General features: G+C 37.6%; 1 protein-coding gene and 1 non-coding gene across 6 annotated transcripts; one reads left to right on the top strand and one right to left on the bottom strand.

Annotated features, from left to right (window-relative positions):
- Window positions 1–14,507: 14,507 nt before the first annotated feature.
- GALNT3 (polypeptide N-acetylgalactosaminyltransferase 3) lies at window positions 14,508–105,721 on the bottom strand. 5 transcript variants are annotated; one of them, XM_039242007.1, is made up of 15 exons: window positions 105,658–105,721; window positions 103,921–104,104; window positions 95,870–95,964; window positions 95,599–95,770; window positions 92,343–92,491; window positions 37,893–38,516; window positions 33,291–33,463; window positions 28,852–29,001; window positions 26,965–27,199; window positions 26,367–26,484; window positions 24,427–24,627; window positions 22,102–22,233; window positions 21,790–21,891; window positions 16,407–16,559; window positions 14,508–15,565 (listed from the first exon to the last, which is right to left on the bottom strand). In XM_039242007.1, the coding sequence occupies exons 6-15, from the start codon at window positions 38,405–38,407 to the stop codon at window positions 15,443–15,445; spliced, it is 1,902 nt and encodes a 633-aa protein (XP_039097938.1). In that variant the 5' UTR covers window positions 38,408–38,516; window positions 92,343–92,491; window positions 95,599–95,770; window positions 95,870–95,964; window positions 103,921–104,104; window positions 105,658–105,721; the 3' UTR covers window positions 14,508–15,442. The 5 variants fall into 5 exon arrangements, with proteins under 5 accessions (XP_039097938.1, XP_039097936.1, XP_039097939.1 ...); XM_039242005.1 differs by having other exon boundaries at window positions 95,599–95,964; XM_039242008.1 differs by lacking the exons at window positions 95,599–95,770; window positions 95,870–95,964.
- Window positions 105,722–107,454: 1,733 nt separating this feature from the next.
- Window positions 107,455–107,556, top strand: LOC120238334. Its single transcript, XR_005530188.1, has one exon. It is a non-coding gene; the product is annotated as a U6 spliceosomal RNA (small nuclear RNA).
- The last annotated feature ends 14,340 nt before the right edge of the window (window positions 107,557–121,896 follow it).

The raw sequence follows: 121,896 nt of genomic DNA, 5'->3' as shown, positions 1-121,896 counted from the left end.
ACATGTGTATTAAGCACTAAATCTATTAAAATCTGATTTACCCGTCTCCTTGTAATTTATTTTTATAGCACAGCTAGAGGCTGTTTCACTTTCATAATTAAGAGGTGAACAGTAGGTGAACAAGGTATTAAGAATGTTACTACCTTTTAAATAATCTTTTCTAAGGGCGCCTGGGTGGCTTGGTCAATTAAGTGTCTGACTTCAGCTCAGGTCACCATCTCACAGTTCATGAGTTCAAGTCCCACCTCAGGCTCTCTACTGTCAGTGAGGGGCCTGTTTTGGATCCTTTGTCTCCCTCTCTCTCTCACCTTCTCTCTCTCTCTCTCACCTTCTCTCTCTCTCTCTAAATAATAAATAAACATTAAAAAAATCTTTAAATAATCTTTTCTAACAACAGGTTTCTGTGATGATACTTACCTCTACTGTTTTAACTAAGCTACAAAATTTCAGTAAAAACAATATATAGAGGCTATCAGATATTACCTACCACCCAGAATTAACCATGTTACATTGTTGTATATCCTTCCAGATTTAATATACCTTTTTTTTCCACAAAACACTTAGATCACCCTGAATATGCTGTTATTTATACAGATTTTTTTCATTCAATATGCCTTGGGTTTCTTCTTATTTCAATAAATGCACCGCTAAAGCAGTAATGTTTAATGTGTGTACATAAATCTATACATGTGTAGTAAAATTACAATAAAACACAAGGGGAAATAAATACAAAATTTAGAAAAGTGGTGTTTTTTTATTTTGTTTTGTTTTGTTTTTAATGTTTTATTTATTTCTGAGAGAGAGAGAGACAGCATGAGCAAGGGAGGGTCAGAGAGAGAGGGAGACACAGAATCCGAAACAGGCTCTAGGCTCTGAGCTAACTATCAGCACAGAGCCTGATATGGGGCTCAAACCCATGAACTGTGAGGTCATGACCTGAGCTGAAGTCAGATGCTTAACCGACTGAGCTAACCAGGTGCCCCGAAAAGCGGGTGTTTTTATTGAGAGGGGATTGGATTTGAGAAGGGCCTAGCTTTGATTTTAAAGACATAAATATTTTTTATTATTTTTATACCACGTATATTATTTATAAAACTTAAACACAAATAGACTATTTTGTAATATAGACACATCAAAATTCATTCAATCAACCTCCTTCCAGTAAGCATTTATATTCTTCCAGTCTTTCATTAAACAAAGCTGATGAATATTCTTATACCAAAATATGTTACAAACATCTTTCTTTTTATTCTAGGACAAATTTCTAGAAATAAAATTGTTTAGTCAAATGGCTTGCAAAATTTTAAGGCAATTAATACATATTGCTGAACTTGCCGTCCAGAAAGGTTATGTCAATTTGAAACCCCACCAGCAATGTGTGACTACCCTTCTCTGTCTGTCCTCACCAGCACTGACTACAGTTGCAAAATACCCCACAAAATTTCTGCCAATTGATTATGGAAAACTTATCTTCTATATTTTTTATAATTTGCATTTTTAAATTACTGATGTAATTAAGCTTTTGAAAAGTTTTGAGCCATTTCTTTTTCTTTTATTAATTACTTATGAATATTCTTTGTTAACTTTTCTGGTAGAACATTATTATTTTTACTGATTTCTAAGAGATACTAATATAAGGATGTCAACCTTATGTCCATCTTCTGTTTGGTAGGCAGAACAATGGCCTCCCCAAAATGTTCACCTCCTAATATCCTAGAACCTCTGAATATGTTATGTGTCAAAAAGGAATTAAGGTTGCAGGTGGAACTAATTTTCCTAGTCAACTGACCTTAAAACAGAGAGATTATCCTGGATTATCCTGTGGACTCAATGTAATCATAAGGAGTCTTAAAAGTGGAAGAGAGAGACAAAGGAGGTATCAGTCAGAGAGAGATTTGAAGATGCTATATTGCTTCCTTTGATGATGAAGGAATGGAACCACAAACCAAAGAATGTGGAGAACTGGAAAAGGCAAAGAATTAGATTCTTTCCTAGAGCTTCCAGAAGGAACATAGCCCTGCCAACAGCTTGACTTTTGCCCAGTGAGACCCATTTCAGAATTCCGATCTCTTGAACTGTAAGGCAATAACTTTGTGTTGTTCTAAATCACCAAGTTTATGGTAATTTGTTACAGCAGCAATAGGAAACAGATACACAAGTTGCAAATGTTTTCCCAATTTTTTTATACACAGAAGGTTTACAAAACTATCAAACTGTCCTTAATGACTTGTGCTTTTTAAAATGTATTTACTATATTTCTTCTATTCCCAACTACAGTGAAGGTATAAAATTTGATCAGAAACAGATGATGGTGAGGCCAGAGGCAGAGAAGGGTGACGGCATAGTCAGGAGACTGTTTACCTGCAGGGAGATTGAGCTAATCAGGAAATACATTGAAGATAATGAGAGCCAGGCTTCTCCCCGCCGTAGAAGGGATTAATAAAAATGGAAATGGAGAAGGCTAAGGTATTGGACTGAAACTGATAGATACATAATAATAAATAAAGATGTGTGAACAGATATACAATTAAATAATATAGAAATATAAACATACCTCTGTCTTCTGAGAGGGCCAAGAGGTAATAATACCCTAGCAGTAATAAGCACACTGAGCACCTAGATATTGGTTTCTACGTGCCTCCACAAAAAGGAACCAAGTTCCATAGAGAAATGGTTGATTCCAAAGCAGGACACAGAAAGTACAAAATGAGTCAGAAAGCACAGAAGTGCTTAAAGAACAATGGGGACAGGCTAAAAACATAGGAAGTAGCTTGAAGAGGCTTCAATGTCCAAATCTGGGATAATCAGAGCATCAGAATTAATAATGATAGTAATCAGATTATAACCCATTGAATGAGGCAAAAATCCATCAGGCCAGAATGAAAGACTATAAGAAGGGAAAGCTTTTGCTTTCAGTATAGTAGCAACCAATTATTGTAGAAGGAATGATGACATGCATCAGAGTGGAGTCATCAGTGGATGCTAAAGATAAAGAATTATGTGTTTGGAAAAAAAAAAAGAGTTATGTGTTTGCGTAGTCTCGGAGTATCTCTTTAAAAAAGCCCACCCACAAAGGGGAAAATGACCTTATGACTTAGGAATCTGGCAGATACCAGCTTGTATGGGTTATCAAGGTTAACATCTCCAGTGGTAGGAAAGATCAACACTAAAGGGCCGCTGATGTATTGCTGTAAGGACAATATCATCTCTCTGCTATTCCTGATAAAAATGAATGGCCTGAGTCTGGCCATTAGGAAATATCACAGTGCCTTAGATTGATGGACATTCTTTATACTCTAAAACTGTGAATTATGTGAAAGTCAGGGAAAGACTGCAGAACTTCTTCAGACTAAAGGAGACTAAAGAAATATGAGACCTAAATGCAGTGGGTGGATCCTAGATTGGGTCCTTAATATGCTTTCGGAAAACAAAGGAGGAGAAAACAACTTCCCGGTTTCACGAGATTAGCTAGCAAAGGCCACATAACAAACGACAAAGCCATTACAAGAAAATTCCAAACCAATATCTTTCCCGAACACAGACATAAAATCCTTAACAAAATATTGGCAAATTAAGTATTTCAAAATAGAACTAATACAGAAGTCCAGGATACAAAATCAATAGAAAGAATCTAGAATTGTCAAAACTATCCTGAAAAAGAACAATAAAGTTGGGCAATTTATTCCACAGGATTTCAAAGCCTACTATAGAAGTACAATAATTAAGATAGCGTGTATTGCCAGGAAAGACATGTAGACCAATAAAACAGAGTCTAGAAATAGACACATATACAGAGTACATTCATCTTCACTGAGGGCACCAGAGCAATTCTTTTGGGAAAGAAAATTCACAAATGGTATTGGAACAACTAGAAATCTTTATGGAAAGTTAAATCTTGACCTCCATGTCACTCCATATATAAAAATTATTTCAAGATTCACCCATAATAAAAGCTAGAACAGTAAAATCTCTAGAAGAAATATAGAAATATAGCTTCACATCTTTGAAGCAGGCAAAGATTTCTTAGAATGTAAAAAGCACTAAACATAAAATAAAATGTGGTAGGGGCGCCTGGGTGGCTTAGTCGGTTAAGCGTCCGACTTTCGCTTAGGTCATGATCTCACAGTTCGTGGGTTCGAGCCCCGCATCGGGCTCTGTGCTGACAGCCAGCTCAGAGCCTGGAGCCTATTTCAGAGTCTGTGTCTCCCTCTCTCTCTGACCCTCCCCTGCTCACGCTCTCTCTCTCCCTCTCTTCTAGAAATAAAAACATTTTAAAAAAAGAATTAATTTTTAAAAAAAATTAAAAAAAATAAAATGTGGTAAATTACACTTCATAAGAAAATAAGTTTTAGGGATGCCTGGGTGACTCAATTGGTTAAGCATCCAGCTTTGGCTCATGTCATGATATCATGGTCCGAGAGTTCAAGCCCCCCATTGGGCTCTGTGCTGACAGCTCAGAGCCTGCAGCCTGCTTCAGATTCTGTGTCTCCCTCTCTCTCTGCCCCTCCCCTGCTCACACACTCTCTCTTTTACTCTCTCTCTCTCAAAAATAACATTTTAAAAATTAAAAAAAATAAGTTCTGTACATTAAAACACATCATTAAGAAAATAAACAGTCAAACTTCAGACTGGAAGAAAATACTACTTATGTCTAACAAAGGACCTGTATTCATAATATATAATAATCTTCTACAAATCAATAATAAAGAAATCTGCCAAATAAAATGCACAGGAACTTAAAACACTTCACAAAAAAGATATGTGACTCTTTAATATGGACATGGAAAGATGTTCATCTCTCATCAGAGAAATAAGAATAAAAACCACCATAAGACTCCATTCTATATTCATTAAAATGATGAAAAGCAGAGACTGAAAATACCAAATGTTGGTGAGAATACAGAGCCAACAGAGCTTTCAAGTGCTGGTGGAAATATAAAATATTTTAACAGTAAAAAAGCAAGCAAACATTAGGCAGGATCTATCAAATTCAAATTCAAATTCAACAATTCTATGAATCCATTCCTAGGTATCTAAGAGAAGTAAAACCATACCTTGACAGAAAGACTTATACTTGAATGTTTATAGCACCCTTGCTCAGAGTAGCCTAAAACTTGGAACTCAAATGTCCATCAGTGGTAGATGAATAAACACATTGTGGTGTCTGCATCATGGCATATTACTCAGCAATTAAAAGACACACAAATCTTCATGGATGAATCTCAAAAATATTATGATGAACAACAAAAAATGGACACAAAAAGGATATATAATTTATGATTCCATTTATATAAAGTGAAGAAAAAATAAAAATTCCTTCATGCTGAGAGTAGTTTCCTAGGTTGAAAGTTTGAGTGGAAGGAGGCACAATGGCACTTTCTGGTGTGATGGAAATGTTCTGTAGTTTGGGAGTATGGTTACGAGGATATCTAGACGTCAAAACTCATCAAACCAAATGCTTAAGATTTATGTAATTTATTCTATATAAATTATATCTTTATAAAAAGTTAATTTTCTAAAACAAACTATAACTCATTGCTGTAAGAAAACAGGAAGATGATATCCAACTCGGTACAGTACAGAAATTAAAAGTATAATATTTTGACCTAATTAAGAGGCAAAAAACAATGAGAATGTTCACAGTATGATAGTTTTAGTGGAAGCATGTTCATATTATATGCATAGCCATTTTTAAAAAAATGTTTATTCATTCTTGAGAGAGAGAGGGAGAGAAAGAGAGACAGAGCGTGAGTGGGGAAGGGGCAGATAAAGAGAGAGGGAGGAACAGAATCCAAATCAGGCTCCAGGCTGAGCTGTCAGCACAGAGCCCGAAATGGGGTTCAAATTCGTGAACTGTGAGATCATGAGCTGAGCAAAAGACGCTCACCCAACTGAGCCACCCAGGCGCCCCAAGATTTCATTTTTAAGTAACCTCTGTACCCAAGGTGGGGCTGGAACTCACAACCCTGAGATCAAGAGTCGAGGGCTCCACTGACTGAGCCAGCCAGGTGCCCCTACACATAGCCATTTAAATATGTTTGCTTTACACTTTAAAGGAAAATATAGGGAAAAATGAAAATCATGTTATAGTTTACAAATCCTAGGATTTGTACTAAAGTCATTCGCATTCTTTTAGCTTCCTGGCATCTGAACTCCTTTCCTAAGCCTGTGAGATTTTTGCCCTGTGCTGGAGAAGCCCCAAAGCCAGACACTCGCTTTCACAGACTCCATTGCTTTGAGGACAGGGCACACGAACAGGCAGCTAGATATTGATTTGGGAACTGTTGAGGCAAGAAGCAGGCTGTGGGAATTCATTCAGACAGCAGCAGGGGTCGTAGCTTTGAAGATACAGTCACAGCCATAGCAGGGGGTCATCCAGCAGCCAGTATCAGCAGTGGGCAGTGCCAATGCCAGGGCAACAAGGTGCAAACCATTCATCTTGTGTTTGGGAATGGTGGGAATACTATCCTCCCCGGATGAGGTCTACAGCATAATGTTCACTTCAAATATGTGTGCTCTGCTTCATCCTGCCCATTTTTCTAGCCTTCTCTCCACTGTTCTAAATGATTCTATAAACTATCAATACCTTTTCACAAAATTCCTTTTCCACTAAAGTCATTCAGAGTTAATTTTTATTGCTGGCAATGAGACCCTGTTGGAAAAAGAAAATAACAAAAATACTCTAACATAGAATAACAGCAGAGATGATGCTCCTTCCAGTTAACAGAGATTTTACAAATAAATAGATTATTGGGTCTTCCCCCAGATTTATTTTTAAAGTTGTTTTCAATAATTTAATATTCTGAGCTCAATTCATGCTTCCAAAGTATTTTTCACAATTAATGTTGTTTTAAAAGAGGAGACATTTTTCAAAATATCCACTGGGCGGGGGGGCGGGGGGCGGGGACTGGACTTCTTCCATAATAATTTACACAGCGGATGACTGAGATTCTAAAAGAAAACATTTTTCCTAAAAACAATTGTTAAATGGAAACAAATACACAACTAATCTTCAAGGTAGTATTCTGTCTATGCTATTGTAGTTAATACATCGTTCTGAGAAGATGCTTTTGTCTTGTGTCACTCTAAGAACTTCGAGACATGCGAAGCATCCTACCTTTCCTTATCAATTGTGAATTTATCAGCCACCAATTTTACTGAGTCTACTTTATATCTACTCAAAATTTCCACCGACATAAAGTCTTTAGGTAAAGATTTTCACTTGCTATGTGGATTAGTACTTTCAATTTTTTGGTTTCATTATTCTTGTACTATAGAATTTTATAAATAAATCTATGCCTCTGTAAAACGTCTTTTGACAAAATATGTAAACTCAGAATTTTTTCCATTTAGGTTCTTTTGTTCATTTGTTTTTGACTCCATCCTCATCAGTCCAAGCAAAATCCCCTTTTAATGTTGTTCTCTTTTATTTTCACCATTTTTCTTCAACACCTTCCTGGCCTTTCCCCACTGGACCATATTCTGTGTTTAATATAAGTATTCTTGAAAAACACAGAGTTGTTTTATGTACACGTATACTGAAGTACCTAGATTTTAATGTGATATAAGTTTCATTGCTCCCTACCTTGCCCTCATGAAGCTTCCATCTTAGTGGAGAGAGAAGATAAGTTCACGCATAAAATAAGACAATAGTTTTATGTGTAAATGTTATGTGTAAATGTAAATGTTATTAAGGAAATACACACGGTAGTGCAATAGTGATTGAATTACTTTATAAAGGGTGGTTTCTGAGAATATTTCATGTGAGCTGAGATCTGAAACATAAAAATACTGTTATGAAAAACATCCAAAGAAAACACAGGCTCTGAAGAAAGAACAAACTAAACTTATGAGATGAATAGAAGAGACAACTGCTCTGTCTCGAGTGCAGTGAGCCAGAGAAAAAGCAACTGTAGACAAGGCAGGAAAAATAGGCAAGAACTGGATCATCTAGGGTCTTGTAGACTGAAGCCAGGAGCACAGTTTTTATCCTAAGAACATCTGGAAGCCCTGGGAAGATTATAACAGCAAGGGAGCAATGTGTTTTTTATTTAAAAAGCAAGCTTTAGTTGCTGTGAAAAAAATCAGCTCCTGGAGTGAGAAAAAAGTGGGAAATGAGTTAAGAGATCATGCTGGTCTGTGTGAGAGATGATGGTTTGGAGAAGAGCAGGAAGGCTATAGATAGAGCCTTGTGGGTCATAGAAGCCCAGAGAGGATAGAGTTTCAAAAACTTCAAAACTGAGGTTGACTAGAACTTAGGTATTTGAGGACAGAAAAGGAAATATTGGATCTGGCAACTTGCAAGTTATTAGTGACAGAAGATAGATTGGAAGTCACTGAAGAATGAATGAAGGGTTTTTTATTTTGTTTTGTTTTTTTAAATTCAGAATACTAGATTCAACCTTCTGGTCCCTTCCAAATTTCCATGAAAATGACAATAAAGACATAACAAAAATTCATAAAACCATCGGGAGAAAGAGCAGGGGAGGCTCAATGACCAAATTTTGGGGTTTGAAAAACAGATTAATTAGTAGTAAATGTCAACAGTATAGAGAAAGGTTAGGCCAAATCTAGTCGAGGAGGAAGCAGGGCAGTAACCAGTCCATTCTGCAGTGCAAGACCACTAGAAGGATCAACAACTGGTGGTACCAGGTGTCTCTGGAAGTGAGGGGCAACAAGGAGTTGGGGGAGGAGGACTAGCTAGAAGTCTACCAATCCGATCCTTGGATCCTCTCTGATACCCAAGAGGAAGCCTAGAGAGCCACTCACTGCAGAGTGTAAAACAAAAGGGTCTCTAGAATAGGGAACATCAAATGCTGATGAGGACAGGAGTCTTATACGGAAAGCCCTCTTCTCCCAGTGATAGTTAGGTTTACGTCCTCCAGGTAGATGATTGGAAGATTCTTCTCTACCAATCTCACCTGTCATTTTATTTCACAGTATAAAGGCCCCAACAGGTCACCCTGCAAGAAAAACCACAGTCAACAAGTTGTATCCACATACAGACTTTTCTAATAAGCACTCAATACTCTTCTGTTAAAGATAAACAGGCAAGAAACATCAGGCATTTGAGGAAAGTATGTATTATGAAATGCAGAGAGTAAAACAGGGAAAAAAAACTGCAGGTCAGAAGAAACAGTTACGCAAATTGATGAAAACTTTAAAATTGAAAAACTACCCTTAATATCTGTACAAAGATAAAGAAAAAAATCACATTCATATTGGACAACAAAATCTTATACAGGAAGCATTCAGAGAATAAGAATGTATTCATGGAATTATAAATTTAAAAATTCAATAGAAGGCTTAGAATAATATATCAAGAATGCCCCCTAGGAAATAGAATAGGTGAAGACATGGAATAAAGTGAGCAAAGTTCCCTTCCAAATATATTAGAAGATCAATGTATTAGAAGTGTGATATAATAAGATTTCCAGAAGGGAGGAGTTAAGATAGTGGAGCAGCATGGTGACTCAGATCTTATCTCATCCCTGAAACACAGCTAGATCACCACCAAACCATTTTGAACACCTAGGAAATTGATCTGAGTATTAACACAACATCTGTATAACTTGAGCCACAGAACTTGGCAGGTATGCAATGTAGAAAGGTGAACTATAAAACTGGGGGAGAAAAAAGCCACAGAGGGAAGGGAGCTGCTTTCACAGAGAACAGAGAGAGAAAGGGGGAGAGTGCAGCATATCGGGAATGTGCAAGAAAAACACTCACCCCCAAAAGTAGCTGGGAAAGAGTGAAAATACCCATAGGGGACTGAAAAATTAATCTGTTCCCCAAAACCACTGATGGGGAGATAGGAAAGAGTTTCAATGCCAGCATGACTCTATAAATAGTGGAGAGCAGAGTCTGGAGTTTTGGAGCTCAGTGCCTGGCAGTGCTCTGGTGAGGAAGTAGGGCAAATTCCCAGGGGCAGTGGGGTGTGAAGGACCCTTGTGGCACACGGGAAGAAGCTGTTCCCCTGTGTGGACTGCATTTGGTAGAGGCCATACAGCCTCAAAAGACATAAGGTATCAGATGAATAAGAAAACAACACCCATGTATATGCTGCTTACAAGAGACCCATTTTAGATCTAAAGACACCTGCAGATTGAAAGTAAGGGGATGGAGAACCATCTATCAGGTCAATGGTCATCAAAAGAAAGCTGGAGTAGCCATACATCAGACAAACTAGATTTTAAAATACAGACTGTTAATAAGAGATGAAGAAGGGTGTTGTTTCATAATTAAGGGGTCTACCGACCAAGAAATTCTAATAATTGTAAATATTTATTCTCCCAATGTGGGAGAGCCCAAATATATAAATCAATGATCTCAAACACAAAGAAACTCATTGATAATAATATCATAATAGTAGGGGACCTCAACACCCACTTATAGCAATGAACAGATCATGTAAGCAGAAAATCAACAAGGAAACAATGGCTTTGAATGACACACTGGATTGGATGGATTTAACAGATTATTCAGAACATTTCATCCTAAAGCAGCAGAACACACATTCTTCTCAAGAGCACATGGAACATTCTCCAGAATAGATCACATATGGGTACACAAATCAGCCCTAAACAAGTACAAAATGATGGAGACCATTCCTTGCATATTTTCAGTCCACAATGCTATGAAACTCAAAATCAATCACAAGAAAAAATTTGGAAATATGAATACTTGCAGATTAAAGAACATCCTACTAAAGAATGAATGGGTTAACTGAGAAACTAAAAAGTACATGGAAGCCAACGAAAATGAAAACATGACAGCCCAAAACCTCTGGGATGCAGCAAAGGATGCTATATAAGAGGGAAATATATAGCAATCCAGGCCTTCCTAAAGAAGGAAGAAAGGTCTCAAATATACAAACTAACCTTACAGCTAAAAGAGCTGGAAAAAGAACAGCAAATAAAGCCCAAAACCAGCAGAAGAGGGGAAATAATAAAGATTAGAGCAGAAATCAATGATATCAAAGTCAAAAAAACAGAATAGATCAATGAAACCAGGAGCTGGTTCTTTGAAAGAATTAACAAAGCTGTTAAACTCCTAGCCAGATGGATCAAAAAGAAAAAGGAAAAGACCCAAATAAATAAAATCAAGAATGAAAGAAGAGGGATCACAACCAACACAGCAGAAATACAAACAATACTAAGAGAATGTTATGAGCAATTATATGCCAACAAATTTGGCAACCTGGAAGAAATGGACAAATTCCTAGAAACACATAAAATACCAAAACTGAAACAGGAAGAGATAGAAAATTTGAAAAGACCCATAACCAGTAAAGACATCAAACAGTAATCAAAAATCTCCCAACAAACAAGAGTCTAGGGCTGCATGGCTTTCCGGGGGAATTCTACCCAACATTTAAAGAAGAGCTAACACCTATTCTTTTGAAGTTGTTCCAAATAATAGAAATGGAAGGAAAACTTCCAAACTCATTCTACGAGGCCAGTATTACCTTGATTCCAAAACCAGACAAAGACCCAACTCAAGAGGAAAACTACAGACCAATTTCGCTGATGAACATGGATGAAAATTTTTCAACAAAATACTAGCAAACTAGATCCAACAATACATTAAAAGACTTATTCATCATGATCAAGTGGGCTTTATTCCTGGGATACAGGGCTGGTTCAATATCTGCAAATCAATCAATGTGATACATTAATAAAAGAAAAGATAAGAACCACACCATCCTCTCAATAGATGCAGAAAAAGCATTTGACAAAATACAGCATCTTTTCTTGATAAAAACCCTCAAGAAAGTAGGGAAAGAAGGAACATACCTCAAGATCATAAAGGTCATATATGAAAGACCCACAGCTAATATCATCCTCAATGGGGAAAAACTGAGACCTTTCCCCTTAAGGTCAGGAACACGATAGGGATGCCCATTCTCACCAATGTTATTTAACATAGTGTTGGAAGTCCAGGCCTTAGCAATCAGATAACACAAAGAAATAAAAGGCATCCAAATCGTCAAGGAGGAAGTCAAGCCTTCACTCTTCACGTGTGACATGATACTCTATGTAGAAAACCCAAAAGACTCCACCAAAAAACTACTAGAACTGATACATGAATTCAGCAAAGTCACAGCATACAAAATCAATGTACAGAAATTGGCCGCATTTCTCTATACCACTAGTGAAGTAGCAGACAGAGAAATCAAGGAATCGATCCCATTTACAATTGTAGCAAAAACCATAAAATACCTAGGAAAAAGCTAACCAAAGAGGTGAAAAATCTATACACTGAAAACTATAGAAAACTTATGAAAGAAATTGAAGAAGATACACACACACCAAAAAATGGAAAAACATTCCATGCTCATGGATTGGAAGAATATTGTTAACATGTTGATACTACCAAAAGCAATCCATATACTCAATGCAATCCCTATCGAAGTTTCTCTCCAAAATATCATTGGTACAATAGTTCATTTCTAGCCTGTAAACTTCTTGAAGATAGGGACCATTTTGTGTATCATTAGTCCCTGGTGCCTACTATAATCACAAAAACACAAATAATATTTTCTAAATATTGTTGAATATTAGAGAGCAATAGTGTCTACATATGTGTGCAGGAAAAAAAAAAAACTCCTCTCCAATGTAGTTGGACTAATAATTAACTGATAATTTGAAAGATGTAGTTAAAATAGAAGACCATAAAAAAGATATGTCTTAAATATTTTTAACTTAAAACACACATATTCATTCCTACATTTGTATGTATATTAGTTTCTTCACAAACATTCCACTGTAAGGCCAAGGCCTTTTATTTGAGTATGAACTGGTTAATGAGAATGATGCAACTTCTTTCCTGCACAAACCACACTAAAAATGCATCATTTCAAGATATTTTGTTTTGCCTTTTAAAAAGTAAATTGGAAGCAATTTGAGTACAGACTCTTCTGAGATTTTTGTTTTCTCTCTCTCTTATAGTTCTCATCCACACATAATGTAGCAGCATTCTTTAAATAATTTGATTTTTTTATTAGTTTTCCTAAAGCATTCAACCCTGTTTTCTTAGAAATAGTAGTTCCCTATATTTTTGCACTTATATTTTGATGGTGTACATAGTACTTATAATTAGACTGTCTATCAACAGTAAGGCCAATTGTCTGGGAATATAGGGTCTTAAAAATTCATCATTATTGATTGTAGTAATAGGCAATTTTAGTATATTGTTTATTTTCTCTTGTGGCTAGTCCATCCAGTTTTAAGTCAGCCCACCCATCATCAGGTTAACTCCAGCAGTGTAGAGTTCTTGGGGCTTGGTCCTCTCCAATGAAGGCAACATACCAGGTCCTGTAAAGCAACTATACCATTTGTCATGGTCACTTGAAACTGAGCAAGAGCTTCACAGTTTCACACTTTTGTGTACTCAAATCTCTCAGGTAGACTCCATAAATAAATGCCTGCTACCACTGTTTCAAAACTCAGACTTTTAAAAGCAACTACCTCTATCTTGAAGGGTAAATCCCTAATGAAATCAGTTAAGTGACACTTGAACAACAGTCTGAGGCTCCCAAATTTGGTAAGAAGGACTCTCCCTTTGATGCATTTAATACAGCCATAATAAAATCAACTAAATAGATTTTGGGTGAGTCTTGACATGAGAACACATGACTAATACACACAAGGCAGATTTTTTTTTAAATTTCAGATTTGTTCTTTGAGATATAACAAAGAGCAGTATTTGCTCCTGGATGTTTACTCCAGGATAACAAACTGAGAAAGAGAAATTGTGTATGTAAGTGGGCATCAGTGTATATTTCATAACACATTAGTATTTAGCTATAGTAATAAAAATACCTTTACTTATTAAAGAAATATCAGGTATGAATAGCAAGCCATCACATCACGAAATATAAATCATGTCACTCACAATGCTATTTCAAAATTATCTGTCTTTCTGTTCCATAAGATCTAAGCTCAAAGGCAACATAAGACTCATTCTGCCTACCAAAACTTTGGTAAGACACACGAAAAATGTTAGCTGAATTGAAATAAAAGTTGCCATTGTAATACATTAAAGGATGCAGGTCTTTTAACGTAACTTCAAAGTTACAAACAATGAGGTGATGGGACCAATAATTTAAAAATATTTTCTTTTGTACAATTGTGGCTCAGCAAGGTTTAAAATAGGAAGCCAATCATACTTTACTTCTTAAATAAGAACATAGGAGATCTCTATATAAAATGACCAAAAGGAAACAAGGTATTAAACTTCCTAAGCAGGCATCACATTTAAAAAAATATTACTCTATTAGGTGCTGTAGGAAAGTTACCAGAAATTAGTGCAAAATGTTCAAAATACCTAACATAGAATCTTCTCCATTTCCCATTTTGTATGCCATTACCATAAAATACTTGATTATTCCTTAAAAATATCTGATGGCTCTACAATAACTATTTAGAAATGTCCTCCCCCATCCAATATGAGTTATATATTTTATCCAAAAGAAGAAAGAAATTAAAATCAAATAATTACAACAGTGATAAGGATTCATTTTATTGTGTTTTCCAAATAGAAGGTTTTTTTTGTGAGGAAAAATCTTTACAATCTATAATTGAATCAGTACCAAATAAAATTTAGCTTTGAAATGAATCAGGTATTCTGCATTTGGAATTCAATTTCACAAACATCCAAGATTAGTGACTTTTGGTAAGAAAAAAGAGTAGCAGAAAGGAAAAAGACACGTTTTCAACAGATAGTAATTTATAGTTTTTTAAAAGTTGCTCTAGGAAAACACACAGTATAGTTACTTAAGAAATATCTTTTAAGCAAGATTTAAGTGCTTCAAGTCAAGTGGGCTTCAGACTAAAAAATATTTTAAAATTTGCCAAGATATTGCAGCATTAAAAATATTCTCCTTATTAATTTCATGTTGACAGATAAGTAAACAAAAGGCAAAAAAAGTTTACCTGCATTTTTATATAATAAATTCTAGATTTATAAAAAATTTCCTGGTTGGAACACAAAGGCCAAAGCTTGACCTTCATTGATCCATTTCTATGTAGTTAAAAAAATACAGTATCAAATCTTTCTCCCTCCCCCCAAAAAACTAGAAGAAATATTTTAAATTGTGAGTGTGTGAATGTAGCTATGCGTATCTTTAAGTGCACAAAATACACAAATATCACTTTACTTGGAAAATTATTTTCATCATACTGTAAACATCTCTTCCCCTAAATCTGGACATTTCAAAATAGTCTTTGGTATTCTTAGTTATTGTGCTTTGAAACGGAAACTTAAAAGATTTCTGTAGCAGTGTTACATAGACATTTTAAGATATAAATAAGAAAAATGCACTTGGAATAAGTTATAATTAGCTGCTTTTGCATAATTTTCAACAACTACAGTGTATGCCTAGTCACAGTTTTATCAGAAAGAATATCTCCTTTTTCAACTCCTTAATTTTAAGGAACACTTAATCATTTTGGCTAAAAATCCATTTTTGAAGTGGATCTGACGGATTGCATGACACTAAGCTCGGATGCTCTCCATTTGCTGAAAGGCACATTTTAAAGAATGGATTATATAGAAGCTGATCCTAGAATAAAAGGAAACACAACAGACATTAAGTTTCAAGACTCATAGCTAAGTGATAAATATGGAAACTACATTATGGTCTCATTGAAGCTAAAGGGAGGCTCACGCACCAAATGTACATTGTTCTTAACTTTTAATCTTCCTCAGATCAACTACATCTGATAAAATCTTGTTGGTTTTTATTAGTATTTTGGCTTTTCTACCACTACTGTTCAATTCACAGAAGGTATTAGATAAATAACAAGCTTTAAACAGAGTGAGGGCTGAATCAAGTTTTCAAATGAGAAACACTCCATTGGTAATCTATAAGTGACAAACTCTTAAAAAATTATGCTATAAAAATCAGCCTTGTGGTGTTCTGGTAGGGCACAAAACAATTTTTAGGTAAGAATTGTTATGTTTTAGTTAAGCCTTAAAACATAAAAACAGAAAAGATCTTTTATGTAATCTTTCAATTCTAAATTCATAAAAAAAAGGACTAAAACAGGAGAAAAGAATGAATAACTTTAGTTGAGAAAAAGATAGGGATTTTTTTCCTGTCAGGATAAAAAAATGTGGTTGTTGCCAGAAGCATTATAAGCAACTCTAAAAAAGATATGGGCAACTATAATTAATAATTCACAAAAGTGCTGATCTGTATAAATCATGCTTTCACTAAGCAACTTTACTATTATTTTGTTTCTGAGAGTATTTAATTCATAGATATATTCTCTCTTATCACATTGGTAGACACAGACAATAACAAAGTTAACAAAGAGAAATTCTGATGGATAACATTAATATGCTATGTTTCATGCATGTTCCCAGAAAAGCAATTAGAGCTAATCAAAATAATTACATACCTTCTGGATCTCCCATATCTGTTCTCCACTGGCCACTGTCTTGTGACCTTTGTAGGAACATGCCCTCAGCTGAACAAGACCTTGAGCAGCATGAAGACATAATTCCTTCTGGATGTTATGGCGAATTTCATGTTGAGCTGAGTATTCAAAATACTGTGAAAAGAAGAATGCTATTACTGACTTATCACCCTGTATCCTCAGTTGCCAAAAAATGGTTCAATAATAATTAATATTATCACTGAATAATGAAGTCATGTGTACTCAACAAAATACCAGAAAAGTAGGCATTAGAAACATAAGCTGAGATTTTATGACAGAAGATGCTAAACCCTTTTCCAGCCTATCAGCAATAGGTAGTTACTTCAGAAGGTATTATCTTCCTCTCATTTCAGAAATCAGAGGTTATCATGTGTGGTGGAGGCTAGCAGGGACAGATACGCCATGGAAAAGGATCTAGAAACTTCTAGCAAGCCTATTAAATACCTCTTCCTCTCCACAAAGTGTTCCGTTTCTCTTAATACATTAAGAGATTAATTAATCTCTTAATTAATGGTATTTTCATTTACACTAGGAACAATTCTCATGTCTCAGTTTCCTTGCCTGTAAAATGGGTAATTTATTTATTTATATATATTTTTTCTTTTTCTTTTTTCTTTTTAATGTTTTATTTTTTTTATTTTTAATGTAGTGTTTTTTTGTTTTTTTTTTTTACAAATAGTTTATTGTCAGGTTGGTTTCCATATAATACCCAGTGCTCATCCCCACTTTCTTTTTTTTTTTTCTGAGAGAGAGAGCGAGAGAGCGAGAAGAGAGAGAGCTCCACACTCAGCACAGAGCCTGACACAAGGCTCAATCTCACAATCCTGAGATCATCATCTGAGCCCAAATCAAGAGTCAGATGCCTAGCTGACTGAGCCACCCCTAAAATGGCTTATTTAATAGTTCCTACCCTACAGTGTTATGAGGATAAAAGGGATAATGGGAGAATAAATGTAAAACATTCAGAACAATAAATGGTACATGGCAAGCTTTTAATTCATTTTAGCTATTATTACTAGGATTGATGTTTCTCTTTCCCCTAGTTAAATGTCCACTTTAACTAGCTTCTTAGTTCTACTGAATTTCCTTCTCAGATGTCACCATCCCACTTTCCTCAGTACATCACTTCTCTTATTCAGGCACTCAGAATCTTTACTGTAATACCTCTAGCTACCTGCAGTCTCAGCCTCTATAATCCAAATCCCTCTGCTGCCAGTTGGTCTCTCATAACACTGATTCAATCTCCTACCTCCCTTACTTGAGTGAGTCACTATTGTTGGTAAGAGAAGTCTACACTCCTTAACTGGTACATGAATTCTTCTGTCTTCAATCTTCTATCAACCATTGCCTGAACCGTATGTTATACTTTTTCCACACAGTTCTACCCAATGCAGAGCATATGCATCCATATCTCTAAAACTGCTTTAGACTACTGTGCTGTGCCTGAAATATCCTTCTGGATCCTTCTCTGCCTAGCTAATACCTTTTTATCCTTAAAAAGTCAATTCAAATGTTACTTTGCTTCTTTAGTTTCCCTGAACTTGTCCTACTAAACAAAATTACACCTTTTTCAGGGTTTCCATGACATATCAGAAATAACTTTTATTGCACTCTATTGGAATTGTGTGTGTAGCTAGCTGGCTTCACCGTAGACCAAAGTCAGGCAGTGTATCTAGTAATAACGTCTATTACAAATCAAATATTTCACAATGTTGACATTCCAAAGATAAAATAAATGAACATAATGGATTTTCAATAATGAAATGATTAGTCTTAGCACTAATATTTATTGAGCCTTTATTATGTGCTAAGCAGGGGCTGTTCTAAACCCTTTATGTATATTAGAGTAGGCACTTCTCAAACATTAGCTGAATTAATCCTGAGTTCTCCTGGTCTTGGCCTCGTGCTTAATTTAGCTCCTTCCACAAATACATCCATCATTTTAATAACTGATAGTTCTTCAGATGGAGACATTGAAAGAGTATGAGTATAGATCATGAAAATAGTACTCTGGCTAACCTCCTCCAAAAAAGAGAAATCTTAGAATTTCAAAGATGGTATGAAAAGTTGGTCCAGTATCTTACTTTACGTAAACCATGTTATATAGTTTTTAATCATTAAAAGGTAAGTTATAAGGAACAGGAAACAGTTGAAGATACTTAAACAATGAAAAGAATGTGTAATTAGCTAGCTGGGAATACTGGAGAGACCTAATTGAGAACCAGGACAAATGCCCTGGAGTAGAAAGTAGAAGCAGCAAAGCATCCCGTGTTACAAAGCCATAATGATTTATACTGCATTATTGCACCAGTATATTTGGTCAATACAGTAACATTATCAAACTACTTATTTTTACTCGACTTATATAAATACAGTTATAATGGAGTTTTAATGTTATAAAATTGTCATTATCTGGTCAAAGCAGTAGAAGAAATGATCAAATTGGATGACAGCTCAAAAACACGTAGCAATGTCTGCAATGACTAAAATTTGCAATGTAATTTAAATGCAATGCATGACTGAAAATAAAATATAAAGGAAATAAACCAAAATAAAATCGACCACTGTGTTACAGTGCTAGAAACCAGAGTCATCTTCTTAAAATTTAAATCAGGAGCCACGCCTGGGTGGCTCAGTCAGTTGAGTGTCCAACTTTAGCTCAGGTCATGATCTCACAGTTCGTGAGTTCGAACCTCACGTGGGGCTCGCTGCTGTCAGCACAGAGCCAGGTTGGATCCTCTGTCCCCCTCTCTCCCTGCCCCTCCCCGACTTGTGTTTTCTCTCTCTCTCTGTCTCTCTCTCTCACAGACACAGACACACACAAATAAACATTAAAAAAATTTTAAACCAGGAAATATTATTTTCCTGCTCAAAACCCTGAGATGGCTTCTGTCATACTCAGAACTAAATCCAAGTTCTGAGGGGAGGCCTGCAAAGACTTCGATGACCAGGCCCCTTATCGATGTCTCTGCCCTCCTTTCCTACCCTGTCTTCCTGGACCCCTCTGCTGCAGCCACACTGACTTTCTGACTGCTCCATTTACCTGCCACTAGCTTCCAGCCTGTGCCCCTTCTGCCAGGACGCTCCCTTCCTGGAACATGGTTCCTCTCCAATCCCTTAGGCCTCTGCTCCAAGGTCACCTTTTCAAAGAGGTCTTCCTGCACCTCTGAAAACAAACCCCTCCCCACCCCTGCTCCCCACATTCAAATCACTCACCTACCTCATGTCATTTTTCTTGATGCCCCAAATTACATGTTTTTTTCTCCTCCTTCAAGAACACAAGCTCCACAAGTAGGATTTTGCCTTTTTCAATACTACAACAGTGCAAGTTACATTGTAGGCTCTAAACAAATATTTATTGAAAGAATATGTGAACTGATTCTCCATCCCCAAATTTTTATTTTTTAATTTCTTTTTTATTTTTTTTAAAGTTTATTTATTTTGAGAGACGGAGACACTGTGAGTGGTGAAGGGGCAGAGAGAAACCCGAGTGGGCTCTGTGCTGCCAGCGCAGAGGTCAGTGCGAGGCTCAACTTGGGAAACTGTGAGATCTTGGCCTGAGCCGAAACCAAGAGTCAGATACTTAACCAACTGGGCCACCCAGGAACCCCTCTATCCCCAAATTTTTAAAAGACAGCTATACTGTATTTATAATTTATAAGCTATTTTAGAGAAAAAACTATAAAAACATCTTTATGGCAACGACAAGACAAAAACAGATAAAACAATGTATAAGATATTTTCAATTTTTGGGATAAAATAAGCATAATGATAGAGGAGACTGAGGAAAATTTGTAAGTATTTACATTTAGTGATATGCTTTTTACAAATGACTAAATACTTCTCATTGTCCAAAAACTTAATTTTAACTAGCATGGTCCGGTATTATTTCCAAAAGGATGCAATTATTTATTTTTCTTCTAATATATAAAAGTCAATGTTATTTTAAAACGTGTGTATATATATATATATATATGTACATATATGCACATATGTAGATATATATGTATATAGGTATAGATGCATGTGTATATCTCTGTGTGTGTGTGTGTGTCTCCATCACATTCCATAATTACACCTCAATCACTAGCTATAGCTTCTAGGCTTCTGTGTTCCCTACCCTCAGTGGATTAGTTGGTTTGGATGAAGAGGGATTGGAACTAGAGTAAGCTGAGGCTAATGAGTAGGAAGAAACATGGAAGAGGATGGACCTGGAGATAAACTGACACTTTCTTAAAACTGACATCACCAAAGTTCCATCCTCTTAAAATAGGACACCACGAGTATTTAATATTATGAAAATCTTCCACACACATCTTGAACTCTATACCCAAATGCCTGCAACTGACAGAAGACAGGCAGACCAGCTCCTCTCCTTAGTACCCCCCTTTACATTCTTCTCATCCTGTTCTCATTCCCAGCAGCCATCTCACTAACTCCTATGTACCTTTCAAAAAGTGTTTCCAAATGTCATCTTTCCAAGGAAAGTGTATGGGCACCCAGTCTAATTCATTGAGATGCCCTCCTCCATACTCTGGAAGCACTCTGAATGCTTTATCCTAGACTTTACCATGCTGATAGTAAACACTGGTTTTGAAGTAGAGATTTCCTGAAGAAGATAGAATCTAAATTGCTTGGACCCAGCAGAATACTTGGCATGGAGGGGACACTCAGTGAATTTGTTGAATGAACAAATGAGAAGAGTTCAATCCTTCCAGGAGTTAACTTGTAAAAGGCAAGACAAAGAAGCTAAATGCTAAAATTGTATGTTAAAAAGTTCTCTACCCATGGTAGGCCCAATAGTGACATTTGACATTTGAGTCTTAATTGCTAACACAGTCAAAGAGTGGTAACAAGCAGATATATCATGAGTCAAGGATAATCAAGAACATGCCTTTTTTAAAGAACACACTGAAATAATATCATGACCCACAACAATAACTTATAATACTGCTCTTCTGGCATTAACACTTAATATAATTTGCTATCAAATGCAGTTAAATATAGCCTTTATGTATAACTTTGCAAAATCACCTTGCCAATAGTCCCAAAACATCAAAGAGCCACATACAAGACCCTGTTTTTTTAATTTCAAATGGCATGACTCTATTATTTTCTCATTTGCCTTTCTACTGAATGGGTAGGCAACTTCAAATTGTTTCCAGAGTCAGAATGAAAGTCAAAACAAAGTATTCCGCAACTTTAATATTAATTGCCAAACATCATTAATCTAAAAACATTTTAAATACCAAATTACCAAAATATAAAGCTGATTTGGGACTTCTGACAACTTACTTTGTTTGTAAGTGCTAAGGACGAGGGATGATTTGTAGGCAGTGCTCACCTGGTTTCCCCCGAGTCCATGACACGTATACAAAATTAATGGTTTGCCTCCTTGATTATTTTCTCCAACATCCAGACATAAAGGCTGACCAATGCTTTTAATCTAAAGGGAAATTTTCAAGTTATAAGAATGTTTTCAAAACTTATGTGGTTTATATATTTTTTCAATTAATTCCAGGAAGTAGTATTAATAAATAGTAATGTAAAATCTCAAAAGCAATGAACCGGGAAGCATTTCAGCAATTTTCACTGAACCACATAAATGTTTGTGGCAAGGCATAAACCAAGTAAAAAGGAGCAGGAAAATACTCACATATCCAGATATAACAGGATTAAGGTCTGGCACATATGCTTCTGGATAAACAGTGTTCAGATACCATGTAAAATTTTTACATTGAAGGCGGTGCTTTATTTCAAATCTTTTTGAAAGATCACCAAATGATTTCTGGAGAAAAGAGAAGCAGCAAAAAGAATGCTTAATGAAAACAGCACTGACAAAGTAGTTCAAATGATACTATTTGTATTTTTATTTGGGTCTTAAAGAAAAACTTCTGGGCCAAAACGCAAGATGCCATTTAACCGCACCCACCAGTTATTCAGGCAACAAGTATGCCTGCCTGCTTGTTTCTGCCTTCGAGGAGAATCACGTGACCACTGTGGCGCTGACATGAAGCTATTTTATTCTTTCTTTGTGCTGTCAGACATCCTCCAAGGGCCAAAGATCTCTAGAGAAATACTGTGGGCCAAGAAATGGTCGTGGGAGCATCCAAAATGGATCCTAATTTTATACCCAAAAATGATCTGTAAACTGGGGTGTGAGGAGGCAGGTATAAAGAAACAGTTGCCATACAATGTAATTCATACCTCTTCTCTAGTCAAGACTACAAAAGACAACACAGTTGGGAATGATTTTTTTTTTCTCTAGTTTTAAGCGTGTTACTTACTCCTAACAAAATTTTAACCATAATAATGTATTAGTAGAAAAAGGTAAGTTTTTAATAATTGCATTTTATTTTCCTTTATCTTAAAAGGACTAAAAAAAAAATTTAAAGAACACTATTAAACTGATAAAGGTATTTGGTCTATAGGTAAAATTTTAAAGAAAAATTATATTTGGTACCTAAATATATAGGAAGCTTAAATACTCAAGCTTATCATTTCAGTTAAGGAAAGTATTTTCTCTGCCAACTTTAATGTCTTGACCAGGGGTTTTAGCAAAATATATAAACTCTAAAGGACTTCTGACTAGCTTATGCATTTTATCACAAGATATGTTTGCCCTGTGGTAAAAATAGGGGTTTACTGGCTCACGTGCTCTTTTGTGGCAGACAAGGGAGCCTAAGCAGCAGTTAGCACCCACTTGCCTGCTTAGCCAAGTACACAATCTGCCCAATTTGTCCTGGTGGCCTTAAATAAAAAGATAGCGATCTAACCTAGTAGTGTTCTGACTTTGCACCCCGCTGACATGTTACAGGAAGATACTAGAGGCCACAGAAAAGCTGGAAAGAGGTAACCAGACCTTTCTTTATGATAGTCAAAATGTTGATGCCCATTAATCTCAATATATACTCTCTGCAAATCAGCACAGTTTCTTACAAAGGGTTGGGTGCCATTCACTGAAGCATGTTCCTAAAATGTCGAGTTCATGTACCATACCCAATACTGAATCTATTGGAGCTTACTTCTAATGTATTAGGCATTACAATTCTGCACAGCTTTTACTATGACAGGTCAGTAACAATAGTGCCATACATTTCTGAGCACTTACTACTTTATTTCATAGCTATTCTGGGAGACAAGCAAGTATTTCACCTCTCAAGACAGGGAAGCAGAGAGAAGCTTTGCTGAGCACACAACTCATGTTGGGCCAACTCTCAACCACCTTATGAAGTGTCATTCCATTTTACAGATTCAGAGGGGCTTTGCCAAGGTAACCCCGCCAGTGAGCAGTGGAACGAGAACTTGAAATAAAAAAGCCTTGATACTTCTGGTTTATTTTCCTGTCACACTCTGATATTGCCTCCATCTTCAGTTCAAAGCCATTTAGCACCTTTATTTAGGTGTTAATTGCATCACCTAAAACCAGTTAAAAGTGGTTCCATTTAATCTTACTTTCTTTGGGTAAAATACAGAACCTAAGGATTTATAAAAACTAAGTATCTTCCATCAAGCGCAATGCCTAAATTTTTAGAAAGGCATTTTACTTGATTTTTCCTTAAAAAACAAAACAAAACAAAACACTGGCATCAATAAGTTTGTGTGTGTGTGTGTGTGTGTGTGTGTGTGTGTGTTTAGAGAGCGAGAGCATGTGCACACAAGGCAGAAGGAGAGAGAGAATCTTAAGCAGGCTCCACATTCAGCACAGGGCCTGACTAACATGGGACTCGATCCCACGACCCTGGGATCATGACTTGAGCCGAAATCAAGAGTCAGACACTCAACCACTGACCCACCTAAGTGCTTCAATAAGTTATATATTCTGAGATAAAAACAAAAAAGCAAAAAACAAAAAAACTCCCCTCAATTTCAAATTTAACTTTTAAAAAAGTTTTGCACTTGAACTGACACAAATAAGTCAAAGAATATGTGAATTTGATGTGGATTTTTATTGTGATTTAATGGTTTAGCTCTAACTTACTTGTTTAACAATTTTTGCTGCATCTGTGTTTCTCCTATAAAATATTTCCTTATATTCATCCATCCAGACTTCTGCAAGGCGAACTTGGTTGCGCGCAATCACCTGAGTGCCTTTTGGAAAGGTATGAGGGCTTTTGCTGCGAAAGACATGTCCAACAACAGAGCAAGGCATAATCTCCAACTGCCCACCACATTGCCACACCTGATAATTAATGATATTTGTTTAAATTCACAGTATTTTTAAAAAATAAAAGTGTTGCTTTTAAATTCACCTGTAATATATTAATAAAAGCAAAACATTGAAAAGATTTATAATAACTTCAAAAATAGTCTCTGTCCTCTGTCAGTTTAACTTAACTTCTTAAATATTAAAAGAAACCAATTTTATGAAATGGTACAAATACTAAAGACAACAAAAGTATATTTTCAGGAAGTATTTTAACAAAATAGTGACTTCAGATCTTTCATAAAAATAAAGCCCCACATTTTTTTTTTTTTGAAAACAATTATGCAAACTCTCTAATATATACAAAAGACCAAGACTCTTCTGTATTTGACTTCTATCTTCTTACACAAGTTATCTGGCCACTTCCCTTGACCAAAGATTCTCTCTTCTCTGGCGTGACCTAGCAGTCTTGGAGTAAGTGGACCCAGACTCTATTTATCCCTTGCATATTCAATTTTGTAATTTAGAAAACAATTCCAGATAATACCAAAGTACAATCTTTTAAGCTTGCGAAGTTGTTGGTTATTATTAAAGACTCATACCTCTTTAGAGATACACAGTCAAAAAAACTTATTTGCATTATATCTAAATAAAATGAAAAATTATTAGATCAATACCTGCTCACTTAAAAATCTTAGCAATCAGTTCTGTCATAAATAGTCACTACACAAAAAAATCTAAAATGAAGATATGTTTACTAATCTGTGCTAGCATTAGGGTAAGAGATCATATTCTCTTTTCTTTTTAAATTTTTTTTTTTTTAATATTTTTATTTATTTCTAGGAGACAGAGAGAGAGACAGCGTGAGCAGGGGAGGGTCAGAGAGAGAGGGAGACACAGACTCTGAAACAGCCTCCAGGCTCTGAGCTGGCAGTCAGCACAGAGCCCGACGCGGGGCTCGAACCCACGAACCGCGAGATCATGACCTAAGCGAAAGTCGGACGCTCAACCGACTAAGCCACCCAGGCGCCCCTCTCTTTTCTTTTTAAACAAATGAGAAAACTCAGTGATATTTTTAATTCAACAAATTGTGTCTGAGATCTAACATGTGCTAGGGGTTGGGAATATTTAAAAGAATATAAAGGACCCCTCCCTTGAGCAGTTCAAATTTGGCTAAGATCATCATTGCCATTATATGATGGAGCCAGAGCTAAAACTTAAATCTTTTAACTACTAGTTCATTTCTTTTCCCGGTACATTCCAGTCTAAAGGAGGAAAAATGAATGATAGAGTCATTGCAGAAAATGAACTCATGAAATCAAATAAGTATATGTGGAGACCATCCAAAGTTTTCGTTTTGTTTCTCATATTAACTTTTAATATGTATGGTGGGCAAAAAGGTCATTTAATCCAAAGAGTTAAGGTCTTTTTAAAATTATACATAAATGTTTTTCCATTCTGATTCCCTTGATAATCAACTCATTTCCTGAAGCACTAGACTGAATTATATTTATCTTGGCTGGAATTCAGTAGCTACAAGTGCATTAATTGGTGCTATTGGCTGGACACAGGCGTTTAACTGATTCTTCTTGTTACATTGGCAGCAATGAGTAAATATATTAAGTTACATTTTAAAAGGAAATACTCTTATTCTAAAATTTCTAGCAGTTGAATTTTAGAAAGCACAAAAAGACTGCACACATCTATGATAATCTGTATCAGCCAATTAGAACAAAATGTGTATTATCTAATATGCGTTATATTTATAAACTTACTCTGAAAGACATTTCTATATTTTCACCTCCCCAGATTTCCATTTCTTCATCATAAGTTCCAATATATTCAAAATATTCTTTTGATATGGAAAAAAGGCCTCCTGCAAAAGTGGGTGTTCTGAAAAATAATTCATTGTCAAATTTTGTTATAAAAATCAAATAAGGAAAAAAGTTATTTAAAGAGTGACTAAATCAAATCAGAAATTAGATCAGAAATTTTAAAAATTTTATATAGATTAATAAAAACTAAAAATGCTACCTTCAGAGTCAAGTTTTATGAGGGGGAGGGAAGTACTTTAAATATATTTTCCCAGAGGAACAAAATTATTAAGTGTCTTCTAACCAAGCCTAAAGATTCTTTAGTAATGATTATGAGGAAGGCAAAAAGCCTCACTTAATTCTATTTCCTATTTGGTAACATCATGTGTAAGTAAGTATATACATAAATGGCTTCTCTATTCCCAACATAGGATGTGTGTGTTTCTTTATTTCGTTAGTGTGAATTATTACCTTGGAGGCAAAAACTGTAAGAAGCAAAGAGTGAATACATATTCAAGTAACTGAACTGCATATAAGACTTTGGGAGCAATCATCTTACTTAATTGGGTAGGTTTCATCTTTCCTTCTTTGCTTCTCATGATCAGGAAGTGATTCCCAGCCAAAGGAAAGGCTCCAGTCAAAGTTTCCACGGTTGTGATTGCTTCCATAAGGAGAGGGTTTGTTGAATTCAAACGTGTTCAGATCTATGGATGCAATATCTGGACTCACCACGGCAGTATAATTCTCAGCTATTCTGGCCAACAAAGGTTCTAACCAACCGTAGAAACACTCACCTGGAAGGGAACACAATTCTAATTAATCCAGTGAAAACAGAGGGTTTTCTCTTTTGTTCTTTGAAGATGATTTAGAGAAATGAGAATAACAGTCATTTGTGCTTTGAACATTTACATAGGGGAGATTTCTTAAAGGTTTCGGGTGATGAGATGAGGGTTGGATGAAAAAGGTAAGGCATGATTCAGCATAGTTAGGAAATGTTATCTACAGAGGAAGTTTTTGGTTTTTTTTTTAATGTTAGGAAATAAAATGATACTGGAGTATTTAAAGTTTCAGATGATGTGTTTCCCTCTAAAATGTGTCCTGGATCAAAGGTAAGTTTTTGCTAACCTATGCCACCTAACCCCAAAAATGTTCTGATTTATATAAACTTGTCTCTCTCAGTAAGGTATAGTAACAAAATCTTCATTCTCTGAGTCTTAGGAGAAAATAAATCAAGGCATCAGAATATTCTGAGGTCAGCAGTTGGAGGAGGACCATTCAAACCTGCCCCAGCCCTAATGGAAAGTGGGGGCAAAGGAATTCCATACAAACCCTGGGTCCTGGCTGGGGACCAAGTTCACTTAACACAGAGTTCAGGAGACTCAGTCCTACCCAGGTCTCCCCATCAGGCAGAGTTTGGCAGTTATTAGGAGGACCATTTGGCATCAAGGAGGATCATCAAATACATTTGCATCAGAGGAAGAATGTTCAGTCTGACCTAATTGTAATTTTGGACCAGGAGAGGAAATATTGGAGAATGAAACATTTTCTTTTCAAAACACTTCCTTTGGATTACCTATAGACCTCTCTTCATTTGAGAGCCAGGTATTAAGGGAGTACTGGATATGAAAGCTCTAAAGAGACTCAAACAAATCCAAAACCCTTCTGTAACAATTAGCATATGACCAAAATCTCCAGGTCAAATATAATCTAACGGCTAGTTCAATTCAAAACTAAACAGTCATACAAAGACTATAACTCACTAAATTTACAGCTGAAAGACTAAGGGACATTTTAGTAATCCCTAACATGCCCACTAAAATTGACTCTAAAAATACTTCCTAAATTCTTTTAAATCATCGACACTAGACAGCAAAACCATTAAAAATAAAGGGGGAAAAACAGTAGAAATTAAAACAGACAAAAATTGATACTTTTCATAGAAAAGCCACCAGAAGAAGTTGGAAGGGGACACCTCTAACTTAGCACAAGAGGAGCGTGCAAATCTTTGAAGAAAGAATGGAAATATAGAAATTAAAGTATCATTACCAGGACAAAGTTTAAAGATAAAATTGCTTACACTTAAAACTGTCATTCATTTTAAACTGTAAGAATCAACAATAATAAGGAAAAACACTTTTTTTTAGACACAATGAGCATCTGAAAAAAACCCAAAGCAAGGATAACTCACTGGGAAAGCTGGTCACTGAAGGAAAGATATTGAAGTGAAGGAGCATAAAACATAAAGGAGGTAAGAACTCCATGTAAGTGAAAGGAGGCACCTATCCAGAGCTATAACCTGCTTGGGCTGTCATTGCTATAAAGCACCAGCTGAAAATGATGCTAAAGAAAACATAATTAGTTATTAAAGAAAAGCTTTCTTCACTTTTTAAGTTAGAGGGAAGTAGAGGGGGAAATGTTACAACTATGTCTATACATATATACTTACAGTGAGCATCTAAAAATGTGAGGGTTTCAGCTGTTGCAACTGTTGCTCCGAGCAACCTTGCAGTGATCAGACCTTTTCTCTCTCTTTGTCTGACTATTTTTACTATAGAAAATTGTTTTATATATTCTTCTAGTTTATCATGTAAGTATTCTGTAAGAAAGAAATATCAGGATTAACTCTTCCTAAGTTTATTTTCATATATGAACATATGAAAGCAAATAACGAAACCACAGGGCAATGATATCTCTACATTTGTCATCTTCTCAGTTGCACACATTCTTTCATTAAGATGAAATTGTATCTTTAACTTTTTAAAGAAAAATAGCTATATACACAAATCTTAACTTCTGAACAACTATAACCTGTAATGTGGCAACACGGATTTATCCTGTACACACAATATCATAAATATATGTGCCGGTGGGGGGTAGGGCGTGGAGAGACTTCAAATGGAGTAGACCCAAGAGTTAAGAAGTCTCATTCAGGGGTCTCAGAAAACTAGCTAAGGGAGTGAAGGAAACTGAATTTGGCCAAAAAGATATTTGACACACTTTAAAATTGGAATTTAAGTCTGGAAATTTAAAGACAAATGCCAAGTATCAAAAGGATTCTCTGATACTTAGGCAGTGATCAAAATAATTTAAAACCAAAATGTTGAGGGAAATGGCAAATAGAAAAGCCCAAGGCTACAGCAGTTTAGGGATATTTTTACAAAGAATCAGCATAAAATTTCTGACAGCTTTGGAGTCTTCTGACACAGAATTTTTTCCAGTAAAAATATGAAAGAAGAAAGGAGGAGCATGTAAGTTAGGAATGAAGCTAAAAACAGGCTAAATCTTATTAATGGGTATATAATTTAAGATATTCAACATTCCAATTTGGATGAGACATAATAAGCAATAGTTAAAACAGTAGGTAAAAGAAAACACATTAATCATGTCAGTCAAGTGTTGTTCGTATTTTGAAACAACTTCTTAGGTCTGCTTTTTTCCACCAATAAATTCTTGGTTCTTTTTTGAGTATACAATGTGTTTCCTCAGGTGGCCTTTTTGGGCCTATAGCACAGCCTAAAAAGACCTGGGAATGCTGAGAATATCAGTAAATGTCCTAGGGTAGATGTTTGCTTCTGCCTTTATACAGACACAAACACAGATGACTTTATCTATGATTACATATATATTTTTTCAGTTTTCCAGTGGTACAGATAAAAGAATTGCTTATTCAAACTTAAACATTCATAAAGGAAGTGAGAGTCCAGGAACAACTTCTGTGGAAAATAAATCTAAACATTGTTTCTTCAGAATAATAGGCTAACTTTTTCATAACTTTTAAGTACCTCAGAATTAATTCTCTGAAAGACAAGCAGGATTGTAACTTGTCTTAAAATATAAATGATGGATATTTCTGCCTTAACCGTAGACTTATAAAATAGAAAGTTGTATAAAAACATTTCAAAGGCTTTAATGGGGATTGAATTTTTTTTAATGGAGTCACTAAAGAATCTTTCAATAAATTGTCCCATTGTTTGAGTCATTAAGGAATTTTTACTGACCCACAACTTCTGAACTTCCTATAAATTCTTATCTGTCCCCTAAATGCAAGCCCCATTCACACCTGTATTTTTGCAAGGTTAAGAGCACAGAGCTGTGAAATCAGATCTCCTGGGTTTATGTATTTATAGTACTACTACTTTTAGCTGAGTGACTTTAGGTAAGTTATTTTATTTTACTTGGACCTCTGTTTCTCTATAAGAAGGGGATAATAGCACTTAGCTGTGCATTTAAGACAAGGCTTACCACATGGCCCATGTTCTGAAAACGTTCACTCTCTTTTGTTTTGCTATCATTGGGACTTAACTATCTCTTTGTCACTTGATTATCTGCATATTTATGCTGCTCTTCCCTAAACCAATTGAATCCAGGGACTAGAGTTTCTATAACACAAGTCCCTTTACAACATATAGGGACACATTTTCTATAGTGGGTACTCATTAAATCTTTGATTCAATATGACAATTACATTAGTAAGCAAAAATATCCCTCACCAAGAAAACTGTTGCAAATTCAATGCCAATGCTAGAAAAAATTAAAATATTCAGACCCTTTGACCAAGCAGTCTAACTTACCAAAGATATAATTCAAAAGAAAGGATATTCATTACAGTGTAATATATACTAACAGGTGGGGTAAGTGAAGGTAAATGGTAAATAAGTAAAATGCATCTAGTCCATCACGGTCACTCATTAAAAATAAAGTTTTGAAGGTAAAAGAAATGGGCTAATAAAAATAATATAGGAACATGTCAGATTTTAAAATTGGATTTCTGACATGGATATAACTAGGTAAACATTCTGTGTTTATTTAGGCAGTGATCAAGAGAGAAAAGGCAAAATTAAAATTAAATAGGAAGATTATGATTGGATATCACTTTTCTTTCTGATTTCCTTTAATTCTATTAATTTTATTTCAGCAATAATAGAAGTTATCTTCAACTGAAGGCTTATTACAAGTAGTCTTACTGTGACCCTAATTTGTCACTGCTTGAAAAATCAAACAAATAAAAACCATTTGAGAAGAAAGCTCAAAAACCAAAGAGGGAATTTTTTTTCTTTTCTTTTTACAATATAACATATGAGGGGCATGCAGAATTTAATCAAATGTCACTTAAAACTCTATGGGCTGCAGGGGTGCCTCGGTGGCTCAGTCAGTTAAGTGTCCCACTCTTGAGCTCCATCAGTTCATGATCTCATGGTTCATGAGACTGAGCTCTCATCGGGCTCTGCACTGTCAGTGCAGAGCTTGCTTGGGATTCTTTTTCTCTTTCTGTCTGCCGAGGGGCAGCCCTGCTTGGGCTCTCTCTCTCAAAATAAATAAACATGAAAAAAAATCCTCTATGGACTGCAGACCAAGTAGAAAGAATTGACAAAAAAAAAAACAAAAACAACTAACGTTTCAAGCAGTAAATAAATCAGCTGGTTACAATTAAGTGATGATATAATTGGAGTAAAAGGACTGAAGATACAAATCTGAGATCCATTATGTACTGTGCACCTGTATGCAGGGAACTTGAATTCTAAAACTTCCTCAATTGGTGAATACATTTCACAACCATGTCAAACATCTCTGGTGATAAGCAACCTTATTCCACCTAGATGTTAATTTAACTCGAAAACAATCTCAATTCACTCATGATATTTTATTTTGAAATCATAGAAATATTTAGGATTGTATGTAGAAATAATTAAATAAACCAGGTTAGTAACTTTATGCTTTATTCACTTATTATCATTTCTTAAGTCTGGATACATCTTGTTATTGATGACATGTCACTTAATAATTATTGCAGTATTTTTCTTTTTTCATGGTACATAAAGTAATGGTTTACCTTAAAATAGATGTTTCTTTGGGTTAGATGAAAGGGTTTTACTATCCCCATTTTACAGATGAGTAAACAGCTAGTTAGTATTGGAGTGAGAATTTGACCTTAAGGAATCAGGCTCCAAACTCAACTCATTCAGGAATAAATCTTGTGATTATTGAAATAATCTAGATCTGTTTGGTATTTAAAAACTTGTAATGTTTGAAAAATTTAGCAAATTAGGGTATTTGTCTGATTAGCCTTGTGATTCCAATTTAAAATGTATAATTTAGTAACTGATAATTGATTTGTAATTTTGAGTAGAAATGCATTAAAGAATTCAGCTAACTTTGTAAACAATATCGGAATAATTAGCAGCCAATTTATTAGCAATTTATTTATTAGCAATTTATTAGCAGCCATAAAACAGGATGTAGTGACTCAATGATTTTTAACTACCCATTTATATTATTAATTCATGTGTTCTTTATATTAATTCATCTAATCTTCAAAACAATCTTAGGAGTTATGTATTATTTATATATTTTCTCAATTCTAAGCTGCACCATGAGATACTTATAACCAAGGCCATCTTAGTGTAATTGGCTATGAGGGTTTTTTATTCCAGTGGCATATAAACTAATGATGTATTGTGCAATACGTTTGAGGAAATATGACATTTTCCCCATTTTACAGATAAAGAAACTGAGGCATAAAGTTAAGTAATTTGCCCAAGTTACAGAGCTGGATAGGACCAGAACTGGGATTCAAACCAAGGCAGCCTGACCCAAGGTTCAAGTTTGTGTTCTTAACCACTATGCCTTACAATAATAGTCTTACACTGAGGTCTACAAAGTTAGAAGTCATGGTACTTTGTACATTTCTGATCTTTAAAATATTTAAGTATGGACACCCTTGGATTCTACTTTCATTCATCATACCCATCATACAAGGAATTATATTCAAGCTCTGTCTGAGGTGGCATATAGAGAGACCAATATAATCAAATAGACTTTGGACAACATCAACATCACATGGATTTACTTGGAAAACAACAACCTAATTTGCATGTGCTTTCTTACCATCTACACTAGCATCATCCACCAAAATGATTTCCTTCAGCAGTATGGCGGGGGAAGAATAAAGCACACTGTAGACAGTTCTAAGCAGCGTGGACCAGGCTTCATTATGAAAAACTATTATGACACTGGTGGTAGGTAGGGGAGGGCAGCGCTTAAATTTTTGTTCAATACATCTAGAAGAAGTCAAAGAAGTAGAACAATTATGAATTTTATTACTTTATTTCAGAACTATGTCATTACTAAAATTATTATTTAGCCATTATCACCATAGAAACAATAGCAGACAATTTTTTTCTACGTTGATCTTAATGCTATGCAAATGCAAATAGATCAAAACAAAATTTTTAAACACAGAGATCATGTCCACTGATACAGATTCCATGTCAAGGATTCAAACATGCTATTATAAGTTTTCTCAACAATATAACTTTAAATACAAATAGCACTTTAAACAGGAAAAATAACCTACAAGTGAGATAACCTATAACAATGGCAAATACTTGTAATCATTCAAATAAAAACCAATTTTTCTCTTCCCCTTGGAGAAATCATCCATTTTTCTTATTACCGCCAATTTTTCCCCCTTTTTTAATAGTTTATTGTCAAGTTGGTTTCCATATAACACCCAGTGCTCATCCCCACAAGTGTCCTCCTCCATGCCCATCACCCCCTTTCCCTCCCCCCCCCCCATATACCTCCAATTTGTTTTTAACAGTGCAACTTCAGGGGCACCTTGGTGTCTCAGTCAGTTAAGTGTCCAACTCTTGGTTTCAGCTCATGATCTCATGGTTTGTAGGATCAAGCCCCGCATCAGGCCCCAAGCAGATAGCATGGAACCAGCTTGGGATTCTCATTCTCTCTCTCTCTCTCTGCCACTCTCTGTTGATGCGCATGCACATACACTCTATCTCTCAAAAATAAGCTTTACATAGTGCAACTTTATTAAATGAATACTCATCTTTGTAGAGATTCTTACTTTCCTAAGTATGTAATATTTTTCAAGTTTTTAAATCAATTTACTTAATCTCTACTTGAACCAAAAGTGGGGAAATGGCTTACTATAAAAATCTATTTTTTTATGATCTTCATGAGTCAGCAAGACTTATTAAGTTGCTACCATATGCCATATTCCATGGTGTGTTAAAGATTTTGCTCCAGTAATCTGATCTATAGTTTAATTAAATAAGACCTGGCATTTTAAAATACTAAACTTAAAAATTTTAAATAAAATCCTAAATCTGTGTTAAAAGTCATGTAATCTTTCTGTCATATGAAACATTGATAGGCACAAGGAAATAGACTCTAAGTAGTTTTTGGCTGAATAATGGTACTAACCATTAGCTAAACACATTAGTTACAAATTTATCTTGGGTTCATTTTTATAATAATATCTTCCTCATTGAAAATAATCTTCATAAGAAGCTTCTGGGTATGAGTGGATCCGTATAGTCTCCAGTCTTTTGAGACTGAAGCTGACTAAAGCTAAGTTGAGGTGAGGATCAAAAGATGTAAAAGAACAGAAGGCTTCAAAACACTATAAAACCAGAGTGACCCTTGGACATAAAATATGGGTGACCTATGGTAAAGACAAATAATCTTTAAGTTCACTTAAAAATCATAAATGGTTATACAATTTTAGACAACAGAATATAAAATCCTCTCACTCAAAAGGCACTATAAATACAGCATGTGAACAATCAGGCAGTGCTATTCAAACCCAAAGACAGGAAGTAAATCATTCACTTATGAAGACAAGAGCCTAAGACACTTCAAATGCTCTGTGAGGGAAACAGAGCCGCCAGTATGATCCTAAGGCCTGGGAAAGTCACCGAAAGAAAGATATCCTGTAAGTTCTAATTATTCCATTTATAGCCATACATAGTTTCAGATACTATTCTGAGAGGACATCTTTAGGGTGGAATATTAGTAGTGATAAACAAGGATTTAGGTTGAGGATAAAGTATTAACAGAGTGTGCCAACACTGCTAAATAAGAAAAGAAAGGGAAAGTTAAGAGTGAAAGTGATGTTTGCTCTCTCATGCCTTCATGACTTCAAATACATATGCATAGTCAGAAGCAAATAATCACATTCATCCTCACTGACAGATGAGAGCAAATGATTTATTTTAAAGTGAATTTTGGATAAACTAGTAATTAGAAATAAGGTCCAAACACAAACTACCTATTCACAATTACTCTTGACTCACAACTACACAGTAATGAATGACTAAATATAAGCTTGTATTTTTAAGACATTAAGGTTTACAAACCAACATAAACTAAAAATAAAAATTATTTTAAAACTCCATGCTATTTTTCTTTTAAAAACAAAAACCTTATGATTTATTGTCTTCGAAGCATTTGTCAGAGGGATTAAAAAAAAGAAAACCTCACCTATATTTATCTGTCATGTGGCTAATTAATGTTAATCAAGAATTACGAAAAACGTTTTGAGATTTTAAATATAAAACTTCACAAAAATTCACATTAAGAAAATGTGATCACTTTAATCTTGCAAGGCTTTCCCTTAGTTTAAGCTAGGATTTATTTGTTTAACTGATAACTACTAACAACAAGTAAAGGTGTCATGTTATAGCTTGAAAGCAAGTAATAAAATTTCGCAGTATGATTTCATAAACCCCATTTATTCTGAAACAGTTTAAAAAAACATGGTAAACTTAGGTTTTAGATATTGTTTCACATGTCATTTAAAGTAGTTAAATTAAATAACTTGCCAAACTGCTTACACTCAGTCAAACCATTTGTAAAATTTGGTATATAGACATGTGCTTAAATTATCAATCACATGATCTTTGACTTTGGGAGACACAGGGTCTATATTTTCAGTGAGCATGGAAATGAACAGCAGTTCTTTAGAAAATGTGTTCCTTGCTGATAAACGTTAACTTTAAAGTAAGAAAGTGTTATATCCTCACCAATTCTTCACAGTTCTAGGTATCCAATTCTTATCCAAAAAAGGTTAAGTAGTTAGTTGTTTTTCACTTACAATGATTTCATTATTGAATATTATTGTAACTCCTCAATGCTATATTGGGGGACAAACTTGAGCTGACATTGACTGACATGTCAAAGAATAAAAATTATGCTTCTTGATTTGTGATGTGGATTGCTTTTCAGTCAAGACCTCTCCCCAAATCAGTCAAATGCAACACTGCATTTTAACTATTAACATAAGAAAGGAATGATTCTGTGTCTTGTTAGAAAGGTAGAACAATTTATAGATATTCATTTGTTTCTTCACACATTCATTTAAAAATGATTAGCACCTTAACCTTGAGTCACACAGATTACAATAGAGAGACAGAATTCTAATCTCCCCAACTTCAATATTAAGGGACTCATAGTTAGAACAAGTATTCATGATCACACATCTAGAAAAATATGAGTAAAACCATAGACCTAAGCCTATCAAAGTTTTTTTTCTTTAGGTTCCTTTTCCAAATGTAATTCTATTATAACCAGAAAGCAAAATATGTAGGCACTGCTTGCTTATAGTTTGTCTATCTTTTTATTTTTTAAAGCTTTTTAAAAACTTTTTTAGATTGATTTTTGAGAGAGAGAGAGAGACAGCGTGAGCAGGGTCAGAGAGAGGGAAACAGAGAATCTGAAGACAGGTTTCAGGCTTTGAACTAGCTGTCAGCACAGAGCCCAATGCGGGGCTCAAACCCACGAACGAACCGTGAGATCACGACCTGAGCAGAAATCGGATGTTTAACCGACTGAGCCACCCAGGCACCCCATGAGCCATACTCCATCTTATACTTTCAACCTATCAACAAATGGCTTGAGAAGTGTTAGAATTTATTTTAGTTATTTGAATTCAAATAAAGCATTTGAACACTACCTCAAAGATAACAATGGACAGAGCATATTAGTATCCGGAGGGGAACCAGAATAAAAATACTATGTACTTGAGATAACATGTAAACAAAGTGACATAAAAAGCAATGTTGGCCTCTCAGAAGCTAAAGAGAGACAATTCTATACATATGATAACTTATTCAACAAAACTCTAGAGAAAAAAATCATAATAGAATTAGCAATTTAACAATATTGTTCCTTAAAAGAAAGGTTACAAAAGGCTACAAGGCATTCCGAAATATAATTACAGCACTGAAAATAGCCACAAAGTCTCTGACTTAGTTCATAGAAAATTTTTATCTAACAGCTCCAAAATCTTGGCACTTTTTATACATTTCTATTCTACAGCAATACACAGAGGAATAGAAACAGATCCTCTGCCTCCCACATCTCCCATAAAAAGTGCCCAATATTCCCTTCTTAATAGATTAGAAAACAAAAGCATTTGAAGAATAAAGAATTTCTTTGTGGTTCTACAGAAATCAGATCTAAAATTTAGTTTCCTAATTTGTAAGGTAACAACTTTCCACGTCGGCAATGCCTCCCCAAACATAGAAATGGATAGCCTCAATAATAATAAGCAAACATAATTAAATTAAACAGCAATTGTTGATATTTTGCCTCAGAGAGTGACTAAAGAACAAGCAAATCCCTTAGCTAATTCCCCTCCCCTGCAAACTCTAATGTTAAACAGTAAACAATGAATATTCTTCAACATACTCAGGAGGTCGAGTGTCTGGTCCAAGATCTCGGTGTAAAGAAATCCTGTCACTTGCAAAAGCATTAAAACAGTGTTTTGCTTCTCCACGTTCTTTTTCCTTCTGTTCTTCAATACTTAAATTGGTTGTCTTGAATGCTTTACCAGAAGCACCAGGTGCATTAGAATCCTGAGGTGGGCGGTCAAGAACAGGTTTCAATTCTGCTGCTGTATAATATCCTTGCAAACAGGGTCTCTCACCAGCATCAATGTTTTGCCTGACAGGTGCTCCTATTTGCATTTTTGGCATTGCATCTTTAATATTGTTTACAGCTTCTAGCATGAAATCAAACATCTTGTTTTTGTTTTTTATATTTCTTTCCATCCTTGATTCCTCTTTGGAATATTGAACACTTACTTCTCTTTGCATTAAAATCAAAAATATTATAAAGACAAAAATTACTGCACCAAGCTTCCAGAACCTTTTATGATAATGTCTTTTAAGATGTAATTTTACTAGTCGCTTTAGGTGAGCCATTCTGACATTAAAAGCTTGCCACTTGACAAATAACAGTTATTGTTTCCTCTGTTACTTATATTTTTTATCATAGATTTGCTGGCAAGAAGGTTTCATTAAATGGTAATACCTATAAAGAGAAATGATAAATGGCATTAGTAGCTATTCATTCCTACAGGCATGGTTCAGTTGATTCATTCAACCAACAACATAAGCTATAAACAATTGTACTCTTATGGTTAACAAAAATACAAAGATATCTTGCTCTCAAAAAAATCACACTTTTGGAAGAGCATATTTGTTATGTAATTAGGTATAATCTATTAAGGCTATATTAGGGATTTCTCTCCAATAAAAAAATACCCTGTAAACTGTGGCTAATATCTGTTATATGATATACATACAAATAGTTTTATAAACATATTTAGAGTTTATTTTTTAAAAAAGCTACCTTAACTCAATGGCCAAGGGGCCAAAGGACTTCACTGAATTGATTATAAAGAAAGGGGGAAATCCGTAAGACAGCAAAGGTATACTGATAGGTACTATCAAGCATACATCTAAAATAGTGGCTTTTATTTTATGGAGTTTGTCCTCAAGTTACGAACATCTACTCCTAAGTAGCTTTCATAAGTAAACTGGCACACTCTCATATTTATTTACCTGATAATACTTGTGAATCCTGACAGAACCACTAAAAACCAGAAAATTAAGAGTGTCTAAGATGTCGTTATACCACCGCTATTTTCAATAGGTCACACAAGTAAAAAATCTAGTAACAAAAAGAAAATGGCACTAAGCTTTACTTGAAGTGACTCTAAAGAGGCAATAGAGACCTCTGAGTTATGAAAGCAGTATTTGGTTTGATAAAATACTGAGTTGACCCTAAGAACAGACAATGTGTTTAATAAAGTCTAATAGGGACCACTAGAAGCAAAATAAAGGAAAGGGAGAAAAGAGAACATTGATGACAGCCTGATTATCTTCCTGATGTTTTAAAAAATGTAATATGAAGGGGTTTTCAGTATATAATTACACACCCTGCACCATTATACTCAGTCAAATTTTCAGGCACAAAGGGGAAGAATGCCTGTTCTCCCTACATTCTAAACATATTTTAAGGAAAATTTAATTTATAGATGTGAAAACTAGCTTTGACACTTTATTCAGTTTTTCTTCCAAAGAGATAGCTAAATTTAAAATTAAAAAGCCAAGTTCTAAGATGGATTCTCTGGCCTTTAGTAAAAAAATTTTAAGCTAAATAAACAAAATAGGCAGAACTTGAATAGTCAGTTCTATATACTATTTCTAATTGGAAAGATAATGTGTGTGTGTATGTATGTATGGAATAGGTACTTTGGTTTCAAAAGGTAATTCAATTATAATGTATACTGCCCATAAAAATGAAATTCTAATATTCCTGAGTTTTTATTGCTTTGAGAGCCTTATGTAAGGATTAAAATGACCTGGTAAAGCTTTTTACATTATTTGAAGACATAATATAGTTTCAGAACCATACAACTGTTACTGTATATGTATGTAAGCTAGGTCAGGAATTTGAGAAAGAATGAGCTGGTATCCGTAGGATGTTTTAATACAACATAAAACAAGAAAGGGTCCAGGGAAAGCCTACAGTAAAGGGAGATGACAAAATAGATACTTCTATAGCAGTGATGGTTTTCCCAAAATATTATACGTCCGAAATCATATTTGAGGGTAGGCTGGGGAATGAGCAAGAAGGATGGAATTTATGAGGTAGTGGGAAGAAAGTTCTTTTTCAGGAAAAAATTATAAACTAGAGGGGTTATTCATCAGTAGGGCAATAATCCTATCATTGTATGTGTGTCTATCTGAGAAGTCACCCAATTAGCAGGTTTTAGTTTAGGATGTCTCTAATGAGGGAGTCAAGGAAGCTCACAAAGGACACAAATAATGTCTCCCTTATTCATGGTTGTTTTTCTGGCACTTACAATGTTGGTGACACAGTGAGCACCCGATAAATGTTTGTGACAGGAAAAGGAAAGAAAGACCAAGATTTTGTTTATTAGAAATAATAAAATAACCATTCACTTTTGTTAAATGCTGATTAGGTCCCTGATACTCAAATATTACACAGGTTCTCATGTAGTTTTCCAACAACCTGGAGAAGTCATTCCCATTTTGCCCACAAATACTGAGAGTCAAATAGATTAAGTGGCTTGGCAATGCCATTCAGTTTAAGTGGAAGAGCAGTACTCTCCTAACTGTGTTCAAACTCAGGTCCTGACCCCAAGATTGCACTGTATGTTAGCTAACTAAAATTTACATTAAAAAAAAAAAAAATACTAAGCTTTTATCTGGAGTTATCTGAAATAAGATCTTCAAGGGTCAAGAAATGACACTCTAAATGTAAGGTGATAAGGGGAAAACCTAAGGAAAGAAGTACAAATAGTTTTATACCAGGTAAGGTTTACTGGACACTTAAGTTACACACACAACACACACACACACACTGGAGCCCTGGAGTGGCTCAGTCAGTTGAGTGTCCAACTCTTGATTTTGGCTCAGGTCATGATCCCAGAGTCATGGAATCAAGCCCCACATCAGGCTCCTTGCCGAGTGTGGAACATATTTGAGATTTTCTCTCTCTCTACCTCTGCCCCTCTACCCGACTTGTGTGCACTTTCTCTATATAGAAAATGAAAATGAAAATGAAAATGAAAATAAAAACCACACACCTGTTTTCAGAACATGTTTTTGGAAATAAAGGCTGAGGATGAGATTGTATATTTTAACAATGGAGGATTAAGAGATTGAGACCTTTTAGTGGCAGAGTAGGAACATGATGCTTTGCTCTTTTCAGGTTATTTCAGAAGGGAATAGTCTTCTTTTATCAACTGCTGATCACTTGAAGATTCTGACATAAATCTCCCAGGGATTTTTATGTGACTCTTTTGTCCTTTGCTGCTAATGTGCAATACCAGGCTTCCATTAATGATAAATTACACTCAACATTAGTGGTCTTCAACTCTGGATACACATTAGCAGAAAGCTCTTTAAAAAGAGTGCCTTAGGCCTCCCCTCTAGAGAGTTTGATTTAATTGTTTTAGGGGCAGGGCCTAGGTCCTACTTTTGTGGTTATTTTAGGCTCTCCAGATAATTCTAAAGGGAGGCAAGGGCTAAGAATCCTTGGTGTAGGTCACAAGACTTTAGGCAAATCAAAACCAGCACTTGATAGGGAAATGACTGCATCTAACCAAAAGCAACCGCACTATTAATTTCTAATACTCCAAAGACAGGTTTTTCAAAATAGAATGCTGATATAAAATGAGCAAAAGTTATTTTGACATGGAGAGATAAGATGAAATCCAAAGCAAGAATGACCCAAAGTTTCCTGAAAAGGCTCAGAGATTACTGCTGATATAAATGAGGCACTGGGTTTTACCACAAATTATGGTATTGTAAAATTGGCTTTAAAAAATATTATATTCCCATCATAAAGATGGAAAAACTCAGATTCTGTGCAATAAAATGCAGAATCCAAAAGACACACAATAAATGAATGAGTTAAACAAAACCAGGATTCTTAACTCTTATTCCTAGAAATAACATCATATTCCTAAACCTCGCTACTTATTACCAAATTTGAAGACCTCTGTGAAAACAGACAATGAAATAAAACAAATTTCTCTTAATATCAACTTCCAATTAAACTCAGAAGTTTCAGAAATGAAAAAAAAAAAAAAACCAACAACAGCACAACAGCAAATTCAGAATATAAAAATGATTAGCAGGTAAAGGTCTTATTTTTATTGTACTTTCTAAAACCTTTAAACACACCTATCTAAAATGTCATTTGCTAATTATAAAGCTCAGATTCACAGGAGAGATTAATATCATGAAATAGTTTTTTAAACTAGAAAAAATTAATTTAAATTCAAAGACCTAAATTCTGAATTATTATAAATTTCTAAAATTAGAAAAAAATTAAAATTCAGAGGCCTTCTTGTTCTTAAAAAATATCAATCTATATGCTAAAATATATATAGCTGTTACAAAAAGCCATTAATAATAAATAAAAACATGCACAAAATGATACTTAAAAATAACTAAAACAATATGCATGATTCTAACAGTCTGTGAGATTGGCTTAAAAATCAATGGGTTATTCTCAGGGATAAAAACATGTTTCGATCTGAACAGAAAAGACTAAAATATCACAAATTAAAATAATTACAGAGCTGTGGCTTTCAGTTATGTAGACTATAGTTTCTCAAACTTTAATGTGACAATGAGTCACCTGAGGATGTTGTTTAGATGCAGATTCAAACTGGAAAAGATCCATCTTTTGTCAAGTTGTCCCTTCCAGGTGGAAAAGGACACATTGCAAAGACACTAGCTAAGCTGTTAGTTTAATTTAAAAATTCCAACTGAAGCAATCTCCTAAAGCAGTGAAAAGCAGAACACTTCATAACCGCACGTGAAAGTAACATTTAATAAAATAAGAGGATAGTAGTTCTCTCCATTTCTTGTTCCTATATTTGTGACAATAAACCTTTACATCTACAGGGAGTTAAGGCCTGGTTCCAGGTGACTTTAAGTGGCACAAAGCCTAACTGGTATATGAAACTTGCTTGCTACAGCATGAATTAAAGCATGTTATAAAGAATTAAGGGTAATCACAGAAAACAAAGCATTACAAAATTATATGCCCAAAATGTAGCATAGATTGTAGATTAAGAAAAGTATACTGCTGCAAATTAATTCATATTTGATCTTTGCCACACATTATCTAGATCTCCTAATCGAATGAAAACAAGAACAAAAAACTTGCTCTAATTAATAAACCTTATGTACTTGGGCAGAAATTTTATTAAGTGCCTCTCATCTACTAGTTGGGGAATGAAGGAGTGGCAGGAAGTCATTTCTGCTTGTATTTACTGGTAAAACCAAATTTCATGGTGACTTGCTATTATGATTGGTTAGTTTCAGTTATGTTGAAGTCCATGTCCACACCCTTGCCTGAATTTCTTCTGAACAGGAAGTGATCTGTGGATGTATGACAAGGGACAAACACTGATGCAAAGCAAAGTGCCCTGAGATGGCTACATGCTGCCTCACAGGAGGAAGCAGCAGACACATCCCAAACATCCCAGCTAAAGACAAACTGGGGTTGCTCTGGCTGGCTGGAAAATGCCACCAGTGAACAACTAACTGCATGTAACTGTCACAGAGTAAGGGGACTTTCTGAACAAAAGTTATCTGCAGGTTATGTACAAAAAGTCTAGTAACAGAGTTGACCTCCAACAACTCAGAGGCACAGGTTTTATTTAATACTGAAAAGGGTGTGGTGAATCATCCAACTTCTCAGCTAAACCTGGTCAGATATGCATCTCTATGAATAATATTATCTTTGAAGGTGAAAGGTTATGGACAGGATCTTAATCCGTAGAGCAGCCAACCCTACTTGACAATTTGGAGCATATAAGTAATTATGGAAGTGCACTACCCTTTGTGGGGATGGTGGTGAAGGAAAGCTCACATACTCTCTCCTGCTACTGTGAATGAATCTGCACCTGTGAAAGGTATATACTGATCAGTTATGGCCTAATAGACAGCAGAGGGATTTTTTTTAATGTTTATTTATTATTGAGACAGAGAGAAATATAGCACGAGTAGAGGAGAGCAGAGTGAGAGGGACACAGAATCCGAAGCAGGCTCCAGGCTCTGAGCTGTCAGCACAGAGCCTGACATGGGGTTTGAACCCACGAACTGTGAAATCACAACCTGAGCCAAAGTTGGTCACTCAACCAACTGAGCCACCCAGGCACCCCGACAGCAGAGGGATTTTGAGGAATGAATTGAGTGATCCCACAAATTACCCACTTAACTAGTACTTCTCCTGGGTAGAAGTACTACCTTTTAAAAGATTTGTCTATTTACTTTGTAAACACAGTTGATGGCTCTTGGACTAGTAGGGATACAGAAACTACACAGTGATTTGTAAAAGGAAAGTATAATCTATTATTATCAGAGGACTGAACAGGGAATTGGTTAGTGAGAGTTAAAGAGAATTCTAAACCATATAGGAATAGCAGATATAAGGGACAACCACTAACTACAAGGCTGAGATGAGAGCCCAAGGAAGAACCTTCCCCTCACCAGCACTTAGATCCAGAGGTTTCTACAAAGACAGCAGTGTTGGCTCCTTGACAGTGGAAGAATTACAGTTATCTCACTAGTGAGACTTGTCAAAAATCTGACCTGTGGAGTCCCAGAAGAAGCCATTCATAGGAAGATGTCTAACCCTGGAACTTGCTAGGTACAGATGCTAACTGCTGGCTGCTGATGGCACCTGGAGTTAAGAAGCTGTCTTCTGCAGGAGTCTAGTGCACTTTCATTTAAAGCCTGGACCAATATGGTGCCAGGCTGATGCCTAGGATAAAATTCAGGCAGCTGGTGCCTTGGAAACCCAGTTTTATGCTAAACAAAAAGTGTAGGGAGCAGTGACCAGAGCTGGGGAGCAAGTCCATGATGTCCATGACTCCAGGGTACAAACCTGCTGCTCAAGTCAAGCTCTGGAGAAAGTGCAGGGGACAGAGGTGTGCCAACGCTAGAGAAAGCTGTGCCATGCAGTTACCTAACACTAGAGAAAACTACGTGGAGGCTGGGAAGTAGAGAAAAAGTATGCCTACCAAGAGCCTAGCCAGAAAGTCACCCTGAAACCAGCAAGGAAAGTACCTTCTACTTTTAGTATCCTTCCAGTGCCCTCTACTGACAAGGCTTAATTAACATCATGCCAGCCAGCAAAGGAGAGATATTTACAGGGCCCCACTCCATTATTACAGAGCAGAAGAGAATGAATTTGGAGCTGAGAGACAATAAATTGATAAGCAGCATAGTTTACCCTTTTGACTGCTCAGTTACCATATACACACTTTCTCACACATTTGAACTCCCATTTTGTTTGTAAAAACAAAACAATTCTATACTCCACCTAGCAAGAGGCAAGCATCTTCCTTACAAGTGAAGAGGAACCTTGAAATGAGATGCAGAGTGCCAACTGGCATTGTCTCCATTACTGTGTCAATGTGAATTACTTTTCAAATTCTGTCACAGTCCCAATTTAATGTTCTATGACTTAAAGACTAGACTGCAAACTTAATATCTAACAAATCCTATGTATTACTTTGTTATTTAAAAAAAGAAAATGGGAAGGAGAGAAGAAAATCTTGTCAAAAAAAAAAAGGCCTATTAAGTATAGTGACACTTGAATGCCCAGAAATGTTAGTGAGGTGATCCTAAATTTTTGTCAGTCTGATTACCCACTGGTTCTCATGTGCTTCACTAAGATAGCTAAAGTAATTGCTACTTTCTGCTCACCAAATACAATCAGCATAATATTATCAACATAGCAAACCAATGTGATCTCTTGTGGGATGTTGGGATAATTAAGATTTCTAGGACAGGAGAACTGACCTGGCCCTAAGACAAGACTGTGAAGATATAATGTTGGCCAAGCTAGATAAGAGTAAATTGCTTTTGGTGGTCCTTGTAAATTGGTATGGAGAAAAAGCAGGTAAGCAAGTCAATAGCTATATACCAAATGCCAGAGGTGGTATTGATTATATCAAGTAAAAATACCACATCTGGGTCAGCAAGCACATTTGGAATCATCCAATGATTAAGTTTACAATAGTCCATTCATTCTCTGAGATTTATCCAACTTGGGCACAGGCCAAACAAGTGAGTTAAATGAGATGTGACAGATATCTCAAGTCTTACTTCAAATCTTTGATGGTGGCACTGATCTCAACAAATCCCTTGGATATAGTATTATTTCTGATTTACCATCTTAGATGGAGGACAAGTTTTAAAGCTTCTCTTATCAAAACAGTCCTCAATCCATAACACTTAGAGAACCAATAAAAGGATTTTGCCAGTTATCCAGGCTGTCTACTTCAATTATACATTAAGGAAGTTAGGAAATAAGCACAGGGTAGATCTGCTGACCAGGTGGACTCTCCTGTGAGTCAGACTTTGGCTAAGACTCCACCTATTACCTAAATGCTAGAAGTCTGCACTATGACTAGAGGGCCACAAGTGGTATTTTGACTCCGTAGGAACTAGTATGAAAGGTACGAATGTATTTTCTTTTCCCCAAAGCATTGCCTCTCTAATAAATGGCTATAGGTACCTTTGGGGAAGGCATTTGAGGAAAATTTGTGTTCTATGCTTGAAGCAATGGTGTATCCTTCTTAAGGCTAGGCCTCAACTTCAATCAAAGGGCTCTGGGCCTGTGAACTGACTTGGGTTTGAAAACTGAGTGAGAAGTAATGATGCTCAATTGTGGCAACTAAAGTCAACACTTTTTGCCACAAGGCCTAGAGTTTTTTTCTGGTATATACACCAAGTAATACTGTAGTACTGCCCACCTATTTCATTTGTCCTATTTGCAAAACAATGCCTTCTGATTATAACTATGCCCCAGATTTCCATTATTGTAGATATGCCTACTTTGTCCTTGCCACTTGTCTTCTGCTACTATGGGATCCCATCAAGTCCACTGAAACTAGGGAGCCAATCTTAATGGCCTACAAAGGAGAGCAACCACAGTTTTTTGGGTTTTTTTTTTTTTTTTTTTAACTAATGAAGGGACTTCCCTCACTAATGTTTTTCTCAGTATCTTAGTAAAAGGGAGAGTGTACTGGGCCTTGGCATGGAATACAGTTGGATGATGGGCACTCAGGTTGCAAACAATTAAGTCCAGTGAACATTCCTTTTATGAAAGAGCCCCAAATCTCATGAGTAGTAGACAATTTCTGTCTATTCATTCTCCCTTTTGAGGCCCCAGAATTTATGGGACAGGGAAAGGGGAAGCAAGTGAGTAAGACTCTTTGCTCAGTTGCTATCACTTTGCATTCACCTTTCTACAGGCTTATCTATAATTCATTGGGTACATACTCATCCTCTACTTCTCAGCTTCCATTCTTCTCTAGAAAAAGTGTCAGCAAACTTTCCCTAAAGGACTAAATAATAAACATGTTTTGCTTTGTGGGCCATATGGTCTCTATTGCAACTACTCTATTTTTGTGGTACAAAACCAGTCATACACAATACACAAATGAATGGGCATAGCTAGTTCCAATAAAAGTTTGTTTACAAAAACAGGTGGTGGATAGATTTTGGACCAAGGTAGTTTGCCAATCCCTTGTCTAGAAGCTCAAAATGGCTTCAATCTCAACATTTCTTTATTTCCCTGTCCTTAACCCTTCTCCATGAGCTTCCACATTTCCAGATGTAAAAGAACAAAAAAGTCCTTCACAAATCCATAACATCATTTTAAAAAGTTAGGCATAAAAGCAACAACAGTCTTTGTGATTAGGCTATTTTTGCACCTATTTTGAAACACAAAATATCCCTCCACTTATCTAGCCACCATCTGAAATTCCTGCATTCCCCACTCCCCACAGAGTATGAAAGATCTTATTAATACATGTTTCAGTGGGAAATAAACCAGTGTCAGACTAAACTGTTATTCTCCTTTCAAATAGGAAAATTTTCCTCATACAGAGACAATTACCACACAGTGAGGCCTATGAGAATACTGAGTGTCCAGTTCCACATAGGGAAAGAAGGAGTACCTAACTCTATGGGGTTTGTACTTAGTTCTTCAGGCAAAGGGGAGAAGCCCTGAGGGATACTAAGCATGGTGATGACCTAATCACAACTGAAATTTAAAATGGTTATTCTTGGGGTGCCTGGGTGGCTCAATCAATTAAGCCTCCATCTTCAGTTCAGGTCATGATCTCACAGTTTGTGAGTTCAAGCCCCACACTGGGCTTTCTGCTGTCAGCACAGAGCCTGCTTTGGATCGTCTGTCCCCATCTCTCTCTGCCCCTTCCCAACTGGCACTGGTGCACTCTCTCTCTCTCTCTCTCTCTCTCTCAAAAGTAAATAAACATTAAAAAAATAAAATAAAATGATTATTCCTGAAGCTGTGTTTAATAGGGGTTTGGGGGCAATGGCGGTGAACCAGAGAGGAGACTGAAGGTTATTAAGAGACTATTAAAATTAATCCAGGTAAGAAATTGAGCAGAAAGGGTGTGGAGGCTTGGGAAGAGATCTGGGAGGCAAGGTTAGCTAAATTCAGCAAATGAATCAATGTGGGGGCTGGGAAGGTTGTTAAATTGTAAGGTGTGTAAGGATGGGTTCTTGACTTATTGAAAAAGACCAGCTAACAAGTGCTCTCTGTTCTGGATTATCTGCAGTGGAAGAGTTGGAGTTAAACTAACAAGGGCTATGAATGCTAAAAGATGTAATGATCGAGGGTAAAGGGTGTAAGAAGAAGACTGAGGTAATAACAGCAACAAGTCTTAACCAGATCAAAAAGATGGGTCATATCAGAAAAAACAAGGGTCATGGTCAAAAAGCTCAAATAAAACAACGAAAACAATAATTTGCATTAGAAGCCCTCTCTGCACTATGAATTGTCCCTCACAAGGGTCTACTCTGCCATGAGGTATTTACTACCAGGTTTTCTTTTACCCTTTACCCCATCCAGCTGACTCAGAATTATCAAACTTGCATGGCCTCACACTACTCTTGCCTCCAACAAATTATCAATCAGGTATGAGGATAACTTCTAGAAATTTATCCCACAGATAGGCTAGTATGCAAGCAGAATGATAACCTGTAAGTTTGCACATGAAAACATGATTTTAACATCAAGACACTGAAACAAAACTCTATCAATAGGGAAATAAATTACAATAAATTATGATAGAGTCATATGATGGAATATTATGCCAGATTAAAAACAAAGAAGCCACTTTATATGCTGATATAAGGTTAAATGGGGAAAAAAAGATTCACTTGCATTTTTACGTATGCAACTTATATATATATGTATATATATATAACATATATAGTTTATATATACATATATCCACACAAACACACAATAAAGAAAGCATTGCTTGCTCATAGAAAAACCAAGTATCAGAGGGCAACAGTGAAAAGAAGACTTATCATATATATCTCCTTACTTTTTAAAATTTTTGGACCATGTGAATAGAGAAACTACTAAAAAAATAACCAGGGTTAAAACTGAGAGTAGAATAAAGATTTTGCGACAGGTAACACCTCAAATTTATTAATTCCATTCATCATTTCTCAAGAAGCTACTGGAGGATGTGTTTCATCTATATAAGAAAATAAACAACAAAATCATCATATCTAAAAAATAGGGACTCCTTCAAAAATGCCAGCAAAGAAATTTCCCAAACAACTACCATCGAATAGGCTTAGAAAGCAACAGTCCAAACTGAAACAAGAGGAGAGAGTGCCCCGGAAGAAACCAACGCATCCGATAGGCTTGATTATGTGGAAGAATCATACTGAGAAGACGGTGGAGCATATAGAAACAGGAATTGATATGTCAACAAACTAGGCTATTTTTTTTTCTTAAATGAATTATTCACTCTGTGGTTCAAAAATTTTTACTCATACTCAAAATACACTTGCTTGGCTCAGCAGTAAACAATATGTACATAATAATCATAAGTAAATACCAAAATGCAAACAAAAAATGTATAACTATACTGAGACATGGAGGAAGGTAGAGCAAGAGGCATGTGTGAACAAGAGCCAAATATTTATCTCCTTTAATGGGAAGTCAGTAGATAATGTCAAATATTGATAAATTACAAAACAGTAGTATAAGCACATTATTGCAAAGGGCAAATACTGGAAGAAGCACCCAAAAGAGATTAAAGCATTCCTAGAGGCAGCAGGACTGTGGGAAATGAGAGTTGACTGGATTTTTGTTGCTATTGCTGTTGTAAGCCTTTTAATAATTCTTTTTAATTTTATTTACATTTAAGTAGAGGTACAGGACTTGGAATCAGATGGCTTGGCTTGGAATAGTGGCTCTGCCATTTCACTGGCCTCATAGACAGAGGCAAATTATTTACTCTATTTTTCTGTCTCTAAAATAGGGAGAAAAATGCTATGCACTTCATAATATGGCTTTGAAGTGGCTTTCAAGGTTAAATATTTAATTCATGTAAATGCTTAAAATATGCCTGGCACATAAGTGCTTAATAGCAAAAGAGTAAAGAAGGGATAATACTTATTAAGATAACAAATATTAACTTTTGTTACTTGATAAAAATGGGAAGTCATTAATAATTAAAATCTAATTTTAAATATAAGAGCCACATATTAAAGTCTGCTCCTTTTGTCTGGAAACTTTAACTTTTTTGAAAGTCAATACTTCCAGGTACTAAGTGGGAATTTGTTTCTTGAGGCTACAGTCTTCAGTTTAAATCCATAGTTGGAAGCGGGGGGGGGGGGGGGGGGGGGGGGGGGGGGGGGGCAAGAAAACTGGTGAAATTCTAGCTAGTGCTGGAAAAGGGGAGCTCAAACTGGAATCTGAAGGATGAGATTTTAGCTAGATGGGCCAAAAGAGAAGGGAAGAGAGTTAGTTCCAGGCAGGGGTGAGGACACTTGCAAAGATCAGAGGCATGAGGGCAGGAGGAACATACTAATAAAAAGGGCCAGTAGAGCTGGAACAGAGAGTAACATGACACAGGTGTGTGCATGGAGGCAGGAACTCAATCATTCCAGGCTTTCAGGCTGAGTTAAGGAGTTGGCCTTATCCTAAGGCAATGAAGGGCTTTAAGCAGTTGTGAAAGTTTTGAAAAGATCCCTCTGGGTGCAGAGCGGGGAACCAACCAGAAGGAATTTAGGTAATCAGCTGGGAGGCCATTTATAAAAGTCCAGGCAAGAGATGATGGTAGTGACAAGAATGTAGAAAAGTAGATGGATTTGAAAAATATTTATTTAAAAGTTAAAACTGACAGAATACGTTTTGGTGGGGGGGGGGAGGTCTAGTCTGATTAAATTGTATTATTTAAGTAAAAGTTGCCCTTCCAGTAATTCCTCACCAATAGCAATATACTCAGTTGTAAAACATTTATAAACTAAAACTATAAGGCATTTCAATCACAACGTTAACTTTTCACTTCTAAACAGTAAAACTCAGATCTTGGAACAAAACCAAAAGCCACAAAAATAATGTGGAATTCAAAGGAATAAGATGGAAATAACAGCAATCTAAATTAAATAGACTAATTAAGTACAGTGAAACAAGTTTCCTAACTCCTCAATTTCTGTGGTTGCTACCCAGTAGGAAAGCAAATATACTGACTGCCTGCCCAACATCATTCCCCTCTGCCACTCTTACTTCAATATTTTTATCCCATGATTGGCTTACAGGAAAGAGAAATATCACATGCTTTGCAAATATCTAAATAGGTGTACACAGGCACAAAAGCAGACTATATTAAATCACATATGTAAAGTGCATGATAGAAGTATGCATAAGACATCTCCTCTAGCCCAGGTGTATATAAAGGTATGTATGTGTGTGGGGTACAGTTTCCTAAGCGAGGGGAGGCCTCGATTGAGTCTTAAGAGGTAAAAAGAGTTATAGAGGTAATATCAATGGGGAGTAACAAAAAAGAAAAAAGCACACAGGAAAAAACATTGAAGTCTGTTGTTGGAACATAAAATTTTGATTTATATATCCATAGTTAAGCAAGAGTCAGATTCTGTGGGACCATTTTAAGGACCATGGGTTCTATCCTGAGTTAAGGAAAGTTATTAAGATTTAAGCAGAGGAGAAATTCAGGTTTACATTTTTAGAGATCATTAGCTGAGAAGTTCTGCTGAGGATGGATTTGAGCATAACACCATCTGCTGAGATATTGGGTAACAGGTGGCTATGGTACCCCAGTTAAGAGTTGATGAGACCTTGAACTGGAGTAGAAGCAGATAAATTTGGGGGGAGGCAGAGGAGAAGGGCAGAAAATGTTAACAGATTCAGTGACCTGATAGTTGTGGGAGTTAAGAAAAGAGAGTAAAAAATGATCTCTGGATGTCTGACATGACACCTGGAGAGTGGTACAGATCCATAACCCATTCTCCAATATCCTTGGAGCCAAATATGTTTTAAAATTCAGAATATTTTGGATGTTAGATAGGAGATATGGTTTACATACCCAATATAACAATGTACCCCTAGCAGGGCCTGAAACAGTACCATATAATTAAACACATCCCACCAAGTGGAATAGATGATAGCTTCCTAACAGTACATTTAGGTTTTGTAGCAAATTGAGTTCAAGTGTTGCTGACAAGAGAGTTACCAAAAACATTCTGGATTCCAGATTTTTTTGGGGGGTGGGGGGGCGGTTTTGGAATTGTGGATAAGAAATGGTAGATTTCTACCACTTACAAATAAAATACAGGAAGTAAAACAGGTTGGTTTTGTTTTTGATGGAATTAAAGTTCTTGTTTACTCAGGTATGATCTCAAATAACTATGGCATCTTAAAAGATGTCCAGCAAGCAATGGAATAAATGAACAAACTAGATGGGACAGTTTGAAACTAAAACAATTACAGGGAAAATGTACACTCAGGGAAATAAGTCTCTGTTTGATGCCAAAAATATGAACCCAACTTAGAGAATGACTCAAGGAGACTTCATCCATCAATAGTCACTAATGACCTAGAATTCAGAGTCCTACTTGTCTTCGCTTTACCACATAAGTTAATGCATTTTGGTCTCTTGCCATTGTTGGCATTGATTTAAATTCAATGTTGCTATTAGCAGTACATTAATTTTGTTAAAATTACTCAAATTATACAAAATGAATTATTCTGGTATTAACTAGATGCATAATTAGGTGATTGAAAATATGTCCTTCTCAATCAGATTTTCTAACCATAAAAGATCTGTCATAACAAATGCATTTCTACACTTTATGAACCAGAGAACTAAATATGTTCTGAAGGCGATTTGGGGGTTGATCATTTCCAACATATTAAATACACTAATTTTCTTTTAGAGAAAATTCCTTCTACCAGGAATTAAAATAAAAATTTTCTAAGGAAGGCTTAATCATCCCTGGAAAGTTTCCAAGCCTACATTCCTTACAGGTCCTTAGAGACCTAATCTAATCTCTCAATCTAGTCTTTTTAGGGAATAGGGATCTGATTCCTATAATTTGTCTCTTATATCTGCTTCATAGTAAAAGAAAAACATATACAAAACATTAACAGACTACAAACCAATAATAAACTGGCTTATGTTTATTCTAATGATTTTCTTAAGACTCTGTCTAGCACTATTAACATAGCCATAAAATTTAGAATTTGGAATAGAGCTGGGCAGAATTATTATTATTTTTTAACGTTTATTTATTTTTGAGACAGAGAGCCAGAGCAGGAGCGGGGGAGGGGCAGAGAGAGAGGGAGACACAAGCTCTGAGCTGTCAGTACAGATCCCAGCACAGGGCTTGATCCCACAAACCGTGATATCGTGACCTGAGTTGAAGTCGGAGGCTTAACCAATTGAGTCACCCAGGTGTCCCAAATTATTTTTCACTCTCAAACTTTCACTTGATAATTGTTAACATCAGAAACTCTTCAGGAAAACCTTTCCAGTTTTCCCTGTCCCCAAACATACTACACACACTACGCCGAGGACCCACTTAAAATACAATAATGTACAGTGACGTTTCATGCAGTTCCTTATGTGTGAGAAATTTAGTCTAGCACCAGGTCCTAAAGTCTCAAGCCCTTCAACAAAAATTTAATGAGGATGATAGTATAATTCTATATTTTAAAAATATGCAGTTTGCTTTTCTTTCTTTCAAGTATGTGTGTGTGTATGACACAGTAAGCTGACAGAAAAATCAGTCTTCAAAGTACAAATTCAATAAGAAACCGCTATTTGCATTATAAGTTCCAGTCCATCTGTGGCCATAAAAATCATTCCGGTGTGTTGAGATTAGTATTTTAAAAATAAAATAGAGGAAAATCCACATTATGAGCCTAAAAATTATTTTGTGAGCCTTGTTTCATACATATACACAGAGAGAGAGTATCCTGCATTGAGGCATAGAATTCATTTCTTATTGAGGATTGCAGTCCAAAAAGTAGTTTTAAAAATACTAATGTTGAAGACGTGTGCTTGCCAGCCAAAAACCTAGAGTGTTGCCAATGGAGGGATGGCCCTGGGTTACTGCCTCATAAAATATATTTTAAGCCAATACAATAAAACATCAGAAGACTAATTATGTTGTCCATGTTGACTCAAAAAATTAACTGTGACTCTGAAAAACCAAGAAAGGATTAAAAATCTCAATCCACATGGCATTTTCAATACACATGTGAGAGGAAGAGAGTGACCTCCTCACTCACTCTCCCTGGAGTTGGACATCCTCTAGACAAGTAGAAATTCGGGTAAATCAGAGCTGGACAAAGAACAATTGATTTTTCTGTATTTACAAAGGCCTTACAAATGATATGAAACACAAAAAAATAAGCATCTTATGATAAGTGAGAATGAGAATGGTGAAAAGTAAAGAACATGAGTCTTGAATCAAGTCGCTGGAATAATAATAATGCCATGTCTACCACTAACTTGCTGGGTGAACTGAAATTAGAATCTCTCTCTTAGCTTTGGTTTATAACAAACCGGATGGATTGACTCTCCAAACTGAGAAGGGGATCCTAAGATTGCTAGGGGTAGAGGAGATTCCTGACTTAAGGCCTTATTAGCTTAATCCTGGGAAGTATTTTTTTTTCTATTTTACAGATAATTTAACTGAGGCACACTGTTACTCTGATGCAAACATGTTACATTTCTCCCTTAAGAGTAAAGATAGTCCAGAAACATCTAGTTCAATAATCAATGAAGTTTAAATTAATACTCTAAACTCAGGGAACAACACCTACACCTAATTTTTAAAGCATGTTTAGCATATGTATTTCTCTGTATGGAGATAAGATTAAGAGGACAGGCCAGGCTCTTTTGACGTAAGCAGAAGGCACTGGTTGAAAATACCATTAATAATTATGTCCTGTTTGTGTGGTGGTCATTTACCTTTAATTGCACCTGTATGAGTTGTGAAGGCATTTTGGTAAGTGTGCAATTTCAAATACATTTTTAAAAATCAGCAAAGATAGAAGAAAAATGCAGGCACTGGAACTGCCAATTATGAGAAACCTCTATGTAAAAATACTAGTTAAAGCAATATAAAAAGAAAGATGCTTGGTACAAATAAGCTGTTCAGAATTTTAATAGATATGCCAGACTTCAGATACTAAAAGTAAAAGTTAAGTTTAATGAATTCTAACTGTAGGGTATGACTTTAACCTCATGTATTTTAACCACACTCAAAAAAAAAAGTATACAGTAAATGAAGCAACAGATTTTCCCACAAGCAGAAATTCTCAAATGAAAACGCAGCAACTTTCCTATTTTTTAACAATAGTATTTGAACACGAAGGTCTTCACTGCGTGTATTATAATTTTTTATAGCATGCTACGCTGGCTTAAGAACATTTTCTAAAAATCAGAAAAGTTGTTACTCTGTGGGGTTCTAAAAACAGAAACAGTTATTTGATGAGTTTGAAGTGAAGTGTTTTTTGATGAGTTTTGAGAGAGAAGGAAATAAAAGGCTAAGGTAAGCACCAGTTTCACCCTCAATTCTTAAGCTTTAGAAAAGTCTAATTAGGCAGGGAAAGGAATTTGGGCCTGGCACACCCAGGTCCAGACGTGGCAGGATCCTGAAACAAAGTTTTTCTGAACCTTTGAGTCATATGCCACAGGCAAACCAGAGCCGCGATACGCAGGTCGTTAAGTCACCAGGTCCTTTAACGAGATGGTGTGCGGTTGGTGAGTGGCAGCTGGATTTCTTCCTGCCACGAAGAAAATAACTCTCCTCGATCAAACCGGAAAGTGGGCGCAGCTCTGGCTTAGGGAGTGCACCCGGAAAAGTGTAGAGAGAAGGGGGTGGGGGAGAGAGGGATGTCCGCGTCCCGACCACAGAGCGCTTTCCAAACCACTCAGAAACCATTTAAATGGCTCGGGCGGCCGCGGTTTCCAGCCTAGGACTGTCTGGGGTCCGGCTGGGAAAGTTGCCTGGCAAAGCCGTGCCCTTTCCCGTCGCGGGTTTGTTCCCCGCGAGAGGCGGCGAGAAGAGACCAGCAACCTGTTAGCCTGCGTGCACACGCGGCCGCCTCGCGCCTGGCCGAGCCCCTCCGACACCCCCCCCCCCCCCGCCATGAGACTCTCCCAAGGGTCGAGCTGCGGGCCACCAGCACTTCGGCCCCGGTCCGGCTCCTCGGGAGCCTCCCTACAGACACTGTCAGGGGCGACAGGGCTACCCCCGGAGCGCCACCTGCCTTGACCTCGGGCGCCCCTTTCGGCCTCTCGGGAGCGGCAACTGAAGCACTGCTCTCGAGACCACCCCCAACCGGCCACCGGGACCGTACCCCTCGCCCCACCACGTGAACCTCGGCGTCCGTCCTAGCACCCCCTCCGACGCTGCCCGGGGTCTACCGGTCCCCCGCCCCGGGCCCCAGCGCCCGCCCGTCCGCTTACCTGGCGGGTGGGCACAGCAGGGCGGCGGGAAGCAGCGGCCGAGCGGGCGCTGGACGTGGGCCGGGCGCCAGGTGCAGGTGGCGGCGGCGGCGGCGCCTCCGGTTGCTGTCGCTACTGTTGCCGCTCAGTCCAGCTCCTCCTCCGCCGCCGCCGCCGCCTCCTGCCTTCCCGCTGGGCCTCCTGCGTTGCCAGGAGAGGCCGAACGGAGGCTCCGCTTCCTCCTGGAGTCTCACAGGTGAGCTCCAGCCTGCGACGTCGGCAGGGGCGAGGCCCCCGTCCCGCGCCTGCGCGCCAGCCTCCTGCCCCGCCCAAGCCCTACCTGAGCGCTCCAGGTGAGGACCGAGCACCGCGCGCTGGGTGGGGGCGCCGTCCGGGCGGAGCGCAGCTGCCGCGCCGCTTCTCCGCAGACGGCGAGGCTGGTTCTCCCCGCGGGGCGCGTGCCGCCGCCCGTCTACATTTGAGGGGTCCTGCACCGACCTGGCGGCAGTGGGCACCTTGTGACCAGAGCACAGGCTGCGTCCTTAGGGAACCAGAAGGTCCAGATTTCCCTAACACACGGCTTCCCTTCTCTACGGTTCGCCAAAATAAAGGGGTGCGCCGCCCGGAGACTGGGGGGGCCCAGTGCCCCCCGAGAGCCACCTCATGACGGCTGCAACTGTTGCCTCGTATGGTTTCCTCGAGCAAGGTTCAGCAGCTTCTGTCACCAGTTAGGTTCGTGAGCTATTGGGTGAGCTTCCTTCCCATGTACTAGTCTTGATTTCATCACTTGACTCACTTCAGCGCAGCTAGTGGTTTCCGTTTCTGTAAGCGCGCGCTCTGGTAAGGGCGCCTCCCGTCCAAAGGAGGAGCCTCTCTCTTCCAAAGAAGAGCCTCTGGTATTTGGCAGAGCCTTGCTAACTTGGGGCGCACCACCCCTTCCTGGGTTACAATCGAAAGGCAAACCGATTGCCCGATGAGAGGGCGAGCAGTGGCAGTACAGAGAAACCTGCTGTCCTTGTTTGGAAAGACACTGGTTTCCTGCAGAGGTTTTGCTTCAACTGGAGGTTTGCTTGGAAGCTCATCTACTGGGAGGGTGATGAGGCAGGCTCTAGGGAGATAGGGGACTTTGCCGTTGTTTTTAAAGACATCATTTTTTTAGACAGTATTCGTTTTTCCTTTGATGATATTTACAACTTTGTTTCAGCCTGCCTTCTGCTGTTATGACAAACATTTGACACACCCAAAACCAGGACTTAAAAATGACCTCTATACCTTTTTTTTTTTTTTAATTTCTGAGAGAGACAGACAGAGTAAGCAGGGGAAGGTCAGAGAGAAGGAGACAAAGAATCTGAAACAGGCTCCAGGCTCTGAGCTGTCAGCACAGAGCCCAATGCGGGGCTTAACCCACTGAGCCACCCAGGCGCCCCCCTCTATTCTTTCTTATAAACTCAATCAGTATTTGGCTCTATCTTCAAGGTATGTAGGAATAGAAAAAGCAATAGCTGAAAATGTTTCAGGCATGCTTAATTACATGGTGGCAGGTTTTTCTATAGTTTAGCTCTGGCCTTCCTCCTGTATTTTGACACATTACGCTTATGGTTTCTGTTTATTGGTATATTAATGTTACATGTGACCTAAAATTAAAATTTAGAAATACTGGTTAGTATAGTATCAGTAGGTGTAGCTTTAGAACGTCGCTAGTCTGACACTGGGTTTAGCATCCACAATATACTATTTTATACCACAGCTATGAATCTGATCTAAAACTTTAGGTGGTTTTTTTTTTTTTTGTCTTGTATATTGTATTTATTTTGCAAGCATCAAGGAACATTTGGGGGTTTGTGATATTTTAATATCAGTACCTACAAGCAGTTTTAAAACTTTCCCTCCTCTGCAAAACGTTCAGGAGCTCCTTATGTGTATTCCCATACTAACTTGATAATATTTGTCCTTAGATTCAGAGCTGAAAATACCACCTACCTAAATCCACCCCCCCCTTTTTTTTTTTTTGAGGTTCTGCCACTTTCTCTGTTGTTTGCCTCTACATGGAGATTAGAGTCTCAGTCTTTGGGATATTTGGGAGAAATCCTAAGTGTATAACCACGGAGTCTGTATCTCTGTACCACCCATCTCTGAATGAGGGAAGAGCCAAAGACTATGAGAGTTTTAATGTCCCACCAGGCAAAGAGTGACAATTTCCACCAACAAGAGCAGAAAAGAGCAAATGGACATAGAAAAGCAATTTGGAATCCAAAGACTGAGGTTCATTGACAGCAAGACTAGTAAAGTCAAATAATAACTGGAAAGAGAAGCTAGGGCAGATCTACAAAAAGAGATCCAAGCAAATAGGACCAAAATGCTAGATGAGGGGTGAAAAAAAGAACAGAACAAATATAAAAAGCAGGAGTTACTAAAATTTGGCTGCCAGTTTTACAAAGGAGACAGATAATTTAAACAAGGAAAGCAGTATTTTGGGGGTCTGGCATATCTACCAGCATTACATGTAGTATTCCATTTCATTCTGAAAGCAAAATCTTAAAATTAAGTTTTTTACTTAACAATAAAATTCAAATGCTGCAGCCCCCCCCCCCAAAAAAAACAAGCAGCATGCTGCAATGTTTAATGCCCTAAATCCAATAGGATAAAGGGTTTTTGAAAGTATCATCCTATTTAAGATTATGAAATAAAGAATTTGTTTTACAAAGGAGAAATTAGTATTTCTTTATAAAATAAAACCCAGGAGACTTAGTGTAGACATGCTTCTCAGAAACAAGCTTGTTGTAATTCTACATGTTTGGCATGTAATGGCAGTTAAAATAGAAAATTAAGAAGATTCATGCAGGAAAGAAGAAACATTTCTCCCTCTCTTTCTCTCCACACACAGACACACACACACACATACATACACACATACACACACAGACACTAGCTATAAAATTCTACTATATATAGATTTAAAATAATACTCACTGTTTAATAATTTTTGTCAGCATTTAAATACTGCCAGGACTGGTATGTAACACTTAGTAGGTACTCAATAATTGTTTGTTAAATTAATAAACTGATACCACGAAAAACCCATTATACCTAATATCTTAAACAGAGTACAAGTCCAAAGAATGGTTTAACCAAACTGTATTGAGAAATAATGTAGGACAAGTAAGAGTGATGGACTAAGAATTTGAGGGACAGCGTCTAGTAACAATAGCTATCGGTTATCACGTACCAATGTTTCAAAAGGCACTACACAAAGCAATGTATACTTGTACAAGTTACTCTAATTCTGGGCTTAAATATTCTCTTCCTCAAAATAAAATACTGGTACAAGGTGGTCACCAATTTCCTTTACACACTGATTCTTGTAAATTTTGTGATAATTGTCATGCAAAACAATCTTCTGGATATAGGAATCACAATTAATGGAAAACAAAGATGAAGGAATGGGAATCACTTAACTGAGAAATTTTAATTCATAAAATTAATGATAATATACAGTGTAACTAGTAAAATTATTAAGATTCACTAAGTCCAACTTTAAATGTTTTCAGTTTGTTAATTGTTTAATTGTTGGTTACCCAGGGCTTAGCAACATCAGCCTGAAACATATTGCCTGCCTGATTTAACCTTTAAAAACAATTTTGCCTTATGTGGAAACTGGAATCTCCAGTAAGGATCTCAAAGTCAAATTGAGAGTTTTGGCTCAAAGACTAAACAGATTGAAATAATTTCTACTAAAAGAATTGAAAGGCTATTGATTTAAAAGGAGAATAGTGTTGGTATCATAGTGAAGAGCCACAAATATGTGGGCATTTTTTTTTTATAACTACTCAGCATAATTCTACATTGTGTTTAAAATAAGAGTTAAAACAGTAAAAACGTGACGAGATTATTTTTAGTATGGACTTTCTGGGACAGTATATTGTATGAAGATTGCCTATGAGGCCCCCCCCCCCTCCCCTGAGAATATAAACAGAACAACCATCTGGGACTTTCAAAGAGGCACACACTTCTATGAGTGTGCTTTTTGACTTAAATTGCAACAGAACTATGTCTTGTTAATCTTGTATCCTTAATGCTTGGCACATAGTAGGTGCTCAATAAATATTTGATGAAATGGATTGAGTAGAGTGCAGAGTTTCAAGCTTTTAAGCATTAGCATAAGAGCAGAAAGAAATACCATGCTGAGTCAGGCTAATATTCAATCTAGCTAGCTCTAAATTCTGACGGTGGCATCAAAGGATTTTTTCTGGGAAAAGATCGTGATAGTCCTGCATGATGGTGACCTCAGCTATGTACTCCAGGTGTCCCTGACTCACTCTGTCCTAATTGATCTCTGACTGTAAGATGACTTTTAAAATTGTAAATCAATTCATATTTATTTTAGAAAAATGAGAAAATACAGATAAACTAAAAGGAACCAGTTGGAAACATCCCCAAATTCCTCCCATGTAGATGATTCAGTGCTAACTGCCAGACCCTTTTTTTTCCTTCTGTTTATCTCTCCAGATACTTTTGAAAAACTAAGGAGAGTGGAATGGAAGATATAAGGGGGAGACAGAAACATGGTTTTAAAATAAAAACTAGGTCATATTGGGATCTTGTTTTGTAGCCAGTTTTCTACTTAACTTATCTCCCCATGTCAATACATTCATTTTTTACAACATGGTTTCTTTTTGTATAAATGTATTTAATCAGTCACGTATTGGATGATTAAATACAAATTAAAAAGATTGTTTTCTAATTTTCCTTTTGCAAACCATGCTGTGATGATCACATTTTTTAGTGTTCACTCTCTTCATCTGTAGAGACATTTACAGTGATTTTCTTCTGGCTGTATTAAACTACTTTGTATCAGTCATCCAAGATCCTAAACAATGATGATAGCAGAAGAATCATATCACAAAGACAAATCATAGGAGATAAATTAATAATTTAACATTTCCTATTTGTAAAAATAATCCTTGTTACAACAACTTGCTTATTTTGATTAAAACCTTAACACTTTAGAAGTACGGAAGTGGAGTGTGCCCTTACTATGGAAAAGTCAGATCTCTTACCTTCTCCTGATGATACCACATTCTCCTGATGATACCACATTCAGCTTCCCGCTTCTGAAAGTCTGTGTGTCTCTCTTCACTTCTCCAAATCCCTTCCAGCCCAGCTGAAGGCCCTAACCTCCCATGGAACCTCCTAGTTCAGCCCAAATAACCTTGATATTTCTTAATTCCAGTGCACTGTCATAAAGTAAACACCCCTCCTCCCTTGGTCCTTGCCCCCCTCCTCACTCCAATATCATGAAGGGAGAACTGTGTAGAGACACCACCTGCCCATGATATCATTTGTTGCCAAGTAAGTTATGATAAATTGTTAAATAACTTAAATCATAGACGATACAGATGTTCTTTTGGCATAATAGGCCTAAAGTATTAGACCAAAAGAAATAGCTTCATTGTATTTAAAGAGAAATGTTGATTTTTCATGCATATTAGAAGGGGAATTTTGAAGGAAATTATGTTTTTTCAGTGTCTTTGATTTTTAATTTATTAACAGAAAAGTAATTTGCTGCCCAAGATAGGATCTTATCAACATACCTCCTTCTTTACATCTAATCAAAATATCAGAATATACTGTTCTTCACTCCAACAGTTTCAGTAGACTCGAAGACCACACCAAACTTCTTGCCTCTGCAAAGCTTCAGGGACAGGGGTTCCTGACATACAACTGACATTTGGGGTTGACACAAAAAAATTACTACTAGGAAAAAAAATCACTGCTAGGGAAGGAAGTTTGTTTATTTCAATTGGAGCAGTTGGTGAATAACAGAGGGGGGGAGTGTTGGGAATGTAGATATTATAGAAAGAGGTTAAAGGGCTTAGAAATGACCGGGAAGAAGAGTAGAAGACAGAGGAATCACCTGTGTGGGGCATCCTCTCAAGGATTAAGGAGAATCTTTTGGGACGCATCCCCCCAAGGTCTGGTAATGTGGCTTTACTTCTGGGAGTGAATAGGGAGAGGAAGTAAACCAGGAACAACATCCAATTTCTTTCTCTTTCCCCTTCTCCCCCCTCCTCCTCCCCTCCCCCACCCCCCTGCGAAAACTCTGTACAGCTTTGGAACGATTAGCTAACCTCTGTGATGAAGATTTTTAGCATTCATTGAGATATGGTATATATTTGATTCACAGTAAGATCATATCCAACAGGACCTCTCCTAGCAGCCTAAACAGTGTTTTGTGTAAATTATAAAATGTCACCCAGGGGCAGAGAGAATTCACAGGTACCTGGCTTGGCAAGTGGATGACCCCTTTGTCATAGTAGATGCAAATCTACTCCCCAGCATCCAGTGGGCTGAATGGAACCCAGTCTGCATTTCAGCCCTACTTGCCTTTTGGCAGGATACTTTTATTCAGGGCACAGCATACACAACCTGGTGTCCAATCAGGTGAAATCTCTTTCCTGAGTATCTGGAATAACTGTGCCACTTGCATTGGCCAATAGAATATGGTGAAAGTCATGTTATGTCCCTTCCAGAGCTATGCTTTAAATGATTTTTTTACCCTCTGCTCTTACTCTCTTGGAATGTTGCCATGCTATGAAGAAGCCTGGAGTGAACGACCAGAGAGAGACACCTAGCTGTCCCAGATATTTCAGCTGAGCTGAACACAATCCCCAGCCAACCACCAGCTAAATGCAACTTTGTGACTGATCCCAGGCCAATACCAGCAGAAGAGCCACTTGGTCAACCAACAAAACCATGAGAAATATTAAGTCATTGTTGTTCAAGCCACTAAGTTAAGGGGAAGGGTTTTTTTTCTAATTTATTTAACTATTTCCACTAAATTTGGTGTCTCAACAAGAAGAAGAATATAAGCACCTTTTCCATTTGTGCACCCTCTATATTCTCCCTATTCATGCAGAGAAAGCTTTGCGATGTAAAAGCTTGGATTTATTAGAATTTTGAAAGTCTAAGCCTTGAATGAGTCTGCACAAAGCATGTGCTATAAACTATATATTTTAAAGAATATGTGCTCAGTCTTAATCCATTTTCTATCCCCACCCCAAATCTTGATAAAATTTGTGCAGAATAGGGAAAAAGAAGAGTCAGGGTTGATTGGAGACAGGGGCCTTGGCAGCATGCCTGAGCAGAAGCCCTATAACCTCACCATGCAGGAATGCCATATTTCACAACTACTTGGGCCACCATTCATAGAAGAAGATGTACAGGAAGGCAAATTTGACCCTAAAAAGCAGGCTCTGAAGGAACTCTGAGAGCAAAAAAGAAGTTCCCCTGGAGAACAGGAAGACCCCAGGGTTATTTCTTGTCCAACACTGAAAAACGTTAAGAACAGAAAATATTTCTAAATGAGGAACTGGACAGTCCCATAGCCCTCTTGTACCCCAGGAAGATTCAGAAAGCTCCCAAAATGTTTTCCCATGCAGGAGAGAATGATTCGGTCTGGATGTTTTTGTAAATTAAATGTTATTGGAAGAGAGGCAAGCCCCTTCATTCACCTATTGTCTATGGCTGCTTTGATGCTACAAGGCAGAGAGTTGAGTAGTTGTGTCAGAAATTGCACAGTCTGCAAAGCCTAAGGTATTTATTAGCTGCCTTTTTATAGAAAAAAAAATGCCAATCCTTATTTTAGATGAAGCACAGAGAACTGGGAAAACCTAAATTTTGCACAATAACACATAACAAAAATGAAACGTGTAGACCATGACTACAAGGTGCATTGGAACCAGGATGTAGTATCAGTAGATGACAACCTGGATACTGTGACGGCCTAATGCCAATCGTCTCACATGAAAACATTTCCCAATTCCCATCCCATACTTGGACCCTCCTAGGAAGGACCTACGGAATGCAGTTGTGTTCCTCGTGCAACAGAGGAAATCCCAGACTTACTGATATTGTTACTACCTGGTGTAATAGAGACTCGTAAGAGAAAATTAGCTTAGGTATAAACATAAGAAATAATTTTACATGGAGTTTCTTATATATCTGACTCTGTCTTCAAAATCGGTACCCACTACAAAACCTTCCATAGTTATGCACAAAATGGATGCAAAAGAAATCTATGTTGAATGTTGAGCCTCGGTGGGGTTTCCTTTGGTCTCTTAATTTCTAAAACTGCATGGTGTGGCACTGCCTTTTCATATAGAAAGTATGTATTCACAACTTATGTCTTATATAAGCTCTCTCTGGTGGTGATGATGCACATTCCTTTTTAGTTCCATCCCTTCCCTCCATTGTAAGTTTTTGTAATGTTAATGTTTTTATTCCCTGAGACAACCATTCTCTTGTTCCAAGCCTCAAAAGTAAAAGAGAATGGTAGTTGGAAAACATCTATGAAGTGAGTAAGAGGAGACAGTGGGGCGGGGATCCTGAGGTCTGTGGTTTATGTCACAAAAAAACACTGGTAAGAGCTTTGGATGAAAAGGAAGTTGCTTATAATCTGTTGTGATCACTTGCACTGAGAAAAATGTTACTTCCTGCTTTGAGTTGGGATGTGGAGCAGGGAGAACATTTACTGGGTACTAACTTTGTCCCAGAAATTATTCCTACATTATCTCATTTAGTCTCCACAAAACCCCTGTCCCAGAAATTATTCCTACATTATCTCATTTAGTCTCCACAAAACGCCTGTATCATCTTTCAAGTGAGGAGACCTCAGTGAGGAGTTCAAAGATGTACAAGTAATAGAGTTGGACTGTGGAAACAGGTCAGACCCAAAACCCATACTCTGTCAACTATATCATGTCATGAAAGTTATAAGATTATTTTACCCTGAATCTAAGGGTGAACGATTTTGTATCTTCAGCTTGTCTTGAAGGCATTCATTGACAATTTCTATTTTCACAGTTTCTATTTCATTCGTAAATGGTAACATATGGAAAAGTTAAGCAATGTACATTTTTTCCTCCACACATAAATCTTACATCTTCGAGTATATTAAAACCACAGTTGTTAATTTTGTTTCATATAAAGATTCCTTTAAATATAAGATGCTATGAAACCAAAATGCAAACACACTGATTTCTACAATCAAAACATTGAGGATCATGGGAATGTCTAGAAAACACAGAAGGATAAAAGAGAGCATGAAGCTATTTTAAGAGAGTTCTCCATTTTAACAATAGATACAAGATGTTCATTTGGGCACTTTATGTTTAACTTTTAGTATAACAAAGATTCCCCCCAAAATGGTTAAAATTCTGGTATAATTGTATAACAACTGGTAATGTTAATCCCCGAGAGAGAGAGAGAGAGAGAAATCATTTTAGAGGTACATAATATAAAGCTATTCAGTGAAAAGGTAGACCAAAATAAGAATCATCATGCATACATGTTTTACAACATCTCACTGAGAGAGCTTTCAAAGTAACTCTTCATTTCTAAAGATTGTCAAATACATAAGACCTGAGAGAGGCTGTCAATTTGTTATGGAACTTGACCTTTTGTAGCATCGCTGACTGTAATGAACTGGAGTGACTAGTTTTGCCATTTTTTAATAGCAGTAAACACTACGATAACCTCACAGAAATCAAGAAATAATGTCCCAGACCACACACAAGTAGCTGAGTTATAAAGGATGGAAAGATTGTTTTTAAAATATTTTGCTTAAATACAATAATGGCAATGGCTGTGTAGTAGTAGCCTTTGCTTTTTACTGGTTTTGCCAAATACTGAAGAGTTTCAAAAGAACATTTATGAAATACATACAATATATAAAGAATGATTATGCAAAAAACAACTGTGTACCTACCACCTATTAAAGAGAAAGAATATTATTCTGATACCTTCTGTGGGACCCTCTGAGATCCAACCCTTTCCTAACTTCAAATTTTGTATTCATTATTCCTTTGGTTTTCTTCAGAGTTTCCCACACACAATTGTATGCCTAAACAAAATACTGGCTAATTTTATACATTTTTTTTGCCTTAGGTCAGTTCCTTTTTTAAAAAAATTGAAGTATAATTAACATATAGTGTTACATTAGTTTCAGGTGTACGATATAACAAATCAACAGTTCTATACATTACATTCTCCTCATCACAATAAGTGTCCTCTTGGTCCTCTCTATCTATTTCATCCATCTCCCTACCCCACCTCCTTTCATATATTCTATATTTTTACATTTTATACATTATAGAAATGTATGTACAATATTCTGCTGCTTGATTTTTTTTTTTTGTTCACGATGTAGATGAGATTTATACATGTTTTATTACCTAGCTGTCACTATTTAATTTCACACTGTGCTGGCTTTATCTATTCTGCTCTTGATCGACATTTGAAAAATCTCCAGGTGCATGTATGAGAGAGAAAGAGATCACAAACAATATTGCTAAGAACGTTCTTATACTTGCCTTCTGGTACATGTGAAAGAGCTTCTCTTGGATAAATATCTAGGAGTAAAATTGCTAGGTTATAGCAAATTTACCAGATAATGCTCAGTTATTTTCCAGAGTGGTTATATAACATATCCTTATGGTTTTGATGGCATGCTCCTTTACTGAACTACAGTGTATATGTATATAGATCTGCACATGCATATAATTATATATACATATTACTCTTTTTAATATAGATTATTTTCTGGAAATAATTTTATAGACTAGAAATCTAAGTCATAGTATTAGTGCTGCCTTTTCAAAAGAACCAAGAATTGTGAAAGATGTGGTTGATTGGGAATTTTTGTTATTTGTTGCCAGGAAACAAAATATTAAGGAAAAAATGGGAAGAATGTTTTAGTTATGTCTTAACAGATGGAAAAACAAATGTATTTATCTTTGACTTGCCTTCCATTACACTATTGATGTCTTCATTTCTAGGACTGAAATAGGCATTCACTCCATCCTCAATCTTGGTCTTTGGTCTTCTAAAGAAGTCCAAGGGCTGATTGCTGACATTCAAAATAATGTGTTATGCAAGAAACAAATTTCAGGGATGGAAAGAAGGCTGCACTTCTTTAGCCATAACTCCTAACAATCATCAGAATGGGAGCACTGAAAAAGATCTCAATGTCTTTTTGTCTCCTCCATAATTTTTTTTGGACTTTTTTTCCACTTGTAACAATCCTCCACTTTAAGTCGAAGAGGGTTCATTAACTGCCCAATTGGGTATATTTCAAATATTGTAAAAGTTTAGACTTTACTTAACTAAAATCCTCTGAGTACAATACCACCAGAAGCACATGCTTCTCGTTTATATCTAATAAGATTTCTTGAATCAGGGCAGGCCTATAAAAACGTGCTGTTCTTTAGAAGAAACATTTTGTAAAATGCCCAAAAAAGGTTGTTTTTCAAACTTCCTTTGTGTAAACACTCTATTTTTCAAAGCTTCCTAATGTTATAGGAACTCCTAATTATTTAAATTAGAATCAAGAAAATGATAACATTATCTTGAAAATTCTTTGAGTGGTATCGCCCAGGTCTTGTGTTCAACTGATCAATGTGTGTGCCCCGATGATCTCTTACACTAAGACCAGAAAGCTATAAAACCCTATCTTGCAATTAAGGTGCAGTGGCTTATATATTTCATAATGTGTCCATTCCAGTGGGGTAGTGCACTCCCTGATATGCTTTATAAATACTAAATGAATCGCTTGGGTTATTTATAAGAAATCATTACTATGAACCTAGTGAAGAATTATCAGACATTAAGCACTATGATAAACACATCACAGATCTCTGCTAAAAATTTAATGGAGAACTGCAGAAATCTTCTAAGATTTCCAAGCAAAATATATATGGGCTTTAAATGATTTGGTCATTGTTATAGTTTTCTTGATGGAGAGCTATTCAGTGCTGAGATGCTTTCTAATATACAATCCAAAACTGTAAAGCAAACATATCAAACATATCAGCCACTAAAAAATCTAAAATAAAGAGTGCCTGGGTGGCTCAGTAGGTTAGGCATCTGACTCTTGATCTCAGCTTAGGCCATGATCTCACAGTTCATGAGATCAAGTCCCACAACAGGCTCTGTGCTGACAGTGCAGAGACTGCTTTGGATTCTCTTTCCCTCCCTCTGCCCTCCTGCTCATGCTCATGCTCTCTCTCTCTCTCCAAATAAATAAACTTAAAAAAAAATAAACATCTTAAGCTCAAGTAACAATGATATTAAGAATGAATATTAAAGAATGCTTATTATGTGTACTAAGCATTTTACATACCTTATTTCATTTAATTTCCACAAAAGCTCTGTGAGGTAGGTAACAGTATTTCTATGTTACAGATGAGGAAAGTGAGACTTCAAATATTACGTAAGTTACTCCAGACTAGAAAGCTACTAAGCGGCCATGTGAGGATTCAGCCCATGTGGGCGGATACAGAAGCTTATGTCCTTAATCATACTGTGCAATTCTAAATAATAGTATGAGTTTCCTATTGGTAGCTTCCCTCTCACATCTAAGAATTCTGATGGTTCAAAAACTAGGTCTAAGTATAGCCTTGTGTGTGAATGAAATGACTACTGTGTACATTGTGCTGTGGGGAGTAATACAAGGACCGATTCACAGTCCCTCCCCGCAAGAAGCTTATAGTATAGATGGGGGGATAAAACATAAATACAAATACATATAATCAAAAGCAAATTATGACAGGTGCCATATAAGACATACTTTTCTCAAAGAAAAGAAATCCTGGGGTTTCTAGGTGACTCAGTCAGTTAAACGGCCGACATCAGCTCAGGTCATGATCTCAAGGCTCGTGAGTTTGAGCCCTGTGTCAGGCTCTTTGCTGACAGAACCTGGAGCCTGCTTCAGATTCTGTCTCCCTCTCTCTGTCCCTCCCCCATTCACTCTTTGTCTCTCAAAAATAAATACACATTAAAAAAATAATAAAAAAGAAAAAAAGAAATCCTTTTGGCTAGGGGAACATGAAGAGTCTTTGTAAAGCAGATTATTTGAATCCTTTGAGGAGGGTGAAAGGGAATGTCAGGATTTCGCACAAAGCATGTCCTGCAGCCAAAGCTTGACATGTTGTAGGCAAGACAACCTGGTTGAGCTAGGACAACTTGTATATAATGAAAACCTAAATATTGGGATGAGGAATTTGTGTGAAATTATTAGACAAAGGGGGCCTCTGAAGGTTTTGAAGTAAGGAGTGACCCCATTGATTATGGTGCATCAGTGCATGCTCGGCACTGTGCGAGATGCTGGGGTGAACCAGGCCAGTTCTTTCCCTGCCCTCATAACTCTTACAGGCTGATGGCAAAGAGGCCAAATTTCATCACGACTGCACAGAGCAAGGGCAGAGGCTCTGAGTAGAAAAGCACTTTGATGCTTTGGTTTATTTTCTCTGATTACCCACTTTTTAAAAAAAAAAAAAAGAAATGTGAGAATTATTTTATTTAAAAAAATTTTTAATGCTTTTTTTTTTTTTTTTTTTTTTTGGAGGCAGAAGCAGAGTGTGAGCTGGGGAGAGACAGAGAGAGAGGGAGACACAGAATCCAAAGCGGGCTCCAGGCTTTGAGCTGTCAGCGTAGAACCCAGTGCAGGTCTCGAACTCACAAACCATGAGATCACAACCTGAGCCAAAGTTGGATGCTTAACCAACTGAGCCACCCGGGCTCCCCATGAACATTTTGTTTTAGAATAATTTGAGATTCTATTGAAATTTATTTTAAGGTGGTATTACATAATGATGTTTTTCTATGTTTAAAAAGTACATAATGAGTCTGAATTTTACTGATTACATTTACAGATATGCAAAACATTTTCTTTGGCTTAAGAGTAGTTTCTAGTACAGGTAATTTACAAAATTCATCTCACTCGCTATTAAAATTGACATTGGATCATTTAAGGCATATCATTTGATGTTAGAACTCTGTGGGACAAATTTCAGAAAGCCTAAGACTACTTTTCACAGACTGGTTACTTGCAAAATACAAACTACTACTGTAACTAAATAGATATACATGTTGAGGGGATACCTTTGGAACTTCTGCATTTGACTCAAATCCCTCTAAATATAGCTAATCACAAGGTTCTCTTCGAATTGAAAGATTTTGTAATGACCAATTACAAATATAGGAGAGCCAGTTCAGAAAGAGGTCAACAGGAAAGATATATAAACTAACTGTCCAACCGTAATCAATCATGTTTACGAAAAAAAATTTTGTGGTAAGACCTGCTTGTATTAGAAGTCTTTATAGGCTTAGAAAACATAAAACTCAGAGATTTTTGAAAATAAAAAACTAAAGAAAATTTCTTTATTTATTCTAAGATAATAATATCTCAGTAAAAAATAGCAGTAAGGTAAGCACTCCAACGCAGTCTAATTCAAACTGATGATGGGGATGGGAGTGGTGAGGGAGGATTAGTTAGGAATAAAAAATCAGATTGTAGGGGCCCCTGGGTGGGTCAGTTGGTTAAACGTCTGACTTTGGTTCAAGTCATGATCTCATGGTTTGTGGGTTCGAGCCCCACATTGGGCTCTGTGCTGACAGCTAGCTCAGAGCCTGGAGCCTGCTTCAGATTCTGTATCTCCCTCTCTCTCTGACCCTCCTCTGCTCATGCTATCTCTCTCTCTCTCTCTCTCTCAGAAATAAATAAAACATTAAAAAATTTTTAAAAAAATTAGATTTTAGCCAAACTTTAAAAAGAATATAAATGTACTGATGTTTAGTTTCCTTTGAATAGCTCAATACCTGATATTGACAAACGTGGATACAGGTGGTAAAACTGTGCGTGTTAACTTTCAACACCACATAACTAATATTTATTAAAAAACAAAACAAAACAAACAAAACAACCCAACTTTTTTCCAAATAATTTTCTTTCACCATCAGATATACACATACATTCAGCATTTTTTGTTTATGCTTTGAAATATATACATATATTTTTCTTTCTCCTTTCAGGATTAAAAAATAAAGTTTTATGTGTTCTACTATACTTTAAGAATATTCTAAATACTGAAGATTTTATTTGCTCAAATAAATTGTATTCTTATGACAGAAAAGAACCCCTCATTGTTTCATGCCAATGATATTTCACTCCAATGTTTACTTGCTCTGAAATTTCACAGCAGCAGAAATTCTACTACATATTTTTATATGGTATCTATTAAGAATGTATTTGACTGCAATTTATAGGGAAGGAAAATCTGACTGATAGTGACTTAACAAACAGAAGTTTATTTTCTCACATAACAAGTCTAGAGGTAGGTTTGGTTTGGTTACTCAGTAATATAATCAATAACATTTATTTTTCTGCCCCATTGTTGTTAACATGTTGGTTTTCCTTTCCCCTGGTTACCATCTCAGCCACAAAATGACTGCCACTGGCCAGCAATACATGCATGCTCAAGGTAAGAAGGGATGGAGGGACAGGCTCCCAGCTACTTCTTTTTTGTCGGGAAGGCAAAAACTTTCCCAGGAGCCCCCTTGGCAACTTCTTACAGCTTAAGGCCACCACAAGTTTCAAAGGAGGCTGGGAAGGCAGGAAACAAGGTTCTCATGATTGAGTTAGATTACTGGGAGACAGGGGTTCCTCGGTGGCTCAGGCAGATAAGTGGCTGACTTTGGCTCAGGTCATGATCTCACAGTTTGTGAGTTCAAGCCCCATCTTGGGCTCTGTGCTAACAGATCAGAGCCTAGAGCCTGGAGCCTGCTTAGGAATCTGTGTCTCCCTTCTCTCTCTACCCCTGCCCTGCTCACACTCTATCACTCTCTCTCCTTTAAAAATAAATAAACATTAAAAGATTATTGTGGGATATTGCCCAGAGTTGGCTACATTGACATTTCAAACAAAGCCATAAATTCTCAGGGAAGAAGGTGGAAGAACGGATATTTGATAGGGAGAAAAAAAGAGTCTATCTGAATGCCCTAATTACTTGGAGTGTAAATTTTTTTAAAATTTTTTATAGTTTATTTATTTTTGAGACAGAGTGACAGAGCATGAGTGGGGGAGGAGCAGAGAGAGAGGGAGACACAGAATCTGAAACAGGCTCCAGGCTCTGAGCTGCCAGCACAGAACCTGATGCAGGGCTCGAGCCCACGAACCGCGAGATCATGACCTGAGTGGAAGTTGGACACTTAACTGACTGAGCCACCCAGGCACCCCTGGAATGTAAAATTCTTAAATATGGGAATTGTGTCCGGGCCTTCCCTTATATATAGGACTTAGTTCATAACAAAAGTTGTTGATGGTACAAATCCTGTATCAGATATAGATATAAGACTATATTATATATATTAAGGCAATTAAAATCACTAGATTTTATTCAGTTGTACCAATGGGAGAGGTACTATACAAAATTAAAGGGATATATATATATATATATATATATATATAAGATATATATATATATCTTAGCTCAGACTGCTATAACAAAATACCATGCACTGGGTAGCTTAAATAGCAGACATTTACTTCTCACAGTTCTGGAGGTGAGAAGTCCAAGCTTGGGATACTACCAGATTCAGCTTCTGATGAAAGCATATATTCTGGTTTGCAGATGGCCTGCTGCCTTCTTGCTGTGTCCTCATATGATGGAAAAAGAGTGCTTTTCTTATAAAAACACGAATCCCAATATGAGGCCCCATTCCATTACCTCATCTAAACTTATTTACCTCTTCAGGGCCCTACTTCCAAATACTATCACATTAGAAGTGAGAGCTCAATGTAGGAATTTTGGGACAGACAAAAACATACAAGCCATAGTATACACATGTAATATACCATATTACATATATAAATACATAATAACATTTATATAGATTTTGATTCCAAGTCTTCAAGAATTTATTATACATTCCTGTGACCAAAAAATTGTAAACACTGAAAAATACTAACAGCAAAGAGTTCCAGCTTTTAAGACATTAAAGGTAAGACATAGAAGCAAGATCCAAGCTGAACTAAAACATTAATATAATCTATATAACAGTAACAGCCTTTTACTTGATGGCTATTATGTATTAGTGGTATAAGTATTTTATTTTATCAGAATTTCCCAACAATGTTGCTAAGTAGTCATTGACCCCATTTTAAGGAGTAAGATGGCTCAGTCTGTAGAGCATGTAACTCTTAGTCTTAGGGTTGTGAGTTTGAGTCCCACACTGAGTGTAGAGATTACTTAATTAAATAAGAAAAAACTTTTAAAGCAAACTTTAAAGAAAGGATTGGGAAACTGAGAACACTGAGCATTTAAACACTTTTTCCAGATCACCCAAGTCCAAGGACCCAAGTCTCAACAATGGATCTGAAGTTTGGAATCACTCTCTTTTTTCCCCAAAGCTGTTTCCACATAAAGCACATACCACCACAGGCTGCTTACCTCAACTTTGTGACTAGAGACTTCCCTCATTATATTGCTTTGTTTTACCCTTTTTCCTTCTAAAATTATAATTTTTTATTTATTTTGAGAAAAAGAGCATTCAAAAGCAGGGAAGAGGCAGAGAGAGGGAAGAAGGTGAGAGAGAATCCCAAGCAGGCTCCACACTCTCAGAGCAGAACCCAACACAGTGTTTGATCTCACAAGCAGAGATCATGACCTGAGCTGAGATCAAGAGCCCCATCCTTAACTTAACCAAGTGGGCCACCTGGCACCCCTTACCCTTTCTCATTCCTAGCTTTCTCACGGGTAACTTAGGTAAGTGGGTGATAAAAAGAAGATCAGATTATGGAGATGATAAAATGATGAGAGATGAGATTTTAAAGAGAGAAAATGCAAAGAGTGAGAGGTAAATGAAAAGGTGGATGAAGAGCCAAGAGAAACCCTTGGGATTCTGAAGGGAGCAAACAGGAAAGGGGAGAGAAGGGAATGAATACCGACAAGGTATTTCTCCAGGCTATGGGTCAGCAGAATGGCAGTATCCCACTCCATGTCCCTGCTCTCTCTGATCTCGGGCCATACATGTGGCTTGGCATTGTACCTCTGACAGCAGGATTCTGGGAGAGGCTTGTGGTAGTGACTGAATTACACTTTCCCTAGCTATTCTTGTGTTCCAGGTCTCCCTTGAAGGTCTTTTATGGTTAATCTCAAACCACATAAATATTTAACTCTCCTTTTAGTTACATTCCAGAAGCCTGTTCTCAAACAAGCATAAGTTAATACTCTAAATTTCAGTAACCACAAGCTCAGATTAATCTGTCCTAATGTCACCGTGTTCCTCCTTTTCAAGTGAGTGTAAAGGATGATTTGCAAAAAGCCTTGACCAATTTGCAGCTCCTTTTGCTTCACTATTAACGTAGCACAGAATCTCATGTATGGAAAGGATCTTAAGGTCCTAACCACTCAGCCAATATTTCAATCTACCTGCCTCTCTTTAACATCCTCCAAAGGGGCTTTTAGCAATATTTGAATGCTTCCCATTACCCATTCAGGGAGTTCACCACTCAGGTAGTCCTCTCCATCTTTGGACAACTTTGTTAGAGGTTTTTTATTTTTTTGTTTTTTTTTTTTTTTTCCGTTTTTTGGCTTGTTTGCCAATTGGAATAACTGAGATATTCCACAATAACAAAGGCCATGAAATGTCAATGACTTTTTAACAACAGAGGCTCATTTCTTGCTTACGTTACATGCCTACCACTGGTCAGCTTGGCCCTGCCCCACGTTGACTTCACTCTGGGGAAGGAGGAAAAGAGGAAAAGAGTTCATGGCAAATCCCATGCTGTACTTTAAGTATCTACATTTCATTAAAAGTCACACAAAATCCTAACCCTGGGCGGGACAAGGAAAGCAGAGAAACATCCCAGAGAAAAAAATATTTTGAATAATAATACAATCTACCATGTATTTATTGAGTCAAAGTCCTTTTCCAACTGTCATCCTACCTGTGGTCCTTGCTCATCACCTTTCCTGTCTACCAGCTCTACAAGTGTTAGAAAACTGCAGTTCTTAGAGCTATCTCCTTTCTAGTCTAATCTGCTCCAATTCTTTCATCAGCCTGGTCCCTATATTTGGTGCTCTCACCTAACATCCTCTTTTAGAGCCTGTTCAGTCATCTTAGATCCCTGAGGGAGAAAATGTTAGTTTATTCTCTAAAGCTTTTTTTTTTTTAATGTTTATCCATTCATTTTTGAGAGAAAGGAGAGTGTGTGAAAGCATGACTGGGGGAGGGGCAGAAAGAGAGGGAGACAGAGAATCCCAAGCAGGCTCTGCACTATCAGTGTGGAGCCTCACAGGGGACTCAAACTCATGAACCCAAGATCATGACCTGAGCCAAAATCAAGATTGGGGATGCTTGACCGACTGAGCTACCCAGGCATACTTTAAGCTTTTCACAAACTTCCAGGTCCCTTGGCTATTACACCTCAGAATGTGGACTTCTTTGAAAAGTTTTTTTTTTTTACTTAAAAAAATTATTTATTTCTGAGAGAGAGGGAGAGACAGCATGAGTGGGGGAGGGTTACAGAGAGGGAGAGACACAGAATCCGAAGCAGGCTCCAGGCTCAGAGCCGTCGACACAGAACCCAACATGGGGCTAGAACCCATAAACAGTGAGATCATGACCTGAGCCGAAGTTGGATACTCAACCAACTGAGCCACCCAGGCATCCCATCTCTGAGCACCTCTGAAAGCAGAAGTCATATCCCTGACTATAGTTAATTTAGCAATTTGAAAAGGGCCATGAACGGAAAAAAAGCAGTTGTACTGGCAAAATTGCCCAAACCTCCAGGTGTTTTATAGGATTGGGTCACAGTGTGGACTTTGGAAACAATTGGTCTTAGTTATAACCTGACTCCACTAACTACTACCTATGTGACCTTGGGCAAGTTACTTAACCTTGAGTTTTTATTTCCTCATCTAATGAGATTAGGATAATAATAGTTATCTACTTTGTGTGGTTTTGGAGGGCACCAGATGACATAGCAGTGGAGCTCAATGAATGTATTTTCTTGTTACCATATTGGGGTCCTAACACTCCAACCTATCTCTGCTGTCATTTAACGGGTCCTCTAGCATCTCATAGGCTCTCCATAGCTATGCACACCTTCTCCCTCTGGCTGTCTTTCTAGCCATATGAACTCTTTCATTCCGAATAAAAAGAAGACTATAGGCCAAGATAGAGACTCACCCCCTGGACAGTAGACCAAGACTTAATTGCAGTTTCAGCCTCTCCAGGAGTGGAATTTTAAGACAACCAATCTCAAGTTTTCTGGTTAGAACCAATGAGGTAATCTGTCACATCAGCCTCTCCACTTCCCAAAGGAAGATAAGGTAACCCACCTACTAAGACCACCCATCCTTCCCTGGCACACTTCTTTCTTTTCTTTTGCATTAACTTCCTTGCCTCACCCTTGTTCCTTCCATTTTGTACAGTTCCTCAGAGCCCCTTCTATTTGTTAGGTGGGATGCTGCCTGATTCATAAACTGTTTAATAAAGCTGATTAGGTCTTCAAATTTACTTAGCTGCATGGTTGTTCTTTAACACCAAATGGCATTATCCAATTTCAACCAGTATCTCTCAAAGTGTTGTCTGAGAACCAGTGGCACTAAAAATACCTGGTGGCCCACATGGCCCTATTGCAGACTTACTGACCAAATATGGAACTGGAAAGTCTGCACTGTAACAGGCTCTCCAGGTAGGGTTGCCAGATAAAATACAGGACTTCCAGTTAAATTTGAACTTTACATAAAATGTACCTTTAGTATAAGTATGAGCCATGCAATATTTGGGACATACTTATACTAAGAAAGAATTTATTTATTTTGAAATTTAAATTTAACTGTGTGTTATGTATTTATTTTTTTTACTGAAGTATAGTTGGCCCATTGCATCCTGCGTTTTTTTAATTTTTTTATTTTTTAAGAGTGAGTGAGTGCTTGAAAGAGGGAGGAGCAAAAAAGGAGAGAGAGAGAGAAAGAGAGGATCCCAAGCAGGTTCCTCACTGTCAGCTCAGAACCTGACTTGGTGCTCAAGCCCATGAACCATAGGCTGAAACCAAGAGTTGGATGCTTAATGAGCTGCCCAAGCACCCTGTGTCCTGCATTCTTAATTGTGAAATGTGGCAAACCTACCCCAGGGATTCTGACGCTTACTAAATTCTAGAATCACTCAATTTGGCGAAATCGTGTGTAAAAGATTTGGCGAAAATGTCAAATTCAACTTCGTGAATTCCCTCGCAAGGAAAAAAAAAGGAAAACAACAAGCTACAGAAATAACTACATATCTCATGAGTCCGCAAAACAAATATGCAGAAAAGCAAGGGTGTAGTTTTCTCTTTTTCAGAATAGGTTAGCTTTTGTTCCAGCAGCCACGATAGCAAAAGTAAACAAGCCAGTGGCCAGAGAAGAATCCATGTCCTTATTTCTCTCATGCTAGTTTGTGTATAACTTTGACTTGGGCTTTAGCCAAAGTGCTTTTCTTTTTTTCTTTCCTTCCTCTCTCCCTCCGTCCCTTCCTTTCTTCCATCTTTCCTTCCTTCCTTCCTCCCTTGCCTTATTCCTCTATTTTGTTTTGTTTTCTGTTTTTGTTTTCACTTTTATCACAAAACTTTCTCAAATGTACACACGAGCAAAGAGACAAGTACAATGAACCCTCACATACCTATCAAACAGCTTCTACAGTTATTCACTTTTTCCCATCTTTTTCATTTACAACCTACTCTCATTGGTTTTGCTTGCTTTCCCTTGGGGCCATAGCATTTTTAAAGGGCTTACTTTTTTTTTTTTTTTTACTTTTTATTTAAATTCCAGTTAGTTAACATAAAGTATAACATTAGTTTCAGGTGTACAATCTAGTATAACACATACACTACCCAGTGCTCATCCCAAGGGCACGCCTTAATCCCCATCACCTGTTTTACCCAGCCCCCCCCCACCCTCCTCCCCTCTGATAACCATCAGCATATTCCCTAGAGTTAAGAATCTGTTTCTTGGTTTGCCTCTCTCTTTTTTTTCCCCTATGATGGTTTTGTTTCTTAAATCCCACATATGAGTGAACACATGTGGTATTTGCCTTTCTCTGACTAATTCTTTCTTTCTGCAGAGCAGAATTCTTTTTCTGTTTGGTCTAACATCCCTAAACTGGTCATCCTCTACTCACCTTCCATTTGGCACTTTCTCTTTTCCTCTCCCAGAAGGCATGTTGTACATGTCTTCCTCTGTGTACTCCAGCTTCCTGAATATCAGAATACTTCATCACGGAGCCATGGTTCTCCTAATAGGCAGCCTGGTCTCCTGCAATTTCAGTCCTCTGCAGAGGACTTCCTGCAGAGAATTCACAATCTTCACTTTTGTGTGTAATATAGTAATGCATTGTGTTTCTATGGTTTGTGTGCATTTATAGAGTCCTTAAAATAAACACTGCCTTAGTGGATTTTCACAATAACTCCATAACCTAAGCAGTTAAGGCACTGAGGCTTAGAAAGTTTAAAAGATGGTGGGACTTTAGTCTAAGGGGTTTTATTCCTAGACCAGATCCTTGTCACTAATATGTTGCTTCATCTCAGGTTATTACACTTATGTTGATCATTTGTCATTTAGAAATAGTGATTAAAACACAGCTGTATGGGGGAGTGCATGGGTGGCTCAGTCAGTTAAGCATCTGGCTCTAGATCTCAGCTCAAGTCATGATCACGAGTTTGAGCCCGGAGTTGGACTCTCTGCTGACAGTATGGAGCCTGCTTGGGATTCTCTCTCCCTCTCTCTGCCCCTCCCCTCTCCCTCTCTCTGCCCCTCCCCTGTTTGCACACACATGAACTCTCTCAAAATAAATAAACTTAAAACACACACCCACACACACACATACACACACACAGCTGTGTGACCATAGGCAAGTATTTTTTGTTTTGTTTTTTTTTAGCCATTGTAACATTCTATTTCCTCATTTATAAATTTAGGTTAACAGCAGTACCTACATCCTGAGGCAGTGGATTTAATGAGACAATCCAGGTCTCAGTGACTTGCATCATGTGAGCACTTGGGAAATATTAGTCATTATTAAAACTATCCTATAGACTACTTCATCTTCAGGCCCAGCTCTTCTCAGTGCTATCTTTCTGTAAATAAAGACAAAGCATGAGAAATCTAGAACCAAACTAGCAAAAGGAGAAGTATGCATGGCTGCACCAGGAGGTAATGGTGATTTATGCTAATAATTTGCTTAGCAAACACTTCCTCTTTCATGTCATCCCCCTCCCTGAATTCCCACAGTTTTATTTCTCTGTACATTAAAAAGTGTAGCACTTCTAAATAGATTCAACAGTCTGGAGAATAACTGACTGAAATCGTACGGTCTTTTGTCAAAAGCAGGGACTAGAGTGTGGTACCAATTACTTGCATCTTGTCTAACCTCTCATTTATACAAACCTCCTTCACTTTTCCTTTGTTCCATAGTAATTGTGGTATGCAAAGGCCAGCTGTTTGGAATAATATTATCACTATGTTCATTTTCTTTTCCCATTAGGGTCTTTATATGATAGTATAAAAGACCGTATAATATGATGAGATGATATGATATGTTATGAGAATATAAAAGACCACTAGGGTCTTTATATGATTATAGGCAGTGTGATAACATGATATCCATATAGGATGAGATAGAGTGCCCCATACATGGGTGACCTCAATGCAGTCTTTTGTATTGCATCTATTAGGGCTATTTTCTTCAAAAAATACTCGGGGCAACGGCTCTGTGGGTAATGGGAAACCAATAGGTTTTTCACAAGGCAAATGACTGTCAAATTACTGATAAGAAAGAGACCAAGGAGTCTCAAGTTAGGGTCACTGTGTAGAACCAGAGGAGATGTAAGCAGAATTCTCTTTCTATGGCTGGGTCAGCACTTGCCATCACTTTTGCCTTTCTTCTTAGACATGGCTCACCACTGTCCCAAAGAGAAACCAAAGATATGTTTGGGACACAGCAAAGCAGACTCCTCCAAAAGTTTCTTTGAAAGGAATGTGATATTTGATCCTTTTTGAAAAACCTAAAAGTGATCATTGGTGGAAAGAAAATGGAATTTTAGAGGATTCTGTTATGTTTAGTTTGGGTTTAGAGTTTGTGGGCTTGGGTCCTCTTTTTCTTTTCTTTTTTTTTTTGAACTATATTTTTGGAAAGGTGGAATTGGGTAGACATTATAATTGTTTTTACTGATAAAACTCTAAATGTCTTAATCAAATTTAGACTAATATTGTGTAGGGATTGCTTGCCTTTTGCTATTGAGATGGGTATCATAATCCCTTTACTTTTTCTGGAAAATGCTAATCAGTTTATCCTCTAAGATGTGGAATTGTTGCTCCTTTATATCTAACAGGTTGGGTTATGCTTCTCCTATGAAAACTGCCTCAGAAACCTTCAATGGCTCAAATACTCTGTCTTTGAATTCTATGAGGAAATAAAATATACCTGGGCATATACTTGACCTCTCTCTGCCTACTGAGATTTAAAAAATTGGCTGAGGTCCATTTTAGTTGCTATCTTATTCAACAAATAGTTCAATCCCACAAATATTGAGTGAGCAAGTACCTTGTGCAAAAACAGTCATTCAATAAATACTTTCAACTTCAACTATGTATCATGGATGAGAGATACACCTACAAGAAAAAGAAGTGGAAGAGATGAGGGAAAAGGAAGAGAAGGAGGAAAAACTATACCTGCTGTCAAGGAACTTCAAACCTTCCTGGGGAGAACACATAAACATAATGGCACTGCAATGCATGTGTTGCCTCAATGGACTGAGAGTGAGAGGGGGTAGATCACTGAAAAAATAACAGGCTGTTTAGTAGGAAAGGGGGAAATGGATGCTAGGTAGACAAAAACTACTGCTGAAAAAGACAAACTGAGACTTGAGTCATGCCTTAGGAAGAGACAGGACTTTTATTTGAGTTGAAGTATAGGCAGAAAAAACACAGATTATGGAGCTAATCATAATTTTAAACCTCCCTTTGCCAACAAGCTGTATGATCTTGAACAAGCTATTTTGACTCTCTGAGCCTTGTTGCTGAAAAAGGAATTATGGTGCCCCAACCCTAAGTGTTAATGTAAGCATTGGCTTAAGCCCCGAGTTCAGCGTCTGGTGCCAATACTTAGCTATTAAACTGGGGCAAGTCATTGAGCCTATCAGTGCCTCAGTTTCCACATCTGAAAATGGAATTGATAATAAAAGCACACCTACATCCCTTGTTGTGAGAATTAATAATAATGTAGTTAAAAGAGTGCCAACCTATAGTAAGCTTATAATCATTTGCTATTATTACTAAGTGTCTGATGTAATACAAGCCGTTAAATTAATATACCGCCTGGATAGCAGATGCTCACTTTAGTTGTTTTTTTTTTAAATCAAATATAGTGCTAAACATTGTGAGCTATCTAAACACATATTTTTAGAGAAGGCAATGAAAGAAATAACATCCTAGGTGTCAGTAATATTCCCAATAACCATAATAAAGGCAGTGTGCGATAAATGTTGCAAAAAAGAGCAGGTATGTCCTATTGATTGTACAGAAGAGCAAGACGTTAGGAAAAGAAAAACTATAACTGAGATGTAAACTAGGGGAAGGAGCTCGTGTATCTTCCTGGGTGGAAGGAGAAATAATGATCCTTGAGTCACCAGTGCTAGGTGGACTAATGTAAGGAAGACATTCCTGGCAAAACCTCGTGTGTGCCAAGGCAGAGAAGCATGAATGGGCTGGGAGTGTTGCAGAGAAAGGCGTCATTCAAGGCAGATGGGTCATGAGATGTAAACTTGGGGCCATCACGTGACTGATGGAGACACACAGATAAAGAAGCCATGTAGGAAGTCTTTTTGCATGATGCATACTTTGAATATTGTTTCCTGCTTTTCATATGCTTTTCTCCCTTGCCTTCCTCTTAGCCTTCCTCCATTCTTTCTTCCTTCAAAATATATTTATTGAGAGCTGTAATGCGGTAGAGACATGTGCCTTTCCTTATGACACAGCTTTGCGAAATAAAGGTTTTCAAAGTTACAGTGAGACCCCAAGAAATAAAGGTTTTCAAAGTTACAGTGAGACCCCAAACAGGGATCTTTCATTCTTTCCTGAAACACATAGTTTGTGCGGTTATCTTCTCTGACTGCCATGTCCCTGGAGGGCTTGGACAGAAGAGAGTGAGTTCCTTTTACAGTCCAGTGGGCTTGGTACAGAGTAGGCAGGCACTGCAGTCCACCCTGCGGTAAGCTGCGGAATTGACTTGAATTGCTCTGAGATCTCAAATGCTGTAGACGGTATCCTCTTCACAACTTGGTGGCAAATTCTGTCAGGAACTGAAAGCTGGGTGTGTTTTAAGGGAGTGTAAACTCATGGAGATCCCTTCTCTCTCTCTGCTTTAATAGCATCTACATGGCTGATTTTTTGAGGTACTGAACGTTCAAAAATGAGTGTTTTATTGACATTAAATCAATGCCTATCCCTGTTTCTGTTTTATACAGAAATTGTTGTGAAATGTATTCAAGTGAAAAAACAAAATTTTTTCAAATCTAAACAAGAAGAGTTGTTTCTTATTATTTTCTTTTTTTTAGAGAGAGCATGTGAGCATGAGTGGGGGAGGGGAAGAGGGAGAGAGATGTTTCAAATTTTTTTAAAGTTTATTTCTGAGAGAGAGAGAGTGTGAGCAGGGGAGGGTCAGAGCGAGAGGGAGATACAGAATCTGAAACAGGCTCCAGGCTCTGAGCTGGCTGTCAACACAGAGCCCGATGAGGGGCTCGAACCCACGAACGGTGAGATCATGATCTAAGCCCAAGTCAGAAGCTTAACCGATTGAGCCACCCAGGCGCTTTTTTTCCCCTAATGTTTATTTCTTTTTGAGAAAGAGACAGAGCATGAGCGGGGGATGGGGAGAGAGAGAGGGAGACAAGACTCCAAAGCAGGGTCCAGGCTCTCAGCTGTCAGCACAGATGTTTAGCTGCTTAACAGACTGAACCACCCCAAAACCCCAAAATTGTCCCAACCTTTGAGCAAGATAATAACTAAGTTAAGTATTATTTTAAAAAAAACAAAATTCGGCAGTAAACTTGAAGATCTAACTGGCTTTATTAAATGGTTCATGAATCAGGCAGCATCCCAGGTAGCAATTTGAAGAGTGCTCCAAGGAGTTGCACAAAATGGAACGTTTTAAAGGAAGGAGGGTAGGGCAAGAAAGGTATTAGCAAAAGAAAAGGATTGTTTCAGACAAGGTCACCTTCCCTTAGGGTAAGAGCAGAGGGTGGGCCTTCTCAACTGATTTACCTCATCTGCCTTTGGGGGATGGAGAGGGTTCTCGCGGCAGACTCATTTGCATTGATCAGAAAATCAGGTTAAAATACATTTGGGTGAGGAGGTTGGAGGGAGGTGAGACCACAATCAGTTTAGGTATTAAGCCCTGGTTTGGAGACCTGACCTAAATCATTTGGCCATTTGGCCTGTGGTTTTCTTTTTAACAATAATCTTATCTATTCCCCTCCTCCGCCCCAAATATATTTAGGGGCAGTGTTGTAAGTGTAATGAAAAGGCCAACCATAAGTCTTAAATAGGACAGCAATACCCTTTAAACAGAGGAAGTAACTGCTTTCATGAACTTGGTGAAGATCAGTGATAAAAACACTATTATATGTGCATAATGGAAGTTAAAATCTCACTGTTTCATTAATGAATTGGAAAAGAAACTTACTTCTCAGGAACCTTGGAAATACAATTGTGAGTTTTAAAAGTTTCCAGGGTAAAATAGAGGTTTATGCAAAAGTTGTGATGATACCACACAAATATTTTGTACTCATCAGCGTAAGGCAGAATAACTTGATTAAGATAATTGGCCACAGGGAAACTGGAGCCTCTAGAACACAAAGAAAGGTTCCACTGACCCGCAAACCTCAAAGCCATTGAAATCAAAATGAAGCAGAACTCAGAGCTTTCAGAGGTCCCAGTGATAGTTCCTAGTTTTAGCCAATTTTCTTTTCCTTTAATAAATATGTATTACCTTTGTAAAAGTTTTTACTTCTATACTTGGGTTCATCGTTATTGCTCTTATTACTAATAAGGACAAGGAGCTTGGTTTAGGTCCAATTTAAGGTCTGTGAAAATTAGTTTGGTTTCCTTCCAGACCAAGCCAATGAAAATAACTGGTTCCATTCATTTGTTAGTCCAGATAAACAAAGCCAGTTTTATTCTGGGCATAATGCTTATCTGTGTGACTGACCTGCACTGAGGCCGAGGGGAAGACAGAAACCATGAAAAGCAGAAACTGAAAAGTTGGCTTCTTTCCCTAAGAGCTAATCATGTTCCAGAGCAAAGACAAATATTACTTAGATGAGGTAAAGTTAAGAGTGATAGGCTCTCTGGTGTTTTTGACCTTTAAATATAGGGAAATTAATGCAATTTTACCGTGGCATCCACAAGAACACTATTTGTTTGTAGTCAGATTGAAGATACATAGGAATGCAAATGGATTGTTCAATAGAACACTGCTCCCTTTTTGAAAACACCTCTTTCTTTTCCATGGTGTTTCTCTTTAAAATTAAATTTGTGTTTATTTTTATTTGGAAATCTTTAAAACAACCCTATGCCTATTGGAGCTCTTTGAAAATGCCCTTGTAATAAAACCAGGACTTGGAAATACTGGCTTGTTAATATGGGAATTGACATCAAGATTGTATATATTACTGGGTCTCCAACAGGCCACTACATAATTGACAAAAATGGCTTCCCTCCATTACTTTTCTTTCTTCAATTAATTTTTAATAAAAAAAAATACATTAGCGTGGAAAATGCAGAATACAAGATATACAATGAAAAGTAGGCCTGTCGCCTAGTCCAGATTCCCATCCAGAAATAATCACTATTTTGTTCTTTGCTTATTTTTTCAAAAATTTTCTGTGCATACATAACATTCATTTGTAATAAATGAGAAATATAAAACACAGGGATAAATACTTATATGTCTTACAAATGGGAATTTTCTTCCTTAAACCTATTCTGTACTTTTATTTTTATTTCTTTATCTGTCATGGATTTTTTTAACTTTAAAAATATGTCCTAGAGATCATTCCAAATAAGTCCAAATAAATCTACATTATTCTTTCTAATGACTACATAATATTTAATTTATATAGATTACTATAACTTATTGAATCAGTACTCTGCTGAAGGATAGATGGGTTGTTACCAGATTCTTTTTCCTACAAATAATGCTTCAATAAATAATAAACATTCAAATATATGTTTTCCCATGAATGTGTAAATATATATATATATATATATAATAAGGATAAAGTTCTAGAAGTAGGATTGCTAGGTCAAAGTCTTTACCTCCTTTAAAAATCTCCCTGTTTGGGGCCCCTGGGTGGCTCAGTTGGTTAAGCATCTGACTCTTGATTTTGACTCAGGCATGATCTCAGGGACACTTGGATGGCTCAGTCAGTTAAGGATCCAAACTCAGTTCAGATCATGATCTCACAGTTCGGGAGTTTGAGCTCTGTGTTGGGCTCTGTGCTGACAGCTCAGAGCCTGGAGCCTGTTTCAGATTCTGTGTCTCCCCCTCCCTCTGTCCCTACCCCATTTATGCTCTGTCTCTCCCACTCTCAAAAATAAATAAAAACATTAAAAAATTTTTTTAAAAAAGACTGGGACAATTTCTTGGAATTGCCTATAGGACTATTGTTTTATGATTCAAAAGTTGTGTAGCTACTTTCCTCATAGGTTAATTTGGATATACTGAGAATGGAATAAACTCTATTACAAGAAGGAATAATTTGTAAAAGAACTTGAATCAAAGAGTAATTTTTATAGTATGTATTTTTTGATAAAAATCATTTATGCTTTCAATGATTAAAAAATAATACCTATTTGTGGTAAAACACACACACACACAACACTCACACAAGTCATTAAAATGTAAAAAAAAGAAAGAAAAGAAAAAGAAACCCAGCTATATTCCTAAGCACCCAAAGAAAACTGTTATGAATATTTTTGTGTACCTCCTTCCAGACATTAGGAGAATGCACATTTTTTAAGACAAAAATGGGGCTGTACCATCCTCTTAACCAATACACCCTTGAGCCCTTCAAAATGCATTGAGATTCACAGACAATTAGTTGGGTATATATAGAGATATCTCCTGCTGACTATTTACAATGGACAGGAATTCTACTATAGTATCTCACCAATCCACTGGTAATTCACATTTAAGTAATTTCAATTCAAATGTTAAACAAGGCAAACATCCTTGTGTGTTTGCCTTATTATCTCTTTAGCTTTTATTGATAGAGGTTCCTGACTATGGATATTTAAAATGTTTGAAATATATTTTCAACTTGCCCTCCAAAAATGTTAAAACAGATGGCATGGTCTCAATATCATTAAAGGGTTATTTATACTTTCCTGGAAAGTTATTTGGAAAGAGCCTTTGCATGGAAGGAGGTGCTGAGGAGAGATGGCCGGCCAAGAGATGGAGAAGACCCTAGGTGTATTTCTTAAAGTAAAAGTCATCTGTAAGAATGTAGAAAAAATGAGTATAGGCTGGAGATTTTTACAAAAATAATAATGAAAAAGGTTAGGTTTTACATGAAATCAGGCACCAATTCAAAGCAGTGGCTGAGAGAACACTCCTGTGAGGCAACGAGTTACCTAAAGGAGAGAAACCCAAACATTTTATTTTTTATTTTTTATTTTTTTTAAAATTTTTTAATGTTTTATTTATTTCTAGGAGAGAGAGAGAGAGCGTGAGCAGGGGAGGGTCAGAGAGAGAGGGAGTCACAGACTGAAACAGGCTCCAGGCTCCGAGCTGGCAGTCAGCACAGAGCCCGACGTGGGGCTCGAACCCACGAACCGCGAGATCATGACCTAAGCGAAAGTCGGACGCTTAACCGACTAAGCCACCCAGGCGCCCCAGAAACCCAAACATTTTAGCTTGAATGAACTGGAATGTTGCCATTTTGTTCAGGAGATTGTACAAGATAGCAAGAGATCTTGCCTAAACCTGTTTTCAAATATAATACTCCCCGCTTTTCAATGAGGAAAACTTGTGTAAATACAAGTCCTCCTTTTACTACTAAAAAAAAAAACATTGTCTTCTTTTTCTCTCATAGAACTTCAGTTTGGACTGGAACCTACTGGGTTAGACCTAGTTAACAGATGTCCTTCAGGAGCAAATATGTTTTGAAATGGAACTTATTTCTTAGAGATTTTTCCAAAGTAAATGAAGACACCTTTTACGCTTCTACAAACACTTAAATGCAGACATTTATTGAGTGGCTAAAATCATTATTAGTTTTGTAAACCAGTGAAATAGAAAAACATATTCTTCTGAATACCGTTTTCTATCTGCTCACCGTATCTCATGTGCCAAACCTCTCCAACTTTGTCCCTGCGGGTCTCTCCTCCAGTCCTTCTCTGTCTTTTCAAGATAGGACTTTCAGGCGGGGCCCCAATGATCTCATTTAATTTACCTCACTCTCTCCACATTGAATGCTTTAGTCTTTGAATTTGTTTCCTTAGGGCACTCCTAAATGGTGCTGACTTATCTGATGAACTCCTTTGAAAATTAATGACTGATAGTAGTTCAGTGTGCTAATAGTTGTGATAACAACAGCAATTAAAGAGTGGCCTTTAATGCATCAGTTGGGGAAAAATCTCTTCTGTAAACAGAACTCAGGCTTCTTACAACAGAATGTTTTCAGGTAAATGAACAATGACACCAAGTAAGACAACAGCTCTTGGTTTCTATTCACAATTATAGGTGGAGATATATTGGCAAATATTTCAGCAGAGCTTTAATTTTATTTAATCTTTAATTTCATCAGAAGAAAATAGCATGTAAGCCTTTTGATAAAAATAGCTTGCCCCTGCTCCATTTCCCCATCTCAAAAGCAGCACTTGATTTGTCCATAATGTGTATGCCCCCAAGTTTTCAACTACCTGCTCACTCTGTTGACTTGACAATTTGAAATACCATTATTGATTGATTTCCCTGCATGAAAAATGAAGATTGAGTAGTCTGAGGGACCCCTCTTATTATACACCACAAATACATGTTCCTCTTTCCAGCTTCCCACTATAGTTAGAGCATACTGGGCTTAAGTCAGTAATTAATATTTATATTACTAACTGTGCATATCACTCACAGCTAGACCATATCACATTTTGTAACTTACATTTTTTTCTTGTTAATTTTTGTTTTGTCAAAATGGGGCTTCAAAATGGCCCTGTGCTGTTTTATCTCCTTAGCTTCCTATGTACCTATCATTCACACGCCCTCCATATTCCAAAACTGTTGTTAAACCCTTAGTGAAATCAGACACAGCAGTGAACTATCAGTACTACCATTTTCTTTTTAATATTTATTTTTGAGAGAGAGAGAGAGAGAGCAGGGGAGGAGTAGAGAGAGAGCGAGACACAGAATCCAAAGCAGGCTCCAGGCTCTGAGCTGTCAGCACAGAGACTTATGTGGGGCTTGATCTCATGAGCCATGAGCTCATGACCTGAGCCTAAGTCAGATGCTTAACTGACTGAGCCACCCAGGCACTCCTCAGTACTACCTTTTTGACGGATACAGGCTTCCTGGGGTTGTCCGTCTTTTTGTGCTCACGGCTGCTGTGCTGATGCACTCCCAGAAGTTTCCTCTGCTCTTATCCTGAATATCCCCTTCCTTTCATTTGCAGTCTACCCATTATAGTTTGGATTTTGTTCCTTACTCTTTATTTCCTCACTTTGAAGAAGCACATGGTTCAGTGGCCTATTGAAAATGAGGATATCAGACGTATTTATTGTGTTGAAGCACTACAAATCAGAAAATATCTTTATTGTGTCCTAAGGTTTGATTGTGGTGTGGCACAGTACGGAATTCAAGGTTGTAAATTATTTTCCCTCACAATGTTGAAGGTAGAGCTCCAACTGGAACATGGCGTGTGTTGTTGTTGAGAAGTTGAGTGGAATCTGACTCTAATTCGAAATCCTTGTAATGAGAACAGATTTTTCTCTCTGGAAAACTTTAAAAGTTTTCTTTATGTTTGGCTTTCTGATGATGAGCCTTAATGTGGGTTTTTCTTCCTTCATTGTGCTAGACCCTTTGTCCGCCCCTCTGATCTGAAAATGTGTCCTTCACCTCTAAACATTTTTATTCTATCACTTCCTTGAAAATGCTGTCTCCTCTGTTTTATCTCTTCCTTGATTGCGGAGCTCTTATTCATTGGCTGTGAAGCCTCTGATTTTCTTGTCTTTTCAATTCTATTTTCCATCTCTCTCTCTTTCTTTATTTGAGTTTCTGAAAGAAGTACTCAAATTAATTCCTCTGTTTTTACTTGTACTATTATATTCTTTTTAATTTTGAGAACTGTTTTTTTTTAATGTTCCTTTTAAATGGTATTTTGTTTTGTTTCATGGGTGCAATATCTACTTTTGTCTGTGGAGATGTGTTCTATGGATATTTTTCCTACTCCTCCATGGAAAGTCTTGTAGCATGTGGAGCTTAGACTCTGCAGCAGTTCAAATGCTAATAGTGCCATTGATTATGACCAGTGACCTTAGGCAAGTTACCTGACCTCTGCTTATCAATTTTCTTAGTAAAATATAGGTAATAAGGGTACTCTTTGGATAGGATTGTTGGGAAGTACAAATGACATTAATGGATACCATGCACTTAGAAGAGTCCATGGAAAATAGTAAGCCTATATAATATGTTATTGTATGCATTTCCTCTGAGTTCCTTTTTATTCTTTTTCTCCTGTTTTGTTCAATTAAGTTTTCATCTTTTGTATTGGACACTTTCCTCCAACACCTGGTGATCCTTAACTCTGTGTGTTCACATTTGAGGATGAGGAACTAGAAAGCTGATTGGAAGCTCTATGTGCCTTTGGATCCCCAAGTTGCCAGACTGGAAACCCAATCCCCTGAGGTTATGATGCTGGAGAGAGGATATGATGGTACAGAGAGGAGCTTGAGGAATGCCAGATGTTGTAATCACTACCTGCAACCACCAGACATTCACTTCATCAACTCCAGTCCACCCCAAAACCATGAGAAGTCATAATAATAATAAGAGTGCTGTTGATTTATGCCACTAAATTATGCAACAGCAAAGAAATAATAGGAGGAGATTAGGCTCCAGAATGAGCACAGGTCCCACCTAGTATCAGATCTTGTGACTTGTAAGTTTTAATTTGTTGTCCAGAAATAGCCTCCTGATCTCTATTCCTTTTTTTTTTTATGGTTTATTTATTTCTGAGAGACAGAGAGAGGCAGCATGAGTAGGGGAGGGTCAGAGAGAGAGGGAGACATAGAATCCAAAGCAGGCTCCAGGCTCTGAGCTAGCTGTCAGCACAGAGCCCGACGTGGGTCTTGAACACACGAATGGAGAGATCATGACCTGAGCTGAAGTCGGACACCTAACCGACTGCGCCACCCAGGCGTCCCTCCTAATCTCTATTTCTAATCTACTTGGCAAACGTCCTTGTTTGATTCTCCATAGACATTAAAAACATTTCTCTCTTTTCAGTTCAAGGTCGGTCATAGAATCACAGCTGGGAGGTGTAAGAAGAGGTACACCTCTAAGGCATAGTAATCACTTGTTTTCCAAGCATTAAGATAATGCATAATCATAAACCACCTATAACAAACATAGCATCACTGTTACCTAAATTAATAGCACTCTTTTTCTTTTTGCATATTATTAGTTCTCTCATCTAAATTCATTCCTATGCCAGAAACAGGATTGCAGGAAAGATTCCTTTGCAAACTCAAAAGAGTACTTCAAATTAAGGGAAAAGAAAATGAGATGAGAGGGCAGCTTCTCAGAAGCTAAATCAATTCTTTGAAAAGAGATGACCACAAACATTAAGGCTTGGCTTTTAGAAGCAGATAATTCAGCATTAAATGATGTGCAACATAATTGCTAGGAGTATATTTGTTTAATCTGTGGTGCAGTTATTACCCTGTGAGAGGGATTTTTGGACTTTGAACATCTTGAGAGAGACCTTGTGTCTGAAACATATTTATTTTAAGTCAATAGACATTGCTTACATTTCACTCTTGGTTTTATTTCCCCCACTGAGAATGAGATTAGTCTTTCCCTAAAGAAGCCACTGCTACAAGGATGGGTAAAGGTAGAGAGTAGTCAAGGAGATCTCACAGGGGAGAAGGTAACCAAGCACCCAAATTCAAACACTTAAAACAACTGCAAACCATGAAATCAGCCATTCGGAATGTAATGGCCAAATTCAACCACATTTACTGAAAACGTTATGTGGTGTTTATTTGACATGTTTCAAAACTCTTAAGTTTAAGATGACTAGTGTATCAGGTTTGCAGAGGAAATTTTCTCTATTATAATTTTATTCAATTATAGGGAACTATGGGGAACGAGTGTAAGTGTCCTGGAAGATATTTACTGAAACTGTCATCATCGTTCCTTGGTTGAACCTTAACCCTTAGCAGTTACGTGCTATGTGTAAGAATATGCAGAGGACGAATATCTATCTTATAAGTGATTTAGATTCAAAGAACACCAGATTTATACCTTTCAAAACCTTAACACTGCCTCAAAAATAATTCAGCCACTTACACTTCCTTTTGAGGAGGGTGTTGGTTATGGGTTGTCTAAGGAGTTGTAAACTATGGAATAGAGCAGTGGTTTCTAGCTTTCATGTGCATTAGTATCACCTGGAGAGCTGGAGAAGACACAGATTTCTGGGCCCCACTTCCATTGCTTTTGATTTGGTAAATCTGGAGCGGAGTCTGAGAATTTACATTTCAGCAACTTCCTAGGTGATGCTGCTCCTGCTGGCCCAGGGACCACACTTTGAAAACCACTGAAATAGACCAAGTAAAATCATTATAAGGACCCAAAAATGGTGGGGGGGGGGGATGTGAGGGGTGGGGGGATGTGGGTATAGGTGCGGGTGTATTAATAAATTTTAGCATATTTAGACCCCGAGCAAGGAATCCCTCTTAGCTGACTCTATGGAGATGGTCAATGTCCAGACGAAAGCATATACTAGACAAGTATTCAGGGTGGAACTCCAAGGGCTTATAGACTGCTGAGGAAATAAGACAATGTGTAACCTTTGACTTGCTTATGTTGAAAAGAGCTCAGGGGCGCCTGGGTGGCTCAGTCGGTTAAGCATCTGACTTTGGCTCAGGTCATGATCTCACGGTTTGTAAGTTCAAACCCTGCTTCAGGCTCTGTGCTGACAGCTCAGAGACGAGCCTGCTTCGGATTCTGTGTCTCCCTTTCTCTCTGTTGCTCCCCTACTCACACTGTCTCTCTGTCTCTCTCAAAAATAAATAAATATTAAGAAAAAATTAGGAAAAAAAATAGAAAGAAAAGATCTCAAATGATTTATGAAGGTCATCAGTAATACTAGATCCAGATTGGGCCTTGGGAATATGTATATAGATTTGACCTTAACAAATCAAGTCAGAAGAAATTAATGTTCAGTTTATTACCATGACATCATCATATCTTTCCTGTGTGTTCTAAGAGGTTTTGTTTAAAACGATTTTTTTAAGTTTATTTTTTTTATTTTGAGAGAGACAGAGATAGCGTGATTAGGGGTGAGGCAGAGAGAGAGGGAGAGAGAGAATCTTAGGCTCTGTGTTGTCAGAGCAGAGCTCCATGTGGGGCTTGAACCCACGAAACTGAGATCATGACCTGAGCTGAAACCAAGTGTCAGGCGCTTAACTGAGACACCCAGGTGCCCCTAAGAGGTTTTGTTTTACCACAAATAGAGTAATCAAGAAGAGTATGATTTTTTAAATGTTTATTTTATTATTTTTGAGAGACAGAAAGGCAGACTACAATCAGGGGAGGTGCAGAAAGAGACACACATACAGAATCTGAAGCAGGCTCCAGGCTCTGAGCTGTCAGCACCGAGCCCGATGCGGGGCCTGAACCCATGAACCATGAGATTATGATCTGAGCTGAAGTTGGAGCCTAACCAACTGAGCCACCCAGGTGCCTCAAGAAGAGTATAATTTTGACTACTATTTCTCTCTCTTTTTAAAAAATTTTTTAAATGTTTTATTTATTTCTGAGAGAGAGAGAGAGAGGCAGCGTGAGCAGGGGAGGGTCAGAGAGAGAGGGAGACATAGAATTGGAAGCAGACTCCAAGCTCTGAGCTAGCTGCTAGCATAGAGCCCAACGTGGGGCTCGAACCCATAAGCTGTGAGATCATGACCTGAGACAAAGTTGGAGGCTCAACTGATTGAGCCACCCAGGCGCACCATTGACTACTATTTCTCAAATAGAAAGGATTATTACCATTGTCATTATCATCACTATCTTTATTATTTAAATGAATTTGCATTGGGCTAAATAATTAACATGCATTGTCTTACTTGTCAATTTTTAAAATGTTTATTTATTTTTTGAGAGAGAGAAAGAGAGAGGTAAGCAGGAGAGAAGCAGAGAGAGAGAATCCCAAGCAGGCTCCTTGCTGTCAGGGCAGAGCCCAACACAGGGATCGACCTCAGAATTGTGAGATCGTGACCTGAGCCAAAATCAAGAGTCAGACACTTAACCCACTAAGCCACCCAAGTGCCCCTTAAATCCATTTTAACTGAAAATAAGGCTCTGAGAGTTGACATTTACACAGCTAACAAGTAGCAAAGTGTTTCCAACTCCAAAACCTTACTGTGAAATACATTCTGACAGTGGATATATATATATTTTTAATGTTTTTATTATTTATTTCTAAGAGAGAGAGAGAGAGAGAGAGAGAGAGAGAGACGGTGTGAGCAGGGGAGGGTCAGAGAGAGAGGGAGTCACAGACTGAAACAGGCTCCAGGCTCTGAGCTGGCAGTCAGCACAAACCCCAAGCGGGGCCTGAACCCATGAACCGCGAGATCATGACCTGAGTGAAAGTCGGACGCTTAACCGACTAAGCCACCCAGGCGCCCCTGACAGTGGATATTTTAACAGTTAAACTTTTGTTCACATAACTTCAAATCAATAAAAAATTCAACTTAGTTTGATAGGAGGACCAAGTGTTATTCTAAGAGCTTTCCATGATTATATGGCACCTTTAAATTCCTCACTAGCCATATGTAATAGGCCTGCACTGCCTGTAATGTTTGGTAGGCAAAGGATTTTCTTGCTACTCCAAATTGCCTGCTACAGCCTTATTTACCTCTGCTAGCGCTTGAAGATTCATTAAGCATCTTCATAGTCTTTACATTCTTCCCAATCATATAAAAAGCTAAGATGACAAGTTCAAAACTGTAACTTCTCTCTATACATCATCAAGAGAGAACACATTATATCAAAAGAATAAATGATTCAAATGGTGGGACTTTAATCATTGACATGTATCCCTAAAACAACTTTAGTGTTTGGGGATAGAATGGCAGGATGTGTTGTAGACAGTAGTTTGGAGGAAAGGAAATCCTGTCATGCTGTAAGGCCCTCACTTCATTTGTCAATGACTTCACTTCTGGATCAAGAGTACCGTGGAAAAATTAATAGCTATGGAATGTTATAAGTGAAAAAACAGAAAGTTATTACTCTTAGTCTTTTTGTATCTATCAGCATATACGTATGTGTATGTGTTATAAGTTGACTGCTGTAAATATTTTGTGTTATAAATTTACCACTAAAAACATTAAGCATGGGGGCTCCTGGGTGGCTTGGTCGGTTAAGTGTCCAACTCTCGATTTTGGCTCAAGTCATGATCTCAGAGTCGTAAACTCAGTCCCCATGTAGGGCTGTGCACTGGGCATGAAGGCTACTTTAAAGATTCTCTCTCTCCCTCTCCCTCTGCTCCCCACACCCACCCCTGCTTACTCTCCTCTCTCAAATAAATTTAACAAAATATTAAGCATCAATGGGGACAGTTATCTGTATCACCAGGTAAGATCTATCTGTCAGGCAAAGGGCCTAGAGTGACAGGAAATGGAATGGGGCAGTCTCATGGCCTACCAGAAGGAGAGAACTTCCATGATTGATGGAGGGTTCAAAGTCGAGTCTTCCCAAAGCACAACCACATTCAAGTGAGTTGTGGAGGCCTTCAAGTGTGCCACTCAAGATTCAGCAGCTTCAATGGCCAATTCCATTTAGAATGCCAAGAAGAATGTCTCCATTGTCCGCTCACCTGCACAGAGCCCGAGGAACTGTTTTGGGTCACAAAAAAACACTTTCCTTTCCAACTCTGAAGAAAGCCAGCTAAAAGCAGGCCAGTCATCCTTACTACCTTTTGTTTTCTTATTTCCTGGTCAAAGGTAGAGGTCAAAATTGAGGAGTACTGAGGCCTTTTGTCTTCTCCTTGTCTTGGGATGAAATCATTTCCTTTGGAGAAATGGCAGTGAAACTTAGTAAGTTATTCTTTCTGAGATTGGCCTGAAATTAAACCCATCTTTGAACAGGGAACTCCATAGTAATCTCTAGAATGGGAAAGTCTGGGCTTATTCATTTATTCTTTCAACAGATATTTACTGGCTGGCTTGCAGGTGGCACAGCACTCCCATGTTTTCTATTTGAACATGAAAGCAGACAAAGAGTAACAGCCTAACTCTCACAATCCAAAGCCTGACAATAAAAACTTGGAAAACTGAAATGGAGATAGGCCTTGGTTTTGATTTCCTCCTAATATTTTTATTAAAAAAATTGTTTTTAATTTTAGAGAGAGAGAAAAAGAGTGAGTGGGGGAGAGGAGCAAAGAGAGAAACAGAGAATCTTAAGCAGACTCCACGCTTATTGCAGAGCCTGACAAGGGGCTTGATCCCAGGATTCTGGGATCATGACCTGAGACAAAATCAAGAGTCAAAATCTAGAGTTGGATGCTCAATTGACTGACCCACCCAGGGCTCTAATGTTTTTAGAACCCCCTACTATCTCCTGTCAACTGAATTTCCTGATGAAGGTATAAGAGTTACTGTGCAATGACCAGGGAATTCCTGGATCCTTGCATGTCTTGAAGAGGAGATCAAGATCATGGTTCACTGTGGCTTCCAAATGCTTTGGAAGGTTAGGGAGCCATTCACTCCCTGGGCTTCAGTTTCCTAGGTTTTAAATGGGCACTAAAACAAAACAAAAATTGGGCAGGTTGGTGACTCAGTTGGTTAAGCATGGGACTCTTGGTTTCGGCTCAGGTCATGATCTCTTGGTTTCAAGATGTTCGAGTCCCACATAGGGAGATTTTGAGATTCTATCTCCTTCTCTCTCTGCCCCTCCCCCACTCATGCTGTCTCTGTCTCTGTCTCTCTCTCAGGACATTTATTTTTAATAAATAAACTTAAAAAAAATACTTCTCAAAGAATTAAAGAGAGAACTTCCACAGGGAACCTGATCATAGATTGTGAAATAACACATCTAAAACCACTAAAATAGGAACTTTAATCAGGATGGTCTGGTTCAAATTCCAAGGGATCTAAAATGCCACTTAAGAGTGTCAGACAAAATGCTTCATCAGTTCAAAGCAGGGCGGCGGGGGGGCCGGGGGATGATTTGTTTCTTCCTGGAGTCCTCCCACCCCCGCCCTGCAATGGATGTGTTTGGAGAAATTGTGCCATGGCAGTAAAATCAGGAAGACTAACTTGGCCATTTTCCTGGAGGCATGACCTAGAGAACCCCCTTCATGGTTTTTTCCTGGGTGGAAAGAGAAAAAGAAGTTCATGGACAATTAAAACCTCACTCTCTTCTTTTGATAAAGACATTTAGCAAGAATCACCAATAGTTCCAGAAACATTAGTCACTGAGGGATCTAAATCACTGAAGAACAGAAAAACCTGCTGATACAAGTTTCTTGTCAGAATAATTTGGACTGACCAATCTGGCTCTTCCACACAATGTGGCCACTGTTTCTCAAAGATGTAAACTTCTAGATGCATGTTTAGGTCATGCATTTGTCATGAATTTGTGTATTTTATCTAATAAGAAAGAGACAACAAGCTCCTGAAAGGCAAGAATTGTGTTTCCCTAGCATAGATTCTAAATACATAAGCAAGTAAGTAAATAAATGCCAGCAAAATCCTGTGAAAAGATTGATGTAATTATATTTTTAGAAATTTAAGGACGAGGAATGTGGCAAGAATGAAAAGGAATAAAAAGAAGAAATGAAGTCATTAATTTATTATGTTATTCAGCATGATTTGAAGATAAAGCAAATATGCCTTAGAAGGGAGAGCCTGAGACATCTGCAAAGGGAATGGAAACTTATCACCCAGATCCTGCCTTATCTCTGTCCTCAGTTTTAAGACAATGTGTTTCCTTATTGCTCACATCAGTTTTTCTATTATTTGTGTTTAAAAGCATCATAACTGGTTTAACATCAATGCATTTACTTCCACTAAAGCAAATTCTTTCCATAACCAGAAACGCATTTATCTCCTATTCCAGACACTCCTTATTATATATCTAAAATATCATTTCAACAGGTAGTCAATATAAAATTACTTTTTAATATAAAATTATTAATGTTATTTTACAGTCTTATTTTTGTACTGTCTTCGAAAATCTGTGCTATTCTATGTGTCTAGCACTCCTCACTTCGGGCCAGTCACATTTCAAGGGCCCAGCCATGCAGTTGTAGCTGGACATGAATCTCTGCTTCTGTCACAGCTTAAGACACATAGACACATAACATCTGATGGGTAATTGCATTGCCTTGTTATTGTAATCATCATTAAACTAGTGTCATTCCCTCCTTTTATCTGATTTAATTCAATCTTATGTGTATCATAGTTTCTGATATTAAGTTAACAAGACAGTCTTCCTGATAGGTGTAAGGGAAGCCATTTCTCTTTATCAAAGGATTTCCTTATTAGCCCTTATAATATACATAACATTATAAATAATTATATGTATAGTATATATGTATAGAGAGAATACATTTTTTTTTTTTAAGCGACTGGGGGGGGCACCTGGGTGGCTCAGCCGGTTAAGTGTCCAACTTCCACTCAAGTCATGATCTTGCAGTTCATGGGTTCAAGCCCCACATCAGGCTCTGTGCTGGCAGCAAGCTCAGAGCCTGGAGGCTGTCTTCAGATTCTGTGTCTCCCTCTCTCTCTGACCCTCCCCTGTTCACCCTGTCTCTCTATCTCTTTCAAAAATAAATAAAACATTAAAAAAAAGTGACTGGGGTGTCTGGGTGGCTCAGTCAGTTACACATCCGACTTTAGCTCAGGTCATGATCCCAGTTCATGAGTTTGAGCCCCACATCAGGCTCTGTGCTTACAGCTCAGAGCCTGGAGCCTGCTTTCGATTCTATGTCTTCCTCTCTCTCCACCTCTCCCCTCTTTGCACTCTATCGCTCTTTCAAAAATAAATAAATATTTAAAAATTTGTAAATAAATAAATGAATGAATGAACGAATAAATAAATAAATAAATAAATAAATAAATAAAAAGTGACTGAATGTTAGTTTTACAGCTATTAGATGGATATATTATAATTCATCCTAGGAACTCTACTTTTAAACTATGAATTGACCAAAAAGTAAATATGTATAAAGTATCTATTTATTCATAGTAAACAGAATAACTAATGTACAGCAAGCAGATACTCAAACCAAAAGCAAAACTTTGTTCTGTTGGCCTTTTGATGAAAAAGTGCCTTTATCCGATTAGTTGCATTCTAACTATCTTGGGCAACAGATTCACTGCGTGTCCAGGAGACAGTGCATGACAGGGAAAAGAGCATGGCCATCTGACACACCACTGGCTGTGTTGCTTCCTAGCTGGGCAACATTGGGAGTATTTGTTGTCTTCTCTTTGCCTCCGTTTCCTCGCTTGTAGAAGGATGATAGCATGCTGTGACAGACACAGTTAGTTTTATATCAATATCCATTCTTTCTTTCTTAATCAGCCAAGACTTCTCAAATGTTAGCTAGACACCAGGATACCCAAAATGAAGTCCCCATTTCCAGCCTCTCTTGCAGTTAGATGTGGTTATGTGACTAATTTCTGCCCAGAGGTAAAAATAGAGGTGGTATCTACAACTTCCAGAAAGTTTCCCTGAGAGAAGAGGGAGATCACTCTTTTGTTTTCTTTTTTTCTCCTTCCTGCAGGCTGGGATTCAGACATGACAGGTGGGGCTAAATTAGTTGTCTTTAAAAAAAAAAAAGAGATGTAAGCAGAATATCAAGTAGAGCAGAGCAAGAGCAGGAACCTGGGTCAATTATGATTATGAAATCACCGTAAGTGCCCTAGATAATTTGCCCAGGCTCTTAGAGGAGAAAAAACCCCACATATTTCTATTTTGTTTAAGGTATTATTATTTTCTGTAATTTGCTGCTGAACCTAATCCATAGAGCTGTTTTGAAAGATTAAATGGGATAGTATATCTTAAGAACTTTGTAGAGTTCCTGGCACAGGGGACCTATTAGGATAAAATAGCTCCATAAGAGTTACTCTAAGGGTCAAATGGAAAATACAAGGGAATATGCTTTTTAATCTGTAAATCTAAAAATCACTGTATAAATGTTGGTCATAATTATCATCATTAAATTATGATAAGGAATTAGCTAACTGCCAGCACGCTCTACTTGGATCAATCTATTTAGGCCAATAAAAAAAAAAAAAACAAAAACAAAACACCAGACACAGACTTCTTTACTTTTGTTAGGTTTACTTGGTTTTAGTTCTCTCTGTGAATGCTTAGAGGCTTGCATTATATTAATGCTTTAAAACCTGGGTGCAATACTCATTCGAGGAATATAAAGAAAATACATAGAACCCAACAAAACTAAAGTATCTTTTATTCACTTACCTTTACCTTTAAAAAATTTTCCATTACAAAAATCAATTAGTATTTGTAGTTAAAATCAATTACAATTACAAAGACTTAAGTAGAGTCCATCCCTTTCCTTCTTTTTCCCCAACCCATTCTTTAGAAATAATTATACTAACAGTTTAATTCATAACTCCTTGTGAATAAATATTAGTTTTTTGTATGGTTATATAGATATATATCTTCTCCTTACAAAATAAATGCAATTATTCTTGCAGGAAGTTTAAAATTGCAGAAAAGAAACTTTTGCAACAGCTTTTTGGCTTTGTTTCATTTTGTTTTCTAATTTAAAATATCCCTGGAACATGGGGTACCTGGGTGGCTCAGTCCGTTAAGCATCTGACTTTAGCTCAGATCACGATCTCACCATTCGTGAGGTCAAGCCCCGCATCGGGCTCTTTGCCTGGAGCCTGCTTCCAATTCTGTATCTCCCTCTCTCTCTCTATCTGCCCCTTCCCTCCTCATGCTCTGTCTCTCTGCCTCTCAAAATAAAACATTAAACATTAAAAAATATTAAACATCCCTTGAACATCTTTCCCTCTCAGTATATACCTCCCTGTATATTTTTAAACACCTTCTAGGGAGTCATTAAAAAATTTTTTTTACTAATTAATTATTGTAACATTATTTGCAAAACAAAGGAGAGTTCCCTTCAAATAAAATAATAGTAGGTAGCAATTCTGAGCACTGTGAGGATTTCATTAGATAATTCAGTAGAATGCTTAGTAAAAGGTCTGCACATAGTGAATGATTAATAGGTATAAATATTAGCCATTATAATACTGATAGTAATAATAATTAAAGTTGACTATTTCTCTGAGCTCAATATCAGTAAATTGCTATGATCAAAGTAGTGACTTCTTATCCCCTATATCTATAAAATATTACTTAATATATAACATATTCCTCACACTTCCATTTTATTTTAGACCGTACATGGGCTTTGTCATACAGTGGAAGTGTGTGTCATGTTCTGGAGCACTGTCAGACTCAGGTTGGTTCTCTCCAGGATCTGCTCAGCCCTTGACTATCCAGTACAGTGCCAAATTAGAACAAAAAATAGTCTACCTGTGTGCCAGCTGCTGAGGCAGCAAAGATGGCATTTAGCTTCTAGGGCATTTGGGAACCTAAATCCCTTGTCTGAATGAGAGATACCTGCTGGGTTGGGCCTTTGGGACCAGTGGAGATTAAATGGGTCCAATGACTCCTAATAGCTACTAAGCAACCAGCCTGCCATGGGGAGATGAATCACAGGGTGCAGTGGGTAGCAAGTCCCTGGGGGGAGCCTCCTGGGGGTGTCTGCTCTCTGGAAGAGAACTGGCTGATGTGGACTACTGGCTTTGGGGCAGAGGGAGAGGACTATGACAGGAGCTTTCACTCAGAAGGGGCAAATGGTAAATTCAACTTGATAGATGGTAGCTTTCACCTTGTAAATCTGATAATTTTGCCATTCCCCAAATGCTTTAAGTATAATTATTCCAGAGCCTGAAAGAAAGACTGAATAAGGGAGAAAATGACATCAAATTATTTTATACACTCACACAATTCTGCCTTTAAAAATGTTAGGTAGCCAGGCAAATAATGTTAAAAATAAATCTAAGAGCACCTCATTTTTAAAAACCGGACTGTTCAGGAATTTACATGTATCTGAGGTTGGTGGTACCCTTTTCTAGAACATTTCTGATTTCTGGTGAAACCGGATGGTTGAGTGGTTATAACTGGATCAGAAATAACATTGGATTCAATACCATCATATGCTTTTTTGCTCTGTATAAGAGCATTAGAAGCCCTGAAATCCATCCCTCACTGCTCTTGAAAAACTCTGGGTCTTAAAGGAATGCCTTTCTATAGTGCATCCACCAGGAGCGGGAGCCTTCTGATAATCCCCACAAAGTCTTGGCTGGTGGAGTTCTTGCCTTGGCTGGCTGAGAGACCTAGGTTTGGGTCTCAGCGGAAGTGCTTTCCCGCACCATCATTTCTGTTTACATAAAGCCATTCTCAAACTTATAAGGTCATAGAATCATGGAATTTAAAACCTGTTAAATATCTTAGAAATGACAAACCTGATCTAATTTTATTTATTATTATTCATTTTTATTAAAAAAAAATTTTTATGTCTTTATTTTATTTTGAGAGACAGAGACAGAGAGTGAGTAGGGGAGGGGCAGAGAGAGAGGGAGACACAGAATCCAAAGCAGGTTCCAGGCTCTGAGCTGATGCGGGGCTCGAACCCACGGACTGTGAGATCATGACAAGAGCCGAAGCCAGACGCTCAACCGACAGAGCCACCCAGGTACCCCGATGAACTCATTTTATAGATGAGATAACTGAGCCATCAAGAGGTAAAGAGTTTTACCCAAGTTTAGAGAGCTAATAATAATTTTATTCAATGACATTATAATATAATCTTTTATGAGTTTGTTCATAGTCCCATTTTTATTAATGTATCTCTAAAACTTTACCGTGTATTTATGAGGTTTAAGCTGTAATTTCAAGCAGACAGGTGAAAATAAAGGCATTCTGCTTGCTGTTTAGATCATAAAAATTGTTGGTTCTCAGTATAGACTTCCATATTTGACTACTTTACTACTATTCTAGGTTTCAGTTAAAATGTGTGGTCATTTCCTCTGAGAAATCTTTCCCTTCCTCTCCCAAATAGGTTAGGTATCCCTCCCATATGCCTGCCCATCACCTTAGTTTCTCTCTGATAATATTTATGACATTATATTGTAGTTGTCATTTACATTTTGATTCCCTAAAACCTGTAAGCTCTATGAGACGAAGGAGGTAAATAAGCATTAGAGATACAAATAAACATAAAGAATTAAATAGTTACAAAGTTTATAAAATTTACAATTACAGTTTAGAATTTATAATTACAAAAATTAATTTATAGAGGGGCGCCTGGGTGCCTCAGTCGGTTGAATGTCTGACTTCAGCTCAGGTCATGATCTCATAGTCAGTGGGTTCGAGCCCCACATCCGGCACCATGCTGACAGCTCAGAGCCTGGAGCCTGCTTCGGATTCTGTGTCTCCCTCTCTCTCTGCCCCTCTCCTGCTCACTCTGTCTCTGTCTCTCAAAATAAAATAAAGACATAAAAAAATTTTTAAAAATTAATTTATAGAGTTCTAAGATTTCAAAGTAAGTAGGACACAATATAACATTCATTAGCAGAGTTCTCTGTCTTTGTCTTTATGTGTCTATTTACAAGTGGGGTGTTGTTAATGTGTAGCAGACACCGTATAAGGGAGCCCCTGTGATTCCTGCCTCCCCTCTCCATTACTTCCATTCTTCCTTTCAATGCAGGGCTATTTATGTAGCATTAGTAAAACTGGGACTATGTATGTATTATTAGTATGATACATTAGTAAAATTGGGACTATGAACAAATAACTATGTAAAGGTTCACACCTTTCTGCAATTCTCTCCCCTTGCATGTAGCCACGACCTTAGACCATCTTCTAACCAATGAATACAGTAGAGGTAATGAGGTATCACTCTTGAGATTATCTTACCTTCTAGAAGACTGTCTTGCAGGCAGAGTACTCTAGAGGCTGTCCTTGCTGGCCATGAGAAGTAAGCCATGGGCAAGCCCACATGGCAAGGAGCCATAGCCAGCCTCTGGGAAAGGGGGTGGTTGCTAGGAACTGAACGCAACCTCCAGCTGACACTCAACAAGAAGCCAGGGTCTTCAGTCCCCTGCAAGGAAATGAGTTCTGCCAACAACCTGAATAAACTTGGAAGCAGATTCTTCTCTAGTTAAGCCTCCAGATTAGAATACAACCCAGGTGAAACTTTGCTTGTGGCTTTGTAAGACCTTACGCAAAGGACCCAACTAGCTCATGCACAGACTTCAGACTGAAAGAAACCGTGAGATAATAACTGGGTACTATTGTAAGCCACTAAATGTGTGGTAAATCATCACACAGCAAGAGAAAACTAATATAAGGTGTTAGATTATAAAGATGCTACATAAATAACTAGGCATCTATTGGAAGGAAGAAAGGAAAGAAGGGAGAAAGGAACACATGTTCAGTTAAAGTTTCCAGATTTTTAAAAGGATTTATTTGGTCATTGCAAAATCGATTAGAAAACACCCAAGAAAGTTATCTTAAATGATTTTAAGAAAATAGTGTACAAAAAATATTTATCTGACCTGGGAGGTTTAGATTTGCGTGAATTCTATGAACATATAAGGCCAAAAAAGATCTTAAGAAGATAGGTGATCTATAATTGACTTCAGGTGAAGTTTTTCCAAATCGTTCCCAAACATACAATGACAATGATTCTGATGACATGAATATTACGATCTTCTACTTATTGAGTTCCTCATATACATCACACAGAATAGGAAGCAACTTACAATCGTCCATGTACTGTATGATGAACTTTATGTAAATAACCCTATATTAAATAACAATAAACCTTTCACAATTAGACACAAGTATTCTTTTCCCCCATTTTACACACACACGTGCACTCACATGCTCAGTATGCACACAAAAAAAGACACACAGAGAAAAAGTGTTTTGCTCCAACTTAATCAGCAATTAAGTTGTGAAACTGTGATTCAGATACATAACTGACAGTTCCCACTACTGGAAATTTCCACAAACAATCTGATTTCCAATTTTCATGCCATATTTTAAGCCCAAGGATGTTACATAGGCAACCATCCTGATTTAGTCCTATCATCTGATATTCAAAAAACAATGAATATGCCATGGAGTGAAACAGATTTAAATTCTGGGGAAAGATGTGAAAAAAACAATTCGCTGAAGAGAACTGCAAATGGCACATAAGTATACAGCAAAATGCTCACCCTCACTAGCAATCAGAGAAATAAATCAAAATGAGAAGTCCCTTTATAGTCATCAGGTTGGTAAAAACTAAAACCTTCAATAATATCCAGAGTTGGTAACTCTTGGGAACCTTTGTACACGGCTAGTGGCTAACCAGAATTGATGAGATCAACTTGCAATATTTGGAGAGATTCACCATGTATATTTCGAAAACCTAACACAGTGTCAACTCCCTGTTTTATAGCAGCTGAGTGCAGGTGTCAACCTAGATCTATTATTGGAGGACTGGATAATTAAAAAGTGTTGGATGCCTCCTATGAAATAACATGCAGTGGTTAGAAGCTATGAATTAGTGATATAACATCATCTTAAAAATAAGGCATTGAATGAAAAAAAGTACAGGAGAGAATAAAGAATGAAATCTACCATAGAGGACCAGTTACATCTTACCAGTTAAGATGTGCATACAGGGGTGCCTCTGTGGCTCAGTTGTTTAAACATTTGACTCTTGATTTTCGCTCAAGTCACGATCTCACAGTTCCGAGTATGTCAGATTCTGCTCTGGGCATGGAGCCTGGTTGAGATTCTCTCCCTCTCTCTCTGCCCTTATCCCTGCTCATCCTCTCTCTCTCTCTCTTTCTCTCTCTAAAAGAAAAAAAAACATGCATACGTATAATCAGTATATATATTTTTAAATCGTCTTTTAATGTTTGTATTTTGAGAAAGAGAGAGACAGAGCATGAGCAGGGGAGGGGCAAAGAGAGAGGGAGACACAGAATCTGAAGCAGGCTACAGGCTCTGAGCTGTCAGCACAGAGCCTAACACAGGGCACGAACTCACAAACCATGACATCATGACCTGAGCTGAAGTGGATGCCCTACCGACTGAGCCACTCAGGTGCCCCAGTTTATGTACTTTAAAAAAAATTTTATTTAATGTTTTATTTATTTCTAGGAGAGAGAGAGACAGCGTGAGCAGGGGAGGGTCAGAGAGAGAGGGAGTCACAGACTGAAACAGGCTCCAGGCTCTGAGCTGGCAGTCAGCACAGAGCTCGACGCGGGGCTCGAACCCACAAACCGCGAGATCATGACCTAAGCAAAAGTCGGATGCTTAACTGACTAAGCCACCCAGGCACCCCAGTTTATGTACTTTTAAAGGACATTTACAATAACCTACATCAAACTCATAAAAAATGGCTGCCTATAGGGGAGGTAAAGATAGATGAGGCAGAGGAGGGATGGATAGGGAATAGATTGAAAGAAAAAAATATGTAAGAAAATAAAGGTGAGTTCTTTACCAGACTAATAGTTAATTATGAACTAAAGGGTATGATTAACACATCTCTCAGCAATTGAGTTCTTCCAAAAAACAACTAAAAATGCTGTAGAATGAAACTTTATTGTTATAGGCTGAAGACCTTATGCTGACCTGAGATATTTGAATTTAAAAATGGATGCCCAATATTTTACTGGGAAGAAGAGCCACATCAGGTTAATACACTCTTCAATGTTGAGGAGAATAGAGAGATTCTTTTCTAAAAATAAAGTGGGTAATTTCTAAGATTTGTACTTCGAGAAAATACAATGACAAATGTTTTGGCAAGGTGTTAGAACTTGTGTATTAGTCTTGTCTTAATGGAAGAGAATTTGATGACATCATTACATTTGAGCAGAGCAATCTTGTAGTAGTTAATGTATCTGTGTGTAAACAGCCAAAAGAGACTTTGAGCCTGGGTTTCATGGTGCATTCTACTTATATATTCTCTAGTCAAAGGCTGTGGGACCTGTATACTCAGGTCCATGTGAACACCCAGCTCAACAAGGCAGGTCACATCAATAGTGTGTGTGTGTGTGTGTGTGTGTGTGTGTGTGTGTGTATTGGGATATATTTTATCCCAGTCAATCTGATTTCACAAGGAAGAAATTACAAGGAATAGCTGATGTATGCCTTTTGCAAATCACTACACATATTTGACGTTGTTTAGACATGTGGTTAAGAATATATTTTCCATCTAGTATTCTAGAACTCACACAGGAAGTTAGAAATTATAAATGAATAAACAAATAAGCAAATGAAAGCAAGGCTAACAAAACAGAAAATATAAGGTACATACCTTTCCTATAAATACCATTAATACCCTTGACTACAAATTTGAGGGAGTGTGTCCCACAATAAAAGTTATCATTTGGCTGAAAATGATTTTTGTCTGTTTTGGAAGGTAGCAGATAGATGGAGGAAAAAGAAAAAACTAAAGTGAGTAAGAAATGACTCCATTTAACGATATAGAGAAGATTAGCATGGTCCTTGTGTGAGGATAACATGCAAATTTGTGAAACATTCCATATTTTTAAAAAAGGGAAATTACTCCATTTATCTATACCTTTGGGGAATGATATTTTATGTAAGTGATTCATCACTTAACCTGATGACTACTTTTTTTTAGTTCACCCACCTCTTTTTCTTAATCTAAACACTTTCTGTAGAATTTTCTAGTTTGTACAGTGAATAGAAATTAATGATATACCTTTAAGCATAGGATCACTAGATCAACTATTTTATTATGATAAAAGGCTGTAATGTGTACAGAGGCCATTGAAGTATAAAGGCTTAGCATTATACAAACAGCTCTGAACTTCCACATGTTTACAAACCCAGTCTGCCTTTTATTGGTATCTTCCTTCTCAATTTCCTGTCATTTCTTTCCGCCAAGATTGTTTTAACTGTTCCACCCTTTCTTGGCCATCCGCATGTCACATCCTCTCACACTGGAGAATAATCCATGGACTTTGTGACAATTGTGGACAGTAGTTGTTTTCTCCTCACTTCCTGGTGAGTGTATCCAACTCAGACACCTTAGGGACATTCTAAAGGCACAGTGGTATTTATACTAGAAAATCCTTCTGATTGAAATTCTTTTACTATTTTTTTCTTAAATAGTTTATTTTTAAAATTTTTTAATGTTTTATTTATTTCTGAGAGAGAGAGAAAGACAGCATGAGCAGGGGGGGGTCAGAGAGAGAGGGAGACACAGAATCTGAAACAGGTTCCAGACTCTGAGCTAGCTGTAAGCACAGAGCCCGAAGCGGGGCTCAAACCCACAGACTGTGAGATCATGACCTGAGCCAAAGTTGTACACTTAACCGATTGAGCCACCCAGGCGCCCCTCTTAAATAGTTTATTGTCAAGTTGGTTTCTATATAACACCCAGTGCTCATTCTGACAAGTGCCCTCCCCTATGCTCATCAGGCCCCTTCCCCTCTCCCCCACTCCCATCAGCCCTCAGTTTGTTCTCAGCATTCAAGAGTCTCTCATGGTTTGCCTCGCTCCCTCTCCCCAACTATTTTTCCCCTTCTTCTCCCCTATGGTCCTCCATTAAGTTCCTCCTAATTCACCTATATGTGCAAACATATGGTATCTGTCCTTCTCTACCTGATTTATTTCACTCAGCATAACACCCTCAAGTTTCATCCACATTGCTACAAATGGCCAGATTTCATTCTTTCTCATTGCCATGTAGTATTCCATTGTATAGATGAACCGCGTCTTCTTGATCCATTTGTCAGTTGATGGACACATAGGCTCTTTCAATGTTTTGGCTATTGTTGAGAGTGCTGCTATGAACATTGGGGTACATGTGCCCCTATGCATCAGCACTCCTGAATCCCTTGGGTAAATTCCTAGCAGTGCTATTGCTGTGTCATAGGGGAGTTCTATTGTTAATTTTTTGAGGAACCTCCATACTGTTTTCCACAGGACTGTACCAGTTTACATTCCCACCAACAGTGTAGGAGGGTGCCTGTTTCTCCACATCCTCACCAGACCTGAATGTGAGACACAAAACCATCAAAACCCTAGGGAAAAAAAGCAGGAAACAACCTCCTTGACCTCAACTGCAGTAATTTCTTACTTGACACATCCCCAAAGGCAAGGGAATCAAGAGTAAAAATGAACTATTGGGACCTCATCAGGATAAAAATCTTCTGCACGGCAAAGGAAACAATCAATAAATCTAATAGGCAACTGACAGAATGGGAAAAGGTAGTTGCAAATGACATATCAGATAAAGGGCTAGTATCCAAAATCTGTAAGGAACTCACCAAACTTCACACCCAAAAAACAAATAATCCAGTGAAGAAATGGGAAGAAGACATGAACAGACATTTCTCCAAAGAGGACATCCAGACAGCCAAGGCACATGAAATGATGCTCAGCATCCCTCATCACCAGGGAAATACAAATCAAAACCACACTGAGATACCACCTCACCCCGGTCAGAGTGGCTAAAATGAACAAATCAGGAGACTATTGATTGAAATTATTTTAAATGAAACAGTCATGATTTTTATAGGATTTTCCTGTCTACTAGTAGATAAATGTGTCCCATTTGGAGTTTACAGTTCATTTTATTTCACAAGGTGATCAACTAAGGCACAGATAAAATTTTATCAGTACCTATTTTATTGTGTTGCTCCAGCATTTTACTAGTGAAGTTCAACATAAGTTTTTTTCTTTGCTCTCTTCTGCTTACTCCAAAAATTTCCAGAGGCTAATAAAATCTGATCTTAAGGTCCTAGCCACAGTAACAGCAAAATTTACCATAGCTGAAGAGATATGAAAAATATTTCCCAGGCTTTTTTTTTTCTTTCTCATTAAAATGCTATACTCTTCAGATACATAGAGTAAGTCTCATGAATGAAGCTATATCTATATACTTAGCAGTATAACTGTAACAAAATTTCAGTTAGCAGTTTTTCATTGGAGGTCCTCTAAAGCTGAGCCTTTAGCACCGGTCCCAGTACATGAACTGTGACCTACAAATGTAAGCCTTTCAAACACTAAATACAATGCCCTGTTTATAGGAGGTACTTTATAGATAGCAGAGCACCATTTCTCTTTCTTTACTCCTTAAAGGAAACTTAACTAGGAAATATGTCAACCTCATTTCTCAGAATGAAAATAAAAAATAACTAACCACTTGAGCTTCCTGGGTCAGGGTGAAAGATTTACCTAATGACCCAGGCTGGTTATGGAAGCTCAGTGGTAAAACAATTTCTGAGTTGGCCTGCCTTCTTCCAAACTAGAGGCTTCCTTAAGCATGAGCCACCACCCCCTCTTTGCAGGACTGTCATGGCAAGAGTTGAGGAAGGATTGGGTGGTGTGGCCTGCCTCTTGTCATGCAGTGACCATCAGAACAGCATGAGGACAACTCCATAATTCCCAGTGTGCAAGCACAGTCAGAGCGTACACAGGAGAGCAACCCATAAAAGGTCTAAAAAGCAGAAACTGCAACATACTGGACTCCCAAAGGCACACGCCAATTCAATTCTGTCTTCAATCAGTATTAACAGAAGGGCCTTTTTCAGGGGTTCACAGGTTATTTCACTGAATGAAACAGGCTAGAAGACCATCTTTTAATTCCTAATTTTGTTTCTTTAATACTATTAAATAATCACATGCAGTCAACATCCTACTGATGCCCTACGGAGACAACACTTCTGTGTAAATCTAACATTTTCAATACATTCTCAAGTCATAAATAGGATTGCATCACAAGTTTACATGGGATGCATAGTCCCCAAAGAAAGAACTCCATTCTTTAAAAGTGACAAAGCATTTAGGCATATTTCTGAGCAGTAAAATTCAAATCAAGATTACCAACAAGTGATAGGTAACACTTTTCAATGAATAAATCTATAGAAAATAACTGAATCAGTTTACCATTTGTAGCAGAGAAAATAATCCAGTTAGATGTATTCTGTGATACTTTAAAAACTTCTCAATGACAAATGAAAAAAACAGAAATGTGTATGTATCTAATTTTTTCTTCTAATATACACATACATATAAATTATAAGAACTATCATGGCAATCAAAAGTTTTGTGTAATTTTGGGGGCACCTAGGTGGCTTAGTCGGTTAAGCGGCCAACTTTAGCTCAGGTTACGATCTTGCAGTTCATGAGTTTGAGTCCCGGGTCAGGCTCTGTGCTGACAGCTTGGAGCCTGGAGCCTGCTTCAGATTCTGTGCCTCCCTCTCTCTCTGCCCTTCCCCTGTTCACATTCTGTCTCTCTCCGTCTCTCAAAAAAATGAATAAAAATGTAAAAAATAAAATTTTTATATAATTTTTAAGTTTGACTTAAGAATGTCCAGTAGAAAGCCACTTTTAAAGCATAATACAACAATAATTAAAACATCTACAGTTCATTAAAGTTAAGAATATTCTTCTACTTTTCACCTTAAAGGTCAACAATTAATCCATGTTATTATAATTTATTTTGTAATTTTCTTCAACTAAATACTTGCAAGACTAACTTGCCTGCAACTTTTTTTTTTTTAATGATCTGGGATGCAAAATTCTTTCTAGTTTTCTGAAAATATTAGTATTTTTCCCCTTGTGTAAGAGGAATTACTATTATTTTTTGGGGTGGAGGAGTTGCTTTTAAAAAAAAAAATCCTTGGAAAATGTGAGTGGGCATTCAGTTACACACTATTTTAGTTTAAAATGGGAGGGGATGGAAGTGGAAAATACTCACAAAAAGATACCTGTCAGGCAGACTCTTCATTCATTTTACATTTTCTTCCTTTTTTTCCTCCTTAATGAACGAGAGGAAAATACATCTTTGGCATTCCAAGGAAGTGATTCTGACATGTAATCTCCATCAGGTCATCTAGAAGAACAACTGTCCAACGACATGATATTAAAGGCAGTAAATAAGGTTGTTCCAAAGACCAGCTGAAAGCCCGAGATCCCGTCAGTGGCCATGACTGAAGCTCATCATGGTTTGGACACTGCAGCTGAAACCTCCAGACTTATGCACCGAGCAACAATGAAGATATTGTACAATCAACTAGGGTTACAGTGAAGAAAAACAAAATGCTTTCAGATCATAACAGAAGTGATTATCACGAGGAAAGAGAAGTGACTGGTGGGTATAAAAGGCAACCAGAGCAAAATAAAAACAGAAGTAAATATAAAACATTAGCATCCTACCCCAGAGGATGTTAAAATCACAAAGAAAAATTTCCAGAGGAAACATAATAAGCTCACAGATGAAAAAGCATTTACACAACCCATTGTAGGATGTACACTTTGCTAAATGATCTGCAAAATTAGAAAAAGAAACTGATTCATTGTAGAGGTGCATTATCTGAGAAGTACACAGTGTCCAGAAATTCTATTGCTTCTTTCATCAGAATCAATGTGAGGTCTGCACTAGTAAAGATAGTCAAGTTATTTTATAAGGAGGAGGAGGGGGAGAAGGAGGAGGGGAAAGAGGAGGAGGGGGAGGAGGAGGAGGGGGAGAGGATAAGGGGGAAGATGAAAGCTAGAGAACCAGTATCAAGAAGCAAAAAGGAGAGTCAACAACATTTATTTTCCAATGTGGAGAGGGCTTATTGGAATATATAAAGTGCCTTCTTTTTCTTTCAGCTAATATATAAAAGTTAAAAATCTCCAGTGCTCTTGAAAAGAGATTTCTGCAAATGATGCACTGATTAAATACCATTCAATAGCTGTTGTTGAAATTTAGCTCATGAAAAGGTTGCCAGAGAGGATGGGCATGGGGAGGTGGGTGGGTAAAGCGGGTGAAAGGGAAGAAGGATGTGCAGGCTTCTAATTATGGAATAACTCATGGTGATAAAAGTTACAGGATAGGGAATATAGCGAATGGCATTGTAACATGTATTGTGACAGATGGCAGCTACACTTGTGGTGAGCATAGTGTAGACTTGTCTAATCACTATGTTGTACACCTGAAGCTGGCGTAACACTGTGTGCCAACTAATCTTCAGTTAAAAACAAAGTAAAAAAAAAAAAAAAGCTGCAGTTATATCTTTCATCAGGCAAATGACACTAGGCCCATCAGTTAGTTACATAATAGCTTGCCACTGTTTTGTTTCATGTACACTTTTGTCAACAATTTGTAATGGTTCTTGTCTTTTTATGTCCCAATATACCTGATGTAAATATTATTCTCCTATCAGTAACAGGAGATCGCTAGAGTAATCGTGAATGTTTTCGTAGCAGATGATACTGAGTAGTAGAAGTTTTCGCCAGCGGGAAGCTGAGAAGGAACTACAGCTTTAAACATCTTGCTCAGGAGATTCTGGTAGGACACCAAGGGGTTGTAAACCTCTTCCCCTTTTGAGAATCACTAATCTTCTCAAAGGTTATAAACTCCTACCCCCTTTGAGAATGACTAATCTTTGGAATGAAGATAAAAGTTTATGTATTTTCTCCATGCCAGGTTAACAAGCTTCTAGAACATGGTCTGTAATATGTTGGACTCAGCAAGGGCATTCACTAACCCACATTTGGTAGGGCTTGCATTTTGATATATACATAAAATTATACAATTTTTTTGTAGCAATAAAAGATTTATGCCTATCTATCACTTGGTTGTGATTGCCAGCAGAAAGTTGTCGGGTTAAGGGTATAGACAGGCCATGGGATAGAATGAAGTTTTACTTTGGCTTATCTGCTCAGCTGTTCTAATGAAAGCTGATACACCATAGATCAAAGTCATATGTTTACAGTAATATTAATGGCAACCTCAGGCCTAAGTAAATTATCTGGGCCTGAGATGTTTGGATCTTAGGAAGATGAAGGAAGAGGTTGGGCAAGTCTTGGCTGTGACAACATTCACTGGCACCTGAAACAATTAGCTTTAGTAGCCACATATGTCTTTAAGTGCTTCGTAACTATTTTTCTGTCCCAAGGATTGAAACTAACTATATAAAAAGTAATCGCCTTATCGATGGGCGTTGCATTGCCAGTGGATTCTGTAGTGGGGACCATCTCCCTCTTCAGGATCAAAGCATTCTTTCCCCCAGCTGCCAGGATGTGGCTGCTGATGGCTCACAGCTAAGGCCTTTATTTTTTTTTTTTTAGGAATTATCCTTGGCCTAAGATTATATCCCCTACTGGAGTTGGGGGAGGGACAGCCTGCACACAATGTAGGGCCAAGAAGGGGGTGAAGGAAGTGAGGAACTGGCCTTGACACTCAATTAATTAAAGGGGGTGCCAAAAAACTCTGTAATCAAGATAAATAGTATTTCAATGCACTATTTTTTTAAAAATAAAAAATGTAAAGAATCCATGATGATCAAATATCACAACTGTAATTAAAGACAGAATCAGTAATAACCAATTTTTCTTTTTTTGCCTGAGGCTTCAACATGACTCCACACAGCACTCTCACTGATCCTATCTTTATTTAATATATTCAATATTTTGTTCATTGTGGATATTGTATGAGATTTTTAAAAATAGTGCATTAAAATATTTATCGTGGTTACTGAGTTTTCTGGCACCCTTAAATTTTGTCCTTGAGTGGAGGTGCCTCCCTTACCTCACCCAAGTCCCAGCGCTGGAAGGTGGTACCATTGCTTGGCTCATTTGCCCTCCAGAGGGACAATGTTGAAGGCCATCCCAGCAACAGAGTCCCTGTGGGATTGGTTGAAGCCTTTGTGACTTCATCATATTCCAATCCTGCTTTCTTTACTCCTTTATAGTTTTATTCCCACGAACACCAGCAGGCAAGTCTCTGTCTCTGTGTGTTTCCCCTAAGACATCCCTGTAGAAGAGGTGAAAAATGAGACTCAAGAGGAGCTGTGGCACTTGCCCAGGTTCTCAGCGTTCCTAAGTGGTAGAGATGAGAACCCAGGTAGGTCTAACTTGAAGCCAGAATTCTTTTTAACACCAGAATTTGGGGTTATAGTCAAATAATCCAAAGGTTAAACCCAGATTTCAATAATCCCCATGCACATACCTAACAGTAGACTGGAAATCAGGTTCTCTGATTTCCAGGAAGTAAGCCTCTGATTATGTTCGACCCTGCAGCAGACAAAATAATGTCCACCCCTTTTCCCCGGCCACAAAGATATCTGCATCCTAATCCCCAGGACCTATGAATATGTTAACTGACATGAAAAAATGGATTTTTTCAGATGTGATTAAGTTACGGATCTTGAGATGGGAAGATTATACTGTATTTCCAGGTGGGCCCCCTAAAATCACAAGGGTTCTTTTTAGGGAAAGAGGGGGATGTGATGTCAAAAGCAGAGGCAAGCACCCTCTAGAATCGGTAAAAGTCAAGGAATAGATTCTCCACCAGAACCTCCAAAAGAAACAGTCCTTTGGCTACCTTGATTCTAGCTCCATAGGCCCCATTTGGACTTCTGACCTCTAGGAGTATGAGAAAATAAGTTTGCATTATTTGCAGCCAGTCATTTTGTGGTAATTTGTTATAGCAGCAGTAAGAAAGCAATACAGAACCCAAAGGTAGCATCTTTACCCTGATACCATGGCACCACTCATATCACTCAGGATTGGAATGAATCTCTAACAGAAATCGGACAGAACAGGCAGCGGAATTTAATGATGACTTCTCAGTTGTGTTATATTTTTTAAAAAGATCTCTTTTTAAAGAACTTGGATGTGTGGAAGGATCCATGATCTTGTTCTGGCTCCAGATGGTCATGTTCTCCTAATGACAGATGGAAGTCCATCACAGGCGGGCTCCTCTACATTGAAGGAGGAGAGAAATGATTAAGAAGACCAGCAAGATCCAAGAACTCTTGAAAGCATGCTTATTACTTTTCAGATTCTTCATTAATTCTCTTTGAATTGTGAATATCGTATTCCTAATATTTTACAATGGGTCAAACCACTCTGTTTCTCTTCTCTTTCCTTGCTGCACTTGAAGAGTTTAGAGTTTAAGCTTCTCCGGCACGGAAGCAAAAACAGACATTCTGGTTGTTATTCTTATTGATTAGATTCTGGGTCGGACATACCATCAATTTCCTTATAAAAAGCCTGAAGAATGAAGAAGTTTGATTTTAAAGGTCAGTTATAAGAAGGAGGACAAAATACTTTGGCTAGAGGCTAAAACAAGAGAATTGGGGCCATCAAGAATGAGGGGGGAGGGCAGAGAGGACAAGGAGCAAGGGGAGGTGGTTATACCTAATCAGATGGGACCTCGAGCAACTTTTCAATAACGCTGCCACCTCCACTGTGTGCCAGCAGGATGAAGTTCTGTGGCCAGTGACCTCCTAGGAGCAGAGTCATCACTGGGAAGTGGTAGCTTTTATCCAAACAAGCATAGCCTCTGAGGCGCAGGGAGCTGTCCTTGGCTTTTGCTTCTCCTGCACATTTCCCTCCACCAGCTTGCATCTCGTTTGAGGCCTCCCTGAAGAGATGATGCTTATCCATTTCCTTAAATTTTGCTTGGTTTCTGCCTGACTTACTCTCACCTCACACTGCCTCAGGACATAATGTGAGCCCAAGAAAAGTGGGGTGGAGTCCTGGAAACTTAATGGCGTGGCATAAAAAAAGAAACAAACAAACAAACAAACAAAAACTAAGCTAAATGGAACAAGTTTCATTTGTTCCTCTACTGGTATCTGTCTTTCACATGAGCTGGGATAATGTTTAATGGCTTCCTTTTACATGATAATAGAATAGCACGTAAATATAAGGGCCATCCTGCATGGAAGGAATATATAGGTCAAAGGTCTTATTTTAGATCAACATATTCTTTAAAATAGCTTGGAGGAGCTAATCAACATGGAGGAGCACTAGTCATTTTGGCTGATTTGGACAAGTATAGGCCTGGGCAGTTATGAAGTCACTGAGACTCTCAGCCAGTATAGGCCCCTCTGAACTCCTAGTTAACACTGAAGTGGTGTAGACCTTGGTATGTCCTAGTTGGGCTTTTTGGACATCTTGCAGAAAGAAAACAAATGTCAGAATTATGATTTAGAATAATTCATTTACCATGTTAAAAATTACTTTATCATTGAAAGTTGAGTAATTTTTCCCATCATTTAACTGAAGTTTGTGCTTTTTTATGTAGTTGGTCAGCTATGCTTGTGCCTGAGTACCTTTATATATACGTACATATATATATATAGAGAGAGAGAGAGAGAATACATACATATATATATATATTTATGGATGTATATACATATGGCAGTAAATATTTTGGAGGGAGATGTGCAAAAAGATCAGAGGGCATGCTTGTAGTCTTTGGGCTGTCTGCCTAGAACTTTCTGATCCCTAGAGGAGGCTTGGGTAGCGTGTCTCACTGGGTAGCCTCCCTTGAGTGGGAGAGAGGTGGGACCAGGGGCTGCACATCAGTCTTTGCCTGTGGCTAAACCTATAACATGGGAGCAGTGAAATGCCCATGAGAAATGGGGAAGAGTATTTCTGCCCTGTTTGAGGGTTCTCCTCTTGCCTAGAACAGAAGATGTCTTCAGAGAACATTTGTTGAGTGACTTAAATTAGTGAATGGATGGATAGAACAATGAATACAGCCATGCAGAAAACAGCAGAGGAAAAGGGTAGAGTCCTGCCCACATTTCAGTCCCTGGCTCCAGCAATTTCCTGCCTCTTAGTTCCAGTGCTGACTTTAGTAGTGTTCCATGAGGTCCTTGGAACCTCATGTGTAATTCGGGCCATTCTATGTCGGTTTCTATTCCTTGAGATTTTAATCACTAATAAGGGGAGTTTGGAGTCTGCTTTGAGACATATGTGAAAAAAAAATCCATAGGACGTATTCTCTTTGTACGTATGTATATATATATATATATATATATATATATATATATATATATATACATCAGTATATGTGTAAGTATGTACATGTATATATAGTATCATGTACATATATATAGATCTCCAAATCAGCTAGTGTCCCTGAGCTCTCTTCCTTATATCTAAAATGAAAGGACTAAACTAAGTTATCTGAATTTTTAAGAGGTTATGCCTTCTAGGAATTATGTCAATGATTTGTATACAGGGTAAAATGTTGTCAGAAATGTTGCCCAAGATAGACCCTCTGGAAATTCTTAAACTTTCCATGTTGTGTCGTTGCTGAAAACAATTTGGAAGCTCTTTTGGGAGTGCATTCAGAGGTGGTCACACATTATTTTAACTCCCTCAATGGAGGTAGATCTCTAGTCTGATAAAATGGTGACTGAGGGTGCTGGTAACACCAGTTTGGGTAGAAGGCAAATTTTGGCTGTAAAATAGCGGTGACAATTTTCCCATGAACTGGCCCTGGAAGCCGACCCCAAGGAGTGCCATGTCCATAAGGATGGAATATTGGTAAGAATGACATACCAACTTGAAATGTCTGGATGGGAGATAACTTATAGGAGTCACCCACACTTAGTTGCTCCCCCCCCCCTTTATTTTTTTGATGGATACTGCCTCAGTGTCCCTCTCACATCAAGCACAAGGCTGGGCCTATACCAGGTGTTCAGTAAGCGCTTGGTGATTGACTAAGCCAAATTCATGATGACAGCTATCATTGTTTGAACTTTTATTAGTGCCAGGTGCTTTACCTATCTTTTTTCTTTTCTTTTTCTTTTTTTTAAAGTAGGCTCCACATCCAGTGTGGTGCTCAACTCAGGGCTTGAACTCATAACCCTGAGACTGGGACCTGAGCTGAGATCAAGAGTCGGACATTTAGCCGACTGAGGCACCCACATGCCCCTTCATGTATTATCTTATTTCACACTGTAAACAATCTTCTTCTTTGTCCCATTTCAAATGTTAGGAAAGAGAGACTTCAAGAATTTTAGAAACTTGTTCCAAATTACACTGCTAAGAAGTGGTAGCATGAACCCGGTGAAGCCAGGTCGTCTGCTCCAAGCCCACTTTGCTCTCCTACCTTCTTCCTCTCAACCATAATTGGAGGCAAGTGAGAATGGCACAGGCACAAAGACTCTCCATTACATAACACTGATCTGAGCCAGAAGGTTCTCCTGAATAGCATTGTCTGCCTAGAAAATAAAGTTAGGGGGGTCATAAATGGTTCAAAACATGTATTTTTACATTGTAAAAATACATGCATTTCTAGCTGTTACTTTTGCTTTTTATTTCCAGAATGTCTGAAAGGCAGCGTATCCTCTATCATACTCTTTTCTACGTTTCTCGGCTGCCCATGTGGGTTTTACTGGCACGTATTATTGTTCTCTCCTTCTCCTGTATGCCTTAAGGTAGGGCAATTCTGCCACCCACTGAAGTTCAGTTCTAAAAAGCTAATCGCTTTGGCAAAATAGCAGAGGGGTTAGTTATTTTATTCAAGTTAGTGTGCAGACAAGGGAACAGAACAGGTTCCTCCCAGATGCCTGATTTCTAGTCAGCATGTGGCATGAATCCCTGGTTGAGCACGTTTCAGCCATCCTGTGCCTAAGGAGAAAAACCACCACTCCTGCCTGCGTCACTATGGTAACTGATGCTCAGCAGGCAGTTGCAGTTTCATTTAACATAACTGGCTTTTAGAACTTGAGGGGAAAGCATGCTTTCATGTAAGAGAAAGGGAAAGGCAAGTGGTTTAATTAATGTGTCTCAGTTTAACATAGGGATACAGGTCACTTCCACTGTTTGACCATAGCGTGCGTAGCTCTGTTTTGTACCTGCGTCAGATCTAAGGCATCAAAGGATGGAAGATTTCTCTCATCATGTATGAAGTGTACAAAGTGGGCAGAAAAGGGGAGACTGGTTGTGTTGGACCCTTTGCGAAAGGTTTTTCATTCTATAAAACCATCTCAGTTTGAGAGCGTATAGAAGAATTGCTTCCTCTTCTCACATCCACAAAGGAGGCCTGAGAGATGGGTTGCTAGGCAACCTCACACCGAGGACTGGGGCGCTTTGAAATTAACATAGCTGACCTCCCTGTCATCTCTGCAGCTCTGCTATTCAAAACCATTTGGTGAGGCCCTAGGACTCAAGAAAATAGATACAAAATGTAAATACAAAAATAAAGAAAGGGTGAAATACATCTAACCTTTTCAAGCAAAGATCAGGATTCTCTCAATGAAAAACGACAACAGTATAAACAGGTTGAGGGGAAAATGGTGTTAGTCGCTATAAAACTAGAAACTTATATTTTGAATATCTAGGAAGTACATTTTCCTTATTACGTTTTTAGAGATGTTTATAACTGCCCTGTAAACTGTCATAGCAAAGAGTCTGAAAACACTTAAGGGGCAAACAAAAAATAAGTTTATGATAATGAGATCTACATATTTTTGACAAAAAGATCAACTCTCAATCCTCAGCACATGATGCTTTGCTTAAAGCTCCAGAGCCTCCTATTCTCCTTCCTGCCCCTACATCATTAATATGACACTACTTGGTGTGGGAAGGGATGGCATTTATTTTGCAAGTAGATGAATATTTGGAAGGAAATTGCAAAGCTGGTTTATGGAGCAAAGCATACACTCTTGACAGCAATAAATTAGTTAGTTTGGTTTTAAAAATACCTCACACCACTGCAAAATGCTTTTAGTAATATTTTAAGATAGGTTGTTAAATTTATCAACATTAAAATCAATCAAAATTTGTGGTGCTGAGGAAGGTGGGGGGCAGCACACACATTTTGAGGTCTTTTAGATTTTTTTGTCATGAGGGTTAAGTGAAGCAATTCTGAAACTAGATGGATCATAAGATTGAAGAAATGAACAAATATGTTGAGGTTGTTGGGACTCAGAGTCTCACTGTGGAAGAAGGGATGTGCCAATGAAGACTGGGGAAAAGCAAAAATGAACCCTAAGATGATAAATCGGGATTGGAGAAATGGATGTAATTCTGTGATTCCTAAAATACACCTATTATGTGTATACATATGTATGTCCGTGTATATATACCTGCATATGTGTTTTATTTGCTCAGTGTGTTTAGAAGCAATTCACCTTAGTTGCAATGAGCACTTAGCATTAAAGATCTTGATCTCTAATACCATCGCCCCCCTAAAGGAAACCAGGGCTCCTTGTAGAAACTGCAGCTTGCAGGGCTGGGACAAAGTAATCAGAGGTTCAACCTAAGACATTTGGTTATGTTGAAAAGTAGAGAAGTGCTCAAAAAGAAAAAAAAGAGAAAAATGATGGCAGGAATGCCACAAGCCCACAGGAGCCAGCTTAAAGCAGTTCCTGCTGGACAAAACTGAAACAATTTGAGCACCAAAAAAAGGACATTGATGATTTATGAATCACTGGGGGCAGGGAAAAGGGAATTCATGAACCCATACGATATTAAATAATAGATTAATACATAAAAAGTAAAAAAAAATAAGAGGAAGGGCTCTTGCTTATAGTAAAATGCTGAGTACTGTCTAGTTGGTACATGTGGAGAAAGTGCTGATGACACACTGTATTTAAAATTTTTTTTTAATGTTTATTTATTTTTGAGAGACAGAGAGTGAGAGTGTATACACGAAAGAGATTATCTGGGGAAGGGGCAGAGAGAGAGGGAGACAGAGAATCCTAAATAGGCTCCACACTGTAAGCACAAAGCCCAATGGAGGCTCGAACCCATGAATGTGAGCTCATGACCTGAGCCAAAGTCAGACGCTCAACTGATTGAGCCACCCAGGTGCCCTTAGACCGTCATCTTTTATAACCATCATGGTAAAGAAGAGATCAAGCAAGAATCATGCTAATCTAGGGGATATTTTGAAGAAGAGTAGACTATTTGTATAATCTAGAAGTGTCTCCTCACAGATTGGTTGCTAGATACAAGGGAAGGCAGTAACTACATAGTGGAAAAATTTGACTGGGTAATCAAAATTAATGTCACCAATGAGGACAGATGGACATTGTGTGCTTCCAGAGGACACCCCAAGGTCACAACATTATATAGTATTATGGTTCAGTATACTCAATGTGCATCTAATCATGAAGA

This window comes from Hyaena hyaena, unplaced genomic scaffold (assembly GCF_003009895.1).
Source record: "Hyaena hyaena isolate Hyena2069 unplaced genomic scaffold, ASM300989v1 scaffold_207, whole genome shotgun sequence".
Taxonomy (NCBI): Eukaryota; Metazoa; Chordata; class Mammalia; order Carnivora; family Hyaenidae; genus Hyaena; species Hyaena hyaena.
This window is presented reverse-complemented; position numbering and strand designations above follow the sequence as displayed.

What these genes read in the sequence shown, in the direction of transcription:
- GALNT3 (XM_039242005.1), bottom strand. Translation starts at nt 38,407, where the DNA reads ATGGCTCACCTAAAGCGACTAGTAAAATTACATCTTAAAAGACATTAT. An exon ending in GATGAAACCTACCCAATTAA is followed by an intron (nt 26,485 to 26,964) that starts GTAAGATGATTG and finishes ATTATTTTTCAG; the next exon opens with AACACCCACTTTTGCAGGAG. An exon ending in CAGCAAAAATTGTTAAACAA is followed by an intron (nt 22,234 to 24,426) that starts GTAAGTTAGAGC and finishes TCTTTTCTCCAG; the next exon opens with AAATCATTTGGTGATCTTTC.